The following is a 144,179-nucleotide window of genomic DNA, read 5'->3' as shown; positions in this document are numbered from 1 at the left end:
CATAAACATGGAGCAGTTTACCTAAATGATGTGCATTTCATCTCTTTTAAATGTACCAGTTGTTGGCTCTGGGAGCTTTTAAAGCCAGTGATCCTGGACACCACTGATATAGTGAAAACAAGGGGCTATAGAAACAGTACAGCAGGATTATGTAGAGGGATAGTTAGATGTCTTCCCTCGTATGTCGGTGTGTGAATGGGACGGCCGGTTTGTGCTCACTGGCTAAAACCTGCATTATACAAGATTATTTCCCCTCCCAAAGTCCATTCACAAATATTGGATGTCAACATAATATTGTCTTTAAAGGTCAGATCAGTGATGAGAGATAGAGGAAAGGAGGAGAGAGATTGTGGAGGAGAGAATAGAGTAGAGAAGAGAAGACAGGAGCGGTGAGAGGTGAGAGAATAGGAGAGGGGAGAGATGAGGGGAGAGAGGAGAGGGGAGAGAGGAGAGGGGAGAGAGGAAAGGAGAGAGGAGAGGTGAGAGAATAGGAGAGGGGAGAGATGAGGGGAGAGAGGAGAGGGGAGAGAGGAGAGGGGAGAGAGGAAAGGAGAGAGGAGAGGTGAGAGAATAGGAGAGGGGAGAGATGAGGGGAGAGAGGAGAGGGGAGAGAGGAGAGGGGAGAGAGGAAAGGAGAGAGGAGAGGTGAGAGAATAGGAGAGGGGAGAGATGAGGAGAGAGACGAGAGGATAGGAGAGAGGAGAGAGATGAGAGGATAGGACCACAGTAGCAGCTACAGCAGAGCTTCAGTGGAGCCGGCTGACTTGACCTTTTCAGGTATGTGTGTGGCGATCCCTCCACATGACCCCAGACTGAGAGGGCTCACAGACAGGGATTTGTTAGCCTGGATACATGCGCCACATATATATTACCTTATTCCAAGGTTTGCTTTGTCTACGTACGTTTCAGACAGTATTGTTAAGGTGAAACACGTCTTTGTCTACGTACGTTTCAGACAGTATTGTTAAGGTGAAACACGTCTTTGTCTACGTACGTTTCAGACAGTATTGTTAAGGTGAAACACGTCTTTGTCTACGTACGTTTCAGACAGTATTGTTAAGGTGAAACACGTCTTTGTCTACGTACGTTTCAGACAGTATTGTTAAGGTGAAACACGTCTTTGTCTACGTACGTTTCAGACAGTATTGTTATGGTGAAACACGTCTTTGTCTACGTACGTTTCAGACAGTATTGTTAAGGTGAAACACGTCTTTGTCTACGTACGTTTCAGACAGTATTGTTAAGGTGAAACACGTCTTTGTCTACGTACGTTTCAGAGAGTATTGTTATGGTGAAACACGTCTTTGTCTACGTACGTTTCAGACAGTATTGTTAAGGTGAAACACGTCTTTGTCTACGTACGTTTCAGACAGTATTGTTAAGGTGCAACACGTCTTTGTCTACGTACGTTTCAGACAGTATTGTTATGGTGAAACACGTCTTTGTCTACCTACGTTTCAGAGAGTATTGTTATGGTGAAACAGGTCTTTGTCTACGTACGTTTCAGACAGTATTGTTATGGTGAAACACGTCTTTGTCTACGTACGTTTCAGACAGTATTGTTAAGGTGCAACACGTCTTTGTCTACGTACGTTTCAGACAGTATTGTTATGGTGAAACACGTCTTTGTCTACGTACGTTTCAGAGAGTATTGTTATGGTGAAACAGGTCTTTGTCTACGTACGTTTCAGACAGTATTGTTATGGTGAAACATTTCTTTGTCTACGTACGTTTCAGACCGTATTATTATGGTGAAACACGTCTTTGTCTACGTATGTAGCTCTGCTGTAGCTGCTCCTGTGGTCCTGTCCTCTCTCCTCTCTCTCCTCTCTCCTATCCTCTCTCTCCTCTCTCCTATCCTCTCTCCTCTCCTATCCTCTCTCCTCTCCTCTTCTCTCTCCTCTCTCCTCTCTCCTCTCCTCTTCTCTCTCCTCTCTCTCACCGTTCTCCTCTCTCTCACCATTCTCCTCTCTCTCCTATCCTCTCATATCTCTCCTCCCTCTCATATTCTCTCACCTCTCACCTCTATCTTCTCCTATCTTCTCTCATCTCCCCTCTCCCCTCTCCTCTCTCATATCCTCTCATCTCTCTCCTCTCCTATTCTCTCACCTCTCCTCTCTCCTATCCTCTCACATCTCACCTCTCCTCTCATATCTCTCCTCTCCTATTCTCTCACCTCTCACCTCTCCTCTCATATCTCTCCTCTCCTATTCTCTCACCTCTCACCTCTCCTCTCATATCTCTCCTCTCCTATTCTCTCACCTCTCACATCTCTCCTCTCCTATTCTCTCACCTCTCACCTGTATCCTCTCCTCTCTAATCTTCTCTCCTCTCCTCCACAATCTCTCTGCTCTCCTCCACAATCTCTCTCCTCCTCTATTGTTATGGTGAAACATGTCTTTGTCTACGTACGTTTCAGAGAGTATTGTTATGGTGAAACACGTCTTTGTCTACATACGTTTCAGACAGTATTGTTATGGTGAAACATGTCTTTTTGTCTACATACGTTTCAGACAGTATTGTTATGGTGAAACATGTCTTTGTCTACGTACGTTTCAGACAGTATTGTTATGGTGAAACACGTCTTTGTCTACGTACGTTTCAGACAGTATGGTGAAACACGTCTTTGTCTACGTACGTTTCAGAGAGTATGGTGAAACACGTCTTTGTCTACTTATGTTTCAGAGAGTATGGTGAAACACGTCTTTGTCTACGTATGTTTCAGAGAGTATGGTGAAACACGTCTTTCCATCCCAGTATATTAAGTGTCAATACAATGCAGGTAGGAGCAGCTAATGAACTACAGTCCATAGTCCTCTATCTAAGCTCTGAGAATAGCTTGATCATTGGATGATACTATAATGGCAAGTCTTCCATGCTCAGTGGTTTTAGTACGTTTTAAAGACAAGGCATTATTAGTTGATGAACCTCAGTTAGCTGGTACTTACCTCCATCAGGGAGATGAATACAGTGGTCTGTTAAACACTGCTGTGAGACAGACAGCCTGTGTCACTGGGCCTGTTCCTCTCTGAGCTGCGCTGGGATTGGCTGCCTCAGTCTGCTGCATCCAGACTGTCTGTCTCAGTCATTCCATCACTTACTGAGGAGAGGCCTTTCACAGTCAATGATGAAGAACTGTCCCTCTCCATCACTCTGTAGCAGGGAAATGAGTTCTCTCACATGGCGTCTATGATGGGGCTGAAAAGAGTTTCTCAAACAAAACCTGTCTTCAGAAACAAATTATGTTCAACCTGTTTCATTCTCTCAGCTCTCCGCCATTTTACGTTTCCTTACAGGTGACAAAGCTATCAATCATTGTCACTTTTGGCAAAAGGGTTGGAGCCTATGTGCACATTTTATGTATGTACAGTATACACTACTGTTCAAAAGTTTGGGGTCACTTAGAAATACTCTCGTTTTTGAAAGAAAAGCTATTTTTTTGTCCTTTAAAATAACATCAAATTGGTCAGAAATACAGTGTAGACCTTTTTAATGTTGTAAATTGCTATTGTAGCTGGAAATGGCTGAATTTTTAATGGAATATATACATAGCTGTACAGAGGCCCATTATCAGCAACCATCAGTCCCGTGTTCCAATGGCATGTTGTGTTAGCTAATTCAAGTTTATCATTATAAAAGGATAATTGATCATTACAAAACCCTTTTGCAATTATGTTAGCACAGCTGAAAACTGTCATTCTGATTAAAGGAGCAATAAAACTGGCCTTCTTTAGACAAGTTGAGTATCAGGAGCATCAGCATTTGTGGGTTCGATTACAGGCTCAAAATGTCCAGAAACAAAGACCTTTCTTCTGAAACTCGTCAGTCTATTCGTGTTCTGAGAAACGAAGACTATTCCAAGCGAGATATTGCCAAGAAACTGAAGAGCTGTCATGTACTGTATACTCACTCTCCGGCCTTTAGGTCATCAGGCTGCTGATGATCGCGCACACCTGTCACCATCGTCTCACGCACCTGCACCTCATGACACTCACCTGGACTCCATCACCTCCCTGATTACCTCCCCTATATCTGTCACTCTCCTTGGTTCTTTCCTCAGGTGTTATTGACTGTTTTCATGGTGGTGTGTTGTTTGTGTTTAGTGTTTATTGTTTCTTTTATTTATTAAAACTCCCTGAACTTGCTACCCATCTCTCAGCACACTCGTTACAATCTCATACAAAGCCGTGTACTAGTCCATTCACAGAACAGCGCAAACTGGCTCTAACCAGAATAGAAAGAGGAGTGGGAGGCCCCGGTGCACAATTGAGCACGGGACAAGTACATTAGAGTGTCTCGTTTGAGAAAGAGACGCTTCACAAGTCCTCAACTGGCAGCTTCATTAAATAGTACCTGCAAAACACCAGTCTCAACGTCAACAGTGAAGAGGAGACTCCGGGATCCTGGCCTAGGCAGAGTTGCAATGAATAAGCCATATCTAAGACTGGCCAAAAAAAGTAAAGATTAAGATGGGCAAAAGAACACAGACACTGGACAGAGGAAGATTGGAAAAAAGTGTTATGGACAGACGAATCTAAGTTTGAGGTATCCGGATCACAAAAAAAGAACATTCGTGAGACGCAGAAAAAATGAAAATATGCTGGAGGAAAGCTTGACACCATCTGTCAAGCATGGTGGAGGCAATGTGATGGTCTGGGGTTCCTTTGGTGGAGGTAAAGTGGGAGATGTGTACAGGGTAAAAGGGATCTTGAAGAAGGAAGGCCTTCTCTCCATTTTGCAACGCCATGCCATACCCTGTGGACAGAACTTAATTGGAGCCAATTTCCTCCTACAACAAGACAATGAGCCAAAGCACAGATCCAAACTATGCAAGAACTTTTTAGGGAAGAAGCAGTCAGCTGGTATTCTGTCTATAATGGAGTGGCCAGCACAGTCACCAGATCTCAACCCTATTGAGTTGTTGTGTGAGCAGCTTGACAGTATGGTACGTAAGAAGTGCCCATCAAGACAATCCAACTTGTGGGAGGTGCTTCAGGAAGCATGGGGTGAAATCTCTTCAGATTACCTCAACAAATTGACAACTAGAATGACAAAGGTCTGCAAGGCTGTAATTGCTGTAAATGGAGGATTCTTTGACGAAAGCAAAGTTTGAAGGACACAATTATTATTTAAATTAAAAATAATTATTTGTAACCTTGTCAACGTCTTGAATATATTTCCTATTCATTTTGCAACTCATTTCATATATGCTTTCATGGAAAACAAGAACATTTCTAAGTGACCCCAAACTTTTGAACGGTAGTATATAAACATATACGTATAGGAATATATGTATTTATATATGCAGTACCAGTCAAAAGTTTGGACACACCAACTCATTCAAGGGTTTTTCTTTATTTTTTACTATTTTCTACATTGTAGAATAATAGTGAATACATCAAAACTATGAAATAACACATATGGAATCAAGTAGTAACTAAAAAAGTACATTTTATTTTTGAGATTCTTCAAAGTAGCCACCCTTTGCCTTGATGACAGCTTTGCACAATCTTGGCATTCTCTCAACCAGCTTCACCTGGAATGCTTTTCCAACAGTCTTGAAGGAATTCCCACATATGCTGAGCACTTGTTTGCAGCTTTTGCTGCAGTCTGCAGTCCAACTCATCCCAAACCATTTCAATTGGGTTGAGGTCGGGTGATTGGGGAGGCCAGGTCATCTGATGCAGCAGACCATCAATCTCTTTCTTGGTCAAATAGCCCTTACACAGCCTGGAGGTGTGTTTGGGGTCATTGTCATGTTGAAAAACAAATGATAGTGTAAGAACCCATGGTGGAGATGATGAGCAGGTACAGAGAGTGAACATTTAATATTGCACAGACATGGAACAGGAAAGGAACAGCGTCAGAACCGGGTTACACAACGACATATGACAATTAAAGCTGAAGCGGGGAACAGAGCGATGTTGTGGAGGTAATGACACAGGTGATCACACCTCTTCCTCCATGCTTCATGGTGGGCGGTGGGAAGCACACAAGTGGAAATGATCCGTTCACTTACTCTGTGTCTCCCAAAGACACAGTGGTTAGAACCAAAGGACAGATTTCCACTGGTCTAAAGTCTATCGCGGTGTGTTTCTTGGCCGGTTGAGAGAATGCAAAGACTGGGCAAAGCTGTCCTCAAGGCAAACGAGTAGCTACTTTGAAGAATCTCAATAAAAAATATATTTTATTTCTTTAACACTTTTTGGGTTACGACATGATTATATATATTCGTTAAAACTAATTTTTCAACCACTCCACAGATTTCATGTTAACAAAATATAGTTTTGGCAAGTCAGTTAGGACATCTACTTTGTGCATGACACAAGTCATTTATCCATTTATGTCATTTATGTTTACAGACAGAGTATTTAACTTATAATTCACTGTATCACAATTCCAGTGGGTCAGAAGTTTACATACACTAAGTTGACTGTTCCTTTAAACAGCTTGGAAAATTCCAGGAAATTATGTCATGGCTTTGGAAACTTCTGGTTGGCTAATTGACATCATTTGAGTCAATTGGAGGTGTACCCGTAGATGTATTTCAAGGCCTGCCTTCAAACTCAGTGCCTCTGCTTGACATCATGAGAAAATCAAAAGAAATCAGACCAAAAAATTGTAGACCTCCACAAGTCTGGTTCATCCTTGGGAGCAATTTCCAAACGCCTGAAGGTACCACGTTCATCTGTACAAACAATAGTACGCAAGTATAAACACCATGGTACCACGCAGCCATCATACCGCTCAGGAAGGAGACGCGTTCTGTCTCCTAGAGATGAACGTACTTTGGCGTGAAAAGTGCAAATCAATCCCAGAACAGCAGCAAAGGACCTTGTGAAGATGCTGGAGGAAACAGGTACAAAATAATCTATATCCACAGTAAAACAAGTCCTATATCGACATAACCTGAAAGGCCGCTCAGCAAGGAAGAAGCCACTGCTCTAAAACCACCATAAAAAAATCCAGACTACGGTTTGCAACTGCACATGGGGACAAAGATCGTACTTTTTGGAGAAATGTCCTCTGGTCTGATGAAACAAAAATAGAACTGTTTGGCCATAATGACCATCGTTATGTTTGGAGAAAAAAGGGGGAGGCTTGCAAGCCGAAGAACACCATCCCAACAGTGAAGCACGGGGGTGGCAGCATTATGTTGTGGGGGTGTTTTACTAGGATTAAATGTCAGGAATATTGAACATTTTTGTTTTATTCTACCATTGAATGGGTAAGTGTGTCCAAACGTTTGACTGGTGCTGTACATAATCCCGATTCAAGTGATAGTGTGAACTGCAATAATACCTTTGTTGCTGACGCAGCTGAATCATGGACATAAGATTCATAAAAGACGACACCAACTTCCCTCAAGTTGACCATAATGTAAGTTAAAACTTTTACATGAGACAGGAGATGAGAACTTTCTCCCCACCCCACCATTAGTCTCCCAATCCTGTTTGGAACACAACATTCTATCCCTTCCATATGCCACTGGTGTCCAGTGGTTGGTAATTACAGTCGTTATCCATTCCACTGCCTTTGACGCCAGCTGGCCGGTAGAAAGCAAACCCTGTTTCTTTCCCAGAAAAGATCTTAACAGGAAACTGTCAATGAGATGAAGCCATTTCTGGCTTCACCACTTACACGCAAACAAGATTACCTGGCTACTAATTCTGCAGCTGCTCCTCTCCCTGCTGATGATGATCAACAAGCTGGTTAACAATACTTGTGGACACAAGTGGATGGTGTTTACTAAGTTGTGTCTGACCGCTGTTTGTCTAGCACAAGCTGATCGTCTAGCACCTTGAAGAAAGAGCGATGGAACGAGAAGGTGAGACGCTGCTGAAAAGGAAAGTACACAATTAGCTCTGCGATCAATTTTCCAGGGTGATGGGCTAAACATCAATGGTCTGATTGTGCACGTCATCTTCTTGAAATGAGATCAAATAATCAATGAGCTCAGCTAAGGCATGAGAGATCCATGGATGGGTGATCCATACCGCCTGTGGGCCAGGAGTGAGAGGTTCGCGGGGCAAGAAATGTATACAGCATTATACAGCATACATGTTTGACTCTGTACCATTAGTTCCATTCCAGCCATTACAATGAGCCCATCCTCCTATATCTCCTCCCACCAGCCTCCTCTGATATACAGATGGACGTGTACAGAGGGGTAACTTAAAAGAAGAGAGTGAAAATGAAAAAATGTCTGTAAAACCAAATTATATACTTTATATTACTTGGCAAGTCAGTTAAGAACAAAATCTTATTTACAATGACTGCTTACCACAGACGACGCTGGGCCAATTGTGTACTGCCCTATGGGACTTCCAATCACAGCTAGATGTGATACAGCCTGGATTCAAACTAGGGACTGTGGATGCACTTACAGGTCTCTGTGGATGCACTTACAGGTCTCTGTGGATGCACTTACAGGTCTCTGTGGATGCACTACAGGTCTCTGTGGATGCACTTACAGGTCTCTGTGGATGCACTTACAGGTCTCTGTGGATGCACTACAGGTCTCTGTGGATGCACTTACAGGTCTCTGTGGATGCACTACAGGTCTCTGTGTATGCACTACAGGTCTCTGTGGATGCACTTACAGGTCTCTGTGGATGCACTGACAGGTCTCTGTGGATGCACTACAGGTCTCTGTGGATGCACTTACAGGTCTCTGTGGATGCACTACAGGTCTCTGTGGATGCACTTACAGGTCTCTGTGGATGCACTACAGGTCTCTGTGGATGCACTTACAGGTCTCTGTGGGTGCACTACAGGTCTCTGTGGGGAGTTGGATAAATGTTTAAAAAGAGGATGGAGAATAAAGAGAAAGGTCTGGATATTCAACATCATATTTTACTATTTTCAAAAGACCCTTAATTAATTAGGACCATGACATAAACAGTGTTTGTCTTTGAGTGACAGAGGGTTGGTTCATACTGATATACAGTAGACAGTGTTTGTCTTTGAGTGACAGAAGGTTGGTTCATACTGATATATCAGACAGTGTTTTGTCTTTGAGTGACAGAAGGTTGGTTCATACTGATATATCAGACAGTGTTTGTCTTTGAGTGACAGAGGGTTGGTTCATACTGATATATCAGACAGTGTTTTGTCTTTGAGTGACAGGGTTGGTTCATACTGATATATCAGACAGTGTTATGTCTTTGAGTGACAGAGGGTTGACTCATACTGATATACAGTATCAGACAGTGTTTTGTCTTTGAGTGACAGAGGGTTGACTCATACTGATATATCAGACAGTGATTTGTCTTTGAGTGACAGAAGGTTGACTCATACTGATATATCAGACAGTGTTTTGTCTTTGAGTGAAAGAGGGTTGACTCATACTGATATATCAGACAGTGTTTTGTCTTTGAGTGACAGAGGGTTGACTCATACTGATATATCAGACAGTGTTTGTCTTTGAGTGACAGAAGGTTGGTTCATGCTGATATATCAGACAGTGTTTGTCTTTGAGTGACAGAGGGTTGACTCATACTGATATATCAGACAGTGTTTGTCTTTGAGTGACAGAGGGTTGACTCATACTGATATATCAGACAGTGTTTTGTCTTTGAGTGACAGAAGGTTGGTTCATGCTGATATATCAGACAGTGTTTGTCTTTGAGTGACAGAAGGCTGGTTCATACTGATATATCAGACAGTGTTTTGTCTTTGAGTGACAGAAGGTTGGTTCATACTGATATATCAGACAGTGTTTTGTCTTTGAGTGACAGAAGGCTGGTTCATACTGATATATCAGACAGTGTTTTGTCTTTGAGTGACAGAAGGTTGACTCATACTGATATATAAGACAGTGTTTTGTCTTTGAGTGAGAGAGGGTTGACTCATACTGATATACAGTATCAGACAGTGTTTTGTCTTTGAGTGACAGAGGGTTGACTCATACTGATATATCAGACAGTGTTTTGTCTTTGAGTGACAGAAGGTTGGTTCATACTGATATATCAGACAGTGTTTGTCTTTGAGTGACAGAGGGTTGGTTCATACTGATATATCAGACAGTGTTTTGTCTTTGAGTGACAGGGTTGGTTCATACTGATATATCAGACAGTGTTATGTCTTTGAGTGACAGAGGGTTGACTCATACTGATATACAGTATCAGACAGTGTTTTGTCTTTGAGTGACAGAGGGTTGACTCATACTGATATATCAGACAGTGATTTGTCTTTGAGTGACAGAAGGTTGGTTCATACTGATATATCAGACAGTGTTTTGTCTTTGAGTGACAGAGGGTTGACTCATACTGATATATCAGACAGTGTTTTGTCTTTTGAGACAGTGTTTTGTCTTTTGAGTGACAGAAGGTTGACTCATACTGATATATCAGACAGTGTTTTGTCTTTGAGTGACAGAGGGTTGACTCATACTGATATATCAGACAGTGTTTTGTCTTTGAGTGACAGAGGGTTGACTCATACTGATATATCAGACAGTGTTTTGTCTTTGAGTGACAGAGGGTTGACTCATACTGATATATCAAACAGTGTTTTGTCTTTGAGTGACAGAAGGTTGGTTCATACTGATATATCAGACAGTGTTTTGTCTTTGAGTGACAGAAGGCTGGTTCATACTGATATATCAGACAGTGTTTTGTCTTTGAGTGACAGAAGGTTGGTTCATACTGATATATCAGACAGTGTTTTGTCTTTGAGTGACAGAGGGTTGACTCATACTGATATATCAGACAGTGTTTTGTCTTTGAGTGACAGAAGGTTGACTCATACTGATATATCAGACAGTGTTTTGTCTTTGAGTGACAGAGGGTTGACTCATACTGATATATCAGACAGTGTTTTGTCTTTGAGTGACAGAGGGTTGACTCATACTGATATATCAGACAGTGTTTTGTCAGTGACAGAGTGTTTTGTCTTTTGACTCATACTGATATATCAGACAGTGTTTTGTCTTTGAGTGACAGAAGGTTGGTTCATACTGATATATCAGACAGTGTTTGTCTTTGAGTGACAGAAGGCTGGTTCATACTGATATATCAGACAGTGTTATGTATTTGAGTGACAGAGGGTTGACTCATACTGATATATCAGACAGTGTTTTGTCTTTGAGTGACAGAGGGTTGACTCATACTGATATATCAGACAGTGTTTTGTCTTTGAGTGACAGAGGGTTGACTCATACTGATATAACAGACAGTGTTTTGTCTTTGAGTGACAGAGGGTTGACTCATACTGATATATCAGACAGTGTTTTGTCTTTGAGTGACAGAAGGTTGGTTCATACTGATATATCAGACAGTGTTTTGTCTTTGAGTGACAGAAGGTTGACTCATACTGATATATCAGACAGTGTTTTGTCTTTGAGTGACAGAGGGTTGACTCATACTGAAGGTTGGTTCATACTGATATATCAGACAGTGTTTTGTCTTTGAGTGACAGAAGGCTGGTTCATACTGATATATCAGACAGTGTTTTGTCTTTGAGTGACAGAGGGTTGGTTCATACTGATATATCACACAGTGTTTTGTCTTTGAGTGAGAGAGGGTTGACTCATACTGATATACAGTATCAGGCAGTGTTTTGTCTTTGAGTGACAGAGGGTTGACTCATACTGATATATCAGACAGTGTTTTGTCTTTGAGTGACAGAGGGTTGGTTCATACTGATATATCAGACAGTGTTTTGTCTTTGAGTGACAGAGGGTTGGTTCATACTGATATATCAGACAGTGTTTTGTCTTTGAGTGACAGAGGGTTGGTTCATACTGATATATCAGACAGTGTTTTGTCTTTGAGTGACAGAGGGTTGACTCATACTGATATACAGTATCAGACAGTGTTTTGTCTTTGAGTGACAGAAGGTTGGTTCATACTGATATATCAGACAGTGTTTTGTCTTTGAGTGACAGAAGGTTGGTTCATGCTGATATATCAGACAGTGTTTGTCTTTGAGTGACAGAGGGTTGACTCATACTGATATATCAGACAGTGTTTTGTCTTTGAGTGACAGAAGGTTGGTTCATACTGATATATCAGACAGTGTTTTGTCTTTGAGTGACAGAAGGCTGGTTCATACTGATATATCAGACAGTGTTTTGTCTTTGAGTGACAGAAGGTTGGTTCATACTGATATATCAGACAGTGTTTTGTGCTTGAGTGACAGAAGGTTGGTTCATACTGATATATCAGACAGTGTTTTGTCTTTGAGTGGTTCATACTGATATATCAGACAGTGTTTTGTCTTTGAGTGACAGAAGGTTGACTCATACTGATATACAGTATCAGACAGTGTTTTGTCTTTGAGTGAGTGACAGAGGGTTGACTCATACTGATATATCAGACAGTGTTTTGTCTTTGAGTGACAGAGGGTTGACTCATACTGATATATCAGACAGTGTTTTGTCTTTGAGTGACAGGGTTGGTTCATACTGATATATCAGACAGTGTTATGTCTTTGAGTGACAGAGGGTTGACTCATACTGATATACAGTATCAGACAGTGTTTTGTCTTTGAGTGACAGAGGGTTGACTCATACTGATATATCAGACAGTGATTTGTCTTTGAGTGACAGAAGGTTGGTTCATACTGATATATCAGACAGTGTTTTGTCTTTGAGTGACAGAGGGTTGACTCATACTGATATATCAGACAGTGTTTTGTCTTTGAGTGACAGAAGGTTGACTCATACTGATATATCAGACAGTGTTTTGTCTTTGAGTGACAGAGGGTTGACTCATACTGATATATCAGACAGTGTTTTGTCTTTGAGTGACAGAGGGTTGACTCATACTGATATATCAAACAGTGTTTTGTCTTTGAGTGACAGAAGGTTGGTTCATACTGATATATCAGACAGTGTTTTGTCTTTGAGTGACAGAAGGCTGGTTCATACTGATATATCAGACAGTGTTATGTCTTTGAGTGACAGAGGGTTGACTCATACTGATATATCAGACAGTGTTTTGTCTTTGAGTGACAGAGGGTTGACTCATACTGATATATCAGACAGTGTTTTGTCTTTGAGTGACAGACTGATATATCAGGTTGACTCATACTGATATATCAGACAGTGTTTTGTCTTTGAGTGACAGAAGTGTTTTGTCTTTGAGGTTGGTTCATACTGATATATCAGACAGTGTTTTGTCTTTGAGTGACAGAAGGCTGGTTCATACTGATATATCAGACAGTGTTTTGTCTTTGAGTGACAGAAGGTTGGTTCATACTGATATATCAGACAGTGTTTTGTCTTTGAGTTTGACTGATATATGACAGACAGAGGGTTGGTTCATACTGATATATCACACAGTGTTTTGTCTTTGAGTGAGAGAGGGTTGACTCATACTGATATACAGTATCAGGCAGTGTTTTGTCTTTGAGTGACAGAGGGTTGACTCATACTGATATATCAGACAGTGTTTTGTCTTTGAGTGACAGAGGGTTGGTTCATACTGATATATCAGACAGTGTTTTGTCTTTGAGTGACAGAGGGTTGGTTCATACTGATATATCAGACAGTGTTTTGTCTTTGAGTGACAGAGGGTTGGTTCATACTGATATATCAGACAGTGTTTTGTCTTTGAGTGACAGAGGGTTGACTCATACTGATATACAGTATCAGACAGTGTTTTGTCTTTGAGTGACAGAAGGTTGGTTCATACTGATATATCAGACAGTGTTTGTCTTTGAGTGACAGAGGGTTGGTTCATACTGATATATCAGACAGTGTTTGTCTTTGAGTGACAGAAGGCTGGTTCATACTGATATATCAGACAGTGTTATGTCTTTGAGTGACAGAGGGTTGACTCATACTGATATATCAGACAGTGTTTTGTCTTTGAGTGACAGAGGGTTGACTCATACTGATATATCAGACCGTGTTTTGTCTTTGAGTGACAGAGGGTTGACTCATACTGATATAATCAGACAGTGTTTTGTCTTTGAGTGACAGAGGGTTGACTCATACTGATATATCAGACAGTGTTTTGTCTTTGAGTGACAGAAGGTTGGTTCATACTGATATATCAGACAGTGTTTTGTCTTTGAGTGACAGAAGGTTGGTTCATACTGATATATCAGACAGTGTTTTGTCTTTGAGTGACAGAAGGTTGGTTCATACTGATATATCAGACAGTGTTTTGTCTTTGAGTGACAGAAGGTTGGTTCATACTGATATATCAGACAGTGTTTTGTCTTTGAGTGACAGAGGGTTGGTTCATACTGATATATCACACAGTGTTTTGTCTTTGAGTGACAGAGGGTTACAGTATCAGGCAGTGTTTTGTCTTTGAGTGACAGAGGGTTGACTCATACTGATATATCAGACAGTGTTTTGTCTTTGAGTGACAGAGGGTTGACTCATACTGATATACAGTATCAGACAGTGTTTTGTCTTTGAGTGACAGAAGGTTGGTTCATACTGATATATCAGACAGTGTTTGTCTTTGAGTGACAGAGGGTTGGTTCATACTGATATATCAGACAGTGTTTTGTCTTTGAGTGACAGAAGGTTGGTTCATACTGATATATCAGACAGTGTTTTGTCTTTGAGTGACAGAGGGTTGACTCATACTGATATATCAGACAGTGTTTTGTCTTTGAGTGACAGAAGGTTGGTTCATACTGATATATCAGACAGTGTTTTGTCTTTGAGTGACAGAGGGTTGACTCATACTGATATATCAGACAGTGATTTGTCTTTGAGTGACAGAGGGTTGACTCATACTGATATATCAGACAGTGTTTGTCTTTGGGTGACAGAGGGTTGGTTCATACTGATATATCAGACAGTGTTTGTCTTTGGGTGACAGAGGGTTGGTTCATACTGATATATCAGACAGTGTTTGTCTTTGAGTGACAGAGGGTTGGTTCATACTGATATATCAGACAGTGTTTGTCTTTGGGTGACAGAGGGTTGGTTCATACTGATATATCAGACAGTGTTTGTCTTTGAGTGACAGAGGGTTGGTTCATACTGATATATCAGACAGTGTTTGTATTTGAGTGACAGAGGGGACTGGCCCTCACACTTGATGTTAGGAAAGAGTCTAGGATACGAGCAAAGAAAAGGAACCACAGATTTGATATTCATTACATTTCAGGGGCCATGTTCTTTTTTCTCTCCACACAGGTCAAAAGGTTATGACCTTCACTTTGTTCTCTGTGTAGGATTCAACATCAGATGACTCTTTGTATCTACTGACTTGCAGGTTGCCTCTGCCACTCACACGTGGTTAATGATGATTCAGCAACTGAACTCTATCCAGTGATCCTAAAACTGATGGTGACATTTCTATTCCCATTATCGTACATACAGTTGAAGTCGGAAGTTTACATACATCTTAGCCAAATACATTTAAACTCAGATTTTCACAATTCCTGACATTTAATCCTAATAAAATCCCCTGTTTTAGGTAAGTTAGGATCACCACTTTATTTTAAGAATGTGAAATGTCAGAATAATAGAGATAATTATTTATTTCAGCTTTTATTTCTTCCATCACATTCCCAGTGGGTCAGAAGTTCACATACACTCAATTAGTATTTGGTAGCATTGCCTTTAAATTGTTTAACTTGGGTCAAACATTTCAGGTAGCCATCCACAAGCTTCCCACAATAAGTTGGGTGAATTTTGGCCCATTCTTCCTGGCAGAGCTGGTCTACTGAGTCAGGTTTGTAGGCCTCCTTGCTCGCACATGCTTTTTCAGTTCTGCCCACAAATGTTCTGTAGGATGGAGGTCAGGGCTTTGTGAAGGCCCCTCCAATACCTTGGCTTTGTTGTCCTTAAGCCATTTTGCCACAACTTTGGAAGAATGCTTGGGGTCATTGTCATTTGGAAGACCCATTTGCGACCAAGCTTTAACTTCCTGACTGATGTATTAAGATGTTGCTTCAATATATCCACATAATTCTCCTTTCTCATGATGCCATCTATTTTGTGAAGGTCACCAGTCCCTCCTGCAGCAAAGCAACCCCACAACATGATGCTGCCACCCCGTGCTTCACGGTTGGGATGGTGTTCTTCAGCTTGCAAGCCACCCCCTTTTTCCTCCAGACATAACGATGGTCATTATGGCCAAACAGTTATTTTATTGTTTCTCAAAAAGGTACGATCTTTGTCCCCATGTGCAGTTGCAAACCCTAGTCTGGATTTTTTATGGCGGTTTTGGAGCATTGGCTTCTTCCTTGCTGAGCATCCTTTCAGGTTATGTCGATATAGGACTCGTTTTTACTGTGGATATAGATACTTTTGTACTTGTTTCCTCCAGCATCTTCACAAGGTCCTTTGCTGTTGTTCTGGGATTGATTTGCACTTTTTGCACCAAAGCACATTGATCTCTAAGGGACAGAATGCGTCGCTTTCCTGAGCGGTATGACGGCTGTGTGGTCCTATGGTGTTTATGCTTGCGTACTATTGTTTGTACAGATGAACGTGGTACCTTCAGGCATTTGGAAATTGCTCCCAATGATGAAGCAGACTTGTGGTCTACCATTTTTTCTGAGGTCTTGGCTGATTTCTTTTGATTTTCCCATGGTGTCAAGCAAAGAGGCACTGAGATTGACGGTAAGCCTTGAAATACATCCACAGGTACACCTCCAATTGACTCCAATTATGTCAATTAGCCTATCAGATGCTTCAAAAGCCATGAAATCATTTTCTGGAATTTTCCAAGCTGTTTAAAGGCATAGTCAACTTAGTGTATGTAAACATCTGACCAACTGGACTTGTGATATAGTGAATTATAAGTTAAATAATCTGTCTGTAAACAATTGTTGGAAAAAATACTTGTGTCATGCACAAAGTAGATGTCCTAACTGACTTGACAAAACTATATTTTGTGAACAAGAAATTTGTGGATTGGTTGAAAAACGAGTTTAATGACTCCAACCTAAGTGTATGTAAATGTCTGACTCCAACTGTACATCATCAGCTACATCAAGATGTCTTCCATCCTGCAGGCTTGATCACCAAGGAGGTCCAGTCTTTTGAGGTTGGGATTGAAAGATGAACTGGGTTTGAAAGGATGAGTATAGCAGTGTTGTGGCCTCCTAAAGAGGGGAGCAACAAGGGACCACTAGTCAGGGTGTGCCAGATTCTTCAGAGATGAAAGCAGAGTGCACCTGGCAGAGTTGCGCTCGGTAACATCTTTGATCCACTGTGACGAACATCAAAGCCTCTGTTGGGTCTTTGTGAGGAGACCGGCCTGCGAATCACAAGTGCCAATCTACAGTATAAAGAGTCCCACTCTACAAGGGGTAAAGTAGACCTTGGACACAGTCCATAAAGGGAAATTATAGCAATTCTGCTGTCTCTAAAGGCAATAGAACTCTGAATTGATCCATCAATAATGATAGCAGGGAAATTCACTGCAATTACCCTGAGAGTTAGCTGTTATTTGTGGACATAGAAAAGACACTACAGGGTGTAGTGCGAGGGGTGTTTACAGGTTGCTAGGGCCATACAAACCAAGAGACTCTTGTATAGATTGTTATTACTGTGTACAACGGTCCTCTAAAAACACTCCACACCGCTGCTTCTAAAACCCTACAATCACAAGCACTATCATTACTTCTTGCATGCATGTTTTTTCCTTGAATTGTACCGTACATTGGGTGGTGATTCAAATTCTGCTAGTATCATAACATGTGCCTGTATAGTGGGAAACGTACAGACTATACACTCTTGCACTTGTCAATGAATTAGCTCCGTATGTGTCCTGTTCCTCTCATTGATATAGAGACTGGTGATGCATAGAACATACTGCATGGAACGTGTAACACTACCAGATCAAATCCTTTGGGAACAGCAGTAAAATTAAGAGAAAAATAACAGATTAGATGAGTGTTTTTCTCCCTTTTTTGAAAGACCAGAGTTTTTTCTCCCTGTCTAGTAGGTACTGTTTGTCCCCGTTAGTGAAGATGCTTGTGATCTTCTCATGATAACGGTCCATATTCTTTTCTCTTGATGATAAGTAGCCAGCGGAGCCCTTTGTGATCAACACCCTCAGCTAGAGTAGAAGAGATTATACTGTAGAGCAGACCTGCTACAAACCATTTACTCCTCCATTCTACACTAAGCAATGTTTGGTAAAGTTATATTCTACATAACAAGATGAATAACGAGATGTAAAATACAGACCCAAGGCATAGATTGAGCTGATGGTGAAAAAAAACAGGTAAATAATATAGAATTATTGAACATGCTGTAAAAATAAAGGCATTTTACTTATATGAAGAGTAGTTTTTTTTAAATGGTAAATAATGTACTCTACAATCGTAGACCCTGGCCTAGCAGACTGTGATTTATATCATTTTGCTTGTACAAGTAATTGGTCCCCTGGTAACTTGCAGGCCAGGGTGGATACTCCATTAAACAGTTTTATTTACATTATATAACCTTAACCAGGGGGAATCCAGAGGTCTTTCCAGCATGTTCCCTGCCCCTTGGGGAAATAATAAATTACAGTGCTGTAATGGCGTTCGTCTGTTGAAGGAAGAGAGTCGGACCGAAATGCAGCGTGTTGGTTACTCATGACTTTAATGAAGTAATCGCGGTACATGAAATAACTGATAAATACAAAAACAACAAACGGAACGAGAAACCTATTACAGCCTATCTGGTGAACACTACACAGAGACAGGAACAATCACCCACGAAATACAAAGCGAAGCTATGGCTCCCTAAATACGGTTCCCAATCAGAGACAACGAGAATCACCTGACTCTGATTGAGAATCGCCTCAGGCAGCCAAGCCTATACAACACCCCTAATCAGCCGCGATCCCAAATAATACAAACCCCAATACGAAAACAACATACAAACCCATGTCACACCCTGGCCTACCCAAACATAAAACAAAAACACAAAATACAATGACCAAGGCGTGACAGAACCCCCCCCCTAAGGTGCGGACTCCCGGACGCACCTCAAACCATAGGGAGGGTCCGGGTGGGCGTCTGTCCATGGTGGCGGCTCCGGCTCGGGACGTGGACCCCACTCCATTAATGTCCTTGTTCCTCCCCTTCGCGTCCTGGGATAATCCACCCTCTCCGCCGACCATGGCCTAATAGTCCTCACCCAGATCCCCACTGGACTGAGGGGCAGCTCGTGACTGAGGGGCAGCTCGGGACAGAGGGGCAGCTCAGGACAGAGGGGCAGCTCGGGACAGAGGGGCAGCTCGGGACAGAGGGGCAGCTTGGGACAGAGGGGCAGCTCGGGACAGAAGCAGCCCGGGACTGAGGGGAAGCCCAGTACTGAGGGGAAGCCCAGTACTGAGAGGAAGCCCAGTACTGAGAGGAAGCCCAGTACTGAGAGGAAGCCCAGTACTGAGATGAAGCTCAGGCAGGTAGTAGGCTCCGGTAAATCCTGGCTGGCTGGCGGAACTGGAAGATTCAGGTTGACAAGCAGATCTGGAAGATTCTGGTTGACTGGCAGATCTGGAAGAGACTGGTTGACTGGCAGATCTGGAAGAGACTGGTTGACTGGCAGATCTGGAAGAGACTGGTTGTCTGGCAGATCTGGAAGAGACTGGTTGTCTGGCAGATCTGGAAGAGACTGGTTGTCTGGCAGATCTGGAAGAGACTGGTTGTCTGGCAGATCTAGAAGATCATGGCTGACTGGCGGATCTAGCTGCTCTATGCAGACTGACAGCTCTGGCTGCTTCTTACAGACTGATAGCCCTGGCTGCTTCATGCAGACTGACAGCTCTGACTGCTCCATGCAGGCTGACAGCTCTCTGCAGACTAGCAGATCCTGGCTGACTGGCACTTCTGGCAGATCCTGGCAGACTGGTGGATCCTGGCTGACTGGTGGATCTAACTGATCCTGACAGACTGGCGGCGCTGGGCAGACTGGCGGCGCTGGGCAGACGGGAGACTCCGGGAGTGCAGGAGAGGAGAAAGGCTCTGGCTGCGCTAAACAGGCGGGAGACTCTGACAGCGCAGTAGAGGAGAAAAGCGCTGGGCAGACTGGCGGCACTGGCGGCGCTGAGCAGACTGGCGGCGCTGGGCAGACTGGAAGCACTGGTGGCGCTGGGCAGACTGGCGGTGCTGGGCAGACTGGGAGCACTGGCGGCGCTGGGCAGACTGGCGATGCTGGGCAGACGGGAGACTCCGGCAGCGCAGGAGAGGAGAAAGGCTCTGGCTGCGCTAAACAGGCAGGAGACTCCGACAGCGCAGGAGAGGAGAAAAGCGCTGGCTGCGCTGAACAGGTGAGGCGCACTGAAGGCCTGGTGCGTGGTGCTGGAACTGGTGGTACTGGATCGAGGACACGCACAGGAAGCCTGGTGCGGGGAGCTGCTACCGGAGGACTGGTGTGTGGAGGTGGCTCTGGATAGACCGGACCGTGCAGGCGCACTGGAGCTCTTGAGCACCGAGCCTGCCCAAGCTTACCTGGCTCGATGCCCACTCTAGCCCGGCCAATAGGAAGGGCTGGTATGTGCCGCACCGGGCTATGCTCCCGCACTGGAAACACCGTGCGCTCCATAGCATAACACGGTGCCAGCCCGGTCTCTCTAGCCCAACGGTGAGCACAGGGAGTTTGCGCAGGTCTCCTACCTGGCATAGCCATACTCCCTTCTACCCCCCCCCCCCAATAATTTTTTGGGCTGCTTTTCGGGCTTCCTTGCCAACCGTGTTCCCTCATATCGTCGGCTCCTATCTCCGGCTGCCTCTGCTCTCCTTAGTGCCTCCACCTGTTCCCATGGGAGGCGATCTCTTCCGGCCAATATCTCCTCCCAAGTGTAACAACCTTTACCATCCAACACGTCTTCCCATGTCCATTCTCCGAATAATTCATCCTCCTTTTGCTGCTCCAGCTGTCGCTGCCTGTTTATACCAGCGCCTCTCCGTTTTATCCGGCGTGTCTTTTTCTTTGACTCCATTCGCCTATAGTCCTCTTCGCATTGCTGCAGCGAATCCCAGGCGGGCTCCTGCACTCTCTCTGGGTCGGCCGCCCACCTGTCGATTTCTTCCCACGTCGTATACTCCATGCCTCTACCGTGCATAACGTCCTCCTTTCGCTGCTGCCTGTTAACACGCTGCTCGGTCCGTGAGTGGTGGGTGATTCTGTAACGGCGTTCGTCTGTTGAAGGAAGAGAGTCGGACCGAAATGCAGCATGTTGGTTACTCATGACTTTAATGAAGTAATCGCGGTACATGAAATAACTGATAAATACAAAAACAACAAACGGAACGAGAAACCTATTACAGCCTATCTGGTGAACACTACACAGAGACAGGAACAATCACCCACTAAATACAAAGCGAAACTATGGCTCCCTAAATACGGTTCCCAATCAGAGACAACGAGAATCACCTGACTCTGATTGAGAATCGCCTCAGGCAGCCAAGCCTATACAACACCCCTAATCAGCCGCGATCCCAAATAATACAAACCCCAATACGAAAACAACATACAAACCCATGTCACACCCTGGCCTACCCAAACATAAAACAAAAACACAAAATATAATGACCAAGGCGTGACAAGTGCCTTCGGAGAGTATTCAGACCCCTACACTTTTTCCACATTTTGTTACTTTACAGCCTTATACTAAAATGGATGAAATAAAATAAAAACCTCATCAATCTACACACAATATCCCACAATGACACAGTGCAAACAGGTTTGTTGAAATGTTTGCAAATTTCTTAAATATAAAAAACTGAAATACCTTGTTTACATACTGTAAGTATTCAGCCTCTTTGCTAAGAGATTTGAAATTGAGCTCAGGTGCATCCTGTTTCCATTGATCATCCTTGAGATGTTTCTACAACTTGGAGTCCACCTGTGGTAAATTCAATTGATTAGACATGATTTGGAAAGGCACACACCTGTCTATATAAGGTCCCACAGTTGACAGTGCATGTTAAAGCAAAAACCAAGCCATGAGGTCGAAGGAATTGTCCGTAGAGCTCCGAGACAGGATTGTGTCGAGGCACAGATCTGAGAAGGGTACCAAAGAATGTCTGCAGCATTGAAGGTCCCCAAGAACACAGTGTCCTCCATCATTCTTAAATGGAAGAAGTTTGAATGATGGTCAATCTGACAGAGCTCTAGAGTTCCTCTGTGGAGATGGGAGAACCTTCCAGAAGGACAACCACCTCTGCAGCACTTCACCAATCAGGCCTTTATGGTAGAGTGGCCTGGCAGAAGCCGCTCCTCAGTAAAAGCACATGACAGCCTGCTTGGAGTTTGCCAAAAGGCATCTAAAGACTCTCAGACCATGAGAAACAAGATTCTCTGGTCTGATGAAACAAAGATTGAACTCTTTGGCCTGAATGCCAATCATCACGTCTGGAGGAAACCTGGCACCATGCCTATGGTAAAGCATGGTGGTGGCAGCATCATGTTTTTCAGTGGAAGGGACTGGGAGACTAGTCAGGATCGAGGGAAAGATGAACATAGAAAAGTACAGAGACATCCTTGATGAAAACCTGCTCCAGCGCGCTCAGGACCTCAGACTGGGTCGAAGGTTCACCTTCCAACAGGACAACGACCATAAGCACACAACCAACACAACGCAGAGTGGCTCAGTCAGAGCCCGGACTTGAACCCGATCGAACATCTCTAGAGAGACCTGAAAATAGTTGTGCAGCGACTCTCCCCCTCCAACCTGACAGAGCTTGAGAAGATCTGCAGAGAACAATGGGAGAAACTCCCCAAATACAGGTGTGCCAAGCTTGTAGCGTCATACTCAAGAAGACTCAATGCTGTAATCACTGCCAAAGGTGCTTCAACAAAGTATTGAGAAAATGGTCCGAATTTTTATGTAAATGTGATATTTCCATTTTTTTTTTTTGCAAAAACATGTTATTGCTTTGTCGTTATGGGGTATTGTGTGTAGATTGATGAGGGAAAATAACTATTTAATACATTTTAGAATAAGGCCGTAGCGTAACAAAATGTGGAATAAGTCAAGGGGTCTGAATACTTTCTGAATGCGCTGTATATTAGTTACACACAACTTGTATTTTTAGTTTAGCTTACGGAGGAGTGGGGGGTGGAATTATGTTATATCCTCGAAGTATCTTCAGTCTCTCCGGTAACCAACTGTACATCAACTGTACATGCATTTCCAATATCTACCATATAACTCAAGAGGGCATTATAATTCATGTTCCCGACCAAGATCAGAGAAATGAATGTGGAACGTGTATTGTTCCTGAGACTCATCCTGTGGTGTGTCACATGTACAAAGGGGTGTCTACTGTCTAATTGGACTCAGACAAATGAATCAATGACATCAATAGCAAATTACACCATTTAAAATTGATCCTTGGAATAAGTGTAGCATAGATCATTTCAATCTTTGATGACTTTACCACAATATTTATGTTACACTGAGCATATTTAGGAACTAATTCAATTTCAATGGAGATAATCAACGTTCGAAGCTGCATGAGAACTCTATTGATCTTCAGTTACTAGTGGATGTCTGTCTGGTGAAACTTGGCTGACAGGATACTAACATCTCACTCATTGAATGATTTATCAACTCTACAAAGAAACGGGGAGGGGGGGGGGTCAAGGCATGAGAGTCAAGGCATGAGAGTCAATAAGGTCAATAAGGCCCACTTCAACATGTATTGTAGAGCGCTGCGCTATCTGTTCAGCACCACAACAGCTTTTGACAAATCAGGACCATGGATAGTGCATATCTTGACAAAACCTTTCACGAGTATTTGCGTTGTGAAATTGTTTGTTTTAATAAGTGACAGGATGATTTTGATTTTTCATAAAAGTGTCAGAAGTTAAATTTGAAATATATCTACATAAAAAAAATCCACGAGCATGAAAATTATTTTGATACAAATAGGTATTTTTAAAATACTGCCACTGCCTTCTAAATGTCATGGCCTATAACAACCAACAGAAGAGAATTCCATTTATTCTGCAGGCAAACAAAGCAGTAGTGGTCAGCAGTAGATTGTCTATTGCTAGCTGGCAGTTTCTGGCATTCAGTCATCATCTAGAACCGGGCCTGTTAAGAGCAATGAGAAAAATAGTATGCTTATGAAATTGCTTTAATAGTGTTGATTTATTTATAGATTTTTAGCAAGTGATTGTGCATTAAGCGTTAATATAGAATAATATAGAAGCGCTAATATAAACCACATCACCTGAATTCATTATATTAGCCATCTCCCACAGTTACATCAACCTATAAGGGGAGAGAGGAGGACATAAAGGAGGGAGATAAAGGAGGGGAGAGAGGATGGAAGAAAGGAGGGGAGAGATGAGGGGAGAGAGGAAGGAAATAGAAGAGTGGAGAGAGGAGGGGAGAGAGGAGGGTGATAGAGGAGGGAAGAGAGGAGGAGGGGAGAAAGGCGGGGAGAGAGGAAGGAGAGAGAGGAGAGGAGAGATGAGTGGAGAGAGGAGTAGAGAGAGGAGAGGAGAGGAGAGGAGAGGAGAGGAGAGGAGAGGAGAGGAGAGGAGGAGAGGAGAGGAGAGGAGAGGAGAGGAGAGGAGAGGAGAGGAGGGTGATAGAGGAGGGAAGAGAGGAGGAGGGAGATGGGGGTGGGGAGAAAGGAGGGGAGAGAGGAAGGAGATAGGAGGGGAGAGAGGAGGGGAAAGGGGAGGGGATAAAGGAGAGGAGAGAGAAGGGGAAAGAGGAGGGGAGAGAGAAGAAGAGAGGGGAGTAAAGAGAGGAGTGGAGAGAGGAGAGGAGAGCGAAGAGAAGAGGAGAGGAGAGTAAAGAGAGGGGAGAGAGGAGGGGAGAGAGGAGAGGAGAGATGAGAGAGAAGGGGCATGAGGAGAGAGAGAGAGGGAGAGGAGAGGAGAGGAGAGGAGAGGAGAGGAGAGGAGAGGAGAGGAGAGGAGAGGAGAGGAGAGGAGAGGAGAGGAGAGGAGAGGAGAGGAGAGGAGAGGAGAGGAGAGGGAAGGGGGCGAGAAGAGTAGAGAGAGGAGGGGAGAGAGGAGGGGAGAGAGAGAAGGGGCAAGAGGAGTAGAGAGAGGAGGGGAGAGAGGAGAGGAGAGAGAAGAGAGAAGGGGAGAGAGGAGTAGAGAGAGGAGGGGAGAGAGGATGGGAGAGAGGAGGGGAGGAGAGAGGAGGTGAGAGGGGAGAGGAGTGGAGAGAGGAGAGGAGAGAGAGGAGGGGAGAGGGGAGAGGAGAGGAGAGGAGGGGAGATAGGAGAGAGGAGAGGAGAAAGGAGGGGAGAGGGGAGGAGAGAGGAGAGAGGAGAGAGGAGAGGAGAGGAGAGGAGAAGAGAGGAGAGGAGAGGAGAGGAGAGGAGAGGAGAGGAGAGGAGAGGAGAGGAGAGGAGAGGAGAGGAGAGGAGAGAGGAGAAGAGGAGAGGAGAGAGGAGAGGAGAGAGGAGAGGCGAGAGGAGAGAGAGGAGGGTAACAAAGAGGCTGCAGCACCACTGTTCCATCAGGGGACCTGGATCAGTCTGAGGCTCCTGGGACACATACAGTATGTCTGCACTAATTAAAGACCTTTCACTTTCACTATTTTAAACATATACCGTAACATTCACACATTCACATGTCATTATTATATTAATATTTCCTTGGTTAGAGCAAACTATAGTCTACAATTACATGGCTGTTTGGCGTATCTGCTGTGTTTCTGTCTAGTCATATAGAGGCAGTAGAGAGATAATCTGATGAGAATGGGGTAGGAGAGTAGAATAATTGAAATTGGAGGTTTGGGATGGCTTGAGTGTAAAAGCCAAATGCAATTAAAAGTTAAAGGGAACCCGGTGTGTAAACGGTAGCATCCGTTTCATTAGCAGGACAAGCTCTGCTCTCCCTGGATGCCCTGAGACCCTGCCAGCATGCAAAATATCAGGCCCTTTGTGCCAAATGCTGGGGGGCACAGCCAAGAACCCCGCCCCTAATATAGACCACCCATTTCCTCCTTTCAACCACAGCAAACGGCAAGCACCAGTCCCAGTAGGAGCCGCCATCTCTCCTCCTCCATCTCCTCCTCGGTCAAACCCCTTCTCCCTTCCCCTCTCCTGTCGTTTCTCCATCATCCGCTGGTTTCTCTGAGTCAGGAAGTGTTGTGTGTTATTGTAATCATGCACACATCTACAGACAGGGAGAAAAGAGCTGGGGCTAAGGCGGGGCAGGGAATGGAGCTGGGGTTATCTAGAACCTAAAAGGGTTCCTTTCTTGTCCCCATGTCCCCTCTTTGAAGAACCCTTTTTGAGCTGGGGAGTGGGGGCTGGGAGCTGGAGGCTGGGAGCTGGAGGATGGGAGCTGGAGGATGGGAGCTGGGGAGTGGGGGCTGGGAGCTGGAGGATGGAGGTTGGGAGCTGGGGTCTGGGAACTGGGGGCTGGGAGCTGGATGATGAGGGCTGGATGATGGGGGCTAGGAGCTGGGGTATGGAGGATGGGGGCTAGAGGATGAGGGCTAGAGGATGATGGCTAGAGGATGGGGGCTAGGAGCTGGGGTATGGAGAATGGGGGCTGGAGGATGGGAGCTGGGGACTGGAGGATGGGGGCTGGAGGATGGGGGCTGGAGGATGGGGGCTGGAGGATGGGGGCTGGGGGTTTGAGGATGGGGGCTGAGAGCTGGGAGCTGGAGACTGGAGGATGGGGGCTGGAGGATGGGGGCTGGAGGATGGGGGCTGGAGGATGGGAGCTGGGGACTGGAGGATGGGGGCTGGAGAGTGGGGGCTGGGAGCTGGGGACTGGAGGATGGGGGCTGGAGGATGGGGGCTGGAGAATGGGGGCTTGAGGATGGGGGCAGGGGCTGGAAGCTGGGGACTGGAGGATGGGGGCTGGAGGATGGGGGCTGGGAGCTGGGGAATGGAGGATGGGAGCTGGGGACTGGAGGATGGGGGATGGAGGATGGGGGCTAGAGGATGGGGGCAGGGGGCTGGGGGCTGGGGGCTGGGAGCTGTAGCCTGGAGGCTGGGGGCTGGAGACTGGGGGCTGGGGGGTTTGTTAACCATACAACCTGAGACCAAACAGCCAGGGCTGAGAGCCAGGGAAAGGCGGTGAAATCTCTCTGTCAATCATTCCAATGTATGCATGTTACTTAAATTACTTTAATTGTTTTAATGAAAGATAGGGAACAGGAGGAAGGTGGGGGATGTGTGTGGAATATATTAGAAGAGTGTCTGAGCACAGCACAGGCATGAGCGAAGGCCACTATCTCCATATTCATAGGCCCCCTCCTACGTGACCTTCCACTGTAAACAAAGAATATTAAACACTAGAACTCAGACCTAGACTAATGAACACATATTACTATGCTGAGTAATGAATTGACAAAACATCTTCCTTCATCAAATATTTATTGAAGAAATATTTGAGCTGGCTAAATTAAAAGGGTATGTTGGACTGAGGTTATGGTGTGTGTGTGTGTGTGTGTGTGTGTGTGTGTGTGTGTGTGTGTGTGTGTGTGTGTGTGTGTGTGTGTGTGTGTGTGTGTGTGTGTGTGTGTGTGTGTGTGTGTGTGTGTGTGTGTGTGTGTGTGTGTGTGTGTGTGCGTGTGACGGGGTGTGTGTGACGGCTTGTCTGTGTCTGTGGCGGAATTCCACATAACACATGGCTTAATGCACAAAGCCAAGGACACCAGCGGAGAGTGACGGTATAGTGAGATAACTAACGCTGAGGCTGAGGTGGTTATGACCACAGCCATAATAGAAGACCTCTGTGGTCCTCCGAGGGCTGTCCTGTGGGAGCCTCCACTACCCAGGACCCCTGCAGACAGCTGCCTCAGACTAGGACCCTGCTTGCCTGTCTGTCTGTATGCCGAGGAAAGGGGCTGTGACCCTCTGGAAGCTGAAAGTCCTTGAAGCAGGCATGTGGGTGAGCGACCACATCCCCGTGCCAAGCCAATGCCTCAGACTATCTCCCCCAGCATCGCTGGGCATCTGCTGGGACAGCTGTCTGCACAAGTCTCTCTCTCTCTCTTTTTTCTCTCTTTCTCTATCTGTCTGTCACAACTTCTGCCGAAGCCGAAGGAGGTGCAGCCGTTTCTAGGGTTTGCCAATTACTTCCGGAGGTTTATCCTGGGTTTTGGTCAGGTAGCGGTTCCCATTACCTCACTGCTGAAGGGGGGACCGGTACGTTTGCAGTGATCGGCTGAGGCGGACAGGACCTTTGGTCACCTGAGGGCTCTGTTTACCTCGGCTCCCGTGCTGGCCCATCTGGAACCCTCTTTGGCTTTCATAGTGGAGGTGGATGCGTCTGAGGCTGGGGTTTTCACCCCGAGAGTAACGGGAGAGTAAGAGAGTAAACCAGGATGTGGGTAGGTTTCTGAGGTCTTATTGCCAGGACCGGCCGGGGTAGTGGGCAGCGTTCGTGCCCTGGGCAGAAATGGTCCAGAACTCGCTCCGCCACTCCTCCACTAACCTCTCCCCCTTTCAGTGCGTACTGGGGTACCAGTCGTTCTGGCTCCTTGGTATCAGAGTCAGACCAGGCTCCTGCGGTGGACGACTGGTTCCGGGGCACGGAGGAAACGAGATGCCGCCCATGACGCCGTCTGCGCCAGAAAGCCAGTGCAGACCATCAGTGAGGCCCCGGTGTTCGCACCGGGCTCTCGTCCCGAAGCCTGCCCAGCCGGGAGCTGGGTCTGCGGTTTATGGACATCGAGGGGGCCCCGGCGTACTCCGTTCGTTCTATACTGGATTTGAGGCGTCGGGCGAGGGGCCTTCAGTACCTCGTGGACTGGGAGGGGTATGGTCTGGAGGAGAGATGCTGGGTTCCGGTGGAGGACATGTTGAACCCTTCAATGCTGCGGGAGTTCCACCGTCTCCGTCCGGATCGCCCTGCGCCTCGCCCTCCGGGTCGTCCCCGAGGTTGGTGTCGGTGCGCTGCTGGAGCCACGCGTCAAGAGGGGCGTACTGTCACGACTTCTGCCGAAGTCGGTTCCTCTCCTTGTTCGGGCGGTGTTCGGCGGTCGATGTCACCGGTCTTCTAGCCATCGCCGATCCATTTTTCATTTTCCATTTCTTTTGTCTTGTTGTCCCACAAACCTGATTTTCATTCCCTCATGAGGTGTTGTGTATTTAACCCCATGTTTTAGTGCAGTATTGTTTGTTTGTAAGTGCTTGTGCACATGTTGACTGGTGCGCGTCGGGTTTTGTACCCAAGTTGTTCTTTTCTTGATACCGTTGGTGTTGTGTTAAACTGCTCCATCTATTACCCAGTTCTGCTCCCCTGCATCTGACTTCCCTGCCACCAGTTACGCACCGCTTACACTGTCTCTATCTGTCTCTATCTGTCTCTCTCTTTCTCTCTCTTTCTCTCTCTTTCTCTCTCTTTCTCTCATTATTTATCTTATTTTGAGTCTTTCCACTAAGAAACCTCACCGCCAACTAAATCCACCACAATGAGTGAATAACCGAAACAATCAAGACCACGCATCTGCAGTGACCCTCTCATGGATGCCAATCAGTAGTTTTCTACAGAAATATCCCCCATAGAAAGGAAGACATCGGGTCCTTGAGTCATCTTCTGTAGAAACTAAATGGAAAACAGAACTGCACAGAACTAAAATGATCACTGTGAATCATTGTTATGTTTGTTTATTAGTCTGTATAGAGTCATTAGTCTGTGTAGAGTCATTAGTCTGTGTAGAGTCATTAGTCTGTGTAGAGTCATTAGTCTGTGTAGAGTCATTAGTCTGTGTAGAGACATTAGTCTCTGTAGAGTCATTAGTCTGTGTAGAGTCATTCTGCATATGAAGTGAGTGATGTTCTCTAGTTGCCCTGCCTGTCTCTGGGTGAAGAACGGTGGCTATTGGGCTCCCTCTGTTGGTTCTCAATCCCCCCATCTGTTTCCCCTTGTCCACTGGCTGGCTAATGTCTCAAACGAAGGAGGCATGTGGATAAAGGCTATGTCTTATGTCTCCATTCTGTTATTATATACCATGTGGATAAAGACTATGTTTTATGTCTCCATTATGTTATTATATACCATGTGGATAAAGGCTATGTCTTATGGCTCCATTATGTTATTATATACCATGTGGATAAAGGCTATGTCTCCATTATGTTATTATATACCATGTGGATAAAGGCTATGTCTCCATTATGTTATTATATACCATGTGGATAAAGGCTATGTCTCCATTATGTTATTATATACCGTGTGGATAAAGGCTATGTCTCCATTATGTTATTATATACCATGTGGATAAAGGCTATGTCTCCATTATGTTATTATATACCATGTGGATAAAGGCTATGTCTCCATTATGTTGTTATATACCATGTGGATAAAGGCTATGTCTTATGTCTCCATTATGTTATTATATACCATGTGGATAAAGGCTATGTCTCCATTATGTTATTATATACCATGTGGATAAAGGCTATGTCTTATGTCTCCATTATGTTATTATATACCATGTGGATAAAGGCTATGTCTCCATTATGTTATTATATACCATGTGGATAAAGGCTATGTCTCCATTATGTTGTTATATACCATGTGGATAAAGGCTATGTCTCCATTCTGTTATTATATACCATGTGGATAAAGGCTATGTCTCCATTATGTTATTATATACCATGTGGATAAAGGCTATGTCTCCATTATGTTATTATATACCATGTGGAAAAAGGCTATGTCTTATGTCTCCATTATGTTATTATATACCATGTGGATAAAGGCTATGTCTCCATTATGTTATTATATACCATGTGGATAAAGGCTATGTCTCCATTCTGTTATTATATACCATGTGGATAAAGGCTATGTCTTATGTCTCCATTATGTTATTATATACCATGTGGATAAAGGCTATGTCTCCATTATGTTATTATATACCATGTGGATAAAGGCTATGTCTCCATTATGTTATTATATACCATGTGGATAAAGGCTATGTCTCCATTATGTTATTATATACCATGTGGATAAAGGCTATGTCTCCATTATGTTATTATATACCATGTGGATAAAGGCTATGTCTCCATTATGTTATTATATACCATGTGGATAAAGGCTATGTCTCCATTATGTTATTATATACCATGTGGATAAAGGCTATGTCTCCATTATGTTATTATATACCATGTGGATAAAGGCTATGTCTCCATTATGTTATTATATACCATGTGGATAAAGGCTATGTCTCCATTATGTTATTATATACCATGTGGATAAAGGCTATGTCTCCATTATGTTATTATATACCATGTGGATAAAGGCTATGTCTTATGTCTCCATTATGTTATTATATACCATGTGGATAAAGGCTATGTCTCCATTATGTTATTATATACCATGTGGATAAAGGCTATGTCTCCATTATGTTATTATATACCATGTGGATAAAGGCTATGTCTTATGTCTCCATTATGTTATTATATACCATGTGGATAAAGGCTATGTCTCCATTATGTTATTATATACCATGTGGATAAAGGCTATGTCTCCATTATGTTATTATATACCATGTGGATAAAGGCTATGTCTCCATTATGTTATTATATACCATGTGGATAAAGGCTATGTCTCCATTATGTTATTATATACCATGTGGATAAAGGCTATGTCTCCATTATGTTATTATATACCATGTGGATAAAGGCTATGTCTCCATTATGTTATTATATACCATGTGGATAAAGGCTATGTCTCCATTATGTTATTATATACCATGTGGATAAAGGCTATGTCTCCATTATGTTATTATATACCATGAGGATAAAGGCTATGTCTTATGTCTCCATTATGTTATTATATACCATGTGGATAAAGGCTATGTCTCCATTATGTTATTATATACCATGTGGATAAAGGCTATGTCTCCATTATGTTATTATATACCATGTGGATAAAGGCTATGTCTCCATTATGTTATTATATACCATGTGGATAAAGGCTATGTCTCCATTATGTTATTATATACCATGTGGATAAAGGCTATGTCTCCATTATGTTATTATATACCATGTGGATAAAGGCTATGTCTCCATTATGTTATTATATACCATGTGGATAAAGGCTATGTCTCCATTATGTTATTATATACCATGTGGATAAAGGCTATGTCTCCATTATGTTATTATATACCATGTGAATAAAGGCTATGTCTCCATTATGTTATTATATACCATGTGGATAAAGGCTATGTCTTATGTCTCCATTATGTTATTATATACCATGTGGATAAAGGCTATGTCTCCATTATGTTATTATATACCATGTGGATAAAGGCTATGTCTCCATTATGTTATTATATACCATGTGGATAAAGGCTATGTCTCCATTATGTTATTATATACCATGTGGATAAAGGCTATGTCTCCATTATTTTATTAGATGCCATGTGGATAAAGGCTATGTCTCCATTATGTTATTATATACCATGTGGATAAAGGCTATGTCTCCATTATTTTATTAGATGCCATGTGGATAAAGGCTATGTCTCCATTATGTTATTATATACCATGTGGATAAAGGCTATGTCTCCATTATGTTATTATATACCATGTGGATAAAGGCTATGTCTCCATTATGTTATTATATACCATGTGGATAAAGGCTATGTCTCCATTATGTTATTATATACCATGTGGATAAAGGCTATGTCTCCATTATGTTATTATATACCATGTGGATAAAGGCTATGTCTCCATTATGTTATTATATACCATGTGGATAAAGGCTATGTCTGTTATGCAGGTGAATGAGGACCCAAAAGCGACTTGGCGAAAACAGAGTCTTTATTCCAGTAAAGGAAATAGGCAATACTCCTAGACAAATCAGAGCAGAAAACAAAACATAAAAAACTAATTCCACTCGTAGTGACGAGGACAGACTGGAGACTCGACCATAAACTGTAGGTTGCTCGGGAAGGCACCGACCCGAGGCATGTCTGAAGAAGGCGCAGCAGCGCCTATTCAACCTCAGGAGGCTGAAGAAATTCGGCTTGTCACCAAAAGCACTCACAAACTTCTACAGATGCACAATCGAGAGCATCCTGGCGGCTGTATCACCGCCTGGTACGGCAACTGCTCCGCCTCTCAACCGTAAGGCTCTCCAGAGGGTAGTGAGGACTGCACAACGCATCACCGGGGGCAAACTACCTGCCCTCCAGGACACCTACACCACCCGTTGTTACAGGAAGGCCATAAAGATCATCAAGGACATCAACCAGAACCACTGCCTGTTCATATCATCCAGAAGGCGAGGTCAGTACAGGGCATCAAAGCTGGGACCGAGAGACTGAAAAACAGCTTCTATCTCAAGGCCATCAGACTGTTAAATAGCCACCACTAACATTGAGTGGCTGCTGCCAACACACTGTCATTGACACTGACCCAACTCCAGCCATTTAATAATGGGAATTGATGGGAAATGATGTAAATATATCACTAGCCACTTTAAACAATGCTACCTTATATAATGTTACTTACCCTACATTATTCATCTCATATACATATGTATATACTGTACTCTACAACATCGACTGCATCCTTATGTAACACATGTATCACTAGCCACTTTAACTATGCCACTTTGTTTACTTTGTCTACATACTCATCTCATATGTAGATACCATCTACTGTATGCTGCTCTGTACCATCACTCATTCATATATCCTTATGTACATGTTCCTTATCCCCTTACACTGTGTATAAGACAGTAGTTTTGGAATTGTTAGTTAGATTACTTGTTGGTTATCACTGCATTGTCGGAACTAGAAGCACAAGCATTTCGCTACACTCGCATTAACATCTGCTAACCATGTGTATGTGACAAATAAAATTTGATTTGATTTGATTTGATTTGACCGTAGCAGACTCAGACACCTGCTCACACGCAGCATCTGAGGGAAACAAGACACAGCACGGAGAACAATATACAAGGATCCGACAGGACAGAAACGGAAAACAAGGGGAGAAATAGGGACTCTAATCAAAGGACAAGATAGGGAACAGGTGTGGAAAGACTAAATGAGTGAGTAGGAGAATGAGGAACAGCTGGGAGCAGGAACGGAACGATAGAGAGAGGAGAGAGAGGGAGGGAGAGAGAGAGGGATAGAAAAAGGGAACGAACCTAATAAGACCAGCAGGGGGAAACGAACAGAAGGGAAAGCATAATGACAAGACAATATAAGACAAAACATGACAATGTCTCCATTATTTTATTAGATGCCATGTGGATAAAGGCTATGTCTCCATTATGTTATTATATACCATGTGGATAAAGGCTATGTCTCCATTATGTTATTATATACCATGTGGATAAAGGCTATGTCTCCATTATGTTATTATATACCATGTGGATAAAGGTTATGTCTCCATTATGTTATTATATACCATGTGGGATAAAGGTCTCCATTATGTTATTATATACCATTATGTTCCATTATTTTATTACCATGTGGATAAAGGCTATGTCTCCATTATTTTATTAGATGCCATGTGGATAAAGGCTATGTCTCCATTATGTTATTATATACCATGTGGATAAAGGCTATGTCTCCATTATGTTATTATATACCATGTGGATAAAGGCTATGTCTCCATTATGTTATTATATACCATGTGGATAAAGGCTATGTCTCCATTATGTTATTATATACCATGTGGATAAAGGCTATGTCTCCATTATGTTATTATATACCATGTGGATAAAGGCTATGTCTCCATTATGTTATTATATACCATGTGGATAAAGGTTATGTCTCCATTATTTTATTAGATGCCATGTGGATAAAGGCTATGTCTCCATTATGTTATTATATACCATGTGGATAAAGGCTATGTCACCATTATGTTATTATATACCATGTGGATAAAGGCTATGTCTCCATTATTTTATTAGATGCCATGTGGATAAAGGCTATGTCTCCATTATGTTATTATATACCATGTGGATAAAGGCTATGTCTCCATTATGTTATTATATACCATGTGGATAAAGGCTATGTCTCCATTATGTTATTATATACCATGTGGATAAAGGCTATGTCTCCATTATTTTATTAGATGCCATGTGGATAAAGGCTATGTCTCCATTATGTTATTATATACCATGTGGATAAAGGCTATGTCTCCATTATGTTATTATATACCATGTGGATAAAGGCTATGTCTCCATTATGTTATTATATACCATGTGGATAAAGGCTATGTCTCCATTATGTTATTATATACCATGTGGATAAAGGCTATGTCTCCATTATGTTATTATATACCATGTGGATAAAGGCTATGTCTCCATTATTTTATTAGATGCCATGTGGATAAAGGCTATGTCTCCATTATGTTATTATATACCATGTGGATAAAGGCTATGTCTCCATTATGTTATTATATACCATGTGGATAAAGGCTATGTCTCCATTATGTTATTATATACCATGTGGATAAAGGCTATGTTCCATTATTTTATTAGATGCCATGTGGATAAAGGCTATGTCTCCATTATGTTATTATATACCATGTGGATAAAGGCTATGTCTCCATTATGTTATTATATACCATGGATATGTCTCCATTATGTTATTATATACCATGTGGATAAAGGCATGTGGATAAAGGCTATGTCTCCATTATGTTATTATATACCATGTGGATAAAGGCTATGTCTCCATTATGTTATTATATACCATGTGGATAAAGGCTATGTCTCCATTATGTTATTATATACCATGTGGATAAAGGCTATGTCTCCATTATGTTATTATATACCATGTGGATAAAGGCTATGGCTCCATTATGTTATTATATACCATGTGGATAAAGGCTATGTCTCCATTATGTTATTATATACCATGTGGATAAAGGCTATGTCCCTATTATTTTATTAGATGCCATGTGGATAAAGGCTATGTCTCCATTATGTTATTATATACCATGTGGATAAAGGCTATGTCTCCATTATGTTATTATATACCATGTGGATAAAGGCTATGTCTCCATTATGTTATTATATACCATGTGGATAAAGGCTATGTCTCCATTATTTTATTAGATGCCATGTGGATAAAGGCTATGTCTCCATTATGTTATTATATACCATGTGGATAAAGGCTATGTCTCCATTATGTTATTATATACCATGTGGATAAAGGCTATGTCTCCATTATGTTATTAGATGCCAAAACCATAAAAACAAATTGGTACAAAAAAGACTTGCTCAAATTTAAGACACTGTCATTGTGTTTCTGTCCACGGGTGTCAATTGTCTTATTTTCACATCTCGCTCAGGCAGGTAACACTAACATTGTACTCAATTAATGTACAACATCAGTTCACCTCAAATGATTGTGGTGACCTGCTGTGATTAGATGGGACCAATCCTAACAATTCCCTAATCATGGTGCCAGTCCAACAGTCAACTTCCCAAACACATTTCCCTGTGATGAATAATACATGGCCCAAAGCAGCAGAACCCGAGCTCATCCATCAGCATCACAAATGATTAAACATATAAACAACCAGGTTCAGAAATAGCTTAGCCTTGAATTCCAGTTAAATCACTCACTATCCATTGGAGAGGTAAAGAGAGGTCCAGCTTGTATTAAAGCACCCATTATATTTCCCTCATTTATTGTATACCGTGGGCCTGCTGAGCTGAATTTTATCAATTTGGCCAAAGTCAACAACATGCGTATTATAACGTACACAAATAGAATGTCAACAGGCTAGATAATATGCTCAAATGTGCTAGATGAAGAATGATATGTTTCGCAACCTCACAACAATAATTAAAAGTTTCTTGCCTTCTTAACCTGTTGGTAAAGTCACTTAATTTTCTCTAAATTAAAGCAGTCCGTCCTCAAAGGAGACTTCAAAGCTGTTGCTTTTTGCTTAAGCAGCAGGATCTCATGAAAGTTTCAATGGTGTAAAAGTCCTAAGCAAATATCTCTACAATCAACACTGCTTGAAACGTATACATTCCGTAGAGACCAATCCCAGACAGAGAGTTCCTCACATTGCAGAAGTCTTGGATTTGATAATATAGTGTGTAAATAAACCAACAAAAAACATAACATCCTAACCCATAGTTCTGTTAAGTCACCTGTTTTTCACACTGTCACTCTACAAGTATAGGATTACTACGATCCCCTCGGGGCCAACAGGAAACAGGAAACCAACGCTTTCTGAACATGACACAAAATCTATAGCTAGGAGTTTGAAGTTTTGTTTGTCAAATGCAGAGTGAAAAGTACAGTGAAATGCTTAGTTTGCAAGCCCTACCCAACAGCATATCACATAGTATAACCAATAGAAACACATTTTTAAACATGAGAAAATAGAAATAAGAGTGGGTGAATGGATGGTATGACAGGGTTGGTAGTGGGGTCCTGTGGCATGTTGCAGCACTACCTCAGACAACAGGGTTGGTAGTGGAGTCCTGTGGCATGTTGCAGCACTACCTCAGACAACAGGGTTGGTAGTGGGGTCCTGTGGCATGTTGCAGCAGTACCTCAGACAACAGGGTTGGTAGTGGGGTCCTGTGGCATGTTGCAGCAGTACCTCAGACAACAGGGTTGGTAGTGGACTCCTGTGGCATGTTGCAGCAGTACCTCAGACAACAGGGTTGGTAGTGGAGTCCTGTGGCATGTTGCAGCACTACCTCAGACAACAGGGTTGGTAGTGGGGTCCTGTGGCATGTTGCAGCAGTACCTCCGACAACAGGGTTGGTAGTCGGGTCCTGTGGCATGTTGCAGCACTACCTCAGACAACAGGGTTGGTAGTGGAGTCATGTGGCATGTTGCAGCACTACCTCAGACAACAGGGTTGGTAGTGGAGTCATGTGGCATGTTGCAGCACTACCTCAGACAACAGGGTTGGTAGTGGGGTCCTGTGGCATGTTGCAGCACTACCTCAGACAACAGGGTTGGTAGTGGGGTCCTGTGGCATGTTGCAGCAGTACCTCAGACAACAGGGTTGGTAGTGGGGTCCTGTGGCATGTTGCAGCACTACCTCAGACAACAGGGTTGGTAGTGGGGTCCTGTGGCATGTTGCAGCAGTACCTCAGACAACAGGGTTGGTAGTGGAGTCCTGTGGCATGTTGCAGCAGTACTTCAGACAACAGGGTTGGTCGTGGAGTCCTGTGGCATGTTGCAGCAGTAACTCAGACAACAGGGTTGGTAGTGGGGTCCTGTGGCATGTTGCAGCAGTACCTCAGATCACAGGGTTGGTAGTGGGGTCCTGTGGCATGTTGCAGCACATTCTGTCAGACAACAGGGTTGGTAGTGGGGTCCTGTGGCATGTTGCAGCAGTACCTCAGATCACAGGGTTGGTAGTGGGGTCCTGTGGCATGTTGCAGCACATTCTGTCAGACAACATGGTTGGTAGTGGAGTCCTGTGGCATGTTGCAGCAGTACCTCAGACAACAGGGTTGGTAGTGGAGTCCTGTGGCATGTTACAGCAGTACCTCAGACAACAGGGTTGGTAGTGGAGTCCTGTGGAATGTTGCAGCAGTACCTCAGACAACAGGGTTGGTAGTGGGGTCCTGTAGCATGTTGCAGCAGAACCTCAGACAACAGGGTTGGTAGTGGAGTCCTGTGGCATGTTGCAGCAGTACCTCAGACAACAGGGTTGTTAGTGGGGTCCTGTGGCATGTTGCAGCAGTACCTCAGACAACAGGGTTGGTAGTGGAGTCCTGTGGCATGTTGCAGCAGTACCTCAGACAACAGGGTTGGTAGTGGGGTCCTGTGGCATGTTGCAGCAGTACCTCAGACAACAGGGTTGGTAGTGGAGTCCTGTGGCATGTTGCAGCAGTACCTCCGACAACTGGGTTGGTAGTGGGGTCCTGTGGCATGTTGCAGCAGTACCTCAGACAACTGGGTTGGTAGTGGGGTCCTGTGGCATGTTGCAGCAGTACCTCAGACAACAAGGTTGGTAGTGGAGTCCTGTGGCACTTTGATGGCAAAGTCAATGAGTGGATGGGACATGGTTGGTGGAAGTCCTGTGGCATGTTGAAGGCATGGTGGGTGATTTGATGGGACGAAGAGGGTTGGTAGTAGAGTTTTGTGCTATTTTGATGACAGAGAGGGTGAGTGGATGGGACAACAGGGTTGGTAGTGGAGTCCTGTGGCATGTTGAAGGCAGCACCTCACATCATAAAGCATCACAATCACATGCTATATATACAGTAGATACCCAGTACATATTCACTACATATCCAATTCACATCCACTACACATTCACTGCACATCCACTACACATCCAATTCACATCCACTACACATCCACTACATATCCACTACACATCCACCACACATCTACTACACATCCACCACACATCCACTACATATCTACTACACATCCACTACATATCCACCACACATCCAATTCACATCCACTACACATTCACTGCACATCCACTACACATCCAATTCACATCCACTACACATCCACTACACATCCACCACACATCCACTACACATCCAATTAACATTCACTACATATCCAATTCACATTCACTACATATCCAATTCACTTCCACATCCACACATCTACTACACATCCACTACATATCCAATACACATCCACTACATATCCACTACATAACTATGGCACCTGTGATCATGTAGGACTGGGAGATTAAGCAGGCAGATGTAATGTCTGGCATCCCAGACATAGAGGTGGTGTTGGACTCTCTGTTAGCCAGGGGTAGACTAGGACCCTTAATCGGCCCTGGCATTTCTAACACAATGGATAATTTTTCCCCTCTAAGCCCCTATTATTAGCCAGATAATGATCATTTAGAACAAAAAAGTCAGACAGGCCCACTGGGCTAAAAATGGACCTGCCATCTGGCATTTTCCCAAAATGCTAGATGTCCAGTCTGCCCCTTCAAACTGTGTTAACCCCTTGTCTCTGACACAAAGCCATCCATCTTCTGAAATATGCATGATGTATGTGTGTGTGTGTGCGTGTGTCAGTGGAGGCTCCTCAGAGGAGGAAGGGGAGGACCATCCTCCTCAGTGAATTTCAGAAAAAAAACGAAACATGAACAAAGCAATCTTTTTTAGATAAAACTATACTAAATATGTTCACGTGACCAAATAATTGATTAAAACACACTGTTTTGCAAAGAAGATCTACAGTAGCCTCAACAGCACTCTGTAGGGTAGCACCATGGTGTAGCCGGAGGACAGCTAGTTTCTCCTCTGGGTACGTTGACTTCATTACCAAACCTAGAAGGCTTGTGGTTCTCACCCCCTTCCATAGACTTACACAGTAATTATGACAATTATCACAACTTCCGGAGGACGTCTTCCAACCTATCAAAGCTCTTGCAGCATTCACTGACATGTTGTCCACCCAATCAAAAGATAAGAGAATGAATCTAGTACTGAAAGCAAAGCTAAAAATGTGGTGAGCAGTTGAAAGACAGAGAACATCAATAGTTGAACTGTTTTGAGTAAATTAATTTATTCAAAAATTAAGGAGAAGCGAGAGAGAGAAAGCTATATTTAGCATTTGTTTGACATACTTAGGTAGCTAGCTCGCCTACTCAGACGGTAAACTGTTCAAATCAAATCAAATCAAATGTATGAATTAATTCTTACATCAGCTGATATCTCAAAGTGCTGTAAACAAATTCTAGCAGCCGTATTAAGCACTAACTGAAGTTAATATAGTACTTTATCCGGGTAGCCGGGAAGTAGAGCATTGCAGTAGTCTAACCTAGAAGTAACAAAAGCATGGATACATTTTTCTGTATAATGTTTGGACAGAAAGTTTCTGATTTTTGCAATGTTACGTAGATGTTCTTCAAAAGAGAGATCAGGGTCCAGAGTAACGCCAAAGTCCTTTACAGTTCTATTTGAGACGACTGTACAACCATCAAGATTAATTGTCAGATTCAACAGAAGATCTCTTTGTTTCTTTGGACCTAGAACAAGCATCTCTGTGTTGTCCGAGTTTAAAAGTAGAACGTTTGCAGCCATCCACTTCCTTTTGTCTGAAAAACAGGCTTCGAGCGAGGGCAATTTTGGGGCTTCACCATGTTTCATTGAAATGTCCAGCTGTGTGTCATCCGCATAGCAGTAAAAGTTAATATTATGTTTTCAAATGACATCCCCAAGATGTAAAATATATAGTGAAAACAATAGTGGTCCTAAAACGGAACCTTGAGGAACACCGAAATTTACAGTTGATTTGATAAGAAGAAAAACCATTCACAGAGACAAACTGATATCCTTCCGACAGATAAGATCTAAACCAGGCCAGAACTTGTCCATGTAGACCAATTTGGGTTTCCAATCTCTCCAAAAGAATGTGGTGATCGATGGTATCAAAGCAGCACTAAGGTCTAGGAGCACGAGGACAGATGCAGAGCCTCGGTCCGATGCCATTAAAAGGTCATTTACCACCTTCACAAGTGCAGTCTCAGTGCAATGATGGGGTCTGAAAACAGACTGAAGCATTTTGTATACATTGTTTGTCTTCAGGAAGGCAGTGAGTTACTGCGCAACAGCTTTTTCCCAAAAAATTGATAGGAATGGAAGATTCGATATAGGCCGATAGTTTTTTATATTTTCTGGATCAAGGTTTGGCTTTTCAAGAGAGGCTTTATTACTGCCGCTTTTAGTGAGTTTGGTACATATCCTGTGGATAGAGAGCCATTTATTATGTTCAACACAGGAGGGCCAAGCACAGGAAGCAGCTCTTTCAGTAGTTTAGTTTGAATAGGGTCCAGTATTCAGCTTGAAGGTTTAGAGGCCATGATTATTTTCATCATTGTGTCGAGAGATAAAATACTAAAACACTTGAGTCTCTCTCTTGATCCTAGGTCCTGGCAGAGTTGCGCAGACTCAGGACAGCTGAGCTCTGGATGGAAAACACAGATTTAAAGAGGAGTCCGTAATTTGCTTTCTAATGATCAGGATCTTTTTTTCCTCAAAGAAGTTCAGTCAATCACGGACTACAAGATGAAATCCAGCCCAGTCACGGACCAGGATGTCTTGCTCCCAGGCAGACTAAATAACTTTTTTGCCCGCTTTGAGGACAATACAGTGCCACTGACACGGCCTGCAACGGAAACATGCGGTCTCTCCTTCACTGCAGCCGAGGTGAGTAAGACATTTAAACGTGTTAACCCTCGCAAGGCTGCAGGCCCAGACGGCATCCCCAGCCGCGCCCTCAGAGCATGCGCAGACCAGCTGGCCGGTGTGTTTACGGACATATTCAATCAATCCCTATACCAGTCTGCTGTTCCCACATGCTTCAAGAGGGCCACCATTGTTCCTGTTCCCAAGAAAGCTAAGGTAACTGAGCTAAACGACTACCGCCCCGTAGCACTCACTTCCGTCATCATGAAGTGCTTTGAGAGACTAGTCAAGGACCATATCACCTCCACCCTACCTGACACCCTAGACCCACTCCAATTTGCTTACCGCCCAAATAGGTCCACAGACGATGCAATCTCAACCACACTGCATACTGCCCTAACCCACCTGGACAAGAGGAATACCTATGTGAGAATGCTGTTCATTGACTACAGCTCGGCATTCAACACCATAGTACCCTCCAAGCTCGTCATCAAGCTCGAGACCCTGGGTCTCGACCCCGCCCTGTGCAACTGGGTACTGGACTTCCTGACGGGCCGCCCCCAGGTGGTGAGGGTAGGCAACAACATCTCCTCCCCGCTGATCCTCAACACGGGGGGCCCCACAAGGGTGCGTTCTGAGCCCTCTCCTGTACTCCCTGTTCACCCACGACTGCGTGGCCACGCACGCTCCAACTCAATCATCAAGTTTGCGGACGACACAACAGTGGTAGGCTTGATTACCAACAACGACGAGACGGCCTACAGGGAGGAGGTGAGGGCCCTCGGAGTGTGGTGTCAGGAAAATAACCTCACACTCAACGTCAACAAAACTAAGGAGATGATTGTGGACTTCAGGAAACAGCAGAGGGAACACCCCCTATCCACATCGATGGAACAGTAGTGGAGAGGGTAGCTAGTTTTAAGTTCCTCGGCATACACATCACAGACAAACTGAATTGGTCCACTCACACTGACAGCGTCGTGAAGAAGGCGCAGCAGCGCCTATTCAACCTCAGGAGGCTGAAGAAATTCGGCTTGTCACCAAAAGCACTCACAAACTTCTACAGATGCACAATCGAGAGCATCCTGGCGGGCTGTATCACCGCCTGGTACGGCAACTGCTCCGCCCTCAACCGTAAGGCTCTCCAGAGGGTAGTGAGGACTGCACAACGCATCACCGGGGCAAACTACCTGCCCTCCAGGACACCTACACCACCCGTTGTTACAGGAAGGCCATAAAGATCATCAAGGACATCAACCACCCGAACCACTGCCTGTTCACCCCGCTATCATCCAGAAGGCGAGGTCAGTACAGGTGCATCAAAGCTGGGACCGAGAGACTGAAAAACAGCTTCTATCTCAAGGCCATCAGACTGTTAAACAGCCACCACTAACACTGAGTGGCTGCTGCCAACACACTGTCATTGACACTGACCCAACTCCAGCCATTTTAATAATGGGAATTGATGGGAAATGATGTAAATATATCACTAGCCACTTTAAACAATGCTACCTTATATAATGTTACTTACCCTACATTATTAATCTCATATGCATATGTATATACTGTACTCTACATCATCGACTGCATCCTTATGTAACACATGCATCACTAGCCACTTTAACTATGCCACTTTGTTTACTTTGTCTACACACTCATCTCATATGTATATACTGTACTCGATACCATCTACTGTATGCTGCTCTGTACCATCACTCATTCATATATCCTTATGTACATGTTCCTTATCCCCTTACACTGTGTATAAGACAGTAGTTTTGGAATTGTTAGTTAGATTACTTGTTGGTTATCACTGCATTGTCGGAACTAGAAGCACAAGCATTTCGCTACACTCGCATTAACATCTGCTAACCATGTGTATGTGACAAATACATTTGATTTGATTTGATTTTGATTTTGAATTTATTACTGCTGAAGTGAAAGCCATCCTCTCTTGGGGAATACTGCTTTTTAGTTAGCTTTGCGACAGTATTAAAAATATATTTTGGATTGTTCTGATTTTCCTCAATTAAGTTGGAAAAATAGGATGATCGAGCAGCAGTGAGGGCTCTTCGATACTGCACGGTACTGTCTTTCCAAGCTAGTCGGAAGACTTCCAGTTTGGTGTGGCTGTCACGCCTTGGTCATTGTATTTTGTGTTTTTGTTATATGTTTGGGTAGGCCAGGGTGTGACATGGGTTTATATGTTGTTTTCGTATTGGGGTTTGTATTATTTGGGATCGTGGCTGATTAGGGGTGTTGTTAGGCTTGGCTGCCTGAGGCGATTCTCAATCAGAGTCAGGTGCTTATCGTTGACTCTGATTGGGAACCGTATTTAGGGAGCCATAGTTTCGCTTTGTATTTCGTGGGTGATTGTTCCTGTCTTTGTGTAGTATTCACCAGATAGGCTGTAATTAGTTTCACGTTCCGTTTGTTGTTTTTGTCTTTCAGTTATTTCATGTACCGCGATTCTTTCATTAAAGTCATGAGTAACCAACACGCTGCATTTCGGTCCGACTCTCTTCTTTCAACAGACGAACGTCGTTACAGTGGCACCATTTCCGTTCCAATTTTCTGGAAGCTTGCTTCAGAGCTCGGGTATTTTCTGTATACCAGAGAGCTAGTTTCTTATGACAAATGTTTTTAGTTTTTAGGGGTGCAACTGCATCTAGGGTATTGCGCAAGGTTAAATTGAGTTCCTCAGTTACGTCGTTAACTGATTTTTGTCCTCTGACGTCCTTGGGTAGGCAGCAGGAGTCTGGAAGGGCATCAAGGAATCTTTGGGTTGTCTGAGAATTTATAGCACGACATTTTGATGCTCCTTGGTTGGGGTCTGAGCAGATTATTTGTTGTGATTGCAAACGTAATAAAATGGTGGTCCGATAGTCCAGGATTATGAGAAAAACATTACGATGCCACAGGGACACGCCAGTGTAACTGCAAAACTGCTTGCTAACTGTACACTGTACTGCATGAATGTAGCGGGTTTACTAAAGCATTAGTTTTCGTAGATACAGTTGAAGTCGGAAGTTTACATACACCTAGGTTGGAGTCATTTAAACTTGTTTTTCAACCACTTCACAAATTTCATGTTAACAAAATATAGTTTTGGCAAGTCAGTTAGGACATCTACTTTGTGCATGACACAAGTAATTTTTCCAACAATTGTTTACAGACAGATTATTTCACTTATAATTCACTGTATCACAATTCCAGTGGGTCAGAAGTTTACATGCACTAAGTTGACTTTGCCTTAAACAGCTTGTGAAATTCCAGAAAATTATGTCATGGCTTTGGAAGCTTCTGATAGGCTAATTGACATCATTTGAGTCATTCAGAAGTGTACCTGTGGATGTATTTCAAGGCTTACCTTCAAACTCAGTGCCTTTTTGCTTGACATCATAGGAAAATCAAAAGAAATCAGCCAAGACCTCAGAAAAAAAATTGTTGACCTCCACAAGTCTGGTTCATCCTTGGGAGCAATTTCCAAATGCCTGAAGGTACCACGTTCATCTGTACAAACAATAGTATGCAAGTATAAACACCATGGGACCATGCAGCCGTCATACCGCTCAGGAAGGAGACGCGTTCCATCTCCTAGAGATGAACGTGCTTTGGTTCGAAAAGTGCAAATCAATCCCAAAACAACAGCAAAGGACCTTGTGAAGATGCTGGAGGAAACAGGTACAAATATCTACATCCACAGTAAAATGAGTCCTTTATCGGCATAACCTGAAAGGCTTCTTAGCAAGGAAGAAGCCACTGCTCCAAAACCGCCATAAAAAAATCCAGACTACTGTTTGCAACTGCACATGGGTACAAAGATTGTAGTTTTTGGAGAAATGTCCTCTGGTCTGATGAAACAAAAATAGAACTGTTTGGCCATAATGACCATCATTGTTTGGAGGAAAAAGTGGGACGGTTGCAAGACAAAGAACACCATCCCAACCGTGAAGCACGGGGGTGGCAGCATCATGTTGTGGAGGTGCTTTGCTGCAGGAGGGACTAGTGCACATCACAAAATAGATGGCATAATGAGGAAAGAAAATTATGTGGATATGTTGAAGCAACATCTCAAGACATCAGTCAGGAAGTTAAAGCTTGGTGCAAATGGGTCTTCCAAATGGACAATGACCCCAAGCATTCTTCCAAAGTTGTGGCAAAATTGCTTAAGGACAACAAAGTCAAGGTATTGGAGTGGCCATCACAAAGCCCTGACCTCAAGCCAATAGAAAAGTTGTGGGCAGAACTGAAAAAGTGTGTGCGAACAAGGTGGCCTACACACCTGACTCAGTTACACCAGCTCTGTCAGGAGGAATGGGCCAAAAATGACCCAACTTATTGTGGGTAGCTTGTGGAAGGCTACCCAAAACGTTTGACCCAAGTGAAACAATTTAAAGGCAATGCTCCCAAATACTAATTGAGTGTATGTAAACTTTTGACCCACTGAGAATATGATGAAAGAAATAAAATCTGAAAAAATTCTCATTCTCTCGACTATTATTCTGACATTTCACATTCTTAAAATAAAGTGGTGATCCTATCTGACCTAAAACAGAGACTTTTTACTAGGATTAAATGTCAGAGATTGTGAAAAACTGAGTTTAAATGTATTTGGCTAAGGTGTATGTAATCTTCAGACTTCAACTGTATGTTGTTACCATTAGCTAATATGGTGACAACGATGTAGGCTGTGTGTGGCGTTTAGCGTTTATGAAATGCAGCTGATGTGTTGTGCACTGAAGTCTGACGGAAAAAGGTGAGAGTGCGTAGATGCGAGAAGGAATAATACAACAATCTTGCTGTTATGAAAGTGAACTGTGTTTACGTGCATTCAGGGGTGTATTCATTCTGACAATTCTGTTGAAAAACGTTTCTTAAACGAAAGCAAACGGGGACAAACATACCTGAATATGTCCAATAGAAATTATTGTTTGCAACTGTTGGACTAATGATTACACCCTAGATCAGCTAGATGCAAGGCGGTATTGAATGTGTCACTGTCTTTCACCGTGATTCCTCAAATGTCTCCTTACCTGTAAACTTTTATTCATAGGGTAGGTTGTAGCAACCTCATTAATAAAGGGAAAATTTTAGTATCTGTGTGGTAAGTAGTATAAGTAGGCAAACCTATCCATGATACATTGAGCTGGGTGAATCAATTATGAATGACAGTCATCCAATATTCTGTAATAGAAATAAGACCACAGTCATAAAAAAAACAAATCTTAAACGGCACCAACTGCCACTGTGTGTGTGTGTGTGTGTTTATGTGCATGCGTCTGTGTGTGTAACCAGACGGGAGAAGAGAGGCGGTGGGAAGAGGTGAATGTGTTCCCCATAAATAACTTGACTTTGAAAGGTCAAGCAGAATCCATCAGTGGAAACTATCAGACAGAATTGTGATGTTTAGATGCACTTTGGCTATAGGTGACGTCCTACAATATCTGCACTGAAGGAATCTCCTACAGGAGACCTATCCTTTCAGTTTCTGTTCCTTCTCAAATAAACAGACAGCTGAGATACTATACTGCCTATAATCACCATGGCGACATGGAAAGTGACTCCAACACTGGCAAGGACATGTTAGTAAGCCACTGGGAGAATCAGCAGCTGCACCTTCATTCTGTGTTTGACCTTTCCTGCCAGGATGGGGGCAGTCTTTTAGAGGAGGCTGCCCTGTGTGGCAGGAGCTGATGGAGCGCTGTCTTTAATGAAGTACGCTGGGAATGGCGCCGCAGTCTCTCTCTCCACTTAATTAGACAATTATGCACCCTCCTGGGGGAGCGGGCCATCTGGGGTCACCAGGGAGGGAGCAGGCGCTGGCTGCCATGGTGCCATCCCGCTTGTCACATAGGTAACGAGATTAAATCACAGGTGAGTCCCTCTGGAGCGGGGAGAGGAGGCCCATCTACTCCCTGTCCTATTGGGAGCCATTATGAGATCATCCCATTGCCATACAGGTTTAACTGCCTTTGTCTGTCTAGTGGCAGTATAAATGTAATGAGATGGGTATAAAACTAATCTGAAGGTACAATAACACCGGTAAAATTATGTTGTTCTATGGATTTTATTTACCCTTCAGCGACTGACAATAAAGGACATTTCTCCATTGAAGCTGTCTGATTGGTCAACCTTTGGCCAGATAAACAAAGACTTTTGGGAGGGTGCCATTTGACGAGGAGAGAAGACTGCATTCCACCATTTTCTCACCAGATAATTGTGATTACAGATTCATTGTCATCTGCGCAGCAACTCACTGCCTTCCTGAAGACAAACAATGAATACGAAAAGCTTCAGTCTGGTTTTAGACCCCATCATAGCACTGAGACTGCTCTTGTGAAGATGGTAAATTACCTTTTAATGGCGTCAGACCGAGGCTCTGCATCTGTCCTCGTGCTCCTAGACCTTAGTGCTGCTTTTGATACCATCGATCGCCAGATTCTTTTTGGAGAGATTGGAAACCCAACTTGGTCTACATGGACAAGTTCTGGCCTGGTTTAGATCTTATCTGTCGGAAAGATATCAGTTTGTCTCTGTGGATGTTTTGTCCTCTGACAAATCAATTGTAAATTTCGGTTTTCCTCAAGGTTCCGTTTTAGGACCACTATTGTTTTCACTATATATTTTACCTCTTGGTGATATAATTCGGAAACATAATGTTAACTTTCACTGCTATGCGGATGACACACAGCCGTACATTTTAATGAAACATGGTGAAGCCCCAAAATTGCCCTCGCTGGAAGCCTGTGTTTCAGACATAAGGAAGTGGATGGCTGCAAATGTTTTACATTTAAACTTGGATAAAACATAGACGCTTGTTCTAGGTCCCAAGAAACAAAGAGATCTTCTGTTGAATCTGACAATTAATCTTGATGGTTGTACAGTCGTCTCAAATAAAACTGTGAAGGACCTTGGCGTTCGTCTGGACCCTGATGTCTCTTTTGACAAACATATCAAGACTGTTTCAAGGACAGATTTTTTCCATCTACGCAAAAATCAGAAACTTTCTATCCAAAAATGATGCAGAAAAATGTATCCATGCTTTTGTCACTTCTAGGTTAGACTACTGCATTTATTCTGCCCTTGAGTTGCATTCTCATGTAAAACTAGACAGATAGCTAACAACTAAGTCATCAATAAAACTCCCAAGGCGTGACTTTTCTTGAATGAATATATTGAAAACGTTTATGTTGTGAAACTGCAAAATACAGAAAATAATATACTTTAGTATTCAATTCAAATCGACCTTGTAGCTGTACATTATACCTTTCAAGTTGAAGTTGCATGAAAATACAAAGCACGTGCCAAGGTACCATGCATCTGGCATGATGCCAAACCATGTGGCTAATTGTTACTCACATGGTGATTGGCTAACTCCTTTCATTACTCTAATAATGTACAACCATCTACGTAGAATAACAAGCATATTACACTAGAAACAGTAACAAAACTACAGTATTGTATATTTTACAATTCGTTTGCATGACGCACGAGCAAAGTAATACAGCTAATGACATACATGAAAGGCATTGCAATTTGTGTGAGTAAATGCAACCAACCAACATTGATATGTAAGCAACTCTATCAATAACAAGATTATCATCATTAGCTAAATGCTTGAATCAAACTTACAAACAAATTAGCAGCTCCTTGCTTGACAATTTTTAGTTCTACTTTCCTAACCTTTTTGTCAGTACTGGGAAAGGTTTTGACCACAAGCCCGACTGGCCAGTCATTTCTGTGTGCCTGACTGTCTTTCAATAAGACAACATCTCCCACTTTTACATTTGGCTTTTCTGCTGTCCATTTTCTGCGTCTCTGCAGCGTTGTCAGGTACTCCTGTCTCCACCTTTTCCAAAAGGTGTCAGCGAGACACTGGACATGCTTCCACTGTTTTCCATGAAGGTCGTTCATGCTGAAGTATCCAGAAGGGGCTGAGGAAGTGCTGTCAGTGTTCACATAGCACCACTGATCTGGATGGGTAGACTTCCTGATGCGAGTTACCCTATTGGCAACATACACTTAGAATCTTTTGGTGACATTGTGGATGTAACTATCTTACTGTCTGTGTAGAACTTGGCCGCATTTACATCAATGTCAATTTTGTCTCTGATCAGTTCATACATCTCAACAGCTAGCAAAGCCGCACACAGTTCTAGGCGTGGGATAGTGTGGGCCAGACGAGGGGCCAATTTTGATTTCCCCATGACAAATCGAAAATGGCATTAACCTTCCGAGTCAATAACTCTCAGGTAGGCTACTGACCCGTGTTCCGTGTTCCTTCTCACCCTGTAGTGCTGCTCGTCTCATGCAGTAGATGGCTACGGCTGGTGAGTGGCTGTTCCCAAATACATGGACTTTCATCCTGTACTCAGTTATGTTTCTATCTGGGTTGTTGTCTTCATACCAGAGAAACCTTAAGTAATCTCTGTGATCCTCACGCACACCAAAACAGTAAAACATTTGTTGCACATCTGCTGTTTCCTTGCGGAAACGCATTATGACACCCAAGAGTGTGTTGTTTAAGTCTGGACCACTGAGCAGAACATTGTTAAGTGACACGCCTTGACACTTAGCACTGGAGTCAAATACTACTCTTATTTGTTCAGGCTTTTGTGGATGGTAAACACCAAATATGGGCAGATACCAACGTTCTTTGTCTCCCTCTAGTGGCTGTGAAGGTCGTTATCCAGGATCTTTTGCATGAAGTCAATAAAATGACGCTTCATGTCAGGCGTTTTGTCTAAAGTCCTGCAAAGTGATGTGAGACGGTTCATGGCCTGCTCCCTGTTATTAGGAAGTGATGTGAGACGGTTCATGGCTTGCTCCCTGTTATTAGGAAGTGATGTGAGACGGTTCATGGCCTGCTCCCTGTTATTAGGAAGTGATGTGAGACGGTTCATTGCCTGCTCCCTGTTATTAGGAAGTGATGCGAGACAGTTCATGGCCTGCTCCCTGTTATTAGGAAGTGATGTGAGACGGTTCATGGCCTGCTCCCTGTTATTAGGAAGTGATGTTTGACGGTTCAAGGCCTGCTCCGTTATTAGGACGTGATGTGAGACGGTTCATGGCCTGCTCCCTGTTATTAGGAAGTGATGTTTGACGGTTCATGGCCTGCTCCGTTATTAGGATGTGATGTGAAACGGTTCATGGCCTGCTCCCTGTTATTAGGAAGGCGACATCTAGCGGGGCGAAAGGGTAGTGGAGCCACCCAGTTGTTTCCATCATCCTGGAAAATCTGTTTGTCCATAATGTCCAAGAAGGCTTTGTCCTCCACTGATGGTGCTGGTTTATCATCGTCTTGTGTTTTGTCGAACACGTAACATCCCAGGCTGTCTGTGTTCACAGTTGTGCTTGGATCTCTCTAGTGCACCGTAGAGGGAGAGATGTGTTTCTGAGCTACGCTGTTGTAGTTCTCTTTTACCTGGATGATGTCAGGGCAAGGGCTCAGATAGGATGTGCGACCACTTTGAAGTATGTTTGTCTTGAACACGTTAACATTGGCTGGTCGGTGATCCGTTCCCAGACAGACCTCAACCACGATGACCCACCAGAGGTCGATTCGCTATGCATAAGGAGTGTCGTGGGGCCCATTGATTTGCTCTCGTACCTTGTGTACCCTTAAGATGTCTCGTCCTAAGAGCAGGAGGATGGGAGCGTCTGGGTCCACAGCTGGAATTTTGTCCATAACTGGTTGCAGATGGGGATGATGATACGCAATGTCGGGGGAGGGAATCTCAATCCTATCGTCTGGCATCATATCACACTCTATCAGAGTAGGGAGAGTGAGCTGCATGTGTCCAACTATAGACTCCACCATGAAGTTGACGGCTCTCCTGCCTGAAGTCTCTGTTACCCCAGAACACGTCTTCATGGTGTATGGAGCAGAGTTGCCATTGATGTTGAAGAGATTGAAAAACTCCGTCTTGGCCAGAGATTTTTTACTCTGTTCATCGACACTACATACATTTTGACAGCTTTCTCTCTTTTCCCAGCCAGATAAGCTTTGACTAGGCATATTTTTGAACATGATCTTGGATTGACTGCCTCACCACAGATCTCCGTACACTTTGAGGTGACAGATAGAAGAGCATCGTCACCTTGCTCCCCGCCATGCTCTGTCTCTGCTGTAGTGGTGTCTGTATTTGAAGGGGCCTGGATGCAGAGCAGCAAGATGTCTGTCGCTGTCACACTCCGAGCACTTGATTGACACCTTACAGTCTTTAGCTCTGTGCTGAGTTGACCCACAACATCGGAAACGAATTCCATTGTCTTTGAGATATGATTTGCGCTCATCTAGAGTTTTTAAACCCATGACATTTTTTAAGAGGATGAGGCTTGTTATGTATTGGGCAGTGAAGGTCAGGGTTTTCAACCTTTGTCTTACTGGGTTTGGTTTGGTGGTCTGAGGCCTCAGATGACGCCTCTGTTTTGTATACAGTCACAGGTGTCTTGCTGCTGTACCTGGCAGGTTTCTCACTTTTCATGGACGCCTGGTTAGTTGAGGTGTAGAGGGTGAAACTGGGGTCATTTCTAATTTTCGCCTGGTTCCTGATGAATCTCGAGTAGAACAAGAATGGTGGGAATGCTACCCGATAGTCCTCCTTGTATTTGGATCCCTGTGCAATTTTCTTGTAAACTGAATGGAAGTTTCTCTACAATAGGGTTCACCCCCCGGGATGTGTCCAGATAAGCGAGGCCTGGAAGGTACCCTTCTACTTTAGCACACTCCAGTTCGAGAAGAATGTCACCTAGTTCTCTTCATTTGTGATCGTCTTTGTTAGCCAGTTTTGGAAAATCATCAATTTTCTTCAACAGTGCATTCTCGATCACTTCGGGTGTACCATAGCACTCTTCTAGTCATTGCCAGACCATGTTAAGCCCTGCTGTTGCGTTGAAAATATGGACAGATCTCATTCTGTTTGCTTGCTCAGACGACTGTGCCCTAGCCACTTGGTAATTCGATCTAACTCTTCCCTGGCTGATAAATTCAAGTCCCTGGTCGCATTGAGAAAGGATGCTTTCCATGCCCAATCATTTTCAGGGCGATCAAACTTCAGGAGTCCGGAACTCACCATCTTCGGCGTAGGAGGTACTTGATGAGGTCTGGTGCCACTTGTGACTCAGGGAAGTTTTGTGTGTGACTGGAAGTGGGCTTGCTTTCCATTTCCACCATGCTTGTCATGCATAGGTGTAATAGGTGGCTGGGAAGTCAGGCGCAGGAGAGTCAAATGGAGTGTACAATGGAGTCTTTTAATAAAGTCCACGGAGTGTGCTCCATAACACTAAACGTACATAAACAAACAGAACTTGGGTACGAGGACCCGACGCTCACCTATACAACGAACACACTACACTGACAATAAAACAATCTCTGACAAAGACATGAGGGGAAACAGAGGGTTAAATACACAACAGGTAATGAATGGGATAGAGAACAGGTGTGTGGGAAGACAAGACAAAACCAATGGAAAATGAAAAAAGGATTCATGATGGCTAGAAGACCGGTGACATCGAACGCCGAGCACCGCCCGAACAAGGAGAGGCAACGACTTCGGCAGAAGTCGTGACAGTACCCCCCCCCCTGATGCGCGGCTCCAGCTGCACGTCGGCACCGGCCTCGGGGACAACCCGGAGGGCGAGGTGCAGGGCGATCCGGATGGAGACGGTGGAATTCAGGTAACATGGAAGGATCTAACACGTCCTCCACCGGAACCCAGCATCTCTCCTCCGGCCCGTACCCCTCCCAGTTCACGAGGTACTGAAGGCCCCTCGCCAGACGTCTCGAATCCAAAATGGATCGAACAGAGTACGCCGGAACCCCCTCGATGTCTAGAGGAGGCGGAGGAACATTACGCACTTCAGCCTCCTGGAGCGGGCCAGCCACCATCGGCCTGAGGAGAGACACATGGAACGAGGGGTTAATACGGTAATGAGTGGGTAGTTGTAACTTATAACATACCTCATTCACTCTCCTCAGGACTTTAAACGGCCCCACAAACTGCGGACCCAGCTTCCGGCAGAGCAGGCGAAGGAGCAGGTTTCGGGTCGAGAACCAGACCCTGTCCCCTGGTGCGAACACTGGGGCCTCACTGCGGTGACGGTCTGCGCCAATTTTCTGGCGCTTTATGGCACACTGAAGGTGGACGTGGGCTGCCTCCCAGGTCTCCTCAGCGTGCCGAAACCAATTGTCCACCGCAGGGGCCTCGGTCTGGCTCTGATTCCAAGGAGCCAGGACCGGCTGATACCCTAATACACATTGAAAGGGAGTAAGGTTAGTGGAGGAGTGATGTAGCGAGTTCTGAGCCATCTCTGCCCAGGGCACGAACTTCGCCCACTCCCCCGGCCGATCCTGGCAATAAGACCGCAGAAACCTACCCACATCCTGGTTAACTCTCTCCACCTGCCCATTACTCTCGGGGTAAAAAACTGAGGTAAGACTAACTGAGATCCCCAGACACTCCATGAACGCCTTTCAGACCCTTGATGTGAACTGGGGACCCCGATCAGACACTATATCCTCAGGCACCCCATAGTGCCGGAAAACGTGTGTAAACAGGGCCTCTGCAGTTTGTAAGGCCGTAGGGAGACCGGGCAAAGGGAGGAGACGACAGGACTTTGAAAACCGATCCACAACGACCAGGATCGTGGTGTAACCCTGTGAAGGTGGAAGATCAGTCAAAAAATCCACCGACAGGTGCGACCACGGCCGTTGAGGAACAGGTAGAGGTTGTAGCTTACCTCTGGGCAGGTGTCTAGGAGCCTTGCACTGGGCGCACACAGAGCAGGAAGAAACATAAATCCTCACGTCCTTAGCTAAAGTGGGCCACCAGTATCTCCCGTCAAGACAGCGCATCGTCCGACCTATCCCAGGATGACCAGAGGAGGGTGACGTGTGAGCCCAATATATCAATCGGTCGCGGACAGCAGACGGAGCGTACAGACGACCAGCTGGACACTCAGGGGGAGAAGGCTCTGCATGTGACGCCCACTCAATGTCCGCGTCCAGCTCCCACACTACAGGCGCCACCAGACACGAAGCTGGGAGTATGGGAGTGGGATCCATGGACCGCTCCTCTGTGTCATACAGCCGAGACAATGCATCTGCCTTAACGTTCTGGGAGCCTGGTCTGTAAGAAAGAGTAAACACAAAACGAGTGAAAAACATGGCCCACCTTGCCTGGCGAGGATTCAATCTCTTCGCCTGCCGGATATACTCCAGATTGCGGTGGTCAGTCCAGATGAGACAAGGGTGTTTAGCCCCCTCAAGCCAATGCCTCCACACCTTCAAAGCTTCTACTACAGCTAACAGCTCTCGGTTCCCCACATCTTAGTTTCGCTCCACTGGGCTGAGCTTCTTCGAAAAGAAAGCACAGGGGCGAAGCTTCAGTGGCGTACCCGAACGCTGAGAGAGCACTGCTCCTATCCCAGCTTCGGATGCGTCCACCTCCAGTATGAATGGCAAAGAGGGATCCGGATGAGCCAGCACAGGCACCGAGGTAAACAGAGTCTTCAGGTGCTCAAAAGCCCTGTTCGCCTCAGCCGACCACTGCAGGCGCACCGGGCCCCCCTTTAGCAGTGAGGTAATGGGAGCTACCACCTGACCAAAACCCCGGATAAACCTCCTGTAGTAATTGGAAAACCCCCAAAAAACGCTGCAACTCCTTTACCGTGGTTGGAGTCGGCCAATTACGCACGGCTGTAATGCGGTCGTTCTCCATCTCCACTCCTGAAGTGGAAATCCGATGACCTAGGAAGGAGATGGATTGTTGGAAAAACAAGCATTTCTCAGACTTGACATATAGATCATGCTCCAACAGGCGACCAAGCACCCTGCGCACCAGGGACACATGCTCGGCGCGTGTAGCAGAGTATATCAGAATATCATCGATATACACCACTACACCCTGCCCGTGCAGGTCCCTGAAGATCTCATCTACTAATGATTGGAAAACTGATGGAGCATTCATCAACCCATATGGCATGACCAGGTACTCATAATGACCTGAGGTGGTGCTAAATGCCATCTTCCACTCATCACCCTTCTCAATTTTGTGAAAAAAAACGTGCCCCGTGCATTAACTCAATAATCATATTGATCAGAGGTAGCAGGTAACTATATTTCACTGTGATTTCATTAAGACCTCGATAATCAACGCACGGGCGCAAACCGCCATCCTTTTTTTTTCAAAAAAAAGAAACTCGAAGAGACGGGTGAAATGGATGGCTGAATGAACCCCTGATGCAGAGAATCAGAGACATAGGTCTCCATAGCCTCAGTCTCCGCTTGCGACAGGGGATACACGTGATTCTTGGGATATGCAGCGTCTACCAGGAGAACTATCGCACAATCCCCTCGTCGATGGGGTGGTAATTGAGTCGCCTTCTTTTTACAGAAGTCGAGAGCCAAATCGGCATATTCGGGGGATAATGCGCACGGTGGAGGCCTGGTCTGGACTTTCCACCGTAGTAGCACCAATGGAAACCCCTAAACACCTAGCTGAGCATTCTTGCGACCACCCCGTGAGAGCCCTCTGTGGCCAAGAAACAGTGACAAACTAACCAGGGTAGGCCTAACACCACAGAATACGCAGGAGAATTAATAAGGAAAAGACTAATCTTCTCCTTCTGACCCTCCTGCGTTATCATACATAAAGGTGTTACCTCCCTGATAAACCCTGACCCTAATGGACAACTATCTAAGGCATGAATAGGGAAAGGCATATCCACAGGAACAATAGGGATCCCTAAACTATGAGCTAGACTTTTATTAATGAAATTCACAGCCGCACCTGAATCAACTAGTGCCTTATACTGGGAATGCAGTAAAAAATCAGGAAAAGAGACAGAGACAAACATTAGTGCAGCAGAGGGCTCTGGATGAGAATGGTGCCTACTCACCTGGGGTGATGACAGAATGCCCTGCCTGCCCTCTCTATTCCCAGAGGAACCAACCCGGCACCGACCAGCAGTGTGTGCCCTCTGCGACCATGAATGGTGCTCGAGGGGGAACCCCCTCCGGTCTCCCTGCGCACCATCCCTCCCAATTCCATAGGTGCGGGAGGATGGAACAACCAGACCCCGATCTAGATGTCCACGAGTAGCCAGCATGTTGTCCAGCTTGATGGACATGTCCACCAGCTGGTTGAAGGTGAGGGTGGTGTCTCTACAGGCCAGCTCCCGACGGACGTCCTCGTGTAGACTACAACGGTAATGGTCGATCAGGGCCCTGTCGCTCCATCCAGCGCCGGCAGCCAAGGTCCTAAACTCCAAAGCAAAATCCTGTGCACTCCTCGTCTCCTGCCTCAGATGATAGAGAAGCTCACCCGCTGCTTTGCCTTCAGGTGGGTGATCGAATACTATCCGGAATTGGCGGGTGAACTCCTCAAAATGGTCCAGCGCCGCATCCTCCCTACTACACACAGCGCTGGCCCATTCCAGGGCTTTCCCGGTGAGGCATGAGACGAGGGCGTAACTCTTCTCACGGTCAGATGGTACTGGGGAGGCCGTGGCTAGATACAAGTTCAGTTTAAGGAGGAAACCCTGGCAGCCGGCAGTATCTCCGTTGTATCTCGTAGGTAGGGATAAATGGATCCTCGATTCCGGAGAGGAAAAAACGTTCACGGGAGATTCCGGTTGTGGTTGTGGTGGCGCTGGAGAAACTCCCCGTCTCTCCCAGCGATCCATTTTCATGACAATTTGATCCATGACGGAGCTGATAACGTCAAGCTCCCTCGCTTGTTCCTGAACGCGTTCCTCCAGCTCCATGGGCATAGTGTCTTCTCCTGCTGACTTCATATATATGGTCAGAGATTCTGTCATGCATAGGTGTAATAGGTGGCAGGGAAGTCAGGCGCAGGAGAGTCAAATGGAGTGTACAATGGAGTCTTTTAATAAAGTCCACGGAGTGTGCTCCATAACACTAAACGTACATAAACAAACAAACATGGGTACGAGGACCCGACGCGCACCTATACAACAAACTACACTGACAAAAAAACTATCTCTGACAAAGACATGAGGGGAAACAGAGGGTTAAATACACAACAGGTAATGTGTGTATTTAACAGGTAACGAGCACCGCCCGAACAAGGAGAGGCAACGACTTCGGTAGAAGTCGTGTCAATGCTGCTGTTCATTTCTTTTGAACGGAGAGTCCCTGCTCATGTTCTGTTGTTTGCTACTTTCTGGATTATGGCATGTAGCTTGGTCAACACTAAGCTCTTGTTTCTCCACTTCAAATGGAAGTTCAGTAAAGTAGGGCCTAGAATGTTGTTGCACATAGTCACATGTACGTTGGACTGGACTTAAGGGCTGTGTCCCTGTGTCTAGTTGTTTGCGAAGCTCTCTGCATTCTGATCCTACAGCTTCTTCAAAGGCTGTAGCTTCAGCCAACGCAGCAGCAGCTGCTCTCTCAACTTGGAGAACATATAAACTTGCCTCGAGGTCAGCTTTTTGCTTCAACAAGCTGGCCTCTATTTCTGCTTTTTGCTTCATCACAGAAGCTTCCTTCTCAGCATAGGAGACTTGTGCACGCGCTGCGTCTGCCTTGGCGCGTGCTTTGATGGCTGCAGAACTCACCAGTTGAGGATCTGCTTGACTGTTTTGATGACCTTGATCTTGTAGATTGAGACTTTGGTCCCAATGTGCTGAAGAGGCTCCTCCATCTCTCTCTGTCGAACTCTTGGCTCTGCTTGTTGTACCGTAGACTGCTGGTCTTCCCTAGGAACAGAGGCGTTGTTGGCTGATGAACGTAGAAACATAACCACCGTGTGTGGTTATTCTTGAGCTTGAGCCCGGTGTGATGTGTTTTCACTATTCTGCCCTTGAGTTGCGTTCTCATTCAAAACAAGACAGATAGCTAACAACTAAGTCTTCAATAAAACCCCCAAGGTGTGACTTTTCTTGAATGAATATATTGAAAATATTTATGTTGTGAAACTGCAAAATACAGAAAATAATATACTTTAGTATTCAATTCAAATCGACCTTGTAGCTGTACATTATACCTTTCAAGTTGAAGTTGCATGAAAATACAAAGCACGTGCCAAGGTACCATGCATCTGGCATGATGCCAAACCATGTGGCTAATTGTTACTCATATGGTGATTGGCTAACTCCTTTCATTACTCTAATAATGTACAACCATCTACGTAGAATAACAAGCATATTACACTAGAAACAGTAACAAAACTACAGTATTGTATATTTTACAATTCGTTTGCATGACGCACGAGCAAAGTAATACAGCTAACGACATACATGAAAGGCATTTCAATTTAAAGTAAATGCAACCAACCAACATTGATATGTAAGCAACTCTATCAATGACAATATTATCATCATTAGCTAAATGCTTGAATCGAACTTACAAACAAATATTTTCCTAAGGCTGAAGCGTGACAAGAAATAACTACACTGAAAGACCTGCATCGTAGCGTTGTTTGTAGCTGCTTCTATGCGTGCAGAATAAATTCTCTACTTCCTGTTTGCGTATAGTCTTTCTAAGTACCAGAAAGCTCCACTAGGGGGCGAATAACACCATGGAACACAATGAAAATACATTTTAACCATTGTAATAAAATCATCTGTTACCTTCTAACAGGATGGCAGCACAGCAATGCTCTACTTTCCGGATATCCAGATAAGGCACTAAATAAACTTCAGTTAGTGCTCATCACAGCTGCTAGAATCTTGACGAGAATCAAAAAATTTGATCATATTACTCCAGTGCTAGCTTCCCTACACTGGCTTCCTGTTAAGGCAAGGGCTGATTTCAAGGTTTTACTGCTAAACTACAAAGCATTACATGGGCTTGCTCCTACCTATCTTTCCGATTTGGTCCTGCCATACATACCTACACGTACGTTATGGTCACAAGATGCAGGCCTCCTTACTGTCCCTAGAATTTCTAAGCAAACAGATGGAGGCAGGGCTTTCTCCTATAGAGCTCCAATTTTATGGAATGGTCTGCCTACCCATGTGAGAGACGCAGACTCGGTCTCAACCTTTAAGTATTTATTGAAGACTCATCTCTTCAGTAGGTCCTATGATTGAGTGTAGTCTGGCCCAGGAGTGTGAAGGTGAATGGAAAGGCACTGAAGCAACGAACCACCCTTGCTGTCTCTGCCTGGCCGGTTCCCCTCTTTCGACTTGGATTCTCGACCTCTAACCCTATTACAGGGGCTGAGTCACTGGCTTACTGGTGCTCTTCCATGCCGTCGCTTGAGTGGGTTGAGTCACTGACGTCATCTTCCTGTCCGGGTTGGCGACCCCATTGGGTTGTGCCGTGGCGGAGATCTTTGTGGGCTATACTCAGCCTTGTCTCAGAATGGTAAGTTGGTGGTTGAAGATATCCCTCTAGTGGTGTGGGAGCTGTGCTTTGGCAAAGTGGGTGGGGTTATATCCTGCCTGTTTGGCCCTGTCCGGGGGTATCGTCGGACGGGGCCACAGTCTCCCGACCCCTCGTCTCAGCCTCCTGTATTTATACTGCAGTAGTTTATCTGTCGGGGGGCTAGGGTTAGTCTATTATACCTGGAGTATTTCTCTTGTCTTATCCGGTGTCCTGTGTGAATTTAAATATGCTCTCTTTAATTATCTCTTTCTCTCTCTCAGAGGACCTGAGCACAGGGACCATGCCTCAGGTCTACCTGGCCTGATAACTCCTTGCGGTCCCCAGTCCACCTGGCCGTGCTGCTGCTCCAGTTTAAACTGTTCTGCCTCTGGCTATGGAACCATGACCTGCTACTTGTCCCAGACCTGCTGTTTTCAACTCTCTAGAGACAGCAGGAGCGGTAGAGATACTCTGAATGATCGGCTATGAAAAGCCAGCTGACAGTTACTCCTGAGGTGCTGACCTGTTGCACCATTAACAAACAATGTGATTATTATTATTTGACCCTGCTGGTCATCTATGAACATTTGAGCATATTGGCCATGTTCTGTAATAATCTCCACCCAGCACAGCCAGAAGAGGACTGGTCACCCCTGATAGCTTGGTTCCTCTCTAGGTTTCTTCCTAGGTTCTGCCCTTCCTAGGGAGTTTTTCCTAGCCACCGTGCTTCTACACCTGCATTGCTTGCTGTTTGGGGTTTTAGGCTGGGTTTCTGTACAGGACTTTGAGATATCAGCTGATGTAAGAAGGGCTTTATCAATAAATTTGATTTGAAATTTGACTTGACAGACTACACATGCTTGTCTCTGCCCATTTCTCACTGGTCCCAAAGCAGGGGACAAATTCTTCCACACTGCATTACTTTGACCTCGTGCCTGGTTTCCCTATGGGTGTGTAGAGTACATGTTCACTAAGCAAGCCGAGAAGAACAGTACGTAAGAGATGGGCAATTATCCTGAGGCTGGAGGTAGATAACACAGCTGGCATGATTCTCTTCTTAAGAGCAACCATAACTCAAATAGATGAATTGACTGAAATCTAAAGCAACTGATGAAACCAAATTCATTTCAGTGATATATAGAACCTCCCTCTAAGCAACATTGTGTGTGTGTCAGAACGATTGGATGCCCTCCATTTCCTTAGTCTGTCTTTCCTTTAACCTTCAGGTGATGTGGTGAGGCAGGAGACTAGGTCCGTGTCCAACACAGATGCAGTGTGTGTCACATAGCCTGATCACAAACAGCTAAGAGTAATGGAGTGTCCAGCTACAAGGCACAATGTAAAATGCCATTTTTGGACCAGTGATGACACAGTAATGACCACTTAACTTTACATTTGTGAAATGACCCACATCTGAGTGGAGATCATGAAAAAACTTGTATGCTTTCAATATTTCATTTTTTTTGTTACAAGACCAGATTCACAGGTAAGGTCGAAATAAGTCCACCATGAAATCCTGTAGGAGTAGGTGACTGTAGCGATGCGATCCGTCATTCTCTCCCTACCTTTTATGTGGAGATCACTATATTGGCTCTTGTTGGTTATCACTATAATGAATAACAGCCGTTATGGGAATGTGAGTGAAATGTCCTCTTCTCCACACATCACCATGCAGCATCCTCCTAGTGAACCATAAATCATCATCAGACTCCTATCTTTCCTGCACATATTCAAATGCAATCCTGAAAATGAGCAACATGTCCCAGGGAAGCGGTTGCCCAGCAGAGAGCTGTGTATAATCTCTCACCACTGTCTGCCTGCCAGTGAGCTGTTATAGCTAAGGAGAGACACACAGAGCCAAGAGCACTGAATCACTTAATCCCCGTGCATGAAAACATACTCGTCCCCATGACTGAGGGAGGGACACATCCTGGTATATAGAACCCATCTATCCTTACTCCTCTTCCATTCTTAAGACTGACATCAGGGTGAAATGGGGACAGATCCACTCCAAGACTGAATATACATGTGAGAGAAAACAGGGGAATCCTCAGCATTTGATAGTCAGCTGCCGGGAAAGATGCATATTTCAATAGATCCATCTGTGGTGCATGATGGGGGCTGTGGAGAGAAAGAGGAGTCTTCAGTAGGCTGCCTGTTTTCTCCACAACACCACAGAGATACAACAATTCAAATCCAATCACATTTTATTGGTCACATACACGTGTTTAGCAGATGTTATTGCGGGTGTAGTCAAATTCACCTGCAGTACTGCTCTCTGACTCACACACTAACATGCTGTTCACAGTTTACAGAGGCCAACCTGGTATAGCTCTCTCTGTTAGCATGCAGGAGAGTTAGAGAGGAGAGGTAGAGGGATGGTAGAGGTACTGAATTGCAAACTATATATATTGTCTAAAACTACATGTTTGTAAGTTCAATACAGTTGCACTTCCTTCTGTATAAGGGGGAAAGGTAGCCCAGTGGTTAAAAGCATTGGACCAGTAACCGAAAGGTCTCTGGTTTGAATCCCTGAGCCGACTAGGTGAAAATTCTGTTGATGTGCACTTGAGCAAGGCACTTAACCCTAATTGCTCCTGTAAGTAGCTCTGGAGAAGAGCTTCTGCTAAATTACTTTAATGTCAAATAATGGTTAGGACACTATTGTACAGTATACTCTCTCACCTCAGTTAGCTCAGGGGGTAATGTAAACATCCCAAACAGCCTCAGCTGCTTTGGAGCAGAACATCTGGACAGAAGCCCTTTAAAACAAAGCTGAAAGCTCCTTTTCGCACAAACGCCTCATCCATGAACAAATATACCATGAAACTCATATAATGAACGATGCTTCTCTCTCTCTCTGATCCTGTGGAGTACGGAGTGAAACACAACCCTGAGAGAAATGTGTCATGTCTGCAGACATAAAGGCAGAGGGGTTTTTTGGTTGAAATAAACACACACAACAGGGAGAGAACCTGGTCCTGCGTCCCTACAGAGAGCTTTCTAATCCCGGTGGCTGGGTGGACCCCTGTGCTATGTGTTTTACATATAAAAGCCCCACAGACAAACCACCACTGGTCCCATTGATAGGGAGGGCTGCAGGGCAAAATAATTCATGTTGATCCTAATTCAGTCAAATGGGCCCAACCAAACATTTATTTAAATACACACACCACAGGAGGCTGGTGAGGGGAAGACGGCTCATAATAATTTCTGGAATGGAGTGAATGGAACGGCATCAAGCACATGGATGTGTTGGTTACTATTCCATGTATTCCCTTCCAGCCATTACTATGAGCCGTCCTTCCCTACTAAGGTGCCAGCGGCCGCCTGTGTCACACACACACACACACACACACACACACACACACACACACACACACACACACACACACACACACACACACACACACACACACACACACACACACACACACACACACACACACACACACACGCACTCACACGAACACACAGACACACTCACACACAAACACACTCACACACACACGCACTCACACGAACACACAGACACACTCACAGACACACTCACACCCACACAGAGACAGACAGACACACTGAGCAGTCGCCCATTGATTAACAATCTAAATCTAAATCTTTTCACTGCACAACACCCTTTGTGGCATATAAGTTACTGCATTCATGAATATCAATTAGGGAAGGATATGAAAAAATCACTAATTTGTTTATCGCTTCTCTCAATGCTGCATCACAATATCCTGGGCATTCACAATAATTCATGAGGGGCTGAATTTAATCCAGTTTGAGCAAAACACCATATGCCAATCAGTGAACATGTACCCTGGGCAGACGGGCCTGCGAGCCCACCTCCACAGTGGGATATGTATTTGAAATGCATTTCTTCTGCTCACGGCTCAAGGTCGTGGTTCTCTCTGTCCTCAGTATTGGTGCTGCACACTCTGTTCTGCTCTGTCTGTCCTCGGTATTGGTGCTGCACACTGTTCTGTTCCTGTCTGGCCTCGGTATTGGTGCTGCACACTGTTCTGTTCCTGTCTGGCCTCGCTATTAGTGCTGCATACTGTTCTGTTCCTGTCTGGCCTCGCTATTAGTGCTGCACACTGTTCTGTTACTGTCTGGCCTCGGTAATATTGCTGCACACTGTTCTGTTCCTGTCTGGCCTCGGTATTGGTGCTGCACACTGGTCTGTTCCTGTCTGGGCTTGGTATTGGTGCTGCACACAGTGTTCTCAGACAGGGCCTTGCTGTCTCAGCTTTCTGTCTCCAAGTCTGCAAACGCTGCCCTTGCCCTCACGACCTCCCAGAGCTCAGCCTGTCAACACACACACCTCAGTGACCCAACACTCTGCAGCATTGGGGAATGGAGGGAGAGAGAGGAGGAATAAAAAAAGAAAGGATAAGGAGAAAGGAGGCGGTAGAGAGAGAGATTGAAAGGTCTGCTCCTCTCATTTTCTCCACATCAGCCACATCAGCCGGCCTCCCGTCCCTTTCCATTCACTTCTTCCCCAAAAGGCCATTTCCCCTCAGCCACCTGAACACGCTGCTCCATTCCCCATTGATAAAGTGTACTTTGAAAAGGTGTGGAAGCTAGGGCATTCATCACCAAGGACTCTGGGCTCGTCTGCCTCTCCCCTCTCTGCAGACCAGTACAAGCTGGAAGATGCAAACACCTCTGATGAATGGTTTTCTCCTTGTGCAGTTAAAGTGTGTGTGGCAGGGCTACTGTCTGTCAGAAAGAGCCATTGTTGGGCACAGTGCCCACCTAATTTGCTTACTGAGCACCGGGCAGTGTGCCTACCACCCACGGAAGACACAGAGCAGACTGTCTCAGCCTGTCTGACTTTTATCTCTGAGATCCTCCATGCTGGGCATGCTAATGAAGACACCAGGGGTCTGTTCTAAGTCCAACCCACTCCCACTCCCACTCTCTCTCTCAGAAGTTTAGCCAGAGATGCTGAGGTAAGAGATGGAGTGTGGGAGTCATAGGATATGAAAGAACGAAAACAAAGTAAGCTGAGGTGTTAGGGTAGTTGTCGATCCAGAAGTGGATGCCTGGATTTAGAATGAAAGGCCAAACTAGCGTAGCTTCATTATTATATCAATAATACCTAGAAGCTGGAACAGGAATAACTACATGATCCCCGTCAAGGTAGCAATACCAAGCCTGCCAACATGCACAGACAAAATATGCATGCTCACACGCACATTTATTTCTCTCTCTCTACTTCTCTCACACACATATTTCCTCTTTCAAACAACACTTCCACTTCAGAGAGATGGAGAGTAGAGAAGGGTCTGGAAGTACAGATGGATGATTATTCAGGTCCTCTCTCTTCTTCCCATTGATCCCATCAGAGGAGTTAGAAATATTCATACCAGGGCTTTGTTTTAGAACCCTGTGTGAAGATCAGACAGCAGAACGATAGAAATATCTGGACATGTATTTTCTGTTGGAGAACCTGCAGAGGATCACTGGGGGAGGGGAGCATTGAGGGGGCCCATCCCCAGCCCCCCGTCTCAGGCTCAGTGTGTTAGAGTGAAGGACACCTCAAGGAGACCAGATTCAAATGAGTCACTCACTGGGCTAGCAGACAGACGTGTAGTGAATGTACCCCCGCATCACACCATGCACCAAACAACACAAGCTTACGCAAACATTACACATAGGTGAGTGCACACACAGTACACACTGTATGAATACACACTTGTACCAAAACAAACACAGATAAGCAAACATTTGCTCTCTGAACCTTGCACAATAACAAAAAGGGAGAAAAAGGAGAAAAATCAGCACTCAAATTAAAATTGCAATTCTTAGAATAATTGCAATGTAGGTAATAAACCTACATGCACCTTGAGACCAAACTAAGAAGCTAAACACAGCGAGCGGGAAGAGGTCAGAGGTGAGTCCCAGTGGACCTAACCTCCCATTCATCCTGGTGTCATTTAGTCCACAAGCGGTAAAGTGTGTGGCCTCCATTTTCTCCTCATGACCCGGCAAATAAAGTCCCGGGTCAAGGTCTGAGGGTGAGGAGCCCTCGGGTCGGCTAAATGATCGAATTCAGCATCTCGCCAGAGATCACACACTAACCACCCTGCCTAGGGTGGAGCCTCTTCACACCACTGAACCAGACCATAATGATAGAGGGCCCACTGAGGTTAGGGACAACCAAAGAGAATAGCCTACTAAGACAAAGGCTTTCCAAAGCAGCCATTCTATCAAAACACACATGATTTACTGCCGGTGTTTCCTCAACCCCTTCTACCCTCTAAGAAATAAAGGTGCCAAGCGGGTTGTTCGGCTGTCCCAATAGGCTAACCCTTTTCGATTCCAGGTAGAACCCTTTTTGGTTCCCTTTTGGATTCCAAGAGTTAAACCTGGAACCAAAAAGTTGTTCTTCAAATGATTCCCAAATGGGGACAGCCGAAGAACCCATTTAGGTTCTCGATAGCACCTTTTTCCAAGAGTGTAGAAACAATAAGTATGACATGGGGGTGGTTTCTAGAATGGAACAGATCGCTGATACAGTAGGGTCCGTGGGATGTTATGCTTGCTCAGCTGTAGAGCATGACTGTTAGGAGTCACATCCACAGGAGCACAGAACGTGTCTGTATGATGTTTAGGGGCAGTGAGGGGGGACAGGTGATAGGGAGAGGAGAACAGCTCACAGGAAGGCAATGCTACAGTCAGACAGCCTTCTCTGCCTTAGACTCTCTGACTGAATGACACACTGCAGTGCTCCACATCCCTGTGGATATCTGGCCAATGCAAGTTGTGGCTGAGGGTGCTAAAATAGACACATGTACTGTATGTGTTGTCTATAAGCTTTTTGTAACATTCAGCAGTAATTGTACAGTGACACCATGATTTAGAAATATGCATCAGTCATCATAAATCTGTCATTATAAAGTGCACCTTCTTTGATTTTAAACATGCAATTACTGAATGAAATATGGATAAGAGATTGATGATATTGTAAGAGAAAATCATCACATTTAGAGAATAGAACTCCTAAACAGGAATGCATATGGCCTCCCCTCTACTCCACTGTACAGACTGGCAGATCACGACAAACAGTGATGATTGCCAGAAGGAGATTGACTATGTGGCAATGCATAAACACTCCACTTCTCTGACTATATGAGAGGGCTTTTTGTCTGGCTCTGGCTTAAAGGATCAACCCCATTGGGAGAGCCAGGCAGGGTGTGCCACTTGAGAACCCCCAGATAGACCTAAAAACAAGGTTCCCCGCTCCACATCCAGCCCAGGAGTGGGCCAGGCCTCCCATGGCAGCTTGTGACAGTGCCGCGCAGAGCAGAGTGTCACCCATGTCATGCTCCGATGGCTCAATTTAAATGGAAATTGGATGAACTGTTGGAAGTGATCCAGCCATCCAGAACAATTAACCCATATTACTGGCAGAGCCAGTTCTATTTAACACTGGAGGAAACACAATAGCCTGCAGTGCAGAGATTCTTATTTTCTACTGTCTGCTACAGGATGCTAAACGCATGCTAACTTTGTTTCTACATACTCTAAACCTCTCTATTCAAATGATTTCATCATTTAGTCCATGTATTGCTACATACCCAACAATATGTATACATGCAGGTACTATTTGTAATGGACTATGTAATGGATGTACACATTCAATCATCCACTTTGAACCAGACCCAGTACACACATAAACAAACTTGGTATATTAAGTACACACGTGCAGGTGCTTCCACACCTGCATTGCTTGCTGTTTGGGGTTTAAGGCTGGGTTTCTGTACAGTACTTTGAGATATCAGCTGATGTACGAAGGGCTATATAAATATATTTGATTTGATATATATCAAGCTCCATCTCGATTTCTGAATCCATAGACATGTTGTAATACACTCGACAGGCGGCAATTCAGAGAGAAGCCTAATATCACAGAGGTTACAGTGGAGGGCACCCTGTCAGACACTGGTCATGTTTTACAGATGGGAGGAATGAAACATGACATGGAGTCTCACATCAACTCTCTCCATAACAACAAAACAACTGATAGTTGGTGGCTTGGTGCTCAACCTCTGAACAAAGGAGGCATTTCAACAACCAAAGACTTAAGGGGCCAAATAAAAACAGGATGTTCCATCAACATTGAGTTCGGTGACATTTGTAAAGATCTACAGTAAACATTAAAGATTACAAGCACTCCATCCAATCCATCCGCAGCTACTCGCTCAGTCTGCAGCCACATGCTCCCTCAGTCTGCAGCCACATGCTCCGCCCGCAGCCACTCGCTCCGCCCGCAGCCACTCGCTCCACCCGCAGCCACGCGTTCCATCCGCAGCCACGTGCTCCACGTGCTCCGTCTGCAGCCACATGCTCCGCCCGCAGCCACTCGCTCCATCCGCAGCCACCCGCAGCCACGCGTTCCGTCCGCAGCCACTCGCTCCATCCGCAGCCACGCGTTCTGTCCGCAGCCACACTAAGGGCCACTGGTCATCAGTTCTAATCCATATCCACTGTTTTGACTCAGACTTTGCATAGGCCTTATCCTCATTCCCAAACATTACAGATGTTCCTTTCTGCCCATGGCAGGTCTTTACTTGAACAGACCGCTGCTATGCTCAGTCCCCCAGATCAAAAAAGATTACATGCAAGACTGCTTTACTACCACAAAGACCCGATCACGGTAGTGCTGGTCAAAATGGTGGTAGTTTGGCTGTGCTAAGACATTGAAATGGAGCAGCATTGGTCTGGTCCTGGGCTGAGGAAGGATGGAGAAAATAGGGAAAGGTGGAAATATAATAAACAATTTCAAGCTTCATTGTCATTCTCCTGTCATTCCTCTCCCCGGAGACAGCCAGTGAGCCGCCCAGGATTATAATCATGCCTGTTGTCAGATTGGTACCCCAAGCGAGATTGAGTTGATTGCTTGAACAAATTTGCAAAGTAACGATGCAATTTGCTGCTGTGTGCCACGAGAGGATTGGGGTCTATGAAACTAGGAGGATCTCTGGAGCAAGATACACCAGAGAATGAGAAGTCCTCTCTTTCTCAAAGAGCCTCATGTTCTACTATATTAATCTCACTCTTAATGAGTACACCTGTAAACCAATCAACAAGTTCATTTAGGCATGAGCTGAACTTTACTAGAACTGGAAAGAGATGTGAGGGATCCTGTATGTGATCTGCAGTTTGTCAGTTCTTTGAGCTCACAGACAAGGGGTGTTCCCAAGATCCTGTATGTGATCTGCAGTTCATCAGTTCTTTGAGCTCACAGACAAGGGGTGTTCCCAGGATCCTGTATGTGATCTGCAGTTTGTCAGTTCTTTGAGCTCACAGACAAAGGGTGTTCCCAGGAACCTGTATGTGATCTGCAGTTCGTCAGTTCTTTGAGCTCACAGACAAGGGGTGTTCCCAGGATCCTGTATGTGATCTGCAGTTCGTCAGTTCTTTGAGCTCACAGACAAGGGGTGTTCCCAGGATCCTGTATGTGATCTGCAGTTCATCAGTTCTTTGAGCTCACAGACAAGGGGTGTTCCCAGGATCCTGTATGTGATCTGCAGTTTGTCAGTTCTTTGAGCTCACAGACAAGGGGTGTTCCCAGGATCCTGTATGTGATCTGCAGTTTGTCAGTTCTTTGAGCTCACAGACAAGGGGTGTTCCCAGGATCCTGTATGTGATCTGCAGTTCATCAGTTCTTTGAGCTCACAGACAAGGGGTGTTCCCAGGATCCTGTATGTGGTCTGCAGTTTGTCAGTTCTTTGAGCTCACAGACAAAGGGTGTTCCCAGGAACCTGTATGTGATCTGCAGTTCGTCAGTTCTTTGAGCTCACAGACAAGGGGTGTTCCCAGGATCCTGTATGTGATCTGCAGTTCGTCAGTTCTTTGAGCTCACAGACAAGGGGTGTTCCCAGGATCCTGTATGTGATCTGCAGTTCATCAGTTCTTTGAGCTCACAGACAAGGGGTGTTCCCAGGATCCTGTATGTGATCTGCAGTTTGTCAGTTCTTTGAGCTCACAGACAAAGGGTGTTCCCAGGAACCTGTATGTGATCTGCAGTTCGTCAGTTCTTTGAGCTCACAGACAAGGGGTGTTCCCAGGATCCTGTATGTGATCTGCAGTTCGTCAGTTCTTTGAGCTCACAGACAAGGGGTGTTCCCAGGATCCTGTATGTGATCTGCAGTTTGTCAGTTCTTTGAGCTCACAGACAAGGGGTGTTCCCAGGATCCTGTATGTGATCTGCAGTTTGTCAGTTCTTTGAGCTCACAGACAAGGGGTGTTCCCAGGATCCTGTATGTGATCTGCAGTTTGTCAGTTCTTTGAGCTCACAGACAAGGGGTGTTCCCAGGATCCTGTTGTATTTAGAAACATTTCAGATACTGTTTTGAGAGTGTTTCCTTCAAACTAATTAGATGTGTAATTTCTATGAACTATAATCCCTGACCATAACAGACTGACAGTGCTCTCGGAACAGGTTTGATATGGGAATAGGAATTGGTCTGTCATCTTAGTTTAACGATGGAACATTCCAGGGACACAGTGGAGCACTACAGAAAAATGAACCACCACTCATAATTACTCTGCAATAGACTTGGACCAGTTTTAATACAGAAGAGGGGAAGGAGGGGAGGACCAAGGTGAGGAAGAGAAGAATATATTAGTCTGGAAACAAAAGGGCAAAGTCTGTTGTGAATGACTTGCGACAGGTTCAGAGGCTTTGTGCGCATACTGGTAGTGGAAAGTAAATGACTATTCATGCATTCTACAGTCGCTGTCGTTCACAGCTCATATATATGCTATGTCTGAGGCAATACAAGCTGGGTTTTAAGGTAAGTGGCAAAGAAATCTACATCAGAGGGCACATGTCAATTTGTGGTGTGTTTTTCAAAATACATCTAGATTTTCTTCCCCGTCTCCACCCTTTTCCTCTGACAAAGGATTCAAGGATACATTCAATAAGGAGAATTACAGTGCATGCTGGGGAGATATTTTACGTGTCCAGAAAGCATATGCTGTCATTTTGATGAATTCATGTCCATAATGAACACGCTGTGATTGAAGAAAACATTCAGCCTCCCTATTAGTGACAACAAAGTAAAGTCAGCTTCCTGCAAAGCAGAAGAAAACCAAGGGGGATGTTGATAGTAGGGAAATAATACCTCTACTTAATGGTATGTCACACCCACTAAAGTGAATACTAGAGAGGGTTCGGGAATATGCCCTTTGAACCTTTCACTCAGTGCACATGGGACAGGAAACAAAAGACTAAAACCACCGGAGGAACCTTCCACAAATAGAACCAGACACATGCATTTGCATATATTCCCCACAGACATCCCCAAAATCAAACTGAATCAATCAACCATTTTCAGTCACATTGCATTTTATGTGCTCTGAATATTTGTGACAAAATTCAACCAATGTTATGGGACACATGACAAAGGAAACGTGGACATAAACCCATCAGCCCTGAAGAGAACATTTGATAGAAACTCTGCCATTATATGTAGCCTACATTTATCTTGATTATGTATAGTGCTACCTCAAAATACTAAAAAGCTTTTGACACATAGAACGTCATAAGATAGAAGATACATTTTCATTTTGTCATGAAAGGGTAGAAATGTAAACAAAACATCTGAAAGCCAACATCAATACGCCCACATGATGAATTCCTACAACGCAACAGCTTCTTATCCCTTTTTCCATCTCTCTCACTGTCCATCCTTTGTTACCTTCCCCCTCTTTCTCTCTCTCCCTCCTGACTCTGTGAAGTTGATCCACCTCTGTGTTGTGCAAATTCCTCTCCTGTGGTTGTGATTGATTCACTGTGACCTGACTGACACTCAGAGCCCAACAGCGTCTTTCCTGACTACCACAAACTCAAAAAAAAGAGGAAAAACAAAAGTAACCTTCTTAATAAACGCACATTTCCACCGGAAAGCTTCTCAGGGATTTGAGAATCCTCATTCAGTGAAGTGGATCTATTCACACCATGAGAACCAAGAGGAGGATGTATCCTACAGGGACTTCAATCATCTCTGTCAGACCTTGATACCAGGTTTAAGATGAAGCTGCTGTTCACTTCCTTTATCCACAATGTTCTACTGTAGATGTGTGATTAGATTCACATGCCCAGCAGTGAAGATATGAGCCCACTCCACAACTCTGAGAGGAGAAGCAATGTTCCACAAGACTACACATTCATTACTCAAAATGAATCTCCATTACACAAATACTGTATGCATAATTATAAAAAATAATTATAATTGTGATTATTTCTCCGTGAGCCGAACTTCTTTAAATTGTGATTGACACAGTGTGAAAGACTACCACTGGCACATGTGTAACTAAATGTAGTCAGACACTCGCACACATTGAAATAGCCATCAGAAATGTGTTTCAGCGCGATGGAAAACAGTAGAATAAAGACACACAACAATGGGATAAAAACAAAAAAACATACCACCACACATTCATAATCATATGGAACAATATGATTACATTTGGGGATATAGGAAAATCAAAAGAGACAGAAATAATTATATTTTGTTGCTTTCGAAGAGCACATTTTCATGTAAGGACTAGGTGCTAAATGAATATTACTTTCTAAAACTTAATAATAACCTAGATGAAATCTATAGCATGTTGTTTGAGCATACAGATGTATAGGCTAAAATAACCTCCGTTCTGAGTGGAGGTAGCAAAGGGTATGGGTCACCTCCATCAACAAGACACTGAACTCAGACACCCACCCACTGTCAGCCAGCACGCCACGAATTCATTCAACTACACCGGAAACATGAGGGACGAGGGAACACAAGCAAAACCCCAAACACACAACCAATCCACAGCGTAAATGGGGCGGGGAGCTGGCCAATCCCTTAAAAAGGACCCGATTACCACCAAGCCCTTGATGTGTCCCACAGCAGTGCAGTCCCGCTGGCAGGGAATAGGAGAGATATCCTCGTATCGACAAAGAGTCATTACCGTCTGGGCCTGAACCACTTGATGTGCACCTTTCATCCCCAAAATCATCTCCTGCAGAAACAATAACCAGCCCATATACAGTATCCTTTCATCCCCAAAATCATCTCCTGCAGAAACAATAACCAGCCCATATACAGTATCCTTTCATCCCCAAAATCATCTCCTGCGGAAACAATAACCAGCCCATATACAGTATCCTTTCATCCCCAAAATCATCTCCTGCAGAAACAATAACCAGCCCATATACAGTATCCTTTCATCCCCAAAATCATCTCCTGCAGAAACAATAACCAGCCCATATACAGTATCCTTTCATCCCCAAAATCATGCGGAAACAATAACCAGCCCATATACAGTATCCTTTCATCCCCAAAATCATCTCCTGCAGTAACAATAACCAGCCCATATACAGTATCCTTTCATCCCCAAAATCATCTCCTGCAGAAACAATAACCAGCCTATATACAGTATCCTTTCATCCCCAAAATCATCTCCTGCAGAAACAATAACCAGCCTATATACAGTATCCCTTCAACCCCAAAATCATCTCCTGCAGAAACAATAACCAGCCTATATCCAGCCTCTGTCCCTGGGCATTTTGAACACACCAGGAGGGGGCAGCATAGAGTCATGAATAAACAGATGACATGGGGTGACCTCTGCATGGTATTCATGCATGGTAATTGCACCCACAGAAAATGATAGAGGCCTTTATTGGCCAAAAGGCCGTATTAGCATAGGCAGCGCCATTGAGGGCTTCCATAATTTTAATGTAGTCAACTGGGTCGGACTTCCAACTTCATTAACCAAACCATCCTGGTGACCCGTTGGAGTCATGTCCAACTGAGTAATCAGGAGGGATCAGCCAATCGTGAAGAAAATGGACTACCTCAAAATGGAGATAGCATGGTCAGCACCCTCGAGGCTGTCACAGAAGCTATAATGGCACAGATACAATGAGTCCTCAGTCTCTCTCTATTCTTGCGCCTCTCACAATACATATGGTAAAACCAATGTTACCAGGTTTCATACATATGAAAAGGACTTGACAGCCTGCCTGGCTTCTCTTCCATTTGAATGGGATTGCCAGGAATTGTCAGATAAAATCCATTGATTGAAAAATGAGGATTTCTGTGGTTCTGCCACCAGTTACGAAAGGAGACATAATTTACAGACAGATCTAATCTAATAACTGCTCTTTGGAATACAATCTCTCCAATCCACATGGCTTCACTCAGTCACATCACTCCAAAACCATGCAAATTGTGCAAAAAACTATGCAACACCAAAAATAAGATATGTTCACATGTATTTATTGTGCAGGGACTTTTATACAGATACATTTTATACACCTAATTTACATAAATTGTGAAATAAATGAATAAGCTAGTGTTCCAACACTCACTTGTTTTTAATGTTGACCTTGGAAGTACTAACAACAGAATTAGACAAAAAGAGCACAATGAGAGCGGTGACAAAAGATACACTATAGTATTATACAATACAATCTATAGTATTATACAATCTATAGTATTATACAATACAATCTATAGTATTATACAATACAATCTATAGTATTATACAATACAATCTATAGTATTATACAATACAATCTATAGTATTATACAATACAATCTATAGTATTATACAATACAATCTATAGTATTATACAATACAATCTATAGTATTATACAATACAATCTATAGTATTATACAATACAATCTATAGTATTATACAATACAATCTATAGTATTATACAATACAATCTATAGTATTATACAATACAATCTATAGTATTATACAATACAATCTATAGTATTATACAATACAATCTATAGTATTATACAATACAATCTATAGTATTATACAATACAATCTATAGTATTATACAATACAATCTATAGTATTATACAATACAATCTATAGTATTATACAATACAATCTATAGTATTATACAATACAATCTATAGTATTATACAATACAATCTATAGTATTATACAATACAATCTATAGTATTATACAATACAATCTATAGTATTATACAATACAATCTATAGTATTATACAATACAATCTATAGTATTATACAATACACTATAGTATTATACAATACAATCTAGTCTAATTTCAGATAGTGTTTCTATATTTTACAAGTTTTATTTTGTTATAGGTCAAATAACTATTGCACTAAATACTTCTGACAAACACAATTCATTCGTTTTTTTAAAACATAAAAACATTCTCTAATACAATCAATAATCAAAAATGTGCAACTGCTCCTCAGTAGTGTCCAAGATAGTGTATACAAACAATACTTAAGAGTGTCCAGGGCCAAACAGAGCAAAAAGTGGAAGAACAGAATCCTAAAACACTGGAGTCATCCTCTCAATGTTATCCCTGTCCCAGGGCGGTAACTAAGGGAGACAGATACTGACCTGCTCTCAGCTACTCAGTGGAAAGGACCTGACAGTGACAACTAATCTACTACTAGCATATATATTGATAGACACGGATACAGGCTAGTGACATGCCTTACAAACACTTAACAGGTACAGATTCAGCCCGTGAAGTAGCACAGATCTAGTATGTTACAATAACTAAGAGTTCAGCACTAAACCGCTGCAGGCAGATATGATCCTGGTTGTTCCTCTGAGCTATTAAAACATGCAGTGTGTGGTGAGGTCCTATACTACTATTCAGTGGAGGTGGTTAAAAGCTGTGGTTGACTAACAGATGGAAAACCGAGGCCTTGAGATGCTGTATTTTATAGGTCACTTTTTCATGACCAGAAGTCTATTTTCACCATTGGCTCTTTTTGTTGGCCAAGCACTAGTCAGATATAGCCAGGCCCCTACATTATAGAAACCACAGCACAGTGTGTGCTGCTATATACGCCTATGGAAGCCATTCTACCAATACCACATACAGGAAAGTTTGATTATTGCACACAAGCACTGAACTTGCAAATGTTGATGAAAATGTATGGGAAACAACTCCAGCATACCCTGAAATCAGTGGATGTTCACTACGACGTGGCACATGATTCTACACTTATTTAACAGAAGACTACAACACACTCTACTTGGGCTCTAAGATGGCTGGTGTCAAGAAGCTCATTTGGGCAGGAGTAGAAAGGCTGAGGAGTGTACAGGGTATTGACATGGTAGAAAACAAACATCAGGAGACTACTATACTAGGTTCCCGACCGTGATTGGATGACCTTTAGACACCAGTAGAAAAAGAGGTGTTACTGTTTGGACAAGCATGGCCCCATGACTCAACCATAATTGCACTGGGGAAGAAATTAGATCGATTTCTGTGTGGAATCGTCCTAAATACGTCCTAACCTCCTACTGTGAGGAAACATGTACTTACATCCCGTCATACGAACACTTCCTGCCAGACATGGTTTCTGCTAAAACACAAAAATAGTGACAAACAGATGACATCCCAGCAACAGAACAAACAACGGGTAGTTGTCAGGGCTCATTCAGTTTGAGTACAAAGCTAAAGGAGAGTTATACAGTAGATGTATCGAAAAACGTACTTTGCAATCACTAGTAAGTAAGCATTTCCTCAGTTACATATAACGCCATACACTAATGACAAGACATTCTCTAATGAAGGCCAAAAAGAGTGCAAGTCCGATAGGAAAGGGAGAATGAGAGTTAGAGAGGAGTAAGCTGGAGCTGCTGTGATGGGTTAGTGTTACTGGGGGGGGGGATCTTCTCTCTTCTGCTCAGGGGGACTGGGACCCTGACCTGTACTGCTTGAAGCTTCCCAGCAGACTCTGGACCCCGATCCTGACCCGGCGGGCCACTGAGTCAGCAGGGGGAGTGGGCAGGCAGGAGCCCAGGCTGGGAGGCCTCGCGTCCAGACACTTCTGGTAGCGCAGCTGAGGACAGAACACAGATATACAACAGGACTCCATCAGTAAAGACACTAAAACACATCAATACTATTCAAGGAAACATTGACAGGCATTCATGAAATGTTCTATATTATAGACAACATATCATCCAGTCTCTCTAGACCACTTAATCATCCATAATGGAGTCCACTGTTCAGTCTGCTGACCCACCATGCAGGCGGCCTGCACCGCCTCACTCAGGCTGGCAGCGTTGGGCTCACACCAGAACATGTGACAGATGAAGTCCCCGGGGCCCTCGGCCATGATGAAGGCAAAGGTGTGGATGTCCTTTCCCACACCCATGAAAGACAGGAACCGCACCCGGCACTCTGACATCACCTCCTCAGTCTGGGGAGGACAGAGGACACAGCATGGTCAGGAGAGAGCCATTCTGACATGACCCCTACTAATACTCTGTGTAACAGAGATGACGGTGTGGATGGGTTAGTTAGTAACTACCTCTCTGGTGAGGATGGTGAGAGTGGCAGGGGCCACGTTGACAGAGACGGGGGTCCAATCCTGCTTCCTTGTGCTGTTCATTGCAGCCGCCAAAGCATCATTGATTGTGTCCACACCTAGGAGACGAGAACGTTCTACTGTTAACAGTATCCTCAAGGTAAACTGCGTGGGAGGAGCCATGTATGCAGTGAAGCAAAACACAGTCCCACACAGAGCACTGCCAGATGTTTTACTGCACAGATATAAATGACCAAAAGTTTGTGGACACCTGCTCATCGAACATCTTATTCCAAAATCATGGACATTAATATGGAATTGGTCCCCCCCCCCTTTGCTGCTATAACAGCCTCCACTCTTCTGGGAAGGCTTTCCACTAGATGTTTGAACATTGCTGCAGGGACTTACTTCGATTCAGCCACAAGAGCATTAGTGAGGTCGGGCACTGATGTTGGGCGATTAGGCCTGGCTTAGAGAGTCTGCGTTCCAATTCATCCCAAAGGTGTTTGATGGGGTTGAGGTCAGGGCTCTGTGCAGGTCAGCCAAGTTCTTCCATAATGATCTCGACAAACAATTTCTGTATGGTCCTCGCTTTGTGCACAGGGCATTGTCATGTTGAAACAGGTAAGGGCCTTCCCCAAACTGTTGCCACAAAGTTGGAAGCACAGAATCGTCTAGAATGTCATTGTATGCTGTAGCATTAAGATTTCTCTTCACTGGAACTAAGGGGCCTGAACCATGAAAAACATTATTCCTCCTCCACCAAACTTTACAGGTGACACTATGCATTTGGGGCAGGTAGAGTTCCCCTGGCATTCGCCAAACCCAGATTCGCCTGTCAGACTGCCAGATGGTGAAGCGTGATTCATCACTCAAGAAAATGCGCTTCCACTGCTCCAGAGTCCATTGGCGGCGAGCTTTACACCACTCCAGCCGACGTTTGGTATTGAGTATGGTGATCTTAGGATGGTGTGCGGCTGCTCGGTCATGAAAACCCATTTCATTAAGCTCTCGAATGACAGTTATAGCACTGACATTGCTTCCAGAGGCAGTTTGGAACTCAGTGGTGAGTGTTGCAACAAAGGACAGATGATTTTTATGCGCTTCAGCAGTTGGCAGCCATGTTCTGTGAGCTTGTGTGGCCTACCACGTCCCGACTGAGCCGTTGTTGCTCCTAAACATTTCCACTTCAAAATAAAAGCACTTACAGTTGACCGGGGCAGCTGTGACAAGGCAGAAATTTGACAGATTCTATGTTGGTGCCACGTTGAAAGTCACAGAGCTCTTCAGTAAGGCCATTCTACTGCCAATGTTTGAGTATGGAGATTGCATGGCTGTGTGCTCGATTTTATACAGCTATCAGCAACGGGTGTGGCTGGAATCCACTAATTTGAAGCGGTGTCCACATACTTTTGTATATATAGTGTATTTACCAAACAACTAAGTAAATAAAATATTTTCTTACCCATGCGTCCCTTACCTACAGGCTTGGACACAGGTACGTTACCAAGGTAATACACAAGGAAACGTTGGAAATTCTCATTTTTTGGAACGGGAAACTCTGCAAAGGAAGAAAATGTGAAGGGAGTTAGTGTCTAGTGTTGAACGTCTGTTATAAAATTAACTCTATAACAGGGGTTACCTTGAGCAGGGATCTCCATGGGTTTGCACTGGTCATAATTGTACCTGCTCAGAAATGGCTTGGATAGCTTCCTCTCTGTCATTATCTGAATGTACAGAGAGAGAAAGACATGGTCAAGTCATCATGAAATGAGTCATTCCACAGGAAATAGTATATTAGATACAGTACCAGTCAGAAGTTTGAGAACACCTACTCATTCAAGGGTTTTTCTATAGTTTTACTATTTTCTACATTGTAGAATAGTAATGAAGACATCAAAACTATGAAATAACACATATGGAATCATATAGTAACCAAAAGGGTTTCATTTAAATATATTTGAGATTCTTCGAATGGCCAACCTTTGCCTTGATGACAGCTTTGCACAGGCAAAGGGTGGCTATTTGAAGAATCTCAAATATAAAATATATTTAGATTTTTTTTTAAACACTTTTTTAGTTATTACATGATTCCATGTGTTATTTCATAGTTTTGATGTCTTCACTATTATTCTACAATGTAGAAAACAGTAAAAATATAGAAAAACCCTTGAATAAGTAGCTGTTCTAAAACTTTGGAACAGCAGTGTATGTGACATAGAAGACATAGAAGAATCACCCTGGAACACATCTCATGCAGACTGGTGGCGATGTTCTTGGCAGGTGAGTCACAGCGGAACACGTGACACTTGAGTACCTGGGTCAGGTTGTCTCGCGCGACATAAGCAAAGTCTCTGTTGTAACAAATACAGAGAAGTACACCATTTACATATTGGTACATGAACCAAATGCATTTCTCGAAATTGAATGATAGCAACAGACAAGAAAAACTGAAAAAACAAAAATTATTGCAATGAATCATGTTAGATATGACAATACAATCAATTAAACTATATGTAGGAAAAACACCATGGGACATTAGAGCATAAAGACCAAAGAGAAATGTGTACAATACCTTTCCCTGTATAGGGCAGCAAAATGCAGCATGAAAATAAATAATGGACAGTTAAATCACAGTTATTACAAAAACACTAGTCGAAAATGGAAATCTGATATTAAGTGAATGCCAATGCCTTGAAAGTAAATGTAATTGCAATACGATGGACAACCCACCAGAGGGCAGTGGTGTCTCAGGGTTGCAGTATTTGAACATGCCATTGGATTCATAGGCTGCATTTACAAAAGCAGCCCAATTCAGACCTGTTTTGAACTAATTGGTCTTTTTACTAATCAGTTCAGCTTTAAAAAGATCTGATGACCAATTAGATGAAAAAAGATCAGAACTGGGCTGTCTGTGTACATGCAGCCTTAAATGACTCACAGTTTTTCAATGGGCAAATAAGTGGAAAACAGACCCACATCCAGAGGTCTAGGATGGGAAAACTCGACCCTAAGGCATGAAAACTAATATGTTTTGGTAATACCTAAAGTTGCAATATTTAATTTATTTGGTAGATTTGACCAAATTCACATAGAAAAGTGTTATACATCTCATTTGGATTGAAAGCGAGTCTAAGAAGCGGCAAGATCTATTGCATTTGCTCCATTTCTATGCTTCCCGTGCTTCGTTTTTGCATCTTTTACTTTCGGTTTTGTACCCCAGTTTCAAACAGCTGAAAACACAATACTTTTAGTTATGGAAAATATATTTCACTGCGGTTTAGATGGTACAATGATTCTCTACACCAGTGGTTCCCAAACGTTTTATAGTCCCGTACCCCTTCAAACATTCAACCTCCAGCTGCGTACCCCCTCTAGCACCAGGGTCAGCGCACTCTCAAATGTTGTTTTTTTACATCATTGAAAGCCTGCCACACACACACACTACATTTAGTAAACGTAAGAATGAGTGTGAGTTTCTTACAACCCGGCTAGTGGGAAGTGACAAAGAGCTCTTATAGGACCAGGGCACAAATAATAATAAATAATTTTGCTCTTTATTTAGCCATCTTACATATAAAACCTTATTTGTTCATCAAAAATGGTGAATAACTCACCACAGGTTAATGAGAAGGTGTGCTTGAAAGGATGCACATAACTCTGCAATGTTGGTTTGTATTGGAGAGAGTCTCATTTTCCACACACAGTCTGTGGCTATATTTAGTTTTCATGCTAGTGAGGGCCGTGAATCCACTCTCACATAGGTACGTGGTTACAAAGGGCACCAGTGCCTTAACAGCGTGATTTTCCAAGGTAGGATACTCTGAGTACAGCCCAATCCAGAAATCTGACAGTGGCTTCTGATTCAATTCAGTTGTCACAGAACCGCTTGTTTCAATGAGGCTCTCTTGTTCAGATATCGGTAAGTGGAGGACTGGAGGCAGGGCATTAAAGGGATAACGAATCCAGTTGTTTGTGTCGTCCGTTTCGGGAAAGTCCCTGCGTAATTGCACACCCAGCTCACTCGGGTGCTTCGCTATATCACATTTGACATTGTCCGTAAGCTTGAGTTCATATTATTTTTTGTGTGCAAAAAGCCTCCTGAGGTTGAAGAGGCGCTGCTGCGCCTTCTTCACGATGCTGTCTGTGTGGGTGGACCAATTCAGTTTGTCTGTGATGTGTATGCCGAGGAACTTAAAACTTGCTACCCTCTCCACTACTGTTCCATCGATGTGAATAGGGAGGTGTTCCCTCTGCTGTTTCCTGAAGTCCACAATCATCTCCTTAGTTTTGTTGACGTTGAGTGTGAGGTTATTTTCCTGACACCACACTCCGAGGGCCCTCACCTCCTCCCTGTAGGCCGTCTCGTCATTGTTGGTAATCAAGCACTGTTGTGTCGTCCGCAAACTTGATGATTGAGTTGGAGGCGTGCGTGGCCACGCAGTCGTGGATGAACAGGGAGTACAGGAGAGGGCTCAGAACGCACCCTTGTGGGGCCCCAGTGTTGAAGATCAGCGGGGTGGAGATGTTGTTGCCTACCCTCACCACCTGGGGGAGGCTCGTCATCAGGAAGTCCAGTACCCAGTTGCACAGGGCGGGGTCGAGACCCAGGGTCTCGAGCTTGATGACGAGCTTGGAGGGTACTACGGTGTTAAATGCTGAGCTGTAGTCGATGAACAGCATTCTCACATAGGTATTCTTCTTGTCCAGATGGGTTAGAGCAGTGTGCAGTGTGGTTGAGATTGCATCGTCTGTGGACCTATTTGGGCGGTAAGCAAATTGGAGTGGGTCTAGGGTGTCAGGTAGGGTGGAGGTGATATGGTCCTTGACTAGTCTCTCAAAGCACTTCTTGGGAACAGGAACAATGGTTGCCCTCTTGAAGCATGTGGGAACAGCAGACTGGGATAGATTGATTGAATATGTCCGTAAACACACCAGCCAGCTGGTCTGCGCATGGTCTGAGGGCGCGGCTGGGGATGCCGTCTGGGCCTGCAGCCTTGCGAGGGTTAACACATTTAAATGTTTTACTCACCTCTGCTGCAGTGAAGGAGAGGCCGCATGTTTTGGTTGCAGGCCGTGTCAGTGGCACTGTATTGTCCTCAAAGCGGGCAAAAAAGTTATTTCGTCTGCCTGGGAGCAAGACATCCTGGTCCGTGACGGGGCTGGTTTTCATTTTGTAATCCGTGATTGACTGTAGACCCTGCCACATACCTCTTGTGTCTGAGCTGTTGAATTGAGATTCTACTTTGTCTCTATACTGACGCTTAGCTTGTTTGATTGCCTTGCGGAGGGCATAGCTACACTGTTTGTATTCGGTCATATTTCCGGTCACCTTGCCCTGATTAAAAGCAGTGGTTCGCGCTTTCAGTTTCACGCGAATGCTGCCATCAATCCACTGTTTCTGGTTTGGGAATGTTTTAATCATTGCTATGGGAACGACATCTTCAACACACGTTCTAATGAACTCGCACACCGAATCAGCGTATTCGTCAATGTTGTTGTCTGACGCAATACGAAACATATCCCAGTCCACGTGATGGAAGCAGTCTTGGAGTGTGGAATCAGATTGGTCGGACCAGCGTTGGACAGACCTCAGAGTGGGAGCTTCTTGTTTTAGTTTCTGTCTGTAGGCAGGGATCAGCAAAATGGAGTCGTGGTCAGCTTTTCCGACGGGAGGGCGGGGCAGGGCCTTATATGCGTTGCGGAAGTTAGAATAGCAGTGATCCAAGGTTTTGCCAGCCCTGGTTGCACAATCGATATGCTAATACAATTTAGGGAGTCTTGTTTTCAGATTAGCCTTGTTAAAATCCCCAGCTACAATGAATGCAGCCTAATAAATAAAGTTTGTTCAGAGCCATCGATGTGTCTGCTTGGGGGGGAATAGATATTGTGATTATAATCGAAGATAATTCCCTTGGTAGATAACGCAGTCTACATTTGATTGAGGAATTATAAATCAGGTGAACAGAAGGACTTGAGTTCCTGTATTATTTTGTGACCACACCACTTCTCGTTAGCAATAAGGCATACACCCCCGCCCCTCTTCTTACCAGTAAGATGTTTTTTTCTGTCGGCGCGATGCATGGAGAAACCAGCTGGCTGCACCGACTCCGATAGCATCTCTCCAGTGAGCCATGTTTCCATGAAGCAAAGAACGTTACAGTCTCTGATGTCCCTCTGGAATGCTACCCTTGCTCGGATTTCATCAACCTTGTTGTCAAGAGACTGGACATTGGCGAGAAGTATACTGGGGAGTGGTGCACGATGAGCCCGTCTCCGGTGTCTGACCAGAAGACCGCTACGTTTCCCTCTTTTACGAAGTCGTTTTTTGGGGTCGCCGGCTGGGATCCATTCCGTTGTCCTGGGTGAAAGGCAGAACACAGGATCCGCTTCGCGAAAGTCATATTCTTGGTCGTACTGATGGTGAGTTGACGCTGCTCTTATATTTAGTAGTTCTTCTCGACTGTATGTAATGAAACCTAAGATGACCTGGGGTACTAATGTAAGAAATAACAGGTAAAAAAACTGCATAGTTTCCTAGGAACGTGAAGCGAGGCGGCCATCTCTGTCAGCACCAGAAGTCTCTCGATTTAAAAAAAAACTATACTTTGCCCCTTGATAACCAGTGCACTTCTGTATGTTGTAAAGGCGTTACGTGGTCACTGCCCATATCATTGCATAATGAAGAAAATACACAAGAGTTCAGGGACTTTGCTTTAACAAAGTGAACCATTTTCACTGTAGTGTCCAAAACGTCTTTCAAGCTGTCAGGCATTCCCTGAGCAGCAAGAACCTCTCGACGAGACGGCCTACAGGGAAGAGGTGAGGGCCCTCGGAGTGTGGTGTCAGGCATTCCCTTAGCAGCAAGAACCTCTCGACGAGACGGCCTACAGGGAAGAGGTGAGGGCCCTCGGAGTGTGGTGTCAGGCATTCCCTTAGCAGCAAGAACCTCTCGACGAGACGGCCTACAGGGAGGAGGTGAGGGCCCTCGGAGTGTGGTGTCAGGCATTCCCTTAGCAGCAAGAACCTCTCGACGAGACGGCCTACAGGGAGGAGGTGAGGGCCCTCGGAGTGTGGTGTCAGGAAAATAACCTCACACTCAACATCAACAAAACAAAGGAGATGATCGTGGACTTCAGGAAACAGCAGAGGGAGCACCCCTCTATCCACATTGACGGGACAGTAGTGGAGAGGGTAGAACGTTTTAAGTTCCCCGGCGTACACATCATGGACAAACTAAAATGGTCGAACCACACAAACAGCGTGGTGAAGAAGGCGCAGCAGCACAAACCTTTACAGATGCACAATCAAGAGCATCCTGTCGGGCTGTATCACCGCCTGGTACGGCAACTGCTCCGCCCACAACTGTAAGGCTCTCCAGAGGGTAGTGAGATCTGCACAACGCATCACCGGGGGCAAACTACCTGCCCTCCAGGACACCTACACCTCCCGATGTCACAGGAAGGCCATAAAGATCATCAAGGACAACAACCACCCGAGCCACTGCCTGTTCACCCCGCTATCATCCAGAAGGCGAGGTCAGTACAGGTGCATCAAAGCAGGGACTGAGAGACTGAAAAACAGCTTCTATCTCAAGGCCATCAGACTGTTAAACAGCCTCCACTAACATTGAGTGGCTGCTGCGGCCTTTACTGACTCAACTCCAGCCACTTTAATAATGGAAAAATGTATGTAATAAATGTATCACTAGCCACTTTAAAAATGCCACTTTTATATGTTTACATACCCTACCATACTCAACTCATATGTATATACTGTACTCTATACCATCACTCAATCATATATTTTTTTACGTACATATTCTTATTCATTCCTTTACACTTGTGTGTATAAGGTAGTTGTTGTGAAATTGTTAGGTTAAGATTACTCGTTGGATATTACTGCATTGTCGCAACTAGAAGCACAAGCATTTTGCTACACTCACATTAAAATCAGCTAACCATGTGTATGTGACAAATAACATTTGATTTGATTTGCATGGTACCCAAGTGGTGTCGGGAGCAACTGCTTGCACGGGCATTACCACTCCACTATGTCTCCCTGTCATGGCTTTTGCACCATCAGTACAGATCCCAACATGAGCAGCAGCTCCGTTTGGCTACATAGAGACCATTAGTGGAATTCCTGCAGTTAATGTGAATGGATGTTCATTATTTGACTAGGCTGCTTGTATTTGACATTGTGTTATTTCGCTCAACACTAGATGGTTAAAAAAAATGGACAGTGAAATGAGGCAACTCAGGCCAAAAAATATATAAATCATCCAAATGTATAGATATCCCCGTTGGAAAACGTACCCCCGACGGAACTGCAATACCTGCTTGTTTTGTCACAAACTGAAATTAGGTCAACTATTTGAATTTTAGCAATGAGGAATGATTTCTGAACCTTTAAGAAAATGGAACAAATGACCAGCTATTATGTAATTCCCAGTGCCAAATATATTTTAATAGGTGTGGATGGTCATGAAGTAATAGTAAGTTGACTGCTAAGACTAGATAGACAATCAACTAACAAAAAGCGCTAAATAAAAACTATATAAAATAGTACAATTTCTAAAGAGTTAAAACAGCATTTTCTGTTCCTGTAAAAGTAGCTACACCACTTAACTGACTGCCACAGTAGTGCAGATGTGGTGCCAAACAGCGTCTGGTTGTTCTGGTGGACACTGACCTGCCGTTGTCTCGGCCCACGCCCCACACGCGGATGCTGGCGATGGGCTGCGAGTGCAGCAGAGTCTGTCCCAGTGGGTCGATCAGATTCATAGTGTCATTCTGCAGGACCATCAGCATGTCCTTACCCTGGTAACACAACACAAACATATCACGATCCTCCTGAAGCACCACCATGCACAGCAAATTGAATGACATTGAAATGTAATTTGATAGATTGCTATGTGCCCATCTGTGCTACAACTAATAATACTCTAGCAAACAACTGTTGGACTTGATCCGGGTTTAGATGAAGAGACATTCCCAAGCAGTGGTCCATATGGATGAATATAATTACTCTGATATTCAACATTATTCAACACAGAGCAGTTGCAGGGAATAGCAGTCAATGTGAGAGGTAATTGCTTCAGTTGCTGGGTAAAAAAAAAAATACAAAGCAAGGTAAACAGAGGGTCTTCGCCCAAACATCAACCCCATCACTAGGCTCTTCCCCCAGACAGGAAGAGCCCACCCCAGTCCCTTTCTGTGGCCCTGCTCCTCAGACTCACCTCTCCCCAGATGCCAGCAGTGTCGTGGAGGTTGTGTTTATGGTAGGACAGCTGTCTAATGCAGTTGTTGACAGCCACGCTGCTCTTTCCCGGTGCCATGTCCTCCTCAGACATCTCCACCCAGCCCAGAGAGCGCACGGCAAAATACTGCCATAGCAAATAGAGGCCGGAGAGAACACAGGACGGGCCAGAGAGAGACAGATGAACCGACAAACGAAGTCCAATTAGGAAAGTGAAGAGTAGTTGTACGTTAACAGGGAAGGGACAGACAGATGACTAGTCTTCCTGCCTCAACGTTTTAGTGAGAGTAAATGTGATTTTCAAATTTACCTTAGCCTCCAGGTCAGTGCCATGGGGATCAAGTTTCTCCTCTTCCTCATATTGGGAACAGCTATAAGACAGTTATCAGTCCGTTATCATTTGAGAAAGAACAAGAGGGAGAAATGAGGGTTTAAGAGTGTTTTGGCTGAGAATGAGATGGCTTATCACATAACGCACGAGCACATGACTTACTTGAGGTTGATGGATGCATAGCGCAGGGTTGCCCCTTCAAACTCCTTCAGGCTCTGGTCAGATGCCACCTCTCCCTCCTGCAATCACCAAGAAGACAATGAATTAGTCAATTCATCAACACCAAGTTGATAAAAATCCTAATGTGCTGCTTTCTAAACTCTGTTTCTAAAACTGAAATATTGACGGTTGAAGCGATGAAATGTCAAGTGCTTCTGCTTTTCTGTCTACTATTTCCCACATAACAATGGTTTATCTGTTGGGAGGGTTTACATTGAGTATGTTTCAATGAATAATCAATGAATAATCGGAGACATAAAAAACACTTTCCATACACATGAAAATAATGATTCTCTTTTTACTGTGTTGTCAGTGTTAAAGGATATCCTGAATGTGAGGTCTTGGCCATGTCCTGATTCTCATTCGTATTTATTCATATTCATGCTGGCCCTTACCTTCCACAGCTCTCCATCACTAGTCCCTTCATCTGGGTTAGAGAGGTCCCCCCATGTTTCCTAGTAGTCAGACAAAAACATGACATTTTTCTCAAAATAGTCTTAATTGGGAGAGCATAGATCAGAACATATACAGTACATCCGGAAAGGATTCAGACCCCTCCACTTTCCCTCATGTTGTTACGTTACAGCCTTATTCTACAATGGATTGGCCATGTTCTGTTATAATCTCCACCCGGCACAGCCAGAAGAGGACGGGCCACCCCACATATGCTCTCTCTAATTCTCTCTTTCTTTCTCTCTCTCTCTTGGAGGACCTGAGCCCTAGGACCGTGCCCCAGGACTACCTGACATGATGACTCCTTGCTGTCCCCGGTCCACCTGACTGTGCTGCTGCTCCAGTTTCAACTGTTCTGCCTTGTTATTATTCGACCATGATGGTCATTTATGAACATTTGAACATCTTGGCCATGTTCTGTTATAATCTCCACCCGGCACAGCCAGAAGAGGACTGGCCACCCCACATAGCCTGGTTCCTCTCTAGGTTTCTTCCTAGGTTTTGGCCTTTCTAGGGAGTTTTTCCTAGCCACCGTGCTTTTACACCTGCATTGCTTGCTGTTTGGGGTTTTAGGCTGGGTTTCTGTACAGCACTTTGAGATATCAGCTGATGTACGAAGGGCTATATAAATACATTTGATTTGATTTGGATGAAATGTTTCTTTATCAATCTACACACAATACCCCATAAGACATTTTAGCTAATTTATACAAAATAGAAAACAGAAATACCTTATTTACATAAGTATCATTCAGCTATGATACTCGAAATTGAGCTCAGATCTATCCTGTTTTCATTGATCAACCTTGAGATGTTTCTACAACTTGATTGGAGTCCACTTGTGGTAAATTCAATTGATTTGACATGATTTGGAAAGGCACACACCTGACAATATAAGGTCCTACAGTTGACAGTGCATGTCAGAGCAAAAGCTAAGCCATGAGGTTGAAGGAATTGTCCATATAGCTCCGAGACAGGATTGTGACGAGGCACAGATCTGGGGAAGGGTACCAAAAAATGTCTGCAGCATTGAAAGTCCCCAAAAGCACAGTGGCCTCCATCATTCTTAAAACAGAAAAAGTCTGGAACCACCAAGAATCTTTCTAGAGCTGGCCGCCCAGCAAAACTTAGCAATAGGGGGAGAAGGGCCTTGGTCAGAGAGGTGAACAAGATGGTCACTGACAGAGCTCCAGAGTTCCTCTGTGGAGATGGGATACCTTCCAGAAAGACAACCATCTCTGCAGCACTCCACTTTATGGTAGAGTGGCCAGACGGAAGCCACTCCTCAGTAAAAGGCACATCACAGCCCACTTGGAGTTTGCCAAAAGGCACCTAAAGGATCCTCAGACCATGAGAAACAAGATTCTCTGGTCTGACGAAACCAAGATTGAACTCTTTGGCTTGAATACCAAGCATCACATCTGGAGGAAACCTGGCAACATCCCTACGGTGAAGCATGATGGTAGCAGCATCATGCTGTGGGGATGTTATTCAGCACCAGAGACTGGGAGACTAGTCAGTATTGAGGGAAAGATGAACTGAGTAAAGTACTGAGAGATCCTTGATGAAAACCTGCTTCAGAGTGCTTAGGACCTCAGACTGTGGGGGAAGGTTCACCTTCCGACAGGACAACAACCCGAAGCACACAACCAAGACAACGCAGCAGTTGCTTCATGGACAAGTCTCTGAATGTCCTTGCGTGGCCCAGCCAGAGCCCGGACTTAAACCCAATCGAACAACTCTGGAGAGACCTGAAAATAGCTGTGTAGCGACTCTCCCCATCCAACCTGACAGAGCTTGAGAGGATCTGCAGAGATGAATGGGAGAAACTCCCCAAATACAGGTGTGCCAAGCTTGGAGCGGCATACTCAAGACTCAAGGCTGTAATCTCTGCCAAAGGTGCTTCAACAAAGTACTGAGTAAAAGGTCTGAATACTTGTGTAAATGTGATATCAGTTTATGTATACATTTGCAAAATAAACACATCATCCCTAAGGCCTATGGGTTAGATCTCACCTCTGGCTCTTCCTCACAGGGTGTTGTCTCCAGGGACATACTGGAGGACATCATGGAGTCTCCCACCTTGTCCAGAGGGGAGGGAGGCTCCCACTGAGTAGTGCCAGTAGGGATGTGCCAATAATAGGTACCTGAAGTGTCTCGAACCCGCATCCACCCAGAGGGTAGGTCTGTGTCCGCCTCAAAGGCCTCCGAGTCCCAGAAGGACTCTGTGTGGAGAGAAGGGGAGGGTTAGAACGAGGAGTCTTAACGTTGCTTGCAACATGAGAAGCACTTGTTATGTTAGACTAGACAATAATCATTATTGTTGTTCCAACAAAACAGTCACACAGCTGATTTCAACAAACACGCCCATACCTTTGTTTTCATTTGGAGGGCTTTCAACAGTGCTTTCCTGAGACAGTGCTGACCAGTTGGTTTCTTCATCACTTGGTGTTCCATTCACATTAGAGAACAGCAGACAGGGATTTCTAGACACCCCACTTCCCTCTCTTTCAGCCTCTGCATCCCTCTGCTTGGACTCCCTCTCTTCCTCTATAAGACTGCCGGCCTCTTCATCTGCCTCAGATGAATCTTCCTTCTCTTTGTCGTCTTCTTCGCCTTCATCATCTTTATCCTCTGCAGACACCAGGGTGTTGATGAGTAGTGGCTCTTTCAGGATGGCATTGGACTCTTCTTCCTTCAGGCCCAGGGTCTTGGTGGTCTTGGGAGATTTGGTCTGCTCCTCGTTCCTCTGCTGCTCCCCCTCCTCCTCGTTGGTGTTATGAGGAGAGAAGTCCTCCTGGTTCCCATTCTGGTCCTGGTCCTGATGTTTCTCGGCTACTTTCCTCAGTTGGTTCTTGCCCTCCTTGACCCACTTAGCATTGTTGCCATCTGTGGATTCTTGGTCACTCCAAAGGCCGCTGTCATTCAATTTGTTTTTCAGCACTTCATCTTGATGTTGGTTGTTGGCTACATGATAAGATACGTCATCATCATCATGGCCACCCATGGTACTATACAGCAGCTCTGAAGGGAATCGAGGAGGGTATGGTTAGAGAGAAAATAGATAGCTAAGGCAAAGGCATTTTGCCCATCTGATCACTCGAATGTTTAGTTACCAGTCAGTTTGAGACAAGTGACCTGGCTGGCTAGCCAACTGTTTGACATTGTAACGTTAACGTTAGTACGTTAGCAAGGTAAATGTAATGTTAGCAAGCTAGCTCGCTACACGGCCTAACTAGCATTGACTCATTAAATCGAAGTTAGAAAATAGCTAGCTAGTAAGCTAGGTAGCTAACGTTAACTGCGCCATTAGCTAGCTACATTGAGATATGACACATCGCTACGCTAGACAGCTGGCTAACTTACTAGCTAATATTAGTTGGCTCGGCCTCTCTAGCTGTCTCACTAGTTACTAATTTAGCAAGCCATCAATAACAATGTAAATGACATGACCATGTCAAGAGTTAGATACTGCATTGTTGCTAATTTAACATACCAACGGTGGTTCAAGCTAACGTTAAATCAACTAAAAGGCAAGCTAGGAGGCTTCGTTAGCCTCCTTGCTAGCTAGGTGACCATCTGAAATAACATGCATCATCCGCCATCAACCCATAATAATATGGCCATAATTGGTACACGAGCACAAAGAACAGCAATTCAACATGTGCACCATTAGATACCAAATCTACTTACTTCTGCTGTATGTGTCCTTCGATCAAATATATTCTCGTTATTGTTACATATTTACACAATCATTTATGAAGGCGGAGATGGGTCGTTTATCTGGATTCCCAGCAGATGCTGATGCTGCGGTGTTGTGCAGAGTTGTGACAGACGTTTTGGTGTTGGGGGGCGTACATCACGAATTTGTCAATGTGTTGCCTCGTACGGATGGATCTCTGACTCAACCATCTTATGATTATTATGATGATAAAAAAAAGTTGTAACCTTTATTTTACTAGCCAAGTCAGTTAAGAACAACAAATCTTATTTACAATGACTTCCAAGCCCGGACGACGCTGGGCCAATTGTGCGCCGCCCTAATAAAACTCCCAATCACGGTCGGATGTGAAACAGCCTGGATTCGAGCCAGGGACTGTAGTGACGCCTCTTGCACTGAGATGCAGTGCCTTAGACCGCTTCGCACTCGGGAGCTATGATCGCTGATCGGAGTCTACAGAATGCATTATCAAAAGAGATTTAAATAGGTATTTTAGTACTAAATCAATGACACAGAGGACCTAATAAAAAGTCGGACAATTGAGAACATGTTGGACAGAACACTCGTAAATGTTTGGTAATTATGCAATAAACACTTTGCTCATCTGCACCAAGCTGCTTGAATGAACATCCACTATCACTCACTAGATTGAGAAACACACCAATACAAGATCTTTCAGACTATATAAATTATTTTTATTTGTTTTTAATATACTTATATATAAATTACATAGTTTTGTATAAGACATGCTCGTTTTTGGCTTTTACCCTGGTGATTCAGCACAAATAAGCAAGCTGGTGGACAGAAAGAATGCATATTAAAAAAACAAATAAGTATTACATAGGTCAATAAAGGAGGAAATAACTCATATGGGGCTATAACAATGCAGAATGTTAATGTTATCCCCTTATTGTCCACTCTCCTGTGAAATGTTGGGAATCACCTCAGGCATAAACATAGCCACAGAATTCAACAAAGCTGGGAGTTGAAGAAAAACATCCCAATGATCTGAGGGCAGAATATACAGTGGATGAAATGTTAAAAATTATGTAATAAGCATGTCAGATTTTTTTTCTCCATTTTGGTGTTCGGCAACATCCTGCGTTTTTCCCGGCTGTTCGGCACACATTTTTGTCGAGGCAAGTTTGGTCTACGTCCTTTCATTGGTGATTGGTCAACAGTAGGGACTCTTCAATGACTTGTCGTTCAACGAGATGACACGTTTTCAGGCAAAAATATTTTACTTGAGAAATACTGCACCGAACATCTTAGATGTAAAATTGAGCCACTAAGACCTCTGCAAAAAGGTCAACATTAAACATGAATTCAGAATATTTTGAGGAAATGTTATAGATAGGTTGTTGTACGGCTTCTGAAGAGGGACAAATAGTAATATTGCTGCTTTTTTCTTGTTTTTCAAGCAAATATCTTAAGGGTGTATGAGGCACAGATGGTCGCCTAGTCGAGTTCTGCTAGGAGCAACAAGAACCTAGTATGCGGACACCTAAGCACATGTAAAACATGGTTCTGCTCATTCCCCTGCACTTCCTGAAGAATACTGGACATTGAAATGCTTGGTCGGATAAATAGTCTAAGCAGGAGCAGTCCTATAATCCTGTTTGCATACATACAATTTGCCCTTGAAACAAAGTAAACCAGCCGTACAGTACACTCAGTTCCACAAGACAGGCTTCAGGCTAATATAGCAACATAATGTTTTCGTAAGAGCTTTCATTAATCAGTAATAACAGGTTACAGGTCACTTTAGTGTCTGACCCCTAGATAGTGAGACCCCCTCCAGAGGTAAAGAAAGGAAGCAGTGCAACAGACAGATTGACATCATGACCTCCACAGGTTATTCAGTCATAGAGGCTTGTACTCAGTCCACATGATTAGAGCACAACAGTCAGAACAGTCAACTCTTAGCTCCTGCATGGACACGATGAGACAGTGCCGTAGATGAAAGTACTGATAACTCATCTTGATAAGTAAATAAAAGAAAATCATAATCAAGAGTAAAACAAGTGACTGTCGCCATTTTTAGTTTTCAGAGGCTTAAGTTACAGTGGCATTGAGGGCAGCAATAAGGAGTGAGAGTAGGTCTAAGGCAATACTGGTAAGCACCACATATTTGGATGATATCTGGGGCAAGATATCTAGGGGTTTAGGAGGGTAATTCAAGGCAGAGCAAAAAAGCAGTTTTCACTTGTCCTGCATTTTCTCCAGGATGGGCACGATCATGTCAAATTTAGGTCTCTTGGCTGGATCTTCGTTCATACAGATCTTCATGAGCTTGCAGATGTGGGGTGAGATGCCGGGAGGGATGGTGGGTCGTAGGCCTTCCAGGGCCACCTGAGGACAGAACAGAGAGAGGGAACTATGTCAGAGACACTCTGGGAAGGACAAGACTAAACTGAGACCTGTGTTGAGATTCCCATGTTGTAATGAATCCTATAACTTCTAGCACCCTGAACTCAAGTGGTCTCACCTTCATGCCTATCTCCATGTTGGAGAGGTCAGCGAAGGGCACCTCCCTGGTCACCAGCTCCCATAGCAACACAGCGAAGCTCCACATGTCTGCTGACCGCCGGTTGATCTCCTCAGGCTTCTTTTGCAGGGCTGCATGGGCACAGGACAGACAGAGGCAGAGAGGGAGAATCACACACATAGCTATAGGAGTTCCATACATTATAGTTAGATAAAGTAATTATTTACATTCTCAAAAAGGTGAAATGCGGTATGCAACAGAGAGAAAATGGCTGTGTGTGATGTACCTTCAGGGGCTACCCATGCTGGGGAGTACATCCTGCCTGGACACTGGAAGGAGAACTTGACGTCTGACATGCTGATCCTGGCAGTCATGTCCTCGTCAATCTGTCAAGGAATATCAGGTCATTATAACAGTGGGTTTCAAACACTATGAAGTCATCCACCAAGGCATAAGAAGCATGAGTGAAACACATGACAACTACATCACCGTAGTGAATATGTACTGTTAATGTGAGTCCTTCCTCTCACCATGACGCTCTTACTGTTGAGAGAGTGTCGAGAGATCATGGGCTCGAGCGTGTGGAGGAAGGCCATCCCACAGGCAATGTCCAAAGCAAACTTCACCGCCTGTGTCTGGTCAACCACAAAGTCTGACAGACAACAGATCCATGGCAGTCATTTTCACACATTAGCAACAGCTGTAACATTGTACTCCTTTTCTAGTAACTAGGTACAGTAATATGATAAACTAAATCTTTTCCAATTCTTAAGCCTGAACTCTAAAACAAACATCCAGGCATATTCGATGAATCAAATCAAAACAAACTTTATTTGTCACATATGCTGAATACAACATGTAGACCTTAACGTGAAATGCTTACTTACAAGCCCTTTAACCAACAGTGCAGGTCAAGAAAGAGTTAAGAAAATATTCAGTTGGTAGAGCATGGCGCTTGTAACACCAGGGTAGTGGGTTCGATTCCCGGGACCACCCATACGTAGAATGTATGCACACATGACTGTAAGTCGCTTTGGATAAAAGCGTCTGCTAAATGGCATATATATTTAGCAAATAAAATAAATCAAATAAAAGTAACAATAACGAGGCTATATAATATATAATAATATATATGCCATTTAGCAGACGCTTTTATCCAAAGCGACTTACAGTCATGTGTGCATACATTCTACGTATGGGTGGTCCCGGGGATCGAACACACTACCCTGGCGTTACAAGCGCCATGCTCTACCAACTGAGCTACACAGGACCACAATATACAGGGGGTACCGGTACAGAGTCAGTGTGTGGGGATACAGCTTAGTCGAGGTAATTTGTACATGTAGGTAGGGGTGAAGTGACCATGCATAGATAATAAACAGCGAGTAGCAGCACTTGGGGGGGGGGGGGGGGGTGCCAATGTAAATAGTCCGGTGGCCATTTGATGATTTGTTCAGCAGTCTTATGGCTTGGGGGTAGAAGCGTTGGTCCGCGTATGCTTTGAGTACACGTCCTGGTAATGAATCTGGCCCCGCGGCTTTGTGAATGTTGACCTGTTTAAAGGTCTTGCTCAAATCGGCTACCGAGAACGTTATCACACAGTCGTCCAGAACAGCTGGTGCTCTCATGCATGCTTTTTGTCTCAAATAGAGCATAAAAAACATTTAGCTCGTCTGGTAGGCTCCTGTTACTGGGCAACTCGTGTCTGGGTTTCCCTTTGTAGTACATAATAGTTTTCAAGCCCTGACACATCCAATGAGCGTCAGAACCATGGTGTAGTAGAATTCAACCTTAATCCTGTATTGACACTTTGCTTGTTTGATGATTCGTCAGAGGGCATAGCGGGATTTCGTATACGCATCCGGATTAGTGTCCCGCTCCTTGAAAGCAGCAGCTCTAGCCTTTAGCTCGATGCAGATGTTGCCTGTAATCCATGGCTTCTGATTGAGCTATGTACGTACGGTCACTGTGGGGACGACGTTGTCGATGCATTTCTTGCTGAAGCCGATGACTGAGGTAGTATACTCCTCAATGGCATTGGATGATTCCCCGAAACATATTCCAGTCTGTGCTAGCAAAACAGTCCTGTAGCGTAGCATCCGCGTCATCTGACCATTTGCCAAATGGAGGGCAGGGGAGAGCTTTGTATGCATATCTGTGTGTGGAGTAAAGGTGGTTAAGAGTTTTTTTTTTTCCATCGGGTTGCACATGTGTCATGCTGGTAGAAATGAGGTAATACGGATTTAAGTTTGCCTGCATTAAAGTCCCCGGCCACTTGGAGCACCGCTTCTGGGTGAGCATTTTCTTCTTTCCTTCTGGCCTGAGAGTTTGTTGAGTGTGGTCTTAGTGCCAGCATCAGTTTGTGGTGGTAAATAGACAGCTATGAATAATATAGATGAGAACTCTTGGTAGATAGTGTGGTCTATAGCTTATCATAAGGTACTCTACCTCAGGTGAGCAAAACCTCGAGACATGTTTAATACTAGACACCGTGCACCAGCTGTTATTGACAAAGACACACACCCCCACCCCTAGTCTTACTAGACATAGCTTCTCTGTCCTGCCGGTGCATGGAAAATCCCGCCAGCTATATCCGTGTCGTCGTTCCAACATAAGATATGACTGTTTTTAATGTCCCATTGGTAGGATAAGCTTGACCATAGGTCATTTTTATTTTCCAATGATTGCACATTGGCCAATAGAACAGATGGCAGCGGGGGTTTAACTCACTCGCCTATGAATTCTCAGAAGTCAGTACGACCTCACCCCATTTTTCTCCATCTTTTCTTCACGCAAATGACGGGGATTAGGGCTTGTTCCCAAGAAAGCAGTAAATCCTTCATGTCGGACTCGTTAAAGGAAAAATCTTCCAGTTCGAGTAGTCGCTGTTCTGTTATTTTCAGTCATAAAAGACGGTAGAAGCAACATTATGTACAAAATAAGGTTAAAAAAAAAGATAAACAATGCAAACAAACAAACAAAATAGCACAATTGGCATATAAAACATCAGCCATCCCCTTCGGCGCCCTTCTCGTCTTTCCATGACCTTAACTCAACGTACTGTCCCACATTGGAAGTCTTTAGTACAATGCAGGTTAGTGTGGTACTCACCAGTGCCCTGGTGAAGCACGTTGTAGAGGGAGCCATAGGGCATCCAGTGTGTGATGATGATGGGGTGAGGGGCAGGAGGAGACTGACACGCTCCCAACATTGGCAGCACATTGGGGTGGGAGAATATCCTGGGATGGGCCCCGAGGAAGAGGGTCACAGGGAAAGAGACACATAGGATGGGACATATGCGGGACAAACCAAAATAACTTCCATACAGATCAACAGGTCAGTAAATAAAAACGTGTAAGAGGCAGACAGACATTATATCCACAGAACAGGAGAAAATACACCTACAATGAACAACAAGCGGGTAAAAAGTTATTACCGGAGTTTGGGATATTCCTCATTGAAGTCTCTGCTCTTTCTGGTGGACCAGTCGCGAACCTTCAACACTTTCACCACAACCTCATTCCCCTGCCAGCGTCCGTGCCACAACTAAAGACAAAATGATTGAGACAAAGTTCCAGCATAACCTCCACAATATACAGTATAACTTGATGCAAAACATATGCTGATGTGTGTCAGTGTTTCAGAGATGAATCACTTTGTAACATGAGTTGCGGACATCAGTAACAGATAAAACAGCAGTCATGTAGAAACAACAGCTCCATACCTCTCCAGACTGGTTCTCATTGATCTTAGCCAGGAGGGAGAGCTGTTTGAAGTCAATGCCTGCTGCTTTGTTCAACGTGCCGTTACCTGCACGCATTGACGCACAGAGGACAGAGTTGAAGAGCATAGCTAAAGCCCGAGGTCTGGCAAAAAGCCTTACTATTTCTGCACAATTTAGCACACTGAAAGGCAGTGGAAATGTCATCAGGCACCTTGGAGACTACCAGAGACCCCAGTGGGACATTTACTGGATGTTCATTCCTTCCTATAAACTGTGCCTGATATTCACTTCTTGTTTTCTCCAAGCTTAGTAATGAAAAGCAGGCAGCTAGTAAATAGCTTTGTGGCTGTGGGACTTACGGGGTCGAGTTCTGGTGGTGCCTTTCCAGAACGTGTCCTTGAAGGGGACCTTGGTCAAACTCTGGCCCAACTTCTCTGCTTTCTCTGAGAGGGGGGCGAACACAAAGCACGCATTGATTAGGTAACAGGGCTAACACATAATAAATCACAGTTTTCTTGCCAACAATGGATGATGCAGAGTAATGGCATGTTGAATACCTTGGAGGGCTTCACGTAGGTGAGGTTTGGCTTTGTCCAGAGGAGTTTCTCCATACTTATTACAGATGTTCACCTGAGCTCCATTAGTCACCAGGTCCTGAGGAAGATAGACATCAATGTAACTCCAGTGATACATAAACTGTTGTTCACATAGAAATAGACAGTACCCACAGTAGACCACCAGGGGGCATACTGACCTCAGCCACTGGGTCCTGACCCCAGAAGCAGGCATAATGCAGCGGCGTGTTGCCGTGCTCGTTGGCAGTGTTGACGTCTGCTTTGCACTGGATCAGCTAGGAGACCAAACCACAAGATTAGATTAGACACAACACAAGGCTGTCCAGATCCTGTTTGGATTATATATAGTGATGCTAGTAATCCACCTATGGCAGGCCTGGAAAAGGATTTCTCCTGTCTGCTCATACATTCCAGAGGTATTGTGACATGTCTAATATTAAACCAAATCATAACTGTGGTCTGCAGCACTACGAAACCAGAAACCTGTCATAGCAGACTAACACTACTGCATTGAATGATATAAGATTTGAGAGTTACTCGAAGGAACAGAAAGAAAGATACAATTATTTTAAAGAAAATAACAGACTTGATTACCTAAGGCAAATCACTGTGTGTGTCAAAGTGTTTCATTTAGACTTGCTTAGGCTTGAGTTGAAGACACTATGTTGCAACTGGGTACAGTTTAAAAACAATATCCATCCAACACTATTTGGGAAATGGTGCCAGTGTCTCTCCCCGTGAAATGACTGATGTCAGCACTGCAACAAGAGTAGACAAGTCTTAACCATGCAGTGAGTTTGGGTGTTGAGCAGCTATCAACTCTGGTTTCATAAGTTCCTTCCTGGGCTTTTATTGGGGAAGCAGAATCAACCTAAAGAGACCTTAATTGAACTCAAGTGTTTGTTTCTGTGTGTAGGTGTGTTTAAGTAGTGTGTGTGTGCAGTGTGTCCAATCAGCCCCACCTTGCCCACAATGTCTCTGTGGCCGTGGCTGGAGGCCAGGTGCAGGGGCGTGTCATCTCCTCTGTTCATGACGTTGATGCGAGCCCCTCTCATGATGAGCATGTCCACCACGCTGGAACGGCCTTCCCTGCAGGCCCAGTGGAGAGGACTGAAGCCATGGTCATCCCTGAGGACAGAATACAGCACCACATTAACATCACACCGTACTGCTTTCACACCAGACTGCTTACTAGCAATGAGGAAAGGGAAATGATATGAAAACATATTTATTTGTAAAATGACCAGAGGCACCACACAAGCCTGTAATATAACAGCAGCATAGAACTGAAACGTCAGAGGAGGACTATTTATTGCTAAGTAATGGTGTAGGACTATCTGGATTCTCAGTGCTAAAGGATGTGAGATACTGCTACTTACAGCATAGGCCTGTTAGTAAATGTGAGGTAGGCAAACACTCCCTGTGCCTGCTAGGCCTAATGGCTGTGTGTCGATGCCTAATGGCATATAGAAACAATACAATGCCTTGAAGTAAGCCTTCAAAGTGTTAATATCTATAGAAAACAGCAGAGTGGAATTAGGAAGTAGACAGGGGAATGCAGTGCAGCAAACTAGTGGGCAAAAACAGCTGATCCTGATTGATACTGAAATTCAGTCAACATCCAGCAAGGAAAGAGGAACTAAATGTGAACTCAGCCTGCCCTGCAGTCAGTCACAGCGACAGACAAGCTGTGCTGCTGGCAGTGGTCACCCATCCCACTCTGCCTTCGTCACAGTGACAGAAACACATGTTAGGACAGTGGCCTGACTGGCCTCAGTGACAGGACAGGAGTGACGCCTCCTTACTCCAGCAATGACCTTGAGAACCTAACAGTAAGAACGACAGTCAACCAGACAGTGGCAAGAGAGAGCTGGGTTAGTGCGTTCAGTTCGATTGAAGTTTGGTACGTTGTGTAACGCTTTGTACTGAACGACATCTTTCTCCAAAACGTTCAACGATCTTGAACAGACTGACGTACGTTCGCTCCATTTGGTGGGTGTGGCTTGAAGAATTAAGTGATGTAATTAAAAGGGGCAGCAGCCATGCTGACAGCGGTTCCTGACCTCAGAATCTCCAACCCTTCCCAATTTTTCAACTGGTCGTTCAGAACAGCACAATAAATGTTTAATTGAACATTTCATTACATTTGTTCATACTGAATGCAGCCCAGGCAGAGAATGTGTGCATGAAAAGGAAAGCTAAACAGAAAGAGGGACAGTCAGAGGGAGAGCTGGCCAGAGTATAGTAGTGAGGCAGTCAGGAAAGGGGGACTAAAACAACAGGCCAATCTTTCTCTGCAGGCCTTATAAGGGTCGGGGAGACTTCCTTCACCAGGGGCACACGCACACACAACTCCCCAGCTGCTATGTCATCCTACATTTCTCTGGCTACTACTGCGTTCTCCTGTCACTGGCCTTCATCACCTCAGCCCCTCCCCACAGATCCCTCTCTCCCCCAGTCAACTCACAGAGCAACAGTTGGAGAGGAATTTGACGATGAAATTTCCATTCCCCACTCATTGCAGAATTTCAGAAGAATTTCATAGGGCTCTGATGAGCTTGTGATTTGTGCCAAGGTGTATGAACCTCTGCGTATAAATGAAATCATGCTGCACTTGCTAGAAAGACAGTGAGAGAGAAAAGTGCTGAATGCTTATATCTGGTGGTTGAGAACTGCGGGGGTATTGTGATGAAAGCAGGCCCTTTCCTGGAGTCCTAACCCTCCACAACATACACACAGGAGACTGTTCGAGGGAAAACAGCCTCAATGAGGCCCACAGAGACCCTGCCTCCCCAGACACACACCATACGGAAATATGGGTGGATGACGTTGTATAGATGGGCTAAATCTGTTCTTACAGAGGCCCTCTCCAACAGACAATGGCTCTCAAGCAGAGTTCATTCTACAGCTGCACGATATAGGCACCCCAAAAATCTAATTGCAATTATTATTTTACCCCTTTTTCTCCCCAATTTCATGGTATCCAATTGTTTAGTAGTTACTATCTTGTCTCATCGCTACAACTCCCATACGGGCTCGGGACAGACGAAGGTTGAAAGTCATGTGTCCTCCGATACACAACCCAACCAAGCCGCATTGCTTCTTAACACAGCGCCAGGCAACCAGGCAACCTTGGTTAGCACACAATGCGCCCGGCCCGCCACAGGAGTCGCTGGTGCGCGATGAGACAAGGATTTCCCTACCGGCCAAACCCTCCCTAACCCGGACGACGCTAGGCCAATTGTGCATCGCCCCACGGACCGGTTACAACAGAGCCTGGGCGCGAACCCAGAGTCTCTGGTGGCGCAGCAGTACATAATTGCAATTATTTTAACCAAATATTGCAATTTGACACACGATCAAAACACAAGTCAGTATAAATATATGTACATGCTTGGATTGCGTCCTACCTGACAGGTCGCTCCTACCAGGTGGCGTGGCGAGAATCTGTCTCCTCACCACGCGCTCTCACCACTGGTGTCCCCCAGGGCTCTGTTCTTGGCCCTCTCCTATTCTCGCTATACACCAAGTCACTTGGCTCTGTCATAACCTCACATGGTCTCTCTTATCATTGCTATGCAGACGACACACAATTAATCTTCTCCTTTCCCCCCTTCTGATGACCAGGTGGCGAATCGCATCTCTGCATGTCTGGCAGACATATCAGTGTGGATGACGGATCACCACCTCAAGCTGAACCTCGGCAAGACGGAGCTGCTCTTCCTCCCGGGGAAGGACTGCCCGTTCCATGATCTCGCCATCACGGTTGACAACTCCATTGTGTCCTCCTCCCAGAGCGCCAAGAACCTTGGCGTGATCCTGGACAACACCCTGTCGTTCTCAACTAACATCAAGGCGGTGGCCCGTTCCTGTAGGTTCATGCTCTACAACATCCGCAGAGTACGACCCTGCCTCACACAGGAGCGGCGCAGGTCCTAATCCAGGCACTTGTCATCTCCCGTCTGGATTACTGCAACTCGCTGTTGGCTGGGCTCCCTGCCTGTGCCATTAAACCCCTACAACTCATCCAGAACGCCGCAGCCCGTCTGGTGTTCAACCTTCCCAAGTTCTCTCACGTCACCCCGCTCCTCCGTTCTCTCCACTGGCTTCCAGTTGAAGCTCGCATCCGCTACAAGACCATGGTGCTTGCCTACGGAGCTGTGAGGGGAACGGCACCTCAGTACCTCCAGGCTCTGATCAGGCCCTACACCCAAACAAGGGCACTGCGTTCATCCACCTCTGGCCTGCTCGCCTCCCTACCACTTACAGCTCCCGCTCAGCCCAGTCAAAACTGTTCGCTGCCCTGGCCCCCAATGGTGGAACAAACTCCCTGACGCCAGGACAGCGGAGTCAATCACCACCTTCCGGAGACACCTGAAACCCCACCTCTTTAAGGAATACCTAGGATAGGTTAAATCCCTCTCACCCCACCCCCTAAGTTTTAGATGCACTATTGTTTTGTCCCACTGGATGTCATAAGGTGATTGCACCAATTTGTAAGTCGCTCTGGATAAGAGCGTCTGCTAAATGACTTAAATGTAAATGTAAATGTACATATTTTGTGTGAGTGAGTGTTTGTGTGTTGGAGTATCAGTGTGTCTGTGTGTGTAGAGGCCTGTGAGTGGGCATAGAGACAAAAATAAAACGGTCAATGAGGATACAAGGTCAGCTCAGATAGTCCGTGTAAGCTATTTTGTTAGCTATTTATCAATCGTATTGCTTGGGGATAGAAGCTGTTAAAGAGCCTGTTGGTGCCAGACTTGACGCACCGGTACCGCTTGCCGTGCAGAAGCAGAGAGAATAATCTATGGCTTGGGCGGTTGGAGTCTAATGAATTTCTGGGTCTTCCTACCACACCTCCTGATATAGATGTCCTGGATGGCAGGATGTTTTTAAATTACCCTTTAAAATCAAATGCACAGGCACCTAGACCATTTGTTTGGTTAACCTGGACATTTTACTTCATATTATGAGGAATGTCTTACCTTGCTTTAAAGTAGCGTATAACCAAAATCCCACCATAGAAACACGGAGGCAATTATTTGAGGCTTCCTCATATGCATTCTCCTGTTCAATTGGTTCTTTCCACTTATTTTATTGTCTTGCAGCCAAAGGCAGCATTCCTAGTCATATTAGCAACCCATGATAAATTGTTGCATCTTTAGATCTCTCCTCTCAATTTCAAACAGATATTTCCATCTCTGTCCATGAAACCGCGATGCACATTTTTGAAGTGTTTCCTCACCAAGTGCATTACGGAACATTCACACATAGACCTACCGCCATGTGTACATTGCTGCACCTAGTGTGAAGAAATACTAATTCATCAAAGTGGTGTATGTCCACAACTTAGATACCCATCGTGGGGACGAAGTGAGTATACGCAATACACACAAAAAAATATGTGGGTGGGGCCTCCTGAGTGGCGCAGCGATCTAAGGCACTGCTCGTCTGGGTTAGGGGAGGGTCTGGCCGGCCCAGGATGTCCTTGTCTCATCGCGCAATAGCGACTCCTGTGACAGAGGAATGTATTTCTGATTGCGTGCAGGGCCTTAAATTAGGCAGAAGAAATCAGGCCTGAGTAGTGTAGAGCCTGAATATTGTGGGCATGGGTAGAGCTCAAGCTTAAAAATGAATGCCTGTGCAGGGCTCTTACCCAGGCCAATGACAGGACATGGGGGTGTCGCCGACCTTTTCCAGCCGGTTGCCCAGGGGGCTTCAGAAGGGCTTTCTCCTGCCATCCTGCCGTCTCTACGCTGAGCTCACAGTGAGATCATATGACAAACATCAATGGCCTGATATGGATCTACTCAATTCTCTTTCACACTAGTCTATTTGAATACTGTTAAAAATATAAAAAACAGGTAACAAGCCATCCACAGAGATGAGCCAAGCTACCAATTAAAGAGGCATGACTGTGATTTGAGAAATCTCATACTGGTTTAGTGTGACTGTAGCCAGTAAGATATATTGCAGCTGGCTCCAGTGGGAGCTGGGAAGGCCCAGAGGGTAGAGCCGGCTCCAGTGGGAGCTGGGAAGGCCCAGAGGGTAGAGCCGGCTCCAGTGGGAGCTGGGAAGGCCCAGAGGGTACAGCTGGCTCTACAGTTCACACACTAGTCCAGGGCCAGCCCCTCCAACACAGACATAACGTTATGTTAAGGACCCTCCCAGACTACTGTCTGCTCTGCCCAGTCAGGTGCTGGGCTATATGGGTTAACTACACTACCACCCTTCCCCCAGGGAATTAAATATAAACAGCATTCTCTGTGACCGTACACAATCCACCCTCCCTCTTCACCAAACAAGGAGCCTCTAACTCATTACCATGGTATGTCACAGCACTGATTTAAGGCCTAATGATGTTCACCCACAGCAGAACTCTACAGAAGTGAACATATAATTCATGTTGAGGATGATTTATTCTTTAATGTGCTTTTATTACAGCTACAGATAGTAGGCCTACAGGCATGGTTGACACTCCTTTACCACCCAGCAGACTGGCAGAACAGTCCACACACACACGACATTATGAAGAGTGGGGGTTGGGCAGAGCCAGGGAGTCATTTTTGTAATGTTCTTGTGTCAGCTATTTTTTTTATGCTAAGTGGACCAAATACACCGACTGTCTGAACCACCTGCGTTTACACAGGCAGCCCAATTAATATCTTTTGACCAATTTATCCTCTTTTTTTGCCAATAAATTGGCCTGTGTAGACGCAGCCAATGTTATCTTTAAGAGTTTTGATCTTCAGTGCAGGAATAAAAACTCGGAGATAGGTGTAAGACATAAAATAAGAACTACGATAGAGTAGACTTCACGACATACCCAACCAGACTGCACTTCAAAAAAATACAGCACTCATTTGCATACGTTTGTAATTAGCTGGTCCATCATGAGGAAATGTTGAGGGGAAATGAGTGGCACTATCTAATACCACTGGGAGAGGAGTACAGGAAACAGAAGAATGCACGAGAGGAAGGTGTTATGGTTCTGCCACTGCCTCTGCATTCTTTCTGCAAAAACTGAAGACACACAAACATGTTTCCATCTACGGTAAAGTCACTCCGGTGACTAACTCATGAAGCTGGTTGAGAGAATGCCAAGCGTGTGCAAAGCTGTCATCAAGGCAAAGGGTGACTACTTAAACAAATCAAAATATATTTGAGTTTCTTCTAACACTTTTTTGGGTTACTACATGATTACATATGTTCTCCACTATAATTTTACAATGTGGAAAATTGTAAAGAAAGAAAAACCCTTGAATGAGTAGGTGTCCAAACTTGACTGGTACAGTATATCTACAGAAATAGGACAGGTCTTGCTTCTGTTGCCTGTTTGAATGTTTACTATGCTGTAAAGAATATACTTTTTCCTCTCTCATTAGTGCAGACAAATGTATTTAGTGCTGTTTACAGTGTACCAAACAGGCAGAAAGATATTGAAATATAACAGCTCCTGTTTGACACACATATGCATGCAGCTCTCGCTCCTATGCCCCCATTTTTCTTGATCTCCTTATTGTTATTACAATTATGATCATTATAATAATAATATTAAGTAATGTCGTTATCATTAGTAGGCTTGGTATAGCATCCTTGTACAACCACCATCGAGCTGTAGGCCTAAGAGCGCAACCTGTTTAGTCTAAAGCCTATACTTCAATATGTAGACCACTGTATCAATCACTCATGCCATCACACAGAGACATTCATGCATTGAAATGTAATCAAGCATTCTAATTTTAAAATGTAATAACAAAGGGAGCTTTGAATAATTAGCCTAAACAATAAACCACAATTCACAAATGCATGCAACTGTTTTTTATGCTGTAATAAAGGCCATATATCTCTTTGTTAAAACAGACTCTGGTACACTTATTTAATGTTGCTTACACAGTTGGTCAGTGTGAGGGACAGCCAAAGGGAGATGGTCAGAAAGTGATATTTTAATCTAACAACAACAACTGTTTGGCACACATTATACTCCCAAAAGGCTTGATCCTATACCCTCCCCTTTCTTCATCTCCAGTCATTTCCACGACTAAGTCATATGTTTTCCACAGATCTGACTTCCCCTTTCCGTCCTGCGCAACAAGTAAACATTTGCCCGTTTCTAATATATTTTTCACGTCACATGTTACGGTGTTCACAGTTTAAAACCAATTTATTGACGTGATTATGTTAGGCTATAGGTCAGATGCATGCGATGCTTACATGTTTCACATAAAGAGAGCAAGGGTTGAGGGAATAGCAAATATTTTTCATAAACAAATTAAGGATTTCATTAACAGAACTTTTCAGTCAGAAACAAGAAAGAAACTAAATGGCTGAAATTGAGACATCTGTGGCATTGTGTTGTGTGACAAAACTGCACATTTGAGTGGCCTTTTATTGTCCTCAGCCAAGGTGCATCTGTATAATGATCATGCTGTTGGATCAGCTTCTTGATAAAACACACCTGTCAAGTGGATGGATTATCTAGACAAAGGAGAAATGCTCACTAACAGGGATGTAAACAACTTTTGCTCATGAAATCAACACTTTACATGTTGAGTTTATATTTTTGTTCAGTATGTATGTATGCATGCAGGTACAAATCAAAAGTTATAAAGTAACACATGGAATGAAGTGTGCCTTGAATTCGAAACAAATCACTGAGTGTCACCAGCAAAGCACCCCTACACCATAACACCACCTCCTCCATGCCTCACGGTGGGAACTACACATACAGAGATCGGTTCACCAAAAATCTCAAATTTGGACTCATCAGATTAAAAAGGGCAGATTACCACTGGTCTAATGTTCATTGCTTGGGTTTCTTGGTCCAAGCAAGTCTCTTCTTATTATTGGTGTCCTTTAGTAGTGGTTTCTTTGCAGCAATTCGACCATGAAGGACTGATTCATGCAGTCTCATCTGAACAGTCGATGTTGAGATGTGTCTGTTACTTGAACTCTGAAGCATTTATTTGGGCTGCCATTTTTGAGGCTGGTAACTAATGAACTTATCCTCTGCAGCAGAGTTAACTGTGTATTCCATTCCTGTGGCGGTCCTCATGAGAGCCAATTTCATGAGAGCAAATTTCATCATAGCGCTTGATGGTTTTTGCAACTGCACTTGAAGAAACTGTGCGGGACTGTGTTTTGCTTCACTGCATACATGGCTCCTCCCACGCAGTTTACCTTGAGGATACTGTTAACAGTAGAACGTTCTCATCTCCTAGGTGTGGACACAATGACGCTTTGGTAGCTGCAATGAACAGCACAAGGAAGCAGGATTGGACCCCCGTATCTCACCATCCTCACCAGAGAGGTCGTTACTAACTAACCCATCCACACCGTCATCTCTGTTACACAGAGTATTTAGTAGGGGTCATGTCAGAATGGCTCTCTCCTGACTGATGTGTCCCCTTGTCCTCCCCAGACTGAGGAGGTTGTGTCAGAGTGCCAGGTGTGGTCTAAAGACCAACTTGTGAAAAACTAAAAAAAATGGGCCACCTGTCTTAAAGCTGCCCCACACAGACACACAGGAGAATTCTCTCTCTGCCTGTCTTAAAGCTGCCCCACACAGACACACAGGAGAATTCTCTCTCTGCTTGTCTTAAAGCTGCCCCACACAGACACACAGGAGAATTCTCTCTCTGCCTGTCTTAAAGCTGCCCCACACAGACACACAGGAGAATTCTCTCTCTGCTTGTCTTAAAGCTGCCCCACACAGACACACAGGATAATTCTCTCTCTGCCTGTCTTAAAGCTGCCCCACACAGACACACAGGATAATTCTCTCTCTGCCTGTCTTAAAGCTGCCCCACACAGACACACAGGAGAATTCTCTCTGCCTGTCTTACCCCACACAAAATTCTCTCTCTGCTTGCTGCCCCACACAGACACACAGGATCTCTGCCTGTCTTAAAGCTCTCTCTCTGCCTGTCTTAAAGCTGCCCCACACAGACACACAGGAGAATTCTCTCTCTGCCTGTCTTAAATCTGCCCCACACAGACACACAGGATAATTATCTTTGCTTGTCTTAAATCTGCCCCACAGACACACAGGATAATTCTCTCTGCCTGCCTGCCTGTCTGTCACACACACACATTTGTTTCCTCTGTCCAGCCCACAACAATTCCCTGGCTTACACTCCTCCCCTTTTCACATGCTCATTTTTGGAGGGTTGTAAGACCGTTCCCCAGAGGCTTGCGTGTTATTCCTTGTAAGGACATTTAGCATTCCACTACACTGCATCCTGCATTTACATTTTTGCACCCAGACAGACACAGAAAGGAGCTCACAATCACCTTTACTTTAACTAGCAGTAACTGAGAAAGTGTGGAATAGGGATATATAGGACATGGTGGGATTCAACAGGGAAGATGTGGATGTTTGTACAGTCTGCTATAAAAACCCATGCAATCACAGTTATAGCAGGGGTTGAAAGGCCCAGTATGGAAGTGTCTTCGCCACGGGGAAAAATATACATCACCCTGACCAATAAGGAGGACTTAACAGGCAATCAGCTAATGGAGAAGGGCCACGTGTTCGAGTGGCTGTGTACACTCACACAAAAACAATCCATGCATCTGTATACCATAGGCTACTTACAACGGTATGAACACAAATTTAAAAAACTATGAAAGCTGGTCAAAATATCTCAGCATAATGCTCTGTAACGTCTAAGCAAGGTCGTCAACAATCAAGCCTCCGCATGAGAGTGAGATGAACAGCTTCAGACAGCATTTCCTGGGGGCAACAATTATATGTTTCTATAGTTCTATCTGGATGCAGAGATAGGCATGAATATAGAACTCATGTCACTCCTCCAGAAATGTCTGAGTTCCATCAGTGGGGACAAGCCCTGCCAAGTTTCCCTTTACTGAGTCACCCGAGGATATTTACAGTAGAAGAGGCCAGGATGCATGATGAAGCCTGCTTTCTAATGGACCTCCAAATGCAACCATTAGAGCTAGGCTATAGGTTAGCAGTCTATAATAGAGTCAAATGAAAACAGCCACACAAAAATAGCTAAGGCAGGAAGTACCAATTATTTTTGCCCAGTAACCTAATACAAATAGGTAGTCAACAAACAGATTTCAGGGCAGTGGTAATGAGAAAACATATCCAAGACATCTGCCATCCTTTAGCTTCATTTAAAGTTCCCATACCAGGCCAAGTCACGTGTCCGGAAAGCAGTGGGTTCCAATCTCAGGTCAAGTTCACACAGAGTTGGGGAGTCGGGCTGGCTGGGAGCCCAGCAACAAATAACCCTCACACTCCTCGACGACAACATCAAAAGAAAGACGATGACTGTGCAATTAATTACCCAGCAATATTTGCCATCAGCTTTTTATGTACTAGTAAACCAAAACAGATCCATGTCCTCTCATTGTACATGGGATGATGTGGTGGGTCTCTGTACATTTCTGGAAGCTTTCCCGTTTCAGCTGTGTGGAACTAATTATCGGCACACAACTCAAGGCTCATAACATCACAGGGGATTGGCGAAGAACAGACGTAAAAGTATTAAACGCCTAAATCTGAATCCCTCGAATGACTCCTCCAAGCAACTGTGTCATTTGTGTATTTCGCTATGGAATAATGACTGAGCAGTCCAACATTTGGGTGTGACAACCTATTTTGACATCTACGGGTGAGTCCAATAGATATGTGGCTTCCTGATAGCTGGTCACAAGTTGCTGTGATGCCTATATACATGCATGATTCTGAGACTTGATAGCAGGTGACATAACATATCCTTTTACAATGCAATTCAACATCAGAAAGTTGTTTTTGAGACGCTCTGAGCACAATAAAAATGCATTTTTACAAAGTACTGATAAGTTGGACTTACCCCTGATTCAGGTCATTCTCTGTGTTGTCCAACCACAGGCGAACAGCTACTGCGTTGCCTTCCCGGCACTGGGTAAAAATATCATCCATGATGGCTCACTCGGCTTCTTCTGTTAACTTACACTGAGAGGCGGTGATGGGACTGGAGTGTGAGAACTGGAATACACAAGGGAGGCAGCCAAAGGAATTCAGGGGTGGCCTGGAGTGCATTCGTCCCTCAAAGGAGAGAACAGCTACAGTCAGGGACAAGACGGGAGATGTACAGCTACACTACAGCAAACCAGTGGCACATATCTGAAAAGACAAACATGAGAAGGATGATAATCACCGGATATAACTGCATGCTTTTAAATACATTCTAAGCATGATAGGGAACACTGTTTCAACTTCCAACCAATGCATAGACTAATAGATGTTGTGATTGACCCAACACCTGGTCGTGACTCAAACCATCTGTTCTGGGACAGATTACGAGCTGTGCTGTAACCCACTACATTTAGAAACCCTGTTTGAACAATTTCCTTAAATCTTCTCAGGACTAGAAGAATACAAACTGTAAAAGAAAAGAAAAAGTCAATGCATATGCCTTGTGGTGTACTGTGGGTTACATAGCTATGCTACATACAATTTATCATTTTTGTTTTAGTTAAGCCTGATTCTAACTTCATAGATGAATGTATTGGTAAAGCCAATGTGACATATTAATGCTAAACACGTATCCTGGATATTAGCTTACATGCATACAGATAAATAAACCATGAGACCCATGGCATGAGCTGTGGCTGTTAGGGAGCATTCCAAATGCCATTTGACTAACGTTAGGTAAATTAGCTAGCTTTATGGTATTAGCTGACAGAGTATGCAATTACTAGTTGGCAATTACTAGTTGGCTATAGCCATATTACTAGCTAGCCTAGTTATTGATGCGATTTATTTGGGATGAATCCAAATGTTACTCTGTGTAAGTTACAGTGTTCAAAAAACGTGTATTCTTGTGTGAACCACAATCAGGAATTACTAGCTAAAGACAGACCAACATGAACTGGTCATAGCTAGCCACTAAGCTAGCTGGCCCGATGCTCCTACCTGGCTTTCCAGATAGCTTGCTGGCTAGTAACGTTAGCAGTAGTTTAAACGTTTTGGATACCCGTGTAAGAGAATAGGCTGCTGAAAAAGTCCAATACTATACTGTGGCTAGTTTACTGTCCTAAGTACCTAAACAACTTTGTTTCACAACAAGTTATACATAGTTTCATTATAAAGGCCCCGTAAGGAGGGAGACCGTTGAAGAAGTTTCAATGAGTTTGTTACTAGTTGACGCTTCTTTGGCCAGTCCCTTTTTCCTCGCCTTCTTCTTTGACTTCAGACCAGATGCCCGAAGATAGCAATCTCTATAGCAAACAAACCCGAGAAATAGGACGATTTAAGTGTGAATACATCAATGTAAAAATACACTTACGTTTTACTTACCCGATGGATTCAAACAGCATAGATAATTCGACTGAGAAATAGTTAGTTATACTGGGATTGAAGCAGACTGTCTACGTCCCCAGTGTCCACACCCTCGTCGTCGTTTTACGTGGGAGAAAAACGATTTGTCCTCGTCCACTACCAAATGGCCCATACTAACGCCCTCTACCGGAAAACATACTATTCTTTCTTGCGTGAAGATACACCTCCGTTCCTCCAGGGCACGTTTTTCCCTCGGGTTTTAATGACACCTTTAATGTAAGGCTAGCTTTTTATATTAATTTCACCGAACCCAACATGACAACAAACATGTCCGTTAAGAAGGTTCTGCTGGGGGGGGAGACGAGAGTTTGAGGAGAGAACAGTGAAAGTGTCTTCCAGACATACTGATGAAAAGCTTGTTTTGTCTGTGACCATGGATCTTGGATGGTAATTCAAAATATAGGGGAAACTCCAAGATACTAAGGAGTTTTACGCTTTGAGAATTATTGCTGAGATATGTCATAAATAACTCACTATAAATGCAATGCCTCATCATTTCCACTAGGGAGCTGTATAAACCAGCTCTTCTCTACAGTGATAGGCAGATGAGTTGAACAGGCATAGCCCCCAAGCTGCCTGCAGATATAGGTTCACTCAAAGAATTTAAAGAGACAAAAATATTAAATTTCATTCTGCTTGTCTCCTTTGTTCCAGCGGTTTAGGGGTGTTCCACTGTGTTACACTAGAATAGGTTATGCCTCAAAAATCAAGGTTACACTCAGTCTTAACCCTTGTTGTCTTAAGGGTCATGTTAAACAGCAGAGAAAACCCCCTAAATTATATTTTTTCAACTTGAAATTTGATGACTTTTCCTAGAGCCTAAATGCTGCAATTGTGGTGGTAAACATGCACCTGCATTTCTGAAGTGTCCTGTTAGGCTAAAGGAGACGGAGATGGTAAGAGTAAGGGCTGTCTCCTATCCGGAGGCAGTGAGAAGAGTGAAGTTGAATAAGTAATGGTATTAGGAGTAGAGACGCAAGATGTTCCTTGTCAACAGAGGGATCCTGACATGTCGCATGTTAAGAAGGTGGACTTTGTAGCGTTTATTACTTTGGTTATCAACTACACAGTGGAAAGAGAGAAAAATCTGAGAAATTAGCCATCATAGTAAGCGCGGCTCAGCGTTTTTTGGGACTCAAAGGATTTTTACAGAGCCATTAACAAGGAAGCCTGTTGATGAATGCTCCGTCCTCATAGGGATGTGATTTGAATGTCACTGAAAGAGTGGGATGGTTGTTTGATTCATTTTTGTATTATCTCAGGCCCCCCGTAATGGAATATATTATTATTTATTGGTTTTAATAACCCATACAGTAGGTAGCGTAGTCTGCCATACAACTTTAAAGAATGGGGGGGGGGGGGTTCACAACAGTCCTATATTTGGAAAGTCTGTTTAATAATACGTTCCTTTTAGATATTTTGTCTTAGATTTCAACTTCATAATGACCAACCGTCTTTCCCACCAGCGCAATAAGTTTAAATGGAATTATATTTAACTTTCGGCTTCCCACTGACTGTTTTTGTGGAACTCAATACATTTGAAAGCGACGCTAGGGAATATAAAAGCACCTACCCGTTTTCTCGATTTTCGTCAACAGTCGATTGCTTGCCTTACTACTCAAATGCTATGTTTGAGTGTCAGTGATCACTTTCAGGCGCTAATGGTGCAACTGGGAACTCTTTCTTTTGTTTTATCAACTGGGAACTCGGAAAAGGGATGAGGTGAAGTCATGACGGAAAAGTCGGAGCCCGAGTTTCCGACATTGAATATGAAATTGGATGACCATTCAAAAGATTTTTCAGTCAGAGATAGTTTTTTCCCAATTGTTTAATGTAGGGAGGCCTCTCAATACGTCATATCCTGTTTGTGCGCGTGTGGAGGGTTGCTGTTCTGTCTGGTGTGGACAGGGCCTGGCCTGCTGATATGACCAAATATATTTTATAAATACACCAAGATAGACCACATCTTGCCGTTTCCAATGTGAACAAATTAGTCTTAGTGGGCAGAACAAGCAAGGAGGAGGGCAGAGCCAAGCATGCGCAAGCGATATCTTATTGGCGCGTTCTCGTAAACATCTGCGTATTTCCGTTAGGGAACGCCTACTCTGTAAGTGCGCGTGTGAAATAACTAAATTCTTCTTTGCACTCCTTCTAAACAGCGCGATTTTTAAAAACTTTTGCAAATGTTGAAGTCTAAAAAGCTTAGTACGTTCTGTTCATAACATATTCTAGTTTTGGGAACAGAACTATATTGAGATGAAATGTTTAATTGATGCTTTATGTCGGCCAAAATCCATCTCGTTCCATATTCTCCCATTGCCCGCCAGTGGGCTTCCTTTCACTACCATATTTGGTAGTGAGTGGAAACGTCAACCGGATGCTTCACATATATACATCCAGTGAAATATCTGTCTCCTTGTTCTATCTGTGATATAACTGAAGCACCAGCAATAACAAGGGACTGAAGGTAAAAGCACATATTTTTTTATAACGTAAAAGGCAGATCAATAATACTTAAAATGAATAGATATAAACTGTAACTCAATCATAAAGATTTGTAATTATTTAAAAGTTGACTAGTCGCAACTAACGTACAATTTCGCGAGTTCACGCGACCCATCCGTTTTACTATCTTGTTAGTAGGTAACTAACCTGCGACACATGCCGCCGTTGTTGGAAGAAAAACAAGCTCAGCGGACATTCGTTGGTTGTTTTTTGGAGGCAGTGTGATCACTGGTAGAGGTCAATTAATTTTGTAAACATCAGTCATTGGTAGCTAGGTACGCTTGCTAACAGTACTACAGTAGATGGCTAGCTAACCGGCCATTGTTCACAGCAGGTTTGACCGAGACACACTCAGTTCGAAGAGTGTGTTAACGAACCATTATCCAGGTGTCATTGCTGTTCATTCAACCACACATCCATGCAGTTGTCTCGTTTTATCTGTCAACAACATTATGACTGGGACAGGTGTAGATATCGACCTAGCCGATTAAACTGAACTCTACGATTTATGATGAGTTGAGTCGGCTAATATCGACCCAGGGTCACTGCTCGACATAACGTTACTCTGAAAAGGCCCGGCATTTGAGGCTTGTCCGCTTCAGTGGAAGTAGCCCAATTTCTGTTTCATTCAGTAACGTTATTTAGCTAAGTTGTATCACCCAAAACATAGTTTTGCTTTTAAAAGTAGAAACCCACCTAGTCGATGCTGTTTCAAGTCTAACGGTTTTTGAATTTGTATCAATTCAAGTGGCTTACTAGTACCGAATTCGATTTTAAAAATTAAGCCATTAAATAGCCAACAGATTTACACTTGATTACTTTAATAATAGTTTTGGAATTGACTGAGTGGAAGGGATCTATTGGATTGTATCTCTGCTAACAATACAGTTCAAACAGACACACCAGTCACTTCTGTGTAATGCCTGGCCCCTCCCACTGTTAGTAGTTTTATTATGCTAACAGATAAACATTGAACATTTGACGACTCTCCCATCACCCAATAGTAGATGGTTAGATTGATGTACATTTACATTACATTTAAGTCATTTAGCAGATGCTCTTATCCAGAGCGACTTACAAATTGGTGCATTCACCTTATGACATCCAGTTCAGCCTGAAGCAGAACATGTTGTCCTTTATGTTTCTAGGCACTGATAATGCTGGTTCCCCCAAAAACTATCACTTATTTTAAATTAGTCTCTATTTTGAAAGTTGAGAACTTGATTGCTGACATGCAAAACATTTTGGGACTATATCAACAATGGACTAATAGGTTTTGGTTGGAGTTTTCCTTTAAGAGATTTGGGACAGTAACCAAAGGTCGCTGGTTTGAATCCCCAAGGTTAAAAATCTGCTGATGTGCCCTTGAGCAAGGAACTTAACCCCAATTTTTTTCTGTAAGTTGCTCTGGATCAGCTTGTCTGCAAAATGACTCAAATGTATAATGTTGTGCTATTTCTGCCATCTTGCCACGATCATGGAGCTGGGAAGCAGAATGTTTAGGATCGCCACAGACGACTGGCCTATTAGTAGGTAGACGTAGGGGAAAAGCTCATCCTCTAAAGCGGAACAACTTTGCTTGTGATTCCTTGAAATTCACACTGTGACATGATGACCTGCAATTTGAATTGTGCTTTGGTAGATGCTTGAGAGCATCAGCTGTTCCGGACAACTGTGTGATCACTGTCTCCGTAGCCGATGTAAGACCTTTTAAACAGGTCAACATTCACAAGGCCGCAGGGCCAGACTGATTACCAGGATGTGTATTCCGAGCATGCGCTGCCCAACTGGCAAGTGTGTTCACTGATATTTTCAACCTGTAACTGACTGAGTCTGTAATACCAACATGTTTCAAGCATACCATCCTAGTCCCTGTGCCCAAGAACACTAAGGTAACCTGCCTAAATGACTATGACTACCGACCCTTAGCACTCACGTCTGTAGCCATGAAGTGTTTTGAAAGGCTGGTCATTGCTCACATCAACACCATTATCCCAGAAACCCTAGACTCACTTCAATTTGCATACCGCCCCAACAGATACACAGATGAACCGATCTCTTTTGCACTCCACACTGCCCTTTCCCACTTGGGCAAAAGGAACACCTATGTGAGAATCCTATTCCTTGATTACAGCTCAGCGTTTAACACCACCATAGTGCCCTCAAAGCTCATCAATAAGCTAAGGACCCTGAGACTAAACACCTCCCTCTGCAACTGGATCCTGGACTTCCTGATGGGCCGCAGGTGGTAAGGGTAGGAAACAACACATCCGCCACGCTGACCCTCAACACAGGGGCCCCTCAGGGGTGCGTGCTCAGTCCCCTCCTGTACTCCCTGTTCACTCATGACTGCACGACTTCAGTACCAACATTAAGTTTGCAGATGACACAACAGTGGTAGGCCTGATCACCGACAATGACAACACCGCCTATAGGAGGTCGTCAGAGACCTGACCATGTGGTGCTAGGACAACAACCTCTCCCTCGACGTGATCAAGACAAAGGGGATAATTGTGGACTACAGGAAAATGAGGACTGCGTACGCCCCCATTCTCATCGACGGGGCTGCAGTGGAGCCGGTCGAGAGTATCAAGTTCCTTGGTGTCCACATCACCAACAAACTATCATCATCCAAACACACTAAGACAGTCATGAAGAGGGCACAACAAAGCCTATTCCCCAGGAGACTGAAAAGATTTGGCATGGGTCCTCAGATTCTCAAAAGGCTCTACAGCTGCACCATCGAGAGCTGGTTGCATCACTGCCTGGTATGACAATTGCTCGGCCTCCGACTGCAAGGCACTACAGAGGGTCGTGCGTATGGCCCAGACATCACTGGTGTCAAGCTTCCTGCCATCCTGGACCTCCATACCAGGCTGTGTTAGAGGAAGGCCCAAAAAAATGTCCAAGACTCCAGCCACCCTAGTTATAGACTGTTTTCTCAGCTACCACACGGCAAGCGGTTCCGTAGGGCCAAGTCTAGGTCCAAAAGGCTTCTTATCAGCTTCTATCCCCAAGCCATAAGACTGCTGAACAATTAATCAAATGGCTACCAAGACTTATTGCATTGTCTCCCCCTCTTTTATGCTGCTGCTGCTGCTCTGTTTATTATCTATGCATAGTCACTTTAACTCTACCTACATATATAGCCTCGCTACTGTTATTTGACTTTTTTTTTGACAAATACAGTTTTATTTTACACTGCAGTGTTCAGGCATGTTGCCCATCCCTTGGATAGAGACACATCACAACTGCCATACCTGCAGAGAGCCTGTCTCATCTCTTTACCTGGTATCACCAGAGTACCAGTACTGTACCCAGTACTGTACCCTACCCTATCTGTCATAGAGGTCGACTGACTGATTTTTCAACGCCGATCCCGATTATTGGATGACCAAAAAAAGCTGAATACAGATTTAATCGGACGTTTTTTATTATTTTATTAATATATATTTTTTTTAACCCCTTTTCTCCCCAATTTCGTGGTATCTAATTGTTAGTAATTACTATATTGTCTCATCGCTACAACTCCCGTACGGGGTCGGTAGAGACGAAGGTCGAAAGCCATGCGTCCTCCGAAACCCAACCAAGCCGCACTGCTTCTTAACACAGCGCTCATCAAACCTGGAAGCCAGCCGCACCAATGTGTCGGAGGAAACACCGTGCACCTGGCGACCTTGGTTAGCGTGCACTGCGCCCGGCTTGCCACAGGAGTCGCTGGTGTGTGATGAGACAAGGATATCCCTACCGGCCAAGCCCTCCCTAACCCGGACGACGCTAGGCCAATTGTGCGTCGCCCCACGGACCTCCTGGTCGCGGCCAGCTGCGACAGAGCCTGGGCGCGGCCGGCTGCGACAGAGCCTGGGCGCGAACCCAGAGACTCTAGTGCAGCCAGCACTGCGATGCAGCGCCCTAGACCACTGCGCCACCCGGGAGGCCCTTATTATTATTTCGAAATTGGGTGGTGTATCGTCAGTTCCTCTTGTCATGTCAGTCATTGCATACTTTAGTTATTTATAACTTGTCAGAAATGTCCAGATCAACTAGCCCATGTCAGCTAATGTTTGAGAGGTAGCTGAGAGGTAACTGGCAGTTATTTGGGTGTGTAGCCAAGTGATGCACTGCCCATCCGGCTGTTACACTACAAGTTGGGGATTATTGGGGTGCCCATAGTGACCGGGAGTGCTGCCAGCCTGTACCAGGGCAAGCTGCGACAGGTGTCTGCTGGGTTCTAACTGGGCAGAGCTGGCTGCAGAACAGACACAGACCCAACACTGTCTGGTGATGAGGATCCACATACACACGGGCAGGGGGTGGTCAAAAAGAGGAGTCCGTCAACACAGACTTGTCGGTTAATTGAAAAACATGTCAACCTTGATGATCACATTTTTTGCACTCCTCACTTTATACATGCATGCCTGTGAAGGTGTCCTCGTGCTTCCCATCCAAAACGGTTTGGAACACAGTGACGTAGGGATGTAAGGCACTGCATCTAAGTGTGTCACTACAGTCCCTGGTTCGAATCCAGACTGTATCACATCTGACCGTGATTGGGAGTCCCATAGGGGGGCACATAATTGGCCCAGCGCCGTTCGGGAATTTGTTCTTAATTAACTGACTTGCCTAGTTAAATAAAAAATATATTATGACAATTTGGTTTTGGCCTTTTGGCAAAGGTTTTTTTTCTGGAGGCAAGCTGAAGTTCGGAAGCAGAAGTCTAAACGCCATCGGTGATTGGTCAACAGTAGGGATGCTTCAATGTGGTGTTTGTCATTCAACAATACACAAATAATTTTCATGCACATTTATATTACTTGAAATACTCTACCAAACATCCTATTTAGGTGTAAAATTGTGAGCCTAAAATCTACTCAGCAAAAACTTCTAAATTAATTACAGATTTATTGAGTTATCTTACATTTATTCTGATGAGTTTGAGGAAGCCTTAAGAGGCTGCATTTCTGTTTACAACCCTCAGCAGTTCTTCAGTGGAAGTAGGGCATTTCCATGGTAACAGAAATACGTGGACTTCGATTTTTCACTTTAAAATGTATACCTAAAATAATGTTTTTTGTTAGAAGTTTAACAAACAATAGAACAATGCACTGCTTTTAACAATTTCCATAAAACACGTTACAAAAACATATTTACAGGTAGAACTGTGCAGATACAAAGTTGGGTAACCATATAAAACTGAGGGAGATTTTACTGTAATTCTGTTACTAAACAGTTTTTTTTTTTTCCGAGTGTATGTACCAAGACTTACTTTACCATTGTACAGGTGAGGTGATCAGCACCAAGTAGCCTACAGGGATTTTTATGCCATTGAAGCCTTTGGGTAGGCTGCCTAAGTGTTTATTTTTCAGGTCGCCTAAATGGAACACAAGGTGTAAACATAAACAACTATAACCAGATATAAAGTGTGTGTGTGTGTGTGTGTGTGTGTGTGTGTGTGTGTGTGTGTGTGTGTGTGTGTGTGTGTGTGTGTGTGTGTGTGTGTGTGTGTGTGTGTGTGTGTGTGTGTGTGTGTGTGTGTGTGTGTGTGTGTGTGTGTGTGTGTGTGTGTGTGTGTACACACATAATCACAGCAAAAAAATAACCGCCCTCTCACTGTCAACTGCGTTTATTTTCAGCAAGCTTAACATGTGTAAATATTTGTATGAACATAACAAGATTCAACAACTGAGGCATAAACTGAACAAGTTCCACAGACATGTGACTAACAGAAATTGAATAATGTGTCCCTGACAAAGAGGGATTCAAAATCAAAAGTAACAGTCAGTATCTGGTGTGGCCACCAGCTGCATTAAGTACTGCAGGGCATCTCCTCCTCATGGACTGCACCAGAATTGCCAGTTCTTGCTGTGAGATGTTACCCCATTTTTCCACCAAGGCACCTGTAAGTTCCCAGACATTTATGGTGGGAATGGCCCTAGCCCTCACCCTCTGATTCAACAATCCCATTGAGCACGTCTGGGACCTGTGATCCGGGCTCTTCGCTGGCTATGGCAGAACACTGACATTCCTATCTTGCAGGAAAACCGGCACATAACAAGCAGTATGGCTGGTGGCATTGTCATGCTGGAGGGTCATGTCAGGATGAGCCTGCAGGAAGGGTACCACATGAGGGAGGAGGATGTCTTCTCTATAACGTACAGGGTTGAGATTGCCTGCAATGACAACAAGCTCAGTCCGATAATGCTGAAACACACCGCCCCAGACCATGATGGAACCTCCACCTCCAAATCAATCCCTCTCCAGAGTACAGGCCTTAGTGTAACGCTCATTCCTTCAACGATAAACACGAATCCGACCATCACCCTGGGTGAGACAAAACCACGACTTGTCAGTGAAGAGCACTTTTTGCCAGTCCTGTCTGGTCCAGCGATGGTGGGTTTGTGCCCATAGACGACGTTGTTGCCGGTGATATCTGGTGAAGACCTGCCTTACAACGGGCCTGCAAGCCCTCAGTCCAGCTTCTCTCAGCCTATTGCGGACAGTCTGAGCACTGATGGAGGGACGGTGCGTTCCTGGTGTAACTCGGGCAGTTGTTGTTGCCATCCTGTACCTGTCCCGCAGGTGAGATGGTCAGATGTACCGATCCTGTGCAGGTGTTGATACGTGGTCTGCCACTGCGAGGATGATCAGCTGTCCGGCCTGTCTCCCTGTAGCGCTGTCTTAGGCCTGCCTACTGTCTGTAAGCTGTTAGTGTCTTAACGACGGTTCCACAGGTACATGCTCATGAATGCTTGTTCAATGAAACAAACAATGGGAAACGGTGTTTAAACCTGTTACACACACACACAGTTGAAGTCGGAAGTTTACATATACACTGCTCAAAAAAATAAAGGGAACACTAAAATAACACATCCTAGATCTGAATGAATGAAATATTCTTATTCAATACTTTTTCTTTACATAGTTGAATGTGCTGACAACAAAATCACACAAATTATCAATGGAAATCAAATTTATCAACCCATGGAGGTCTGGATTTGGAGTCACAATCAAAATTAAAGTTAAAAACCACACAACAGGCTGATCCAACTTGGGTGTAATGACCTTTAGAAAAGTCAAAATGAGGCTCAGTAGTGTGTGTGTGTGGCCTCCACGTGCCTGTATGACCTCCCTACAACGCCTGGGCATGCTCCTGGTGAGGTGGCGGATGGTCTCCTGAGGGATCTCCCCCGAGACCTGGACTAAAGCATCCGCCAACTCCTGGACAGTCTGTGGTGCAACGTGGCATTGGTGGATGGAGCGAGACATGATGTCCCAGATGTGCTCAATTTGATTCAGGTCTGGGGAACGGCTGGGCCAGTCCATAGCACTGCCATTGTGTGGGTTGCCTTCCTCTTGCAGGAATTGCTGACACTCCAGCCACATGAGGTCTAGCATTGTCTTGCATTAGGAGGAACCCAGGGCCAACCGCACCAGCCTATGGTCTCACAAGGGGTCTGAGGATCTCCTCTCGGTACCTAATGGCAGTTAGGCTACCTCTGGCGAGCACATGGAGGGCTGTGCGGCCTCCCAAAGAAATGCCACCCCACATTATGACTGACCCACCGCCAAACCGGGCATGCTGGAGGATGTTTCAGGCAGCAGAACGTTCTCCACGGCGTCTCCAGACTGTCACGTCTGTCACATGTGCTCAGTGTGAACCTGCTTTCATCTGTGAAGAGCACAGGGCACCAGTGGTGAATTTGCCAATCTTGGTGTTCTTTGGCAAATACCAAACGTCCTGCACGGTGTTGGGCTGTAAGCACAACCCCCACCTGTGGACGTCGGGCCCTCATACCACCCTCATGGAGTATGTTTCTGACCGTTTGAGCAGAAACATGCACATTTGTGGCCTGCTGGAGGGCATTTTGCAGGGCTCTGGCAGTGCTCCTCCTGCTCCTCCTTGCACAAAGGTGGAAGTAGCGGTCCTGCTGCTGGGTTGTTGCCCTCCTATGGCCTCCTCCACGTCTCCTGATGTACTGGCCTGTCTCCTGGTAGCGCCTCCATGCTCTGGACACTACCCTGACAGACATAGCAAACCTTCTTGCCACCGCTCACATTGATGTGCCATACTGGATGGGCTGCACTACCTGAGCCACTTGTGTGGGTTGTAGACTCCGTCTCATGCTACCACTAGAGTGAAAGCACCGCCAGCATTCAAAAGTGACCAAAACATCAGCCAGGAAGCATAGGAACTGAGAAGTGGTCTGTGGTCACCACCTGCAGAACCACTCATTTATTGGGGGTGTCTTGCTAATTGCCTATAATTTCCACCTGTTGTCTATTCCATTTGCACAACAGCATGTGAAATTTATTGTCAATCAGTGTTGCTTCCTAAGTGGACAGTTTGATTTCACAGAAGTGTGATTGACTTGGAGTTACATTGTGGTGTTTAACCTCTCGGAACTGTCCGCAACTACATTTATTTGACCGTTGCGCTATGCTAATTATCTTACTAGAAAATATTCGTGAAATATAGTGAAGCACAGCTTAGCCTTTTGTTAATCACCCTGTCGTCTCAGGTTTTGAAATTATGCTTTACAGCGATAGCAAGACAAGTGTTTGTAAGTTTATCGATAGCCTAGCATAGCATTATGTCCAGCTAGCAGCAGGAAGCTTGGTCACGAAAATCAGAAAAGCAATACAATTAACCGTTTACCTTTTGATCTTCGGATGTTTTCACTGACGAGATTCCCAGTTAGACAGCAAATGTTCCTTTTGTTCCATAAAGATTATTTTTATACCCAAAATACCTCCGTTTGTTTGTCACGTTATGTTGAGGAATCCACCTGAAATTCCAAATTATATCCATAATATCAACAGAAACATGGCAAATGTTTTTTATAATCAATCCTCAAGGTGTTTTTCAAATATCTATTCGATAATATATCAACCGGGACAGTTGGCTTTTCAGTAGGACCGGGAGGAAAAATGTCTACCTCTCTCTTTTACGCAATAATCACTCTGAGAGCCATCAGCTGACCACTTATGTGTTCAATGTGCCAATGTATTAGTTTACGCTCATTCTTCAACATAAAGGCGTGAAACTACGTCTAAAGGGTGTAGACACCTTAGGGAAGACGTAGAAAAAGGAATCTGGTTATTATCCATTTCAATGGCCAATAGGAATGCATAGAAAGACAGGGGTTTCAAAATAAGGGTCACTTCCTGATTGGATTTTTCTCAGGATTTCGCCTGCAATATCAGTTCTGTTATACTCTCAGACAATATTTTTATAGTTTTGGAAACGTTAGACTGTTTTCTATCCTAACCTGTCAATTATATGCATATTCTAGCATCTGGTCCTGACAAAATAGGCAGTTTACTTTGGGAATGTTATTTTTCCAAAAATAAAAATAGTGCCCCCTAGCTTCAAGAGAGCTTCCTCTCCTGTTCCCTTTATTTTTTATGAGCAGTATACTTAAAACGAGTTTTAATAACTCCAATTTTCAACCACTCCACACATTTCTTGTTAACAGACTATAGTTTTGGCAAGTCGGTTAGGACATCTACTTTGTGCATAAATTTTCTAACAATTGTTTACAGACAGATTATTTCACTTATAATTCACTGTATCGCCATTCTAGTGAGTCAGAAGTTTACATGCACTAAGTTGACTGTGCCTTTTAAACAACTTGGAAAATTCCAGAAAATGATGTCATGGCTTTAGAAGCTTCTGATAGGCTAATTGACATCATTTGAGTCAATTGGAGGGGGGGGGGGGCCTTGCAAGTCAATGAACACCATCCTAACCGTGAAGCACGGGGGTGGCAGCATCATGTTGTGGGGGTGCTTTGCTGCAGGAGGGACTGGTGAACTTCACAAAATGGATGGCTTCATGAGAGAGAAAAATGATGTGGATATATTGAAGCAACATGACCTAAAACAGGGATTTTTTAAAAACTAGGATTAAATGTCAGGAATTGTTAAACTGAGTTTTATTGTATTTGACTAAGGTGTATGTAAACTTCCGACTTCAAGTGTGTGTGTGTGTGTGTGTGTGTGTGTGTGTGATATATCTATCTCGCTCTCTCAAAGATTGAGTTAAAAATTATATAAATAGCAATTGCCAAAATAAAAGCTAGACAGTCAGGGAGAATAGAACATTTCCAAAACCAATTCATTTGGCACTAATAATTTTGTTATGAGCATAAGATCACAGCATTAGCCATGGCAAAATGCATAGAACTGCAGGAAACTAGCTTTTAAAACTGAAAAATCTTCTCTCAGCTCCATGGCTGAGTATGTAAAATCGCATGAAATTAGTTTTTTTAATAATTAAAATAAATCTCTGCTCCTTGGAGAAATGTGTAGAATTGCATGAAATTGCCTCAAATTTTCTCTAAAATGTTGCTGCCCTACACTCACGTCTACAACCTAAGCCCCCTTTTGATCTAGGAAAACGCCCTGGCCTGTGTACCTGGTTAAGTTAAACTGGGTACCTAAAATAGGAAAGTCACTGTTGGACATCTGACCATGCCTCTAATTTAAAGTTTACATTACATACATCTTGGAAAGGTGACATTTACGTAATCGTCATGCGGACAATCATTTTCCATTGTCATAAACCTACAATAAGTATTCAGGTCATTTCAAAATATTTGTTTATTATGAAAATGTATCCTCTTTCAATTGTGGTTAATATCTTGGTATCTTTGATCTTTCTGTCCCCTAGGCACTGTGAGACATTCGTCAGAGACACATCTGACTCCCTTCCCCAGCAGTCACAGCTCCCCTTCCCTGTATTTCCCCTGTGACCCCCACCCTGAGCCCCAGCATGAATGACATCAGTGTGGTCAGAGAGGGCTGGCTCCATAAGAGGGGTGAGCTGAGATGAGCTTCACTCATCGCTGTCTCACAGTGTCTCTGTTTCTAGGACACTGTGAGTCCACTCAGAATTAGTTAAACCCTAATATGTATGGCTGATGTGCCTCTCTCACTCTGCCCCTCTCTCTCTCTCCTCCTCCCCCCTCACTCCTGCCCTTCTCCCTCCCTGCAGGAGAGTACATTAAGACGTGGAGGCCGCGGTACTTCATCCTGAAGAGTGATGGCTCCTTCATCGGCTACAAGGAGAAGCCAGAGATGTCGTCCGACCACAGCCTCCCACCCCTCAACAACTTCTCTGTGGCAGGTTGGTGTCTGTCATTTCTGGGCCAACTTCTAGAGCCTGGTGGTACTTGGATGATGATGAGAGTTTCCTAGTCATGTTCACATAGATTGTCTCTCCTTTGATTCCTTGTGTCCGTCAGCAGGAAGAACAGTTTCCTCTCCTTGAATCCTCTCCTCACTTCATGAGCTACTGTTTTGAGGAGGTGTAGAGAGAATGGGAGGAGAGGAATCGAGGGAAGACTGTTGAGATTCACCCAGTGTCTACAGTAGCACACTCAAACCTCTCCATTACTCCCTGTCTGCAGAGTGCCAGCTGATGAAGACTGAACGGCCCAGGCCCAACACGTTTGTCATCCGCTGCCTACAGTGGACCACAGTCATAGAGCGCACCTTCCACGTGGAGAGTAACGAGGAAAGGTGAGAACTGAAAGTTCCAGAGGCAGGGACAATGTGCAAGAGTTGACTGGGTATTTGTTTATCTGTAAAATGGGCAATGCCCTCCTTCTACAAGTTGTTATTTTTACTTCACCAACTTTCAGGATTAGAGGTCTGCAATTGACCTCACTAGTTAATCACCCTCATACCCACCTGTATCCACACACACACTCAGTCAGTGTAGATTCATGTCTTTTGGGCTTGAAGTGGTCTACATTGAACTCCCTCTCCCCTTCCAGGGAGGAATGGATGCGGGCGATCCAAGCGGTGGCCAACGGCCTGAAGACGCGAGTGGAAGAGGCTCCCATGGACATAACGTTTGGCTCCTCCAGCGACTGCAGCGGCATGGAGGAGATGGAGGTGGCCATGTCCAAGTCCCGCAACAAAGTGGTCAGTGTTCTCCTGTCCCCCTACCAACCTAGGAGACCTGACAGTGTCGCCCTACCAACCTAGCAGACCTGTCGGTGTTCTCCTGTCCCCCTACCAACCTAGCAGACCTGTCAGTGTCCCCCTTGCAACCTGGCAGACCTGTCAGTGTACTCCTGTCCCCCTAGCAACCTGGCAGACCTGTCAGGTGTTCTCCTGTCCCCCTACCAACCTGGCAGACCTGTCGGTGTACTCCTGTCCCCCTACCAACCTAGCAGACCTGTCGGTGTACTCCTGTCCCCCTACCAACCTAGCAGACCTGTCGGTGTACTCCTGTCCCCCTACCAACCTAGCAGACCTGTCGGTGTACTCCTGTCCCCCTACCAACCTAGCAGACCTGTCGATGTACTCCTGTCCCCCTACCAACCTAGCAGACCTGTCGGTGTACTCCTGTCCCCCTACCAACCTAGCAGACCTGTCGGTGTACTCCTGTCCCCCTACCAACCTAGCAGACCTGTCGGTGTACTCCTGTCCCCCTACCAACCTGGCAGACCTGTCGGTGTACTCCTGTCCCCCTACCAACCTGGCAGACCTGTCACTGTCCTCCTGTCCCCCTACCAACCTGGCAGACCAGTCAGTGTCCCCCTAGCAGACCAGTCAGTGTCCCCCTAGCAGACCAGTCAGTGTCCCCCTAGCAGACCAGTCAGTGTCCCCCTAGCAGACCAGTCAGTGTCCCCCTAGCAGACCAGTCAGTGTCCCCCTAGCAGACCAGTCAGTGTCCCCCTAGCAGACCAGTCAGTGTCCCCCTAGCAGACCAGTCAGTGTCCCCCTAGCAGATGTGTCAGTGTCCCCCTAGCAGATGTGTCAGTGTCCCCCTAGCAGACGTGTCAGTGTGCCCCTAGCAGACGTGTCCCCCTAGCAGACGTGTCAGTGTCCCCCTAGCAGGCGTGTCAGTGTCCCCCTAGCAGACGTGTCAGTGTCCCCCTAGCAGACGTGTCCCCCTAGCAGGCGTGTCAGTGTCCCCCTAGCAGACGTGTCCCCCTAGCAGGCGTGTCAGTGTCCCCCTAGCAGGCGTGTCAGTGTCCCCCTAGCAGACCTGTCAGTGTCCCCCTAGCAACCTGGCAGAACTGTCAGTTTTCTCCTGACCCCCTACCAACCTAGCAGATGTGTCAGTGTCCCCCTAGCAGACGTGTCAGTGTCCCCCTAGCAGACGTGTCAGTGTCCCCCTAGCAGACGTGTCCCCCTAGCAGACGTGTCCCCCTAGCAGACGTGTCCCCCTAGCAGACGTGTCCGTGTCCTCCCAGCAGACCTGTCAGTGTCCTACTGTCCCTCTACCAACCTTGCAGACTTCTCAGTGCTCTTTGTGTTTGTCCAACAGCCCTCCTCTAGATGTGGCTGCTTTTGTCCATTGGAACCTCTGCATCCTAGTTCAGAGTATCTACTACTCCTTAGTAACAATACCTCATCACAGCTGGTTTACCATCTCCCTATGTGACCTGGGCCATAGTGTGTGTTGGTGCGTTTTCTGCTCCATTCTCTGCCCGTTCTTCATCTAAAACCATTGTGCAGGTCTATGTAAACTCTTTATTACTCATAAGCTGTAATTGTCATGGTCAAATAAATCCTGTTATCCAAACTGTCTTGAAGAAGACTGAGATTTGAACCCTCAAGGTGTTTGTCCCCCCCACACCCCCCACAGACCATGAGTGACTTTGACTACCTGAAGCTGCTGGGGAAGGGGACGTTTGGTAAGGTGATCCTGGTGAAGGAGAAGGCCACAGGGATGTACTACGCCATGAAGATCCTGAGGAAAGAAGTCATAATCGCTAAGGTAAACATTTGGCATTCAAGAGACTGGCAGTTACTCAGACAGATGTGTCCAAAGTGGTTCTTTATATAGGGCATTACCAGGACCCATAGGGCGCTGGTTAAAAGTAGTATTGCACTACATAGGGAAAAGACTACTGGGCCCAGATTCACAAAACCTTAAGAAATTACTTTTTCCCCTTCACTATAGACTTAAGAAGAAAGTTAAGCAAAGTTTCTATTCCTCAAAAAGATTCTTGGAAATTTGCTTTGGCTGTTTCTAATGTTTCTCCTCAAGCAAAAAGTTAAGAAGAAATAATGTCCTTGGAAATTAATTCCAAGATGGTTAACCGTTGTGGCCATGTCCAAGGCAGTGAGAGAATAAGCTCATGAAAGCAATTGAACATGTTTAATTTACTCGCAAACTTAATCTGAAATATTCAGTATTGATTATTTTAAACCCAAGAACGTGTTTTAGAACAGTGATCTCAATACAAAATATGCTAACATGATTGCCATTGCTAGCTAGATAGCTAGTTAAACTGGTTGCCTAGCAACAAACATTGTCATTAACATTAATATTTTTTTTATTTCTTAAGATTTTGCATTAGATGTTTTGTGAATCTGAGCCGTGCACCATATCCCTGGAAGTCTTGATTTTGATGACATTTTCCTTTTTCATTTGAGTCATTTAGCAGACACTCTTATCCAGAGTGATTTACAGTAGTGAGTGCATATATTTTCATATTTGTTTGTACTGGTCCCCTGTGGGAATCGAACCCACATCCCTTGCATTACCAAGTGAGCCACAGCACTAATTATGCACATTTACTTCAAGGTTCTATTTTGGATTCTTCAGTAGCCCAGAAGTCCAAATCCAGTTGTCCACTGCTGAGTGTATCTGTCCATCATGGTGTGTTTTTGTGTGATGTGTTCCATAAGGATGAGGTAGCACACACGGTAACAGAAAGCAGAGTCCTTCAGAATACGAGGCATCCCTTCTTAACGGTGAGTTCCTAACTGACGACATCTGACCCTACTGAACACTGATTGTATTTCACCAAGTAGCCATTTGATTCAAAAGTGGTCACTAATTCGGACTGTCTTGTCTCCCCCCCAAACACACACACACACACACAGACACTGAAATACGCGTTCCAAACACATGACCGGCTATGCTTTGTGATGGAATATGCAAACGGAGGAGAGCTGTTCTTTCACTTGTCACGGGACCGCGTGTTCACAGAAGACCGAGCACGGTTCTACGGTGCGGAGATTGTGTCTGCGCTGGAGTACCTCCACTCACGGGACGTTGTCTACAGAGACCTGAAGGTAATGGCCGCTTCCCTGACTGGATGTCTGGCTGATGTTTCCCTGACTCGCCCATACCTTTACACGCACCTCCTCATATTGAAAGTATATTCTCAAGACTAACATTTCGCACAATAGGAAATATGGGCTGATTTTTAAGATTAAGCCCAGTCTTGGATTTAAAGTGCTTCTGAATTGGTCTAGGCTCAATCCTACCATAGACTGAACTAGAAGAGCACCAGTCTCTTGGTGAAAAGCCTGTAAGCCTGTGGCACTTATTACAGTCAGCTGTCATGTTAGCAGTGGTATTTTCTGCTGCTGACTCTCTCCTGTGGTCACTCACTCACTCTTGTTCTCATCTCTTTCTCTTCTAGCTGGAGAACTTAATGCTGGATAAAGATGGACACATAAAGATCACAGATTTTGGACTGTGTAAAGAGGGAATCACAGATGGGGCTACCATGAAGACTTTTTGTGGGACTCCAGAATACCTTGCACCTGAGGTAACTACAGCACAGTGAACAAAATCATACATTCTAGTTGTGCTTTGAATAGTACATTGCAGTGTGTCCAGTTAACAATTTCAGATGCATTCCTTGCTGGTTTCTTGTCTTGGACTGGTTTACAGTCAATAATTGTCTATCCTGCAAAGAAAGTTAATAACTTGACTTTGCCATTGGAAAGTAAATTATTATCAACAGGAATAGACAGCGGGACTGCAAATACACTATATATACATACAGTACCAGTCAAAAGTTTGGACACCCACTCATTCAAGGGTTTTTCTTTATTTTAGCTATTTTCTACATTGTAGAATAATAGTGAAAACATCAACACAATTAAATAAAACACATGGAATCATGTAGTAACCAAAAAAGTGTTACAGAGATCAAAATATTTGTAATTCTTCAAAGCACGCACACACGAAAGTATGTGGAAACCCCTTCAAAATTAGTGGATTCCAGCCACACTCGTTGCTGACCGGTGTATAAAATCGAGCACACAGCTATGAAATCTCCATAGACAAACATTGGAAGTAGAATGGCCTTACTGAAGAGCTCAATGACTTTCAACGTAGCATCGTCAGAGGATGCCACCTTTCCAACAAGTCAGTTTGTCAAATTTCTGCCCTGCTAGAGCTGACCCGGTCAACAGTAAGTGCTGTTATTGTGAAGTGGAAATGTCGAGGAGCAATAACGGCTCAGCCGCGAAGTGGTAGGCCACACAATCTCACAGAACTGGACCACCAACTACTGAAGCATGTAGCGCCTAAAAAAAATGTGTCCTCAGTTGCAACACACCCCACTGAGTTTCAAACTGCCTCTGGAAGAAATGCCAACACAAGAACTGTTCAATGGGTTTCCATGACCGAGTAGCTGCACACAAGCCTAAGATCACCATGCGTAATACCAAGTGTCAGCTGGAGTGGCGTAAAGCTCGCCGCCATTGGACTCCAGGAGCAGTAGAAACATGATCTCTGGAGTGATGAATCACTCTTCACCATATGGCATTTATTCGGATGAATCTGGGTTTGGCGGATGCCAGGAGAACGCTACCTGCCTGAATGTATAGTGTCAACTGTAAAGTTTGGTGGAGGAGGAATAAAGGTATGGTGCTGTTTTTCATGGTTCGGATGTCCACATACTTTTGGTCATGTAGTGTAGGTAATCGTTTACATTGCAACTGAGGTAGAAAGAGACACCGTGCTTTGGCTTCCACATAATTGTATTTGCTATTTCTCTTTTTGTTCTCTCCCTCTCTTTCTCGCTCTCTCCCCCCTCTTTCTCGCGCTCTTTCTCCCTCTCCTGCAGGTATTAGAGGACAATGACTACGGCCGAGCGGTGGACTGGTGGGGTCTAGGTGTGGTCATGTACGAGATGATGTGCGGTCGACTGCCCTTCTACAACCAGGACCATGAGCGGTTGTTTGAGCTCATTCTCATGGAGGAGATCCGCTTCCCCAAGAACCTGGCCCCCGATGCCAAGGCCCTGCTTGCTGGCCTGCTCAAAAAGGACCCCAAGCAAAGGTAGGTGTTGGTGTCTTTAAAATATATATATATATATGTATATATATAAGCCGAACAAAAATGTGAATGCAACATGCTACAATTTCAAAGATTTTACTGCGTTACAGTTCATATAAAGAAATCAGTCAATTTAAATAAATTCAATAAGCTTTATCAATGACTTTCACATGACTGGAATACAGATGTAGATCTGTCGGTCACTAATACCTTTAAAAAAATAAAGTAGGGTTGTGGATCAGAAAACCAGTCCGTATCTGGTGTGACCACCATTTGCGTGACACATCTCCTTCACATAGAGTGGATCAGACTTGATTGTGGCCTGTGGAATGTCATCCCACTCCTCTTCAATGGCTATGCGAAGTTGCTGGATATTGGTGGGAACTGGAACACGCTGTCGTTCATGTCGACCCAGATCATCCCAAACATTCTCAATGGGTGACAAGTCTGGTGAGTATGCAGGCCATGGAAGAACTGGGACATTTTACACAATTCCTGGAAGCTGATAGGTCCTTGTTACATGGGGTCATGCGTTATCATGCTGAAACATGAGGTGATGGCGGCAGATGAATGACACAACAATGGGCCTCAAGATCTCGTCACGGCATATCTGCATTCATATTGCAATCGATAAAATGCAATTGTGTTCGTTGTCCATAGCTTATACCTGCCCTTACATAACCCCACTGCCACCATAGGGCACACTGTTCACAACATTGACATCCGCAAACCACTCGCCCTCACAAAACCGAGATTCAACAATGAAGAGTACACTTCTCCAGTGTGCCAGTGGCCCTCGAAGGTGAGCATTTGCCAACTGAAGTTGGTTACGACGCCAAACTGAAGTCAAAAACCCTGGTGAGGACGACAACCGTGCAGACCCTGAGACGATTTCTGACCGTTTGTGCAGAAATCCGTCGGTTGTGCAAACCCACGGTTTCATCAGCTGTCTGGGTGGCTGGTCTCAGATGATGCCGCAGGTTGAGATTCTGGACTGGTGTGGTTAGACGTGGTCTGCGGTTGTGAGGCTGGTTGGACGTACTGCCAAATTCTGTGAAATGACGTTGGAGGCGGCTTATGGTAGAGAAATTCATCTTCAATTCTCTGACAGCGGTCATGCAGTCAGCATGCCAGTTGCACGCTCCTTCAAAACTTGATACATCTGTGCATTGTGCTGCGTAACAAAACTGTACTTTTTAGAGTGGCCTTTTATTGTTCCCAGCACAGGGTGCACCTGTGCAATGATCATGCTGTTTAATCAGCTTATTGACATGCCACAGCTGTCAGGTGGATGAATTATCTTGACAAAGGAGGAAATCTCACTAACAGGGATGTAAACAAATGTATGCACAAAGTTTGAGAGAAATACATTTTTGTGCATATGGGACATTTCTGAGATCTTTTATTTCAGCGCATGAAACATGGGACAAACACTGCAAGTTGCGTTTTAAATTTTTTTTCAGTATACATTGAGTGAAGAACATAATGGTGATGCTGATCATTCTGTAGGCTTGGAGGTGGACAAGAAGATGCCAAAGATGTGATGACACAGAAGTTCTTCACCAGCATCAACTGGCAGGATGTGGTAGAGAGGAAGCTCTTGCCTCCCTTCAAGCCCCAGGTGACGTCAGAGACGGACACCCGCTACTTTGACGACGAGTTCACAGCACAAACCATCACCGTAACGCCCCCGGACAAGTGTAAGTTGAGGAGTGTTTGTGTGTCTCACTGTTAAAAATGTCTTCAAATCTGGATGGTGATTAATTTTTTTATTGTAAAACAGGTTTTGGAAAAAAAAGTAGTTTGTAGTAAATCTCCTGTTTTTTTTTTTGTTTTTTTTTTCTCTCGTGTGTCATCTCCAGACGACAGCTTAGACTCAGAAGACCAGAACCAGCGCACACACTTCCCTCAGTTCTCTTACTCTGCCAGCATACGGGAGTGACCTCTCTCACATGCGTGCACACACTCACATGAGCAAGCAGGCTAACACACGTTCACACACACTCGCACTGCTGGGGAATTGGGATGACACAAACTGACACTCTCTCAAACAAACAAACAAACAAACACACTCTGACACAGAGAAGCGGTGGAAACATGGATCCAAGAGCATGACGTGATGACTGACCTCCGCAGGCCTGTGTGGATAGACTGGCGGCCTGGTCTCTCATTCTGACGGGACCAGGTGGAAGCGGACAGGGCCGGACAGGGCCTTGGCCATGCCTGCAGGACCCTGCCTGTCTACCCACCACACTACCACTACACTGGGCACATCAAAGCATCAACAGCACTTCACCATCCCTGGGTTATGCCAGCAGATACCACATCACCAGCCGAACGCATGCTTCACCGATCCAACACACACACTTTGACAAGCAACCCCTAAAACCTCCCATACACTGCAGATTTTGTTTTTACTACTGGATAAAAAATAAGTACAAACAAATGTAGAAACACATGAAAGGAGAAAAATATTTTTAAACTAATTTTTCTTTTGATTGTTACAGTTTTAAAAGCCATATTTCTGCAGTTTTCTTTTTTACGAGTGCTCTTGCTGAAAACTTGCTGTTACAAATCGTGTGGACTGTTCCTACAGAGAGAAAGCGGGTCAGGGAGAGAATGAGGGGTGTGTGTACCTCGGAGGGCAGCCATTTCCCTGCTTGCACTGCATGTGTGAATGAATGTGTTTGTATGTTTGAGTGTGTGGAAGGAGAATGTATGAACAACCATTTGAATCTCAACATCTGTTTTATGTTTATGCATTTGCATGTATCTGTTTTGGATTCTGTATGACGGCTAAACGAGGAGAGTTTTAAAGGGAAAGAAGAGTGGTGGTGGAGCTTCCCTGTGGATTGACTTGTTCCTCTGGTGGTTAGAATGCTCAGGATGAAATAAGAGATGGGGGAAGTGTAGAAGTGACCACAGCAATTAACATTGTTCTAGTAGCTGTCACGTTCTGAGCAGAAATATCCAGGAGAATAGCTGTCAATCATTTGTCCAAACTTTTCACTTTTTATTTTGAATTATCAATATATTTTTTTTTTTTGTACTTTTTTTTTGAAGATCATTTGGATGTTCCCATATTTAAGAATGCAAAACTATTAAATCATGGATCACTGATTATTTGTGATGAGGCTAGACTGATAGAAAATTGACACTTCAGTTATTTAACGGTCGATATTGAAGGTTGTGGTTCGTATTTTCAAGGTAATGTAAGTAACAGATTAAGTCCTTTGTCGGGACGTCATAGTAGGACCATTGAACTAGGGTTGGGGTTAGTTCAATTCAGTTAATGTAGGAAGTCAACTGAGTTAACGTCATGGATTGAAACCCTAACCCTGGTGTGAAACAGATGCTGTATATAATGACAAGATGGGCTTGTCTCTGACCTAACAATGGGAGTTGTTGTCTCGAAGGCAGTCGTTCTGCTTATCACTGTATTCCCTTGTGGACAGATTTTTATATTTTTCTCTCTTCCCTCACTCTTCCTCTCTGTGTGAACTTCCCACTATTCACCTGTCCTGAATGCATGTGTACACCCCCTGTCTGACCTATAGCTGACCTATAGAGGAGTGGTTTGGGTGAAACAACCATTGTGTTTCACAGTCAAGTGGTGTGATGTATTTCATTTTTGTTGCCCTTTTCAAAGATTCCTTCACTCAAGGATCAGTAAGACCATGTTTCTTTTCATTGATTTGTGGTCCAACTATTCCTTACTTTGGGAGACATTGTCTCATTTAAATTTATATTATATAAAATAAGTTTAAACATGTTTTTCCTTTTGGTTGTTTGTCATTTTGATCATTCATGTGTTCCTTTTTTAAAGTGCGTGCGTGCTCATGCACAGCAGCAGGTAGATGGGGCATTGTAGAACAGCTCTCTAGTCTGTGCTCAATGCCGGTTTCCTTTAGCCTCTGTACCTGCAGTACAGTCTGACTGCTGTTTGCAAGGGCTGAGGCCATGGGAAACATCCCTATCTTCACCAGCCCATAATCAGACCTTGTAAAGGCAGGACTGGATTTCAGGAACAACCTCCCTCTGATGGATCTCTTTCACGCTGCCTTCAATGTTAGGATGGCCACTAGGAGGTGCTGTAGACTTTTTCTAAAATTGACAGCGGCAGTAAAGCCACACAGGCGGCAACAACGTGCAGTGTGTACATCTAACATGCAAGCCAACACCACTGACCTCTCCTGTAGGCATTGCACACAGACAATCGATATGGAACTCTTTACTGGCAATGTAAATACCAAAAAGGCTTGATGTGTAGGATGATCTGTAGGCTAGAAGGAGAATTGGCAGCTTTGTAGATGGAATTTGAGTTGGAGCTTAACAGTGATTACCTTGCTTCCCTGTATTTTGAATGTGATCAGTAGTCACGAATGTCATATCTCAATGCTGATGTACCAAGAATTCTTTGCTCCTCCCCACCTATTCTTTACCTCCTCCCCAACTAAACCTCAACTTAATAACAAGCTATCTGTTAGGGAGAAGACTATGTCCTGGTAGACAGTTTCAGCCCCCATGTTGTAAGGTTTTACATTGTAACAGGTGTGACCTGCTACAGTATATGGTGGCGTATAATATTTGCAATTATGTGCCAGTAAAGACTTTTACTGAATGAAGTGTTTCATTCTTCATTAGGGTTACTGGGTTCAATATCCCATATGCTATCTTCTGCCCCATCTGCAAGGCACTTTACCCCTAATTCTCTAGGGGTGCTGCTCTCCCATGCTCCCAGCCTGTGATGTGTATGTTGTGTCTATTTGGGTACCATGACAGCAAAAAAAAGTAAGACTTTCCATGCAAATAAACCAATAAAGCAAGCATAGTATTGTAAATGTTTTGAATTTCAAGTTGATTAATGTAGGCTAATTGACTCTGCCCAGTTTACCAAACACCTAATTGACCAACCTTGTTCCTCATCAGCCAACTTCATACTGAATAGATAGATAGATAGCTGCAGGGCCTCTTAAGTGAATGTACAGTCTCCGGTTTGAAGCATCATGGCCAAAACCGTATTCTGCGATTCCATGCCACTGCTGTACTTATACACAAAGGTGAGTTAAAGTTTAAATAGGATGCGTAAAGTTTAGTATGTTTAACGTCCCATAAAGTGTCCAAACATGTAAATATGCTCAGGTGACCCACAGCTGCGTGTTTGTTGATCCCTTTCCAAGTAAAGAAAATGGAATATGAATTTTCTGGGGTTGGGACTGGTTTCCTAGAAAATGTGTAGCCCTTGATCATGACGCTCAGTTCCATTACACGAAGGCATCTTCTTTATGGGGGGAGTTTTGTTAAAGGTGTTTTCACATATAGTCCTCTTTTTGTTGTTTTGTTAATTTTTTTAATTTTTTAATATAACCGATTTTAGTCCTCCATTCCACCGATCTCTATTCCACCAGAACATGTTATTAACACTAACCACTTACATTTTGGAAGAATTTACTACATATAATGCTGTAATGAAAGGTGTTAATCCAATGTAGACTAATTCCCCTTTTGTCTTCTCACTCTATTCAAACCACATAATCGAATAATCAGTTTAAGAAGCTGTGTTGGCCTCTGTCACATATTGCAAATAAATAATCTGAACTAAACACATTTGACAATCACTAATCAACATCCAAAAACGGCACACTTTTTTTTAAGCCTTCGAGCCTGCACATCGTCATCCAACACAATCTCACACTCAATTTGTGCGAATATGTACAAAAGGTATTTCAGCAGATTGTGTTTTTGTGCGGCTTGTTTCGTGTGAAAATTCATAGGAAAAGGTTATTTTTTTGTGCGACTGGATTCATAGGAAAATACATTTTGGGGGGCCAAACTTTGGAACAATTTTCGGGAAGTTATTGGAGCAATGCATTTTTGCAATGGTGTTCTACACTGCCTTTTTTGAGTCCTACATTCATTTTTATTTTTGATTAATGCCAATGCTGTTTTCTATGCTTGTTTTCACAGTATCACAATAGTTTGGGATACTGGTGCTATGTTAGATGTTATGAGGGTTGTCATGTTGGAGTAAAAAGCTGTATTTGTGTTATTACATTTTGGGGGGGTATTGATGAATGTATATGAATGGGGATACATGTTCATGATGGGAAATGAATTCAACAAGAGATGTAGGGAAACAGAAGACATGCAAAAAAAAAATGCAACTATAACAAGTCTGGACTATCTATGATCAATTAAGCCATATCAATGAGATTAAACAGGTTCATGTAAAATAATGCATTATGTTTGCTTACACTTATGGCACTTCCAAAGTCGTTTCATGATGATTTATTATGGTCATGTGAATCATGTTATATACTTAGGCTATTGTAACAAGGCATATTCCAGCATTGTAGGTCTACTGCCTCTGCCCAGAGGAGTACTAGGCTTTCGTGACAACGGCCATTAGAGTTCACTTTACCACGTATGAGCCCTGGTTATAGTCCCTGTTGCAGCTCACTTTGCCAAGTATGAGCTCTGGTTAGAGTTCCTGTTGCAGCTGTCATTTTCCTCTGCTACATTGGTGCCAGCTTTGGGATCACATCCAGCTCACGTCTAGTTATGTGATCTAGTGGTTGGATGCATTCTGTTTTTCACATTGTGTTGGGTGTAATTACATTCATCTATCTAGTGAACAATGGGCGTGACAGAAGTAGTCACTACAGGTGTACATCCAAGTTGCCTGAAACGGAATGGAAAGTGCTATGTCCTGACCAGTTATTCAGAAGAAAGTCTTCTGTGACTATCTCATTTACATAAGTAGAAGTACCAGTGTGGACTCAAAACAAACACACAGTACACATTTTAAAAACGACCTGTTTAAAATGTTATTACAACCACGGTGTTCTGTTACTGAAGCTGGTATATCAGATAATCTGACAATGATCCACATGATATGGGTAGACAAAGTGTGTCACGCAGCAGAACACAACTATCCTTGTTTTAGGATGAAAACCAGTAATGTGAATCACTGTTGATCCATCCTGTTCTGATCTAATGAGATGGATGTGGGATTTCCTATGTCCTAGAATCAAGGCCTTTCCCAGTCATGAAGGATGAAGTTAGGCCCCTCTTGGTTCTCATTGGCAGACTGAACTCATGTTAGGGGTTATATCACTTGTATTTCTGCTGACTTTGAATATAGCTTAGGGTTAGGGTATTGAATCAATTTCAAACTCCTACACTACTATTCCCAACATATTATAACCTTGTAGATTGTAAATAAAAATACAAAATTAAGCTGATATAACTTGTATTTCTTATTATAGCCGAATGGCTTAAGGCTGAGCATTTCTGACCATTTATTTTACGGAGAGCAATTTTCATTTTTATAACATGTAGTGTTCCTTTACATTTGTTTAATTATTATGATTAATTATTGCTTTCTTCAGTGGAAATACAGAATGTGTGTAAAAATGCCAAATATACCAAAAGCTAAATCATGCAGGGATTTACGACTATGTAAGCGTGTTAATCATTATTGAAACATGCAAACTGCAAACGTCTAACCAGTTAAAGATAATGAATACGTACAACTCGATACAAATATTTGATAAAAAGTCATTCATACAAAAGATGAGAGTTGGCTATAACATGAGTACAAACAAAGTGAGTGTGTGTGTGTATGTGTGTGTATGTATATGTGTGTATGTGTGTGTGTGTGTATATATATATATATATATATATAAGTGTTTGGAAATTATAATACAGTCATAAAATGTATCCCCATTCCCCAAATACCTTCATTTGATACCACAAAAAAATTACATTTTTTTTTCTCCCAATCTGTCAACCCTCATAAAATTCCACATAGCCTTGTATAAAATGCATTATGAACAGTGGTGTAATGTTTAAGAAAAAGTGGAGCCTTGTGTAATGTAGGCTCCACAAATAATAAATGCGTAATGAAGAATAAAATCAGGTAGGCCTACTGTTGCCTTCACAAGATAAGGGCCTTTCTGACTACTAGTGCACCTGTATCCCAAAGAATGAAGCAAGAAAAAGCATAGAAAACAGTATTGGCATTAATAAAATGTAAGGCTACTATTATAATTATTTCGGTGATAACCTGGTTGTTTAACAATATTGTCTTATTAACACTGTACATAGCCCATCTATAAATAGCCGAAACCACTACCTCTTCCCCTACTATATTTATTTATTTAGCTTCTTTGCACTCCAGTATTTCTACTTTGCACAATCATCTACTGTCAAAACTACCATTCCAGTGTTTTAATTGCTATATTGTATTTACTTCGCCACCATGGCCTATTTATTGCCTTTACCTCCCGTATCTCACCTCATTTGCTCACATTGTATATAGACTTATTTTTCTCTTCTTTTACTCCATGTGGAACTCTGTGTTGTTATGTGTCGAACTGCTTTGCTTTATCTTGGCCAGGTCACAGTTGTAAATGAGAACTTGTTCTCAACTTGCCTACCTGGTTAATTAAAGGTGAAATAAATAAAAAACATTTATATAAATGATGTGGGACACAAAGGCAGTGTAGAACACCATTACCAACCATGTATCGCTCTAATAACTTTTTTAAAATGGTTCTGAAGTCCCCCCCCCCAAAGAATGTCTTTTCACATGAATTAATCCACACAAAAATGCACAAGAACTGCTGATATGCAGCACAACCAACATATTTTCTCTTTTGTAGTGTTATGGCAGTGAGTGAGTTCACAAAATTGGATTGAAGGGACCAAGTGTGAACACTAACACACATGGCGGTACGGCTTGTGCTAATTATACTGAACAAAAATATTAACGCCACAATTTCAATTTTACTGATTTACAGTTCATTAATGTGAATCCATTAGGCCTAATCTATGGATTTCACATGATTGGGCACAGGCACAGCCATGGGTGGGTCTGGAAGTCACTTGGGAGCCAGGCCCAGCCAATCAGAATTGTTTTTTCCCACAAAAGTGCTAAATTACAAACAGAGATACTCCTTAGCACCCACACTCCCTCAAAACATCTGTGACACATTGTGTTGTGTGACAAAACTACACATTTTAGAGAGGCATTTTATTGTCCCCAGCACAAGGGGCTGTGTAATGATCATGCTGTTTATTCAGCATCTTGATATGCCACACCTGTCAGGTGGATGGATTATCATGGCAAAGGAGAAATGCTCACTAATAGGGATGTAAACAAATTTGTGCTTAAAATTGGAGAGAAATAAGATTTTTGTGGATATGGAACATTTCTGGGATCTTTGTTACATGAAAGAAATAAAAGCTGAAATAAATTATTCTCTCGACTATTATTCTGACATTTCACATTCTTAAAATAAAGTGGTGATCCTAACTGACCTCAAACAGGGAATGTTTACAATGATTAAATGTCAAGGATTGTGAAAAACTGAGCTTAAATGTATTTGGCTAAGGTGTATGTAAACTTCTGCCTTCAACTGTAGGTAGAGTTATTAAAGTGACTATGCATAGATGATAACAACAGAGAGTAGCAGCAGTGTAAAAGAGGGGGTTGGGGCATTGCAAATAGTCTGGGTAGCCATTTGATTAGAAACCGCTTCTTCCCCAAGGAGTCTTGTGGCTTGGGGGTAGAAGCTGTTTAGAAGCCTCTTGGACCTAGACTTGGCCCCTCCGGTACCGCTTGCCTTGCGGTAGCAGAGAGAACAGTCTATGACTCGGGTGGCTGGAGTCTTTGACAATTTTGATGGCCTTCCTCTGACACCGCCTGGTATTGAGATCCTGGGTGGCAGGAAGCTTGACCCCAGTGATATACTGGGCCTTTCACACTACAAAAGGTAGTGCCTTGCGGACGGAGGCCGAGCAGTTGCCATACCAGGCAGTGTTGCAACCATGTTCTCGATGCTGCAGCTGTAGAACCTTTTGAGAATCTGACGACCCATGCCAAATCTTTTCAGCCTCCTGGGGAATAGGTTTTGTTGTGCCTTCTTCACAACTGTCTTGGTGTGCTTGGACCATGTTAGTTTGTTGGTGATGTGGACACCAAGGAACGTGAAGCTCTCAATCTGCTCCACTGCAGCCCCGTCGATGATAATGGGGGTGTGCTTGGTCCTCTTTTTCCTGTAGTCCACAATCTTCTTCTTTGTCTTGATCACGTCGAGGGAGTGGTTGTTGTCCTGGCACCATACAGCCAGGTCTCTGACCTCCTCCCTATAGGCTGTCACGTCGTTGTCTGTGATCACTGTTGTCATCTGCAAGCTTAATGATGGTGTTGGAGTCGTGCCTGGCCGTAAAGTCATGAGTGAACAGGGAGTACATGATGGGACTGAGCACGCACCCCTGAGGATCAGTGTGGCGGATGTGTTATTACCTACCCTTACCACCTGTGGGCGGCCCATCAGGAAGTCCAGGATCCAGTTGCAGAGGGAGTTGTTTAGTCCCAGGGTCCTTAGCTTATTGATGAGCTTTGAGGGCACTATGGTGTTGAACACTAAGTTGTAGTCAATGAACAGCATTCTCACATAGGTGTTCCTTTTGTCCAGGTGGGAAAGGGCAGTGTGGAGTGCAATAGAGATTGCATCATCTGTGGATCTGTTGGGGCGGTATGTAAATTAAAGTGGGTCTAGGGTTTCCACATGATAAAATTCATGTTTTGTCAACTCCGGCAGATTTTTGGCTAACGTCAAAAATCTGAAAAAGTGCTGAAAGATCGGAGAATAGTTGTTTTTGTTTGGGATTTTCAAATGAATTTCCATATTTTACTAATGTTTGTATAAAATTGTTATTTTCGAGGGCAAAAGTGCCTTGAATATCTATTTATATTTGAAGAAATATGGTCATCACTGTTGTGCAACATCTGCTTAAACAATTGACTTCTTTGCTGTGCTAGATTTAAGGGATGTTCGCTTTATAAATGTTTTATGTTCTAAATCTAGGAAAAACATGCCAAAATTCTAACGAAATTAGCCCTGTGGCATTTAGTAGTGCTATAAAACCAAAACGTTTGGAGATTTCTATTACATATTTTAATAATCTAATGTTAGAATTAAATAAAGGCCTTAACACTTGTTGGACAATAATTGTAATGGAGTTGACATAAATCCAATCGAATTTTATGAAAAAAAACGTGGCTCAGCTGTTCCCAAATGTAGCTATTTGTAACTTGTCAGAAATGTCCAGATCAACTAGCTCATGTCAGTTGTTTTTTAAGCTTGGTTTATTAGCTCATGGGTTATTTTGTAATATTTGAGTCACTCATATCACATGAATACACATAATGGAAGCATGTAAAGAATTGCAAGACAATTAGCTTTAACAGCGCTAAAGTTCCGCTGGTCTTCTGCGGTGACTTTACCCACACACGGCTACCGACTGTGGAACTGTGTTACACCACTTGTTCGGGTTTCTATCATCTCTCTGACTGAACCATCAGTGCGCTGTCTGCTAGCAGCATGTGCACGTTTGCCTAACCCCGCCTTCTTAGGCTCTGCTCACGTGCTCGAACAGATCCGTGGCAGTCATTGGCTGAGAAGCGTTAAAAACGTCATTCTGCCGTACGAGAGCCATGTGGATGTGTTCTGGACCAGCTGACTGATGAACTATGGCACATTTCACATCTGAGAGACACGTGAAATGTAGCAACAATGTAGCGTTTCTAATTCACCCTGTAGGGAAGGCAAAACATGTATGCATGTATGTATCTATTTTTAAATCACACCCTGCTTCCCTGTCGTTCTTTTCTCAATAGTCCAGTTTACAAAGGCTGTTAATTTAGTGTAGCCTATGGTATAACAATACAAGTCCAGTAACCCAAAGAAACATGGTATAGAAATAACAGAATAGGTAGAGCTAATTAGGTAATTTAATAGGATCTCTGTCCCTATGATATTCTGCCCAAACCTCACCACTGTAGTCACACCTCTCTCATCCAGTCACTTCAGCTCAAAACTCATGCGGTCCCCACCCCTACACGTGCCCAGACAACGAAGTAGTCTTTATTATGCTACATCCTCCCAGATTGCTTGTGCTTCCGACCCAATCTCTTGATATCGACGGAAACCGTTTGTCATTCTAGCAAGGGAAGGGTCGTCACTAGTCAGCCACAAAGTCTTAAAACCCTGAATATTTATTCAAAGTATCTTATTAAAATTCGATTATAAACCTAACTTTAACCTAAACCATATACTTATACTTAAATTTAAATTACGATCAAAAAGCACATTTTTTTTTTTCATAAATGTTTACAATAGGCCTGAAGCCAATTCAGACTTTGTGGCTGTGGCAACTAGTGGAAACCCGCAGGGAGGTCTAGGAGGAGGGGACATTTTCAGGTTGGGTACCGATTATCAATTTTGGAACTGGGACTCGTTTCGTAGGATCTAACCGTTAGGCAACAGGCAGTCTTCACATCCCGTTAGCTAGTTTATACATTGAATGAGATAGATGTAATAGAAACGCAGCGATAGACACGCATAGATGACATGACATAAGGGAAACGTTGAAAGATAGAGCTAGAAATTAGGTGCTCTAGCCAACAATACGGCGAGACGGAGCGCAATACAAGTGAAGTGAACCAACAGTGGCAAAGAGTCCAACTTGATATTGGAGGTAAGATGTTGGTGATTTAAAAAAAAATATATATACTTTGAGACGGAGACTTTTGAAACAATAATTGAATGTAAAAGGTGCACTGACCACAGTTGCTTTATATGTGGACTTTTTGACCTGATTTAAACCTGCTGACCATACTTAAGCAAGTATTTAAACATTTGACAAATATAGTTGTCATGTTATTTCTTTGATTTATTTATTAGGCCTAATTATTTCTGACCTATTTCGTGCGTTTGGTATATCGCGTTTGTTAATGTGTAAAGCAATAGAGCAAGTTTGTCTGCTCTGCCGAAGTTGTGACGTTACATAAGGGAAAGGGGAGGAGCCCCAAGTTGTGACAGCGCACGTTTGATACCCAT

General features: G+C 44.0%; 4 protein-coding genes across 18 annotated transcripts in view; 2 read left to right on the top strand and 2 right to left on the bottom strand.

The window, feature by feature from the left end:
• Positions 1 to 74,520: 74,520 nt before the first annotated feature.
• On the bottom strand, positions 74,521 to 91,854 carry LOC124005781 (amyloid beta precursor protein binding family B member 1-like). 4 transcript variants are annotated; one of them, XM_046315324.1, is made up of 15 exons: positions 91,548 to 91,854; positions 90,228 to 90,878; positions 89,871 to 90,079; positions 87,797 to 87,856; positions 87,345 to 87,421; positions 87,162 to 87,222; positions 86,832 to 86,978; positions 86,285 to 86,412; positions 80,166 to 80,171; positions 79,830 to 79,944; positions 79,233 to 79,317; positions 79,056 to 79,151; positions 77,594 to 77,709; positions 77,306 to 77,482; positions 74,521 to 77,119 (listed from the first exon to the last, which is right to left on the bottom strand). In XM_046315324.1, exons 2-15 carry the CDS (start codon positions 90,859 to 90,861, stop codon positions 76,964 to 76,966), a joined length of 2,067 nt encoding a protein of 688 aa, XP_046171280.1. In that variant the 5' UTR covers positions 90,862 to 90,878; positions 91,548 to 91,854; the 3' UTR covers positions 74,521 to 76,963. The 4 variants fall into 4 exon arrangements, with proteins under 4 accessions (XP_046171280.1, XP_046171282.1, XP_046171283.1 ...); XM_046315326.1 differs by having other exon boundaries at positions 79,071 to 79,151; XM_046315327.1 differs by lacking the exon at positions 80,166 to 80,171 and having other exon boundaries at positions 79,071 to 79,151.
• Positions 91,855 to 92,248: 394 nt separating this feature from the next.
• Positions 92,249 to 113,538, bottom strand: LOC124005227 (integrin-linked protein kinase-like). Of its 7 annotated transcripts, XM_046314273.1 has the most exons (14): positions 111,675 to 111,843; positions 111,516 to 111,595; positions 110,206 to 110,498; positions 99,325 to 99,490; positions 98,542 to 98,637; positions 98,345 to 98,441; positions 98,147 to 98,230; positions 97,788 to 97,873; positions 97,500 to 97,609; positions 97,175 to 97,302; positions 94,594 to 94,715; positions 94,350 to 94,449; positions 94,064 to 94,194; positions 92,249 to 93,927 (listed from the first exon to the last, which is right to left on the bottom strand). In XM_046314273.1, exons 3-14 carry the CDS (start codon positions 110,292 to 110,294, stop codon positions 93,778 to 93,780), a joined length of 1,359 nt encoding a protein of 452 aa, XP_046170229.1. In that variant the 5' UTR covers positions 110,295 to 110,498; positions 111,516 to 111,595; positions 111,675 to 111,843; the 3' UTR covers positions 92,249 to 93,777. The 7 variants fall into 7 exon arrangements, with proteins under 7 accessions (XP_046170229.1, XP_046170233.1, XP_046170228.1 ...); XM_046314277.1 differs by lacking the exons at positions 111,516 to 111,595; positions 111,675 to 111,843 and adding an exon at positions 113,290 to 113,538 and having other exon boundaries at positions 110,206 to 110,360; XM_046314272.1 differs by lacking the exons at positions 111,516 to 111,595; positions 111,675 to 111,843 and adding an exon at positions 113,290 to 113,537.
• A 579-nt stretch (positions 113,539 to 114,117) lies between these two features.
• On the top strand, positions 114,118 to 136,113 carry LOC124005175 (RAC-beta serine/threonine-protein kinase-like). Its single transcript, XM_046314172.1, has 12 exons — positions 114,118 to 114,183; positions 124,894 to 125,041; positions 125,218 to 125,349; positions 125,633 to 125,744; positions 126,002 to 126,152; positions 127,828 to 127,959; positions 128,877 to 128,942; positions 129,075 to 129,266; positions 129,620 to 129,748; positions 131,057 to 131,271; positions 132,778 to 132,968; positions 133,131 to 136,113. Exons 2-12 carry the CDS (start codon positions 124,996 to 124,998, stop codon positions 133,208 to 133,210), a joined length of 1,446 nt encoding a protein of 481 aa, XP_046170128.1. The 5' UTR covers positions 114,118 to 114,183; positions 124,894 to 124,995; the 3' UTR covers positions 133,211 to 136,113.
• A 7,174-nt stretch (positions 136,114 to 143,287) lies between these two features.
• LOC124005208 (CLOCK-interacting pacemaker-like) overlaps positions 143,288 to 144,179 on the top strand; it is a 7,477-nt gene continuing 6,585 nt past the window's right edge. For all 6 annotated transcript variants that reach the window (XM_046314225.1, XM_046314220.1, XM_046314219.1 and 3 more), the window contains exon 1: positions 143,288 to 143,817. The gene's annotated coding sequence lies outside the window, so the exon portion shown is untranslated. The remainder of the gene's footprint in view (positions 143,818 to 144,179) is intronic.

The sequence above is a fragment of the Oncorhynchus gorbuscha genome, linkage group LG19 (assembly GCF_021184085.1).
Source record: "Oncorhynchus gorbuscha isolate QuinsamMale2020 ecotype Even-year linkage group LG19, OgorEven_v1.0, whole genome shotgun sequence".
NCBI classification, from domain to species: Eukaryota; Metazoa; Chordata; class Actinopteri; order Salmoniformes; family Salmonidae; genus Oncorhynchus; species Oncorhynchus gorbuscha.
The sequence above is the reverse complement of the archived record's forward strand: the minus strand, read 5'-3'. Positions and strand labels throughout refer to the sequence as shown.

What these genes read in the sequence shown, in the direction of transcription:
- LOC124005227 (XM_046314277.1), bottom strand. Translation starts at nt 110,294, where the DNA reads ATGGATGATATTTTTACCCAGTGCCGGGAAGGCAACGCAGTAGCTGTT. An exon ending in ACAGAGACATTGTGGGCAAG is followed by an intron (nt 98,638 to 99,324) that starts GTGGGGCTGATT and finishes TTGGTCTCCTAG; the next exon opens with CTGATCCAGTGCAAAGCAGA. An exon ending in TCAACAGTAAGAGCGTCATG is followed by an intron (nt 94,450 to 94,593) that starts GTGAGAGGAAGG and finishes ATTCCTTGACAG; the next exon opens with ATTGACGAGGACATGACTGC.
- LOC124005781 (XM_046315324.1), bottom strand. Translation starts at nt 90,861, where the DNA reads ATGGGTGGCCATGATGATGATGACGTATCTTATCATGTAGCCAACAAC. An exon ending in TGCATGAGATGTGTTCCAGG is followed by an intron (nt 79,318 to 79,829) that starts GTGATTCTTCTA and finishes CTGTACATTCAG; the next exon opens with ATAATGACAGAGAGGAAGCT. An exon ending in TCACCATCCTCACCAGAGAG is followed by an intron (nt 77,483 to 77,593) that starts GTAGTTACTAAC and finishes TGTCCTCCCCAG; the next exon opens with ACTGAGGAGGTGATGTCAGA.
- LOC124005175 (XM_046314172.1), top strand. Translation starts at nt 124,996, where the DNA reads ATGAATGACATCAGTGTGGTCAGAGAGGGCTGGCTCCATAAGAGGG. An exon ending in CCAAGTCCCGCAACAAAGTG is followed by an intron (nt 126,153 to 127,827) that starts GTCAGTGTTCTC and finishes CACCCCCCACAG; the next exon opens with ACCATGAGTGACTTTGACTA. An exon ending in CGAGGCATCCCTTCTTAACG is followed by an intron (nt 128,943 to 129,074) that starts GTGAGTTCCTAA and finishes ACACACACACAG; the next exon opens with ACACTGAAATACGCGTTCCA.